At 41.6% G+C, this 144,179-nt stretch overlaps 2 long non-coding RNA genes across 2 annotated transcripts; both read right to left on the bottom strand.

Annotated features, from left to right (window-relative positions):
- Nucleotides 1-27,992: 27,992 nt before the first annotated feature.
- LOC144894901 (uncharacterized) lies at nt 27,993-121,702 on the bottom strand. Its single transcript, XR_013625440.1, has 3 exons — nt 121,425-121,702; nt 121,286-121,339; nt 27,993-28,377 (listed from the first exon to the last, which is right to left on the bottom strand). It is a non-coding gene; the product is annotated as an uncharacterized LOC144894901 (long non-coding RNA).
- Nucleotides 121,703-130,870: 9,168 nt separating this feature from the next.
- Nucleotides 130,871-132,710, bottom strand: LOC131111471 (uncharacterized). The gene is made up of 4 exons (XR_009121188.2): nt 132,549-132,710; nt 132,352-132,488; nt 132,065-132,267; nt 130,871-131,786 (listed from the first exon to the last, which is right to left on the bottom strand). It is a non-coding gene; the product is annotated as an uncharacterized LOC131111471 (long non-coding RNA).
- Between the last annotated feature and the right edge of the window lie 11,469 nt (nt 132,711-144,179).

Genomic DNA, 144,179 nt, shown 5'->3' with positions numbered 1-144,179 from the left:
AAAACACTTGCTTACATGAACAAATATAGGACGTTTACACTTGTGGGCTACCATCTCCAATTAACCAACATTCACTACCGCTCAAAAGTTTGGGATCACTAGCAAATTTCTTAGTTTTCCAAAAGAAAACAAATTTTCATGCATTTCACAAACAACTTTTTCATAGTAACTAAAACTAAAACTAAAATCTCTTACCATGCTGTTAACTACTCCCTTCAGAGAGCAGCACAAACTGGGTCTAACAAGGACAGAAAAACGCTGCACAACTGTGTAAGAAGACATATCTGAGAGTGTTTTCCAAAGAAAAACTAATTTTCATGCATTTTGCAAACACTTTTTTCCATTTCACAAACATTTTTATCCATTTCACAAACAATAAAAATTAATTAGATGATTTTCAAAAAAAGATCTACATTTTTGCATAGAGGCCTACTATCAACAACTGTCAGGCCTCTGCATCAATCTCCTGGTATGGCTGCTAATCCAAGTTCATCATTTTATAAGGCTATTAGATTATTAATAAACCCATTTAAAAATCTAAACTAAAACTTAACTACTCCCTTCAGAGAGCAGCATAAACTGGGTCTAACAAGGACACAAAAACGCTGCACAAATATCTGAGAGTGTGTAGTTTAAGACAAAGACGCATCACAGGTCGTCACCTGGCAGCTGCACTAAATAGTAGCCGTCAAATACCAGGATGCTGGACTTCATGGCAGGACTGCCAAGAAAAAGCCATATCTCGGACTGGACAAAAACATTCCCGAGTCATCCCAAATTTTTGATCGGTAGTGTATTTTTTGAATGGCGGTGGAATCCAGAGTAACCCAAGAATCGAAGCTTGGCTCTACGGTCATATGGAGAACAACCAGGTGAGGGTGCTAAGGACATCTAGTCCGGATAGATATTCCAGGGCATTCCCAGCCGGGAGGAAGACCCGAGGCAGACCTATGACACACTGGAAGGATTATCTCTCACAGCTGGTCTGGAAGCACCTAGATGCTGTTAGATACATCTAGATTCCTGGTGGAAGTGGAAAAAGGGGCCAAGCTGGATGGACATCAGTCATGTAAACCCTCTTTGATAGTTGTCGTCAAGTTAGATTTCTGTGCTTATCTTCCTCGACTTACATCATCGTCTTGTCTTACCTGGCCTCCTCCTCTTCTTCTTCTTCTTCTTCGAGTTCCCGACGAGCACGTAAAAAGAAAAACACACACACAAGGCAGCTCCTCTTTTTATCTCCTGACACTTGAAAGGGACTCCATGCAAAATTGAACAGGTCTGCTTCACTGGCAGCGGCAGCGGCAGCGATCCCTCCTCACTGGGGAGGGAATTGGGGGGGGGGGGGACGGGTTGGGGGTTGACAGGTAGATGTGTCCTTTTCTGCTGCAACACAGTCTGTGAGCAACTCACTTGGTCATTGTAAAAACTCCTCGGCGGAACTTTCCTTTAGTTGAGCCGCCAATAGATTAACCTTTGCATGATTAACTTTTAAAGGAGTTGCAAGGCATGATGGGAGGAAGGGGGGGGGGCGGTCTCTTTGACAAGCTGTGGAGGTTCAATGATGATGGCAAGTTTGGTCGTCATCATAATAGCAGGTTATTCGGTTATTTGAAGTGGAAGTCATTCCAGCTTGTGATTCCATCTCCATCTCCTGAACAATGGCGGCAAAAAGCTTTCATCAAATTAAAAACGTGACGCCATGATGTCTTCCTGTCCATCACTTAATGTGTACCGTGTCGGAAAATCATCCTGTCTTGTAGTTACTACCTATTAACCAAAAGATATATTGGCTAAATGAAGCATTTTCATGCATAAAAATAGCTAAATATGCAAATATACAAACATATAGTAATCTGAGACACATTCAATAAGCAGTAATCTACACAGGTCACTTGTTATCAGTGGGCGAAAATATACAAGCTCCAGATATGATCACCAGAAGATGCTTTTGTAATCCAGCTAAAACTCAACTCAGAACCCCTGACATCACTTCCTGTCTTCCGCACATCCAACTCAGCTTAACTATGGGAAATATGAGTGTAAGTAACAACTATAGGGGTGTTATTTCATGTATATGGGGCTCTAATAATGTTAAAATTAATATTTAGAAGGTGGTAAAACGTATCTATAAATAAAGAATCCTACTTTGCGGGAATTCATTTATCACGGTAAACAACGGATTACTTTCTATTTACCCGAAGAGACGCTAAACCTAAGAGATATGGGCAAAGATATAGAAGATTGTGATAGTACCAACTCTATGGATATAGTTGGTACTTTCTGTACTTACTACTATTACTACTACTACTACTAAATGTATGTACTGTGGTTTCAACAACAGCCCGTCAGGTTCAAACTCCTGTGACACTTAAAACACTTAAATACAGAAATACAGAAGAGACAAACAATATTCAAAGTTACTCGCAGCGACATGCCGCTCCACTCTGAGTATAGAGTTCACACTCTATACTCTATACTCTCGGGGGTCCCTACTACATGGTTGTGCAACTCTAAAGGGGGGAGGGCAGTTGTACGAGCTGTATTTGTGTGTGTGTATATGTGAGAGTAATTACTTTTATTGTTTTATGAGTTCTTATCTTGACACATTTTTGCAGGATTAACGTGAGCATCTGCAGGGTTGCTGTTGGCGCATCCAGGCACCTCCAGGACCTGGAGGGTCGCTGGGGGTCTGTGATCAGGGTCACGGGAACCTTCTTTCTTCAGCACATTCATACACTTTTTCTATTGTCTAAGCAAATGGATATAAGAGTGATAACTAACATTATATTACATTTTATTCTAACACAGCCCCCTGCAACATTCAAACTGGAACAGAAGTCAACCAAACTGCTATGGCGTTGGTGGAAATGGGATCCAAACCAACGTTCCACGTCTTCTGATGCTGGCGTTCACATGTGAGCAAAAGAAGCGCACCATTTCCCTACGTATAAAGCTGCACGTGAAGCCAACGTGCCATGTGTGAACACATCCTAACGGACATTTCCACTGGTGTGGGACATAATTGGGGGGATCTGTTCTCATTTAAATCACCTCAGGAAAAATTATCCACTCATCCAACTATCAGAATTCCAAACGGATAACAAAAGTCGGGATAAATCTGCGCTTCAGGGTGAGATCATTCAATAGAAATGTTTTTTGGTGCAGTCGGACGTCTGTTTACTCGCGTACCTTTTTTGGTAGTTTCTTGAAGAGCACTCGCAGCGACGGCTTGTCAATTATGCATATTGCATATTAATACTTCATTTTATTGGAGTTGCCTTCACAGTTAATCCAAGCACAAACAAGCCACGGAGCCACCGGAGCGGAAGAAGAGCTGCGCTTCCACCAAATAGGCCCAAAAGCGGTAAATGGCAGTAATTAACTTCTTCTTCACGCTTGGTAGAGAGGCTTTTTTTACTTTAATGATTTGATTCAGTGATCCTTTAAATTTGGCCCCCGCAGGAAGAGTCATCTTATTGTCTTTCTGCACGTCGAAAGCCTCAAAAGAGCCCAGAAGAACCTCCAGCAAGGTTCTGTCGTGTATGCTAGCACCGCAGAGACCGGCAAACTCAGGCGATTTCCTGTCATTTTGTCTTTAAATATTCAAAAAATACTTATAATAACAGATTAACTCCCAAAATGATATTATCACAATATTAAATTTACGGAATTGGCAGTATCCCGATGCATAAACTTTGTACCGGTCCTTTCCTCACCCTGTAGACCATGATCAGTACAGCCATATAATATATTGTATTGTACTGTATGTATAAAGTACAGTATGTATACTATAGTAGATACACAATAATAATACCATTCAGCCTTTCGATTGGTAATCTGAGCTTGATCAACTTCACTAAGGCCTTTGTTAATTCTTGGGGGGGCTTCTGGAACATCCTTGCCTGGGGACGACCGAGGCCATGCCCCCTCAGTACCTCCAACTAACAACGGTCCAACCTGTGGAGAGATTCTAAAATCTCTTACCATGCTGTTAACTACTCCCTTCAGAGAGCAGCACAAACTGGGTCTAACAAGGAAAGAAAAACGCTGCACAAATATCTGAGAGTGTGTTTTCCAAAGAAAAACTAATTTTTATGCATTTTGCGAACAATTTTTTCCATTTCACAAACATTTTTATCAATTTCCAAACAATGAAAATGAATGAGATGATTTTCAAAGAAGGATGTACATTTTTGCATAGAGGCCTACTATCAACAACTGTCAGTCCTCTGCATCAATCTCCTGGTATGGCTGCTAAACCAAGTTCATCATTTTATAAGGCTAATAGATTAACTAAAACTAAAATCTCTTACCATGCTGTTAACTACTCCCTTCAGAGAGCAGCACAAACTGGGTCTAACAAGGATAGAAAAACGCTGCACAAATATCTGAGAGTGTGTAGTTTAAGACAAAGACGCCTTACAGGTCGTCACCTGGCAGCTGCACTAAATAGTAGCCGTCAAACACCAGTGTCGGTATCAACAGTGAAGCAGCGACTTCAGGATGCTGGACTTGAATCCATATCTCAGACTGGACAAAAACATTCCCAAATGATCCCAAACTTTGCAGCGGTAGTGTATATTGAATATATGTATACAGTATATAGTATGTATATTGAACTAAAATCTCTTACCTTGCTGTTAACTACTCCCTTCAGAGAGCAGCACAAACTGAGTCTAACAAGGACAGAAAAACGCTGCACAAATATCTGAGAGTGTGTAGTTTAAGACATTGATTGGGTCTATTGTTGTCGTTTAATGCTTTTGTATTGTATGTATTATACATATTGTATTAATATTTGTCATTTTATATAATATTGTTCTTACATTATCCCGTAAAAGTGCTTTTGCTCTTTGTTATTCTCAAATTGCTTGCCTAGGTGAATAAAGGTATCATCATATACAAATAGGTAAAAAAGAGGCAGGTATTTAATGCACCTAATGGGACACACCTAAACTGCCTAGAAATACCGCGATTACTAAAACACCTCCAACAAAGTTTTAAGGTTGCTACTGCATACTGTGAGCAAGTATTTCACGATAGTGTTGAATTTCCACTCTCCCCCACCTGTGGAGACGACGCTTCTTACTCACCTCGCCTCCATTTTTAATCCGCTACACTTTCTCATCATTAATGCAGCACCTGTGCCTGCAAAAACGCATGCAGGGCACAGACACACAAGTGACACAAACACACAAAAACTCATGTACCGTTTTTTGTTGCATTGTGTTTAAGCGACACCTGAAGGTGCTTTGTATGCATAAATTACACATTAATACCGAGTCTCTGATGGAATACTTTTTAGATCGTGTACACAACTTTGTGAGTAGCTAAGGTACTCAGTAAAATGCAAGTACACTAATTATTAAAGTTCCTTAGCTTGAATTGAGCGCTCAGATTGTACGATAAACACATGAAATGCAGCACCTCCTATCGCCATCTGGTTCTTAAACATTTTATTTTGAAAGGCGGGGCTTTTATTGTTGCGCGGCTGCGGGGCGAGAGACGATGGGGGCCGTAGCCGACGCAGGCTGAGTGGTTTCAGAGCGCTAATCTGATTTGGAAGTCACGGCTGGTCCATACGCTGCCCACTAAATTTCCTGCTGTAAATGGGGGCTAATGGGGAGAAGGTCTGTGTAATTCTCTCTCCATTAGCCGCTCGGCCCAACCTAATTGGCCGGCCCAGCTTGAACAATTTGGTTAGGCGTTGCCGGGGCAATTATGGCGGCTTTGGCTAAAAATATCACTCAGCCGAAGCCTATAAGCCAAGTCTCCCTTTGCTTCTTTTTCGATATCTTTGGGGTCAAAAACAGCAAACAGCCATAATGTACAGTATTACTTCATATATCATACAGTATTACTACAGTACATCGTATCTATATGTTTAGACTAACAACAGACCACCAAAGTGCCGACATGTAATCATTCATTAATTTCTAAAAAACTATGATGTATCAAAATACATGCTGCACGGTGATCAAGTGGTTAGCGTGCAGACTTCACAGCTAGGAGACCAGGGTTCAATTTTCACACTCTGAGTGGAGTTTGCATGTTCTCCCCGTGCATGCGTGGGTTTTACCCAGATACTCCGGTTTCCTCCCACATTCCAAAAAAAAAAAACATGCTAGGTTAATTAGCGACTCCAAATTGTCCATAGGTATGAATGTGAGTGTGAATGGTTGTTTGTCTATATGTGCCCTGTGATTGGCTGAGCAGCACAAACTGGGTCTAACAAGGACAGAAAAACGCTGCATATCTGCATAGAGGCCTACTATCAACAACTGTTAGGCCTCTGCATCAATCTCCTGGTATGGCTGCTAATCCAAGTTCATTATTTTATAAGGCTAATAGATTATTAATAAACCCATTTAAAAATCAAAACTAAAATTAAAATCTCTTACCATGCTGTTAACTACTCCCTTCAGAGAGCAGCACAAACTGGGTCTAACAAGGACAGAAAAACGCTACACAACTGTGCAAGAAGGCAAATCTGAGTGTTTTCCAAAGAAAAACAAATTTTCATGCATTTCACAATTTTTTTTTCATTTCACAAACATTGTTATCCATTTCCCAAACAATGAAAATGAATGATATGATTTTCAAAGAAGGATGTACATTTTTGCATAGAGGCCTACTATCAACAACTGTCAGTCCTCTGCATCAATCTCCTGGTATGGCTGCTAATCCAAGTTCATCATTTTATAAGGCTAATAGATGAACTAAAACTAAAACTAAAATATCTTACCATGCTGTTAACTACTCCCTTCAGAGAGCGGCACAAACTGGGTCTAACAAGGACAGAAAAACGCTGCACAACTCTGCAAGAAGACAGTGTTTTCCAAAGAAACACAAATTTTCAGTTTTTGTCCATTTCCCAAACATATTTTTCCATTTCCCAAACAATGAAAATGAATGATTTGATTTTCAAATCTACTATCAACAACTGTCAGTCCTCTGCATCAATCTCCTGGTATGGCTGCTAATCCAAGTTCATCATTTTATAAGGCTAATAGATGATTAGAAAAGCCGTCTAAAAATCTAAACCAAAACTAAAATCTCTTACCATGCTGTTAACTACTCCCTTCAGAGAGCGGCGCAAACTGGGTCTAACAAGGACAGAAAAACGCTGCACAAATAACTGAGAGTGTGTAGTTTAAGACAGTGTCAGTATCAACAGTGAAGCGGCGACTTCAGGATGCTGGACTTCATGGCAGGACTGCCAAGAAAAAGCCATATCTGGGATCATAAGTCATCCCAAACTTTGGAGCGGTAGTATATATATATATATATTGACCCTTTCCTGAGGTGCCGGATGATGAAATGCTGAAGAAGGATGTCACAGTAAATAGCGGCCATGTTCCACTTCCTGTGTCGCGGTGATGGAGTGACTTCTGCGCTGACATTTTAAAGAAGAGGTAGAGTGTTTCTTTCAAATGAAGATTGTGTTTTGCATCCTCCATGGCTTCCCGGCAGCCCTTTTTTCTGCTAGCCTGGCACTTGTGTGTTTATGTAGAGCCGCAATTGGTGATTTATATTTTGACAGCAGGCATCTGCATATTCTGCTGATGTGTGATTTTTATTTGCTTAAGCGTGCATGTGTGTGTGTGTGTGTGTGTGTGTGTTAATAACAGCAGCTATTGACTCTTAGTCGAGCGCCGGTCCTTGAGAGTATTTATGAGGGCGGCCGGCAAGCTCGGTGGCATTTTCTTCCCGCTGAAGCGGAACAACTCAGGACTCCCTCGCCAACGCTGACAAGCTGCCGAGCAACGAGACATCTTTCCCAGAGAGTTCATCGCACAGCGCTTCCATATACCCGTCTTCTGCTATGTGGTGAAATCCATACGAAAAGCTTGTTGATGTCAAAAGTATCGAACCAGCACACCAAGACAAAGAAAGCGAATCGCCGCTGGGAGAGAAATCAACTCAGCGGGATTTTATTCCGAACAAACAGCAGCCCTAAAATCAATCCTTTGGAGCAAAAATATCTAAATAAAAGATGAAAACTATTCCGTTCGCAAAGAACAAAATTGTCCAATTCCACTCGGATCTTAACGGACTCTGCTTGAGTCGAAGTGGAATAGATGACGCTGTCGGTCCAGCACGTAAACATATGGTTGCCCTTAGCAACGCCAACATTGGGCTATGTTGTCTTTGTTCAAATGTACCACAAATGTACCACAAACTGACCTATCATGTGATCAAACCCGGCTACGTATTAGCTTTTTTTTTTTAATTGGTCTACAGCACATTTTTAAAGTATTTCACAAGAAAAATAAAAATAAAAAATAAATAAAAAAACACAAAAATGCAGCAAAAATTAAGAAAAATATGTCATTTTACAAGAATAAAATCTAAATAATAAGACATTTTAATAAAACATTTTCTACCGCTTATCCTCACGAGCTGTCTGGTACACCCACAGGGCACATATAGACAAACAACCATTCACACTCACATTCATACCTATGGACAATTTGGAGTTGCTAATTAGCCTAGCATGTTTTTTTTTTTTTTTTTTTGGAATGTGGGAGGAAACCGGAGTACCCGGAGAAAATGCACGGGGAGAACATGCAAACTCCACACAGAGATGGCCGAGGGTGGGATTCTCCTAGCTGTGAAGTCTGCGCGCTAACCACTCAACCGCCGTGCAACCTAGGTAATTTTTGATTATAATTCTATAAATTATGTATTATTAAATTATATACAATAAAATAAAAATTATTATATATAAAATATATATAATATGTATAAATTATATAATTATATAAAATTATAATTTTATAAAACTGACTAATAATAATAATAATAATAATAATAATAATAATAATAATAATAATAATAATAATAATAATAATAATAATAATAATAAAACTAATTGGAGGCGCAAATAATAATTCAGATATTAAATGAAAAAGTTGTAATATTATGAGGAAAGAAAAACAAAAAAACAAAAAAAAATTTTGGAAAAACAAGTTTAGGGTGAAAGTTTAAATATAAGAATAAAGTCAAAATATTACAAAGATTAAATAATAAGAAGAGCTGAAATATGTGGAAAAATAAATACTAATAATACGTTTAAATAAATAATAATGAACATCTGGATGAGATGCTGTCCTGAGATACTGTCATTTTTTTTCTTGAAAGATGTACAATTAAATTAAATTAAATTAAATTAAATTAAATTAAATTAAATTAAATTAAATTAAATTAAATTAAATTTTTAGCATATGTCCACGTGCTATTTTTACAAAATATCTTGGTATGGTTGCATCTTGTTTTTCCACTACATGGCCCTCGATGGAAAAAAAAAAAACCTTTGGACACCCTTGATGTCTTTTTGTGAAAACAGAACATGACCTGGTGATCAACAAGCGGCTCTGATGGCTCATACTGACAGGAACTGACTGCCTCAGACAGGAAGTCACGACGGGAGATCCCACTGACATAACAGTAAGTGAAGAACATCCAGTCAAGTAAAAAAAAAAAAAAATAACATCTCCTTTGTAGACACGCTGCTGTCGACAACAGATGTAACACATCAATGTCAAACTTGTTTGAGTCCCAACCCCCCCCACCCGTCCCCTTCCCACCGCCACAGGATGATGCTGCTGCTGTTGACGGTTCCAGACATGACCTGCAACAGATGCACAGTCTAATTCACCCTGCAGACCTCTAATGGAGACAAATGGATGAGCCGGCCTGCGACAGAAGGTGCCGCGCATCTATATTCATCTAAATTTAACCAAAAATGGGACTTTTTAGCGTGCTGGTGTGGATACGGTGACCGTGGGGAGTGGGGGCGCCCCACACCTGCCTGCGGATCTGCGTTGCATTCCTCGCAAAGTTGATGACTCCTGTCGTCAATTATTCATCCCGTCGTGATGATGGAAAAGTGCCAAAGTCGGCAAAAAACAAAGTCATGCAGGCAAGGACTAAAAACATAATTGCACATAATGAATGAAATTATAATAACGGAGGTCTGACCCCCGATGTTAGTTAGTTAGTTCGCCGCAACGGTGATGTCCGCAGGCTATTTGTACAACACTTTGGCGCTTTCGCATCGGACTGCTAATAGCCAACATGTGCACACAAACAATGAAAGATATTTAACGCTAATTGTTTGTCTGCGCTGGGAGCGCACCCTCGCCGCTAATTGAGCGCCGTTACGTCAAAGGCAGGATGGATGGCGAGGCCGTTCTGCACTCTGCAAAGCCACAGCAGGGTTTCAAACGTATGCACACACGTGTGCACGCTAGCGGAGAGGATGTTTTTTTTTTCTAGTCAATGCAGAAGCTGCACAAAAGAGTGAGTGAAGAGGATGTGGAATTAAAGTTGTGGGGGGGGGGGTTGTTTTTTTTTTTACAAAACAGGAAGGGGCTGCATTTATTTTTATTTTTCCACATATTTCAGTTTTTTTTTCAATTTAAGCTTTGTAATATTTTGACTTTATTTTTTCCCAAAAAAAATTTCTTTTAATATTTGTATATATTTAATATTTATAATATATATTATAATATATTTAATATTTAATTAATATGAGTGCTTTCCTCATAATATATTATATTATATGTTTTATTATATAATAATAATAATATTACGACTTTTTCATTTAATATCTGAATTATTTGCTCCTCCAATTAGTTATTTGTCAGTCTTTTTAAATTAAATTACCTGGGTTGCACGGCGGTCGAGTGGTTAGCGTGCAGACTTCATAGCTACTAGGAGACCCGAGTTCAATCCCAGTGTCCGTATCAGCCATGGCGTGTCCGTATCGGCCAAGGCGTGTCCGTATCGGCCAAGGCGTGTCCGTATCGGCCAAGGCGTGTCCGTATCGGCCAAGGCGTGTCCGTATCAGTCAGGGCGTGTCCGTATCAGTCAGGGCGTGTTCGTATCAGTCAGGGCGTGTCCGTATCAGTCAGGGCGTGTCCGTATAAGTCGTGGCGTGTCCGTATCGGCCATGGCATGTCTGTATCAGCCATGACGTTTCCATATCAGCCATGGCATTTCCTTATCGGCCATGGTGTGTACGTATCGGCCAAGGCGTGTTCGTATCGGCCATGGTGTGTCCGTATCAGCCATGGCCTGTCCGTATCAGTCAAGGCGTGTCCGTATCGGCCATGGCGTGTCCGTATAAGTCGTGGCGTGTCCTTATCAGCCATGGCATGTCCGTATTATCCATGCCGTGTCCGTATCAGCCAACTTTATGCTTCCCTACAACTTCCTTCTTGAATTCAATGCTGTTCTCACCGTCTTTGTCCAAGTGCTGACATCCCATCATTGTGCCTTATTTTGCAGTCATAATTTGAATTAAAAGTACACAGAATAATCAGAAAGTACGCAGTGTGCTCAGAGGAATGAAGAACGGAGACCAAACGGAGTCGTTCATTGTTCTTTGTGTGCTCTATGAACAAATAAAGCACTCGTATACACATTTAGAATAAAGATGATTCAAGGATTCCCTGGTCGGCATCTCCCTATAGTGTCCCAACTGAAAAAGAACTAATCCAGAGACATATTTTTGGAAATAACTTTCTTGGAAAAACCAAAAGTTACTGAAGTTGCACTGTATTTGGATGTTTATCTCGGAGACCCTCAGGCAGGAATGTCAGGTTCACAGGACTACTTCCATGTGATGTCTTCTAAGATGTATACTTCCTGTTTTATTCTTTGTGACTCTCCTCTTTCCTTCTGAAGAATTTCCATGTGCAGAGTCTCCACCATAGACGGATCACGGGTAACCGAACAAGAACCAGTCAGCTCCTGAGGACACGATACTTAAACCAAACTCGTTCGGACTCAGCCGGGAATCGTAAGCTCCCGGTGAATTATAGGAATGTCCTTTCTCGGGTTTTACTGCCTTCACGCTCCGTTGACGCTTCCCCACAGGAACGCTTTGCCAAAGTCAAAGTGCTGCTACTGCAAAGTCCGGGGAGGAGGACAGGCGACTTTACGGTGTTCCTCGGTTGGGATTCTTTGGTTCTTTGGTCACAGTTGGAAAATGTCAATTGTCATCGGATAGTAACGTCAAAAACATGTCCGTGTGTTAGAATGCTAATATCGGAATGGTACTATTGGTACAGCTATGAATATCATACTCGATTCTACTTCCTACATGCTGAAGGGAACTGATGCCTTAGTATCGAAGATTTAGGCTAATTAGACTTTTACGCACAAATAACACCCTCCCACGACACCTCCGGAATCAGATGATTAGAGGTTCCTAAGAGAGGATCAGCACATCTGAGGTTAACAAGCTCTTGTTATTGATCCGCTCTTCAATCGATCAAACTCAAATCAGAGCAGACGGGAGCTGATCAGGCTAATTATATCAGCATCATGCATCTATCAGTTGCATTATTGGTCCACTTCTGAGGGGTTTCGCTTGAAAGTACTGACTGTGATAAAGCTCTACAAGAACAAGAATAAACATATAGTAACAAAATACTTCCTAGAGTGTCAATCAAAATCAATCAGGAGTAAGATGACACACTGAACTTGTAAGACAAATGTCCAAAGTCCATGGCATGGTATGTACACATTTCCGACTACCTTATCTCACGTTTCTCACTGTGAAAATGGCAATTCCGATGCAAAGTCTTTGTATCCCAGATTTTTAATTACGACTTGGCAAAGCTGAGCAACACCACAAAGCTATACTTCCTATGAGAGCGCACAAACAGGGGCAAAAACAAAAGCTATGGTGGGTACATCCATGAATACAGAGAAGAAGGGCAGTACAACGCCTCTGCATCAATCTCCTGGTATGGCTGCTAATCCAAGTTCATCATTTTATAAGGCTAATAGATGATTAGAAAAGCCATCTAAAAATCTAAATTAAAACTAAAATCTCTTACCATGCTGTTAACTACTCCCTTCAGAGAGCAACACAAACTGGGTCTAACAAGGACACAAAAACGCTGCACAACTCTGCAAGAAGACATATCTGAGAGTGTTTTCTAAAGAAAAACACATTTTCATGCATTTAGCGAACATTTTTTTCCATTTCCCAAGCAATGAAAATGAATGATATGATTTTCAAAGAAGGATGTACATTTTTGCATAGAGGCCTACTATCAACAACTGTCAGTCCTCTGCATCAATCTCCTGGTATGGCTGCTAATCCAACTTCATCATTTTATAAGGCTAATAGATTCACTAAAACAAAAACTAAAATCTCTTACCATGCTGTTAACTACTCCCTTCAGAGAGCAGCACAAACTGGGTCTAACAAGGACACAAAAACGCTGCGCAAATATCTGAGAGTGTGTAGTTTAAGACAAAAATGCCTCACAGGTCGTCACCTGGCAACTAAATAGTAGCCGTCAAACACCAGTGTCAGTATCAACAGTGAAGCGGCCACTTCAGGATGCTGGACTTCCAAGAACTGGACTGCCAAGAAAAAGCCATATCTCAGACTGGACAAAAAAAAATTCCCAAGTCATTCCAAACTTTGGAGCGGTAGTGTATGTCACACCACCTGGGGACACACCCACCGACGACAAAGTGAATGATGACGCTGACTTAATTGGTCGGGGTCGGTTGCATTACTTCCAGTTTATGTAAACTGGCCGCCATGCATCAAAAAAAAACAAAAAAAAAACCAATTGCCTCAGCCAGGGAAACTTGATAGCAGCTGCTTTAAAAGTAGCTGAAGGGAACCTTTGAACTCCTGAATATAAACTAGCAACCTCATTACACGCGAGCTCTTCTTTCACGGAGGTTTAAAATATGATTCTCCCTTTCAGTCCTATCTTCATCACCATCACCATCGCCTGAGCATCACCTGAGGTTGAATTGAAATCTAAAATGTAAATTTGTTTCATTCGGAGCTTACTGTGCGCGCCGCCGCACGCCAAACACATCAGGAGGTGAATACGGGGCAACAACATCTCGCAGCCTGTGCAGAGAATCATTTCCTGATGCATTTACATGCAAATATGCCGCCACAATGGAGCTCGGCAAATCATTGTCTCATCACAGGGAGATGGATTTCATCCCCCGGCCACGCAGATACGAGGGGAGAGCCGAATTCATATGTGGAGCGCTGCGAGCCAGATTCCTCGTCCTCCATCATGGGAGGAAGGCAAACAGCTCGAGCCCTTTAGCATTTGCGCAAATGTCAGCGAAAAGGACAGATCTCAGGAATTAACAGCGGCAGAGGTTCAGGAAAACCAAAGTAAATCAGCGGTGCCAATCTTTAAATACGACTTCTTTCTCTTAATAAAGTAAAATCACGTATTTGTGCTCAGACTTTAAAAAGCCAAAGACAACCAGAAGAAAATATTTGCCATCTTTTGTTGCTTGGGATGACTTTTCCCTTTAAGTGCAGAGGCTGTGGAGGAAATAAATTCCCTGAATCTGCAGCCAGAAACTGTCCTCCTGCTGAGACTCCCCTTTAATATTCATCCACGATGTCCCGGTGGGCCCAGTAGATACCTTTGGGCCTTCAAACCAGACAGGAGACAAGAGACAGGGACGGTGGGAAGGCGGTGGAGGTGGGGGGGATGGCGAAGAAGAGCGGTGTGAAGGAACAAGACGCACCACAGACAAGATGCTGGGAGGTGTGAAGGGTTCAACTGGAGACTGGAGGAGCAAGGCGAGGAAGTGAGGACACTAGAAGGAAGAGCAGGGAGCACAGAGTGGATTTGGGGGGGGTCTAAAAGAACATAGGAAGAATCACTTGTTAGAATAAAATGTAGATAGAATAAATATAATGTTAGTTATCACTCTTATATCCATTTGCTTAGACAATAGAAAGTGTTTGAATGTGCTGAAGAAAGAAGGTTCCCGTGACCCTGATCAGAGACCCCCACTGACCCCCCAGGTCCTGGTGGTCACTAGCTTACCAAATCATACCTGTGACTCGGTGGTACGTAGGTGTTAGAATAAAATGTAGATAGAATGAATATAATGTTAGTTATCACTCTTATATCCATTTGCTTAGACAATAGAAAGTGTTTGAATGTGCTGAAGAAAGAAGGTACCCGTGACCCTGATCAGAGACCCCCAGGTCCTGGAGGTGCCTGAATGCGCCAACAGCAACCCTGCAGATGTTCATGTTAATCCTGCAAGAATGTGTCAAGATAAGAACTCATAAAACAATAAAAGTAATTACTCTCACATATACACACACACATAGACAAAAAAATACAGCTTGTGCAACTGCCCCCCCCCCTTAGAGTTGCACGACTATGTAGTAGGGACCCCCAAAAGAGTGTGAACTCCATACTCAGAGTGGAGCGGCGTGTCACTGGGTATGTGGTTTAACTCTCCTCGCTGTGAGTAACTTTGAATATTGTCTGTCTTTCTGTATTTTAAGTGTTTTTACAAGTGTCACAGGAGTTTGAACCTGACATCAACATTTCACCTTTCATGTTATGAATGCATTCATGAACGTGCCGTTGGCGACCAGGAAGAGGTGGAACGTGAGATGGAATATGAGCCGAGATTGCGAGATGGGATGTGGGACGCTCCGTCCACAAAGCAGAATCAGGAAAAGATAATCCAGTTTCAAGCGTAGCATCTGTAACTTAAACCGGATCTCTGGCAGCTGATATGACGTTCAATCAAATAACAACGGAGCTGGGAGGCATCAGGTCTGGGGTTTTTTAGCACCATCTTCAACATTCAGGCTCATAGTGGACTCGCAAGACCACGGATCGAATGTCGGTCAAACTGATATCGTTTCCTGTTATTCTTGCAGGGTCAAACCGAAGGAAGACAGGCAATCGGGTTGACTATCCTGGTAAAGAATACCCTTGCGTTTGATGCCACTAACTGTCAAGTATCTGTCGTACAATTGCACACGTCCAACGATAAATAACCGTATATCCGATTTCCAAGATATCCCAATTGTGACATTTCACTTTCATTGTGACGAGACCGATTCCAAGCAACATTAAATGAGTAAAAGATGTGTGAGACACGAGCCGACTGTACTTAATAACACCGCTCTATGCTCTTGAAGGCTTTATTGGGAGTTGCGTTGAGAAGGTCAGGGTTTGATGGGCGGCGGTGCGTTCGAGCCCCGTGTCAGTGTTTAATTACAGCGGAATTACACGCATCAAGTCCAGCAGCTCCAACAAGGACCCGTTCGGTGATAATCAATGATTCCCAACAGTTCCGCTCTCACTCTCTGCCGGCTTAGCTTTTTTTTTTGGGGGGGGGGGGGGGGGTCTGTTTATCTGTTTGGTAACAATTGGTTTCAATTGCTCTTAAAGTCTCCTTAGGCAGTGGGTTCAGTCATTTATTCATCCCCCTTCTGTCTTAGATCACTTTTGATGGTGATTTTATGCAGAAATGTGAGAAATTCCAAAAGCTTCTGATGCTTTTTCACACCACTGTATATAGACCTCATGATTTCCAGAATTCAGTCCTTATATGGTCATGCCCCGTGACTGGACCGGAAGTATTTTGGCAGAACATCTTGGACTCCAAACACATAACATTGGCCTCCTCAAGTCACATAGCCCTCTTAAGTTCAACTAGAGTTTACCAAAATGAAAAGAAAGAAAGAAAGTAGCCATTTTCTATTATATTCCCCCTTTTGGGGGTACCAAACCCCCAAAACAAAAAAAACTTAGTCTCCAGTCTTGGCCCCTCGGCACGTTACCATTTTCCGAAAAGAATTCACATATGACGTTCAAGGGGATCTCGCTGCCTACTTGTCCTGGAGCATGGGCGTGGGGAAGTGTTGGTAGAAGTTTTGCCAAAATACTTAGGTCCAGTCACAAGGCATGCCCAGATAAGGATTTTCCAAAGAGAATTCACATAAGACGTTCAAGGGGATCTCGCTGCCTACTTGTCCTGGAACATGGGCGTGGGGAAGGGGAAGTGTTGGTACAAGTTCTGCCAAAATACTTAGGTCCAGTCACAAGGCATGCCCAGATAAGGATTTTCCAAAGAGAATTCACATATGACGTTCAAGGGGATCTCGCTGCCTACTTGTCCTGGAGCATGGGCGTGGGGAAGGGGAAGTGTTGGTACAAGTTCTGCCAAAATACTTAGGTCCAGTCACAAGGCATGCCCAGATAAGGATTTTCCAAAGAGAATTCACATATGACGTTCAAGGGGATCTCGCTGCCTACTTGTCCTGGAACATGGGCGTGGGGAAGGGGAAGTGTTGGTACAAGTTCTGCCAAAATACTTAGGTCCAGTCACAAGGCATGCCCAGATAAGGACTGAATTCTGGAAATCCACGTCTATATAAGTGCTGTATTAAATAAAAACAAGGACTCTTTTCCTACAACTGTTGAGGTGGTTCATATTGCATTATTTGCCAACAGTAGGAGGGGCAAGGAAGCAGGAATCAAAAAACAAGAACAAGGTGGCATTTAAGAGGAAGCTAAAGATGACAGCGGGGATGTAGGGTAGAGTGGGGGCTTGGGAGAGAAAATCCTCTGGCATGTCCTTAAAACGTCTTAGGAGTGCCACAGATTTAGTAATTACCTGCATTTTCCATATTCAACGCCGCATTAATTCACCTTAATGCCAAAATATTACAGCCGTAATCTTGTGCAAATTCCTACCTGTCATGGCAGCTTGCATGCGATTAAGAGTGTGTGTGTGTGTGTGTGTGTGTGTGTGTGTGTGTTTGAGACCACAGCTGCCTTGTTGATTAAGAAAGTCAAGAGGAGGAAGAAGGCGATGCCCAATGCCAGTGTGAATCCAAGACGTTAGCGATCCATGCAAACAAACAGATAAACCGGAGAGTGGTTGCATTGTGTGACATATGTAAGGATAAATATGTTCTTCTGAGATGGTTGCTAAGTGAGGAACATCGTGTTCCTGTCACTCCATCGTTCATATTTCCGGAAAAACTGACAGACATTCGGAGAACCTTTCCAGGAACCTGAAGTACTTCTGACTTAACTGCGGAATAATTGTGTGTAATCAGAGAACCGATCGGAGTCTGTCGAGTGCCTGTCGGCGCTTCCTATCAACTGATTGATCGATCTGATTGACGAGGCGGGCCCATGCTTCTTACCGCTGTCTAATTCGTCGACCGGATGGAGGACGGCCAATCCCAGGGCTCTGCTCCAGCACCGGTTAAAGGCCTCTTATATGGATTTTCCCAAAGCGTCTTTACTCTTCAGTCACTGAGCTACTTCATCAAGAGGCATCAATCAGCAAAGAGCGGACGGTAATTACAGCCGCTGCTTCCAGACGCTGATTTCCCCTGGGGGCGCCGATGGCATCAGCGCTTCGGTGTCCAAACTTTTGCCTGCTGAGGGTTCAGTCCTCTCGGAGCTGGCATGATAAGAGCTACTTTTATTGACAGGTACGGGTCACCTACTTTGGTTCTTTATTTTCACCCTTTCTGGGTCAAAGCCTGGTTTTGATTTCAAATAACTGAAAAATTAATATAGTCCAAGGTAAGAACCACGCAGATCAAAGACAAGTCGATTACGGAACATTAAATTCATAATCCTTGTGGACTGGACTATAGGGCTATCTTTCATAGCTAGCTTCCCAGATTGTTCTGGAGCTTGTGTCACATGGTGATCATTCCTCCAATCAAGCACAGGATAGTAAATCCCCGTCCCTTGAACCGTGGGATCTCAGTTCTCCAAGTATTCCATCTGCTGATGGCAGCAGAGATGAACAAACAACTTGATTCGGATTCACAATTTCGATTTCAAATATCGGCACTGAAAAATTAATATAGAGTCCAAGGTAAGAACCACGCAGATCAAAGACAAGTCGATTACGGAACATTAAATTCATAATCCTTGTGGACTGGACTATAGGGCTATCTTTCATAGGTAGCTTCCCAGATTGTTCTGGAGCTTGTGTCACATCACATGGCGATCATTCCTCCAATCAAGCACCGGAAAATTAAATCCCCGTCCCTTGAAACGTGGGATCTCAGCTCTTCAAGTAAGATGAAGAAACAACTTGATTCGGTTTCACTTGCTCCCGGTCCAATCCCAAGACCGGCTGATAATTAAATGAACTGTACCCTCATTACCCAAAATGCCTCTCTGCCACACGGGACACTTTCTGTTCTCGGTCTTGGTCTTAGAATAATTGCCTCTCTGATGGCTGATGGGTTTTCATCTCTTTTCCAGTACCAAGCCAGACCAGGAAAAAGGTATGATTGGTTGGATGTTGGTGGAATAGGCTCCGCCTTCCCATGACTCGCTGAGTCAGCAGCACAAACACACACACGATTCCTCCAGAGACAGAACTGACCCCATTATATGAATACTATTCTCTATGCGTTCCAATTTAAAGAGGACATCTTGGTCAATTATTGATCCATAAGATCCTACAAGAAAGGAGAAATATGATCTCAGAAAAGAACTAAATTTGAAACATTTCTATGCTAGGACTACGTTATGCTAGCCATAGCATTTCAGTATGTGGAATCAAACTATGGAATGGATTGAGTAAGGAAATCAAACAATGCACAACGATGAGCCAATTCAAGAAACAATACAAGCAGTTGGTGTTGGCTAAATACAAGGATGAATTAAAATTAAAATTAAAATTAAAATTAAAATTAAAATTAAAATTAAAATTAAAATTAAAATTAAAATTAAAATTAAAATTAAAATTAAAATTAAAATTAAAATTAAAATTTTAAAATAAAAAACAAACAAATATATTAGGAAAGCAGGAAGTGAACAAATGTAACAGTTACTGATTGTAAAAGTTAAAATTAAAATAACAAAAAATTAAATATATTAGGAAAGTAGGAAGTGAACAAATGTAACAGTTACTGATTGTAAAAATAAAAATAAAAATAAAAATAAAAATAAAAATAAAAATAAAAATCCAAGCTTAATTATAAAATATTAGCCAGTTTGAACTTCATATTTTTCTGTTTAAATTTATCCCGGGTGCGTTCTTTCAGCGAATGCTGAAATATGACGTAACACGCAGGTCCAGACGTTCTTCGATTTAAAAAAAATGGAGGTGAGAAATCGGGCACTGGACTGCTGCGGAAAGTTTGTTTTTGATCCAAATTAAATTTCAAGACTGGACGAATGAAAAAAAAATGGCAAGTGGAAGAAAAACTCGAGGAAATCAGTATCACGTGATGTTGGTTTTTATGCTTTACTGGGCATGCCCTATTGACTATTCTGTTGGATTATAGCGGCGCATGTAGAGACAAGAGATTGGAATATTCCTTTCCATGTATACCCATTGCTTTCGGAAAGATTCCAATTCGGAAAGAGAAAAATTCCTCATGTAAACGTGGCTAGTAAGGAAGCTAACTCCTGCTACGTCGGAGTAATTATAATGAAGACGTTGCTAGTCAGTGATTGTGGTGTCGGGTGCCAGCACACAGCTGAGTGACTGCATTTTATTTTTCCCGGATGGGTGGGTTAGGGGAGAGGAGGAGGGGGGTGCCGTGCTGGCTTCAACCTGGGCTTCTTTCACACAGAGAGAGCAGGTGTCGGCAGAATTCATAAGAACTTCATTTTCCACGCCTTGGCACGAGACGCACGGCGGCCGTCAGAGCGAGTCGGCGACTGACAGTAATGAGGGCCTCGTCTCGGGCGAGGCTGCGCCACCGAAAAACACGCATCGGATTAGAGTCAGCCAACGGAGAGTCTCCTTCCGCTCGGAGCAGCCACTTACGAGTGTTTGGTAAGACGAGCGGCAAAGGATGACACTTCAGAGAAGCGCGGCCTCCTCCTCTGGCGTGCACAAAGAAATGAAGAGGAGGGGAGATCTTCTAACTTATTCTGATGGCGTATCTTCTCCCCATCAGTCACGCACGGCTGCTAATCCTCGCTATGCTTCGACAAGGAAAAAAAAAGAAAAGAAGCAGAGATGCTGGTGGAGGGGAGTTAAAAAGATGTGACAGTGTGTATTTGCATTCAGGGGGAAAACTTAAAGAGGACGAGGGATGAATCCTCAATGGGAGGAGCCATTATCCCCTGGCAGGGTGAGGAGGAGGAACAAAGAATGGAGGGAGAGGAAGCAGCTGCTCTCAGGCTGTGTTAAGCTCAAAAGGTGAACAGTCGTCTCGGCCTATTAGAGAAGCCTGGCAACACTTTTAACCTTCTTTTTCATTTTCTATCGCCGCTTCTGTCGGATCACAGCCTGTCAGAAGGTGGCCGATAAAAATATTTGAAAAAGTTTTTTTTGTTTTTTTTTCTTCCCAATACTATCTTCCCCAATGGCAGGATGGCGGCCACCTCCTGACAGGCTGTGATCCAACAGAAGCGGCGATAGAAAATGAAAAAGAAGGTTAAAAGTGTTGCCAGGCTGCTCTAATAGGCCAAGAAGACTGTTCACCTTTTGACAAAAAAAATAAAAAAAAATTTTGCCAAAAAAAAAACCAACTTATTTTTCATTTTCTATCGCCGCTTCTGTCGGATCACAGCCTGTCAGGAGGTGGCCGCTAAAAATATTTGAAAAAGTTCCCCCCCCCTCCCCCCCGTCATCCCCAATGGCCATTTTTTTTGTCAAAATTTTTGTCCAATCCAGCCATTGGGGAAGATAGTATTGGGGGGGAAAAAAAAAAAAATTCACATATTTTTAGCGATCCAACAGAAGCGGCGATAGAAAATGAAAAATAAGGTTAAAAGTGTTGCCAGGCTTCTCTAATAGGCCGAGACGACTGTTAACCTTTTGACAAAAAAAATACAAATTTTGTCCAAAAAATATTTGAAAAAGTTGTTTTTTTTTTACAACAAAAAAAAAAATCCTAAAAATATTTGAAAAAGTCCCCCCCCCCCCACCCCTCAATACTATCTTCCCCAATGGCTGGACAGGACAATTTTTTTTTTTTTGTCAAAAGGTGAACGTCTCGGCCTATATTTGAAAAAGTTGAAAAAGTTTTTTTTTTGCTCTTTTATTTATTTATTTTTTTGGTCAAAAAAAAAAATTTTTTTTGTCAAAAGGTGAACGTCTCGGCCTATATCTGAAAAAGTTGAAAAAGAAAAGGTTTTTTTTGCTCTTTTTTTTAGTTTTTATTGTCAAAAATTTATTTATTATTTTTTTTTTTTTGTCAAAAGGTAAACAGTCATCTCGGCCTATTAGAGAAGCCTGGCAACACTTTCATTTTCTATCGCCGCTTCTGTTGGATCACAGCCTGTCAGGAGATGGCCTCTAAAAATTAGTACATAATTAGTAGAATGGTAACGAGAGGTAGGATGTTAAGTAACACTTCCAAAAAGTACTAGAAGTTAGCATGTAGTTTCCAAACTGCATTGCCTGTTTACAACATAAAGTGTCATGATGGTAAAACAAAAACAAAAGGGTCGCACAGACGTGGATAACTATAGCTAGCTTTACTCTAAACTGAGTGGGGAAGAAGGACAGAGAAGCCAAAAACGTGCCCCTCTGCAACCATGGCTGACTGCATGCAGTGTTAAGGTAATGTAATAGTAATGTAATGTCTCATCAATGCAACATTACTGACGATATTTGACTAAATGGACTAATAATAGGCCATAGTCATTGAACATTTAATTAAGTGGTGACGGACGATCCATTGTATATGAAAACTGAGGCGTTTGAAAACCGAGGTTTGACGCCAAGTAATTGATTGGAATTTCTTGTCGGTGCATCACTGTGAAATTTCAACAATTGTTTCTGTTTCGGGTGGAACCACGCAGCATCTGTCGCCCGATAGAGCGCGGCCTGTGCACGGGAACATCATGACCGCCGCCAGTTTATCGGACAAATTGAGATAATAAAAGCACAGAGAAATCATCAACTTGTTTTCTTTGTTTTTCCACTGAAACCTTCTCACCTTATTCTAAGTAATGATTTTTTTATTTTTCGCCAATTAGGCGTCGCTTGGTCTGGGCTGTGGCAGCGAAACAAATGGATTTGGGTGCAGTTGGCGAAGCCACAGATGATGAAATTGCCAATAATTGCCGGCGAGCCCATGCTGGAATATTCCACTCCATCGTCATTTGAAGACAAAATGTTCCTCCACTCAAAAGAAAACCGCTGCAGATTGTTTCTTAACGAGGCCGAGCGAGCGCTCCGAGAGCGAGAGCGAGTCGTCTGATGTTCTACTCGGCACGTTGCCATGGTGACCGTGATGATCCCCACACTTCCTCTTGACCGCCGAGCCGCTCGGGAGAACCTCCATCATTACCCCCAAGGTGATTTTGCATGAAGAGGATGTCGCGGCGGAATGGTGACTGACTGCCTCTCCACTTGATGCCGAGTCCCAGCGAGCAGGGAGGACGAGCGTTGAGATCCGAATGTCAAATAGTCACTATGTCAGATTCCAAGTCTTTTACGGATGTTTACGAAAGCATCTGTACTGTACTTAATTATTTGGTTGGCATCAATTCGTATGAACTGTATCTGCTGGAATGATATTCACTCCTTGGAAGCTTGAAGAAGCTGAGGTCAAAGATCCCAATACTAGATCTGCCCTGTTTGACACTATCCACGTATACATGGTCCCAAATAATCCAATTGTATTCGGTTTATTTGCTGAAATTCTGAAATTCCCAAAGAAAAGTGCCAATCCGAATTAATATATACCGTATTTTCCGGACTATAAGTCACACTTTTTTTCATAGGTTGGCTGTTCCTGTGACTTATACTCCGGAGCGACTTATAGTCGAGAAAATACCGTGTTCCTGACATTAGCCACGTATACATGGACCCAAATAATCCAATTGCATTCAGTTTAGTTGCTGAAACGGAAAGAATATAACCTTTGTATACACCTCATTCCCAAAGAAAAGTGCCAATCCGAATGAATATATATCGTATTTTCCGGACTATAAGTCATACTTTTTTTCATAGGTTGGCCGTTCCTGCGACTTATACTCCGGAGCGACTTGTAGTCCAGAAAATACCGTGTTCCTGACATTACCCACGTATACATGGACCCAAATAATTATTCGCTGAAATGGAAAGAAAGTAACATTTGTTTTCACCTCATTCCCAAAAAAATGCCAATCCGAATGAATATATAATCGGATTCCCCGGGTTGGAATATTCCTTTCCCCAATCCGATTGAGGTATCTTGTACCCGCTCATAGGGAAAGTTGTCAGGGTGCGTTCTTCTTCATGGTGTTTTTCTTCTTCTGTTGGAATCTGATTATATATTCATTCGGATTGGCAGTTTTCTTTCGGAATTAGGTTACATTCTTTCCGTTTGAGCAAATAACCCGAATGGAATTGGAATATTTACGTCCATGTAAACGCGGCTATTGACTATTCTGTTGGATTAAAGCGGCGCATGTAGACAAGAGATTGGAATATTCCTTTCCATGTATACCGTTGTTTTCAGAGGGGTCATTCGGAAAGATTCCATTCCGGAAGAGAAAAACTCAAGTAAACGTGGCTAATTTTTGAACAATTGAAAAATCAAAATAGTTCAAGCTAACGACTGGTTAACGGCCGTACTGTACTTTTGACGACATATTCGGAAAACCCACTTCAGCGTCACGCGACACGAGTGACCTTGAGTCTCGGATTTCACTTTAGAACAAGACTCATTAAGAAGTTGCCAAACTTTCCGGTGGCACTTTAACTAGCAGACGCACGAGTCAAGATCAATAATTTATCCTTTCCTCCCACGTTCTCAGCACCTTTCATGAATATTTTACTGCCGTCACACAGACACACTCTAATATTTGTATTCATACCTTTTGTTATTCGCCGTGTGCTGGCTAATAAGCGCTCCTCCTCACTGCTGCTGTTAACAAACCTTCTCCCCCTGCGGGTTCAATAAAAACAAAACTGCCGCTTCCTCAGGTACACACACAACACTCTGGGGAGGGCCGGATGGAAGCCACAACAAAAACAAATCTTTAAGAAAATAAATAAAAATGCTGCCGATAATCACACAACACATATGATCTTCCGAGTTCAGGAAGATGATGCAAATGGGATGGTTAGGAGCAGGAAGTTGCTAAAGTTCTTTGTTCTTCGGAACTGAACGGATCATAGGTCATCTGTGACAATGTTCAATCATTCATTCATTCATTTTCTACTGCTTTTCCTCACAAGGGTCGCCAGCCAATCACAGGGCACATATAGACAAACAACCATTCACACTCACATTCATACCTATGGACAATTTGGAGTGGCTAATTAACCTAGCATGTTTTTGGAATGTGGGAGGAAACCGGAGTACCCGGAGAAAACCCACGCATGCACTGGGAGAACATGCAAACTCCACACAGAGATGGCCGAGGGTGGAATTGAACCCTGGTCTCCTAGCTGTGAGGTCGGTGTGCTAACCACTCGTCCACCGTGCAGCCTCTGTGACAATGTTGTACCTCATTAAAGAGTTTCTAACATGTCTGTGCAATGACACCAGAATCAGGATGCTAGCAGGACAAATTTCCGAAAACTAGTACGCCAACCTTGGGCGGGGTGGGCGGGGGGGGGGGGGGGGGGGGGTGCCATACGACTTCGGTGGTGCGATAGAAATAACAAAACAAAAAAAAATCAAATTCAAACCTGATAAACTTTTTCCAGCTAGGGTTGGATACATACAATACTACTGAGATGGTTGCCCCCAGAACCCGGATAACTCGGGAATGAGATGGATGCATGAAAAAACATGAAAAAACTAAACTAAACTAAAATTAAAATCTCTTACCATGCTGTTAACTACTCCCTTCAGAGAGCAGCACAAACTGGGTCTAACAAGGACACAAAAACGCTGCACAAATATCTGAGAGTGTGTAGTTTAAGACAAAGACGCCTCACAGGTAACTAAATAGTAGCCGTCAAACACCGGTGTCCGTGTCTAACAAGGACAGAAAAACGATGGCAGGACTTCCAAGAAAAAGCCATATCTCAGACTGGACAAAAACATTCTCAAGTCATCCCAAACTTTGGAACGTTTGTGACGTTTGTAATGAGGTCGGGTATTATGCCTTCCAGTTTATTTTGTTCACTTTTTAGAACAAAATGATGTCATCATATTTAGTTCATATTGTTTGACTTAGTAGTACTGCCTCAGGTGTGCAGGCCTCATTTAACACATCTACTCTAGGACCAAACAAGGTCCAATAAAGGGTGAAAGTGAAACTCAGACCAAACATCTGTTGCTCTGATACTGTAATTGGTCCACACACACACACACACACACACACACACACACACACACGACCCCGGGCGCCCTCTTGTTTCCTATTAGTTTTAATTGACTCTGTCTCCCTTTGTGCGTCGACCTCCCTTCGCCTTGGCTGACAGTCGCTGTCTGCACATCGCTATAGCGACATCCGCACTGGCAGGAAGTTATGTCGGGAGTTGGTGGTGGCAAGACGGAAGGTGACTCGTCGGGCCGACTGACTCGTCGTGTCTGGCGGCCGTCAGAACGTCTGACGCTGTCGTGACCCCGCTGTAACCCCTTTGCGCCGTCGAGGACGTGTGACGACGTCTCGCCTGTCTTGTGTGTCGCACGCCGTCATACAGGAAGTCATGTTTTCTGAGCTGGAGCGCTTGAAGTGTTATTTACCTTATGTTAATTTTACCTTGTCTCCAGTCTTTCTCTCCATCCTGCAACATGGAAGAAGTGCTGTCGTGGTACCCAAGTGCCACTTTACAGTAGGTTGTGCCGTCACGGTGTTCATCTTGAGACTGAAAAATGCATTTTCAACATTTTCTCTCATTTTTTTTTCTTCTCTTCTGTCTTCATTGTCGTTTTCTCTTCCATCTTCACGCTCTTCTTTGTGGGTGAATTACAGTAAGCAAGTTATAATTCATTCATTCATTCATGCGGGGGGTGCTGGAGCCTATCCCAGCTGTCTTCGGGCCAGAGGCGGGGTACACACTGGACTGGTGGACAGCCAGCCAATCACAGGGCACATATAGACAACAAACCATTCACACTCACATTCATACCTATGGACAATTTGGAGTCGCTAATTAACCTAGCATGTTTTTGGAATGTGGGAGGAAAACCGGAGTACCCGGAAAAAACCCACGCATGCACGGGGAGAACAATTAAAAAATAAAAATAAAAATAAAAATAAAAATAAAAATAAAAATAAAAATAAAAATAAAAATAAAAATAAAAATAAAACATTATATATAAAATATATATACAATTATTTAATAATTATATAAAATAATAATTTGTAAGACTGACAAGTAACTAATTGGAGGAGCAAATAATTCAGATACTAAATGAAGAAAAAAAATTGGGGTGAAAGTTCAAATATAGGAATAAAATATTACAAAGCTTAAATAAGAAGAAAAGCTGAAATATGTACTCGGAGAACTAGTACTCCACACAGAGATGGCTGAGTATGGGATTGAACTCGAGTCTCCTGGCTGTGAGGTCTGCGGGCTAACCACTCGGTCACCGTGCAGCTGAGTTAAAATTCTTAATAATAATAAATCCTCAAATATTTTTATATATCGAAGTACTTTAATAACTCAAGGAAAGGTTTGGACACCCCTGCTTTAAAGAGTAATATCCAAAATATGTAATAAAGACATATACATATTTCATAGGCTTTTAGCCAGCTTGTTTAAACCTGATCATGGTGTGATGTGTCAAACATCAAGAGGGAGATCTCCGTCAGCGTTATCAATCCCAACACATCAGCCAGTCTTTGAACACATCACGGTGAGACCCCACCGGGGGGAAAATGCTAATTCTGCTAATTACCAAACATAGATGTTATCCAGCGTGTGATGTGAACCGCAAATGGACACAGATGGAGATGACATTTTGCTACCGATAATTGTCTTTTACAGAGGGTGGGGGGGCGGCGGTAGCAGGGGGGGGGGCTTGCATTGTGGAGAACACTTTGAAGCTTCCAGCCTGTTGTGCGTCTCTTCCATAAAAATCCATTAGCTTCCCGCACCATTACAAAGCAGAGTGCCTGCTAAAAGAATCCGCCGCTGCGCCGCATTGACCCCGCACAACTCTGAGAGCGTGGAGGGTCTCGGCTGAGGGCCGTAATTACACCAGAAGCTTTAAATAACTGCTGCTTTTATATAGGTACCATTTGATAATGTGTCTGCACACAAAATACACCAAGATTACGCTCTTATATATGCTTTATTTTATTTGTATTTTTTTGCACAGACTTCTTAAACCTTTAATAAAAGTGAATCTTGTCATTCATAATTAATATCACCTCCATTGTTGTTTTGTACCTAGCATTCCATACCTTCTTCTGTGTCCTATATATTTTAATTAACATTCCTAGCAACAGGAAGGCAGCATAACAACTAAAGGCATCATTATTATAAATGACATTATTAAAACAATAGCATGTAAAGATAAAGAAATAGGTATGAAAGCAGAAACAGCACAATTAAATGTAAAACAAACAAACAGTACACAAAATAGGAAAACAGTTGATTGTACTCACTGAAGCCATCCTCCTTTTAAGTGTCTGGTGACTCTTTTTGAATGCGCAGTAACGCCGATTTGTTGTAATTCTGGTGACAACTTTGATGAGATTCCGCCTGTGAAGAAGATTATTATCATTATGAACATTTAAAGGCATTTTAGATCGTGCTGTTAGAGAAAAGTTAGCTCCTACAGAAGCGTCAGCCGGCGAAATTAGAGATGACGTCATCAAACTGCGTCTTTCCGGGTCTGAACGGGAAATCTGATTGGTTGCTGCGTCTGTCTGTCAAGTTTGTTGCGATCTGTTTGAAACTTCAACCGGACTTCAATGACACTTACCTGGCAACAAAGAGAGATGGTTTCTGATTGGATAGAAGCCCTCACGTGATTAAGTGAAACGAAGTAAACTGTACGCGTTAGTATTTGTGGAAAATTGTTTACTGGTAATCCCAAATGAATATATGTAATTTAGTGACTTTTATCGAGTTTATGCAACTTTATTATTATATTTTTATTGAATTGTAAAATAAAATACTCCCTTCAGCCGGACTTCAATGACGCTTACCTGGCAACAAAGAGAGCTGGATTCTGATTGGATAGAAGCCCTCACGTGATTATGTGAAAATACGGAAACTGCGTGCTTTAGTATTGTTTACTAACTGTTTACTGGTAATCCCTAATGAATATATGTAATTTGCAACTTGCAACTTTATTATTATATTTTTATTGAATTGTAAAATAAAATACTCCCTTCAAACAAGCAACAAGCAACCAGAGAATGACAAAGCATGAGTAACTGATAAAAACGTCAAACATTTTTGTAAAAATCACAATTAACTAACCGCTAGGTATGCTAAGTGAATATTTTTGTTTTGTACATCGCGTGTTTGTGTGAAGGTAAGTCGTCTGTAAAGTCGATAAAAAGGCGACACATCCAGAATGTTCCGTCAGGCTCCATGTAAACATCACATATGTCTTCTATATGATGGAGAGAGGACCCGCCCCTTCCTGTGTCATGGCTGCCGTGTCAAACAGAAGCCGTGACCCCAGCCTGAAGACACGGTGCGTCTCTCCAGGACGGAAGCTCTGTGATTGGTGGACGGCCAACGACAACACAGCGGCGGCGTCCTCGCGGCTGATCAATGCCGCCATTACACGGCGTGTGACCTCGATGGGGGGCATTGAGTTGACGCTTTATGCCACTGTCCATCAACGCTGAAAGCTGAAGGGTCCCTGTCTCTGGTTAAGTCTGCCCCCCACCCTCCACTTCCTGCCTACAAGGGCCCCTGAGCGCAAGGTCACCAGGCGGGTGCCATGCGGGCGGCGACCTTGGCGGGATGGGATATAATATGAATACAATCATGCTGAGTGGCGAAATAATGGCGCCGTAAATTCAATAAACAACCTGACGGACCTGACATCACCTTCCTTCCATGACACCCTTTTTTTTTTTTTGTCAGGACAAAGTAATGCCGCCCTCCCCAGAGAGGCCCTGAAAAGACTCCACTTCGCCCGACTAAATGTCAAGGCACCCAAGCGTGGAAAAATGAAAATGGAAGCGCGGCGAAGGCGCCACTTAGCCGGGGGGATGAGGACAGCACCACCTGCTACAGTGTGTAGCGTCCCGACCCGCACTCCTGTTGCCACGACGATGTTTTACAGACCACGAGGGACAACGCGGGGGGGGGGGGGGGGGTGGACAGTGTCCACACGGGGTGGGTCGAGAAAGCACCGCCAACTTCATGAAGTCCCAACCAACAGTGAAGCTGCTGACAAACCACCAGATGCCATGTTGGAGTTGGAATAGCTGCGTCCCATTACGTCTTGTTTTAGCTATTTTGATATCTTTAGAATGCACAGAATAGAGAAAGACATGTCTACGGGTCTCACATTAGGATTGTGGATGATGGACAAAATGCCCCCCAAAAGTGAAGTGCACCTTTCCTTAAAAGCAGGGGTGGGAAAACTTTTTGACTGGCAGGCCGCATTGATTTAACAAAATTGACGGGGGGGCGGGGGGGGCAGACGCCATATTTTACACATAACAGTCCAAATGGAATTATGGAATGTGTTATATAAGTGCGTTATAAATTTAGAATAATTATAGATATATTTTATTTTATATTATTATATTATTTTATTTTATTTTATATTATTATATTATTTTATTTTATATTATTATATTATTTTATTTTATATTAACATTATTTTTATATTATTGTTATTTATTTGTATTATTATTATTATTATTATTCATTCATTTTCTACTGCTTATCCTCAGGAGGGTTGCAGTGGGTGCTGGAGCCTATCCCAGCTGTCTTCAGGTGAGAGGCCGGTACACACTGGACTGGCCAATCACAGTATTATTATGATTATGATGATGATTATTATTATTATTCATTCATTTTCTACGGCTTATCCTCATGAGGGTCGCAGGGGGTGCTGGAGCCTATCCCAGCTGTCTTCGGGTAATAATGAAATTGCAGCTACTTAAACCATGAAAATGTTGGCTTAAGCCATGATGCCAAGTTGTATGTTGAATTTAAATGAAATACTTTGGAAAGAACAGGCGGGCCGTATTCAAACACCTAGCGTACCAGATGTGGCCCCCGGGCCGTAGTTTGCCCACCCCTGCTTTAAAGTCTTTAAAAAGCCAATCAGGGTCTTTCATACTCAAGTTTGATTCGCGTCCCGTTGTCTCGTCCTCTGGCAGATGAGGGGGCGGGGCGTTCTTCAGTGAGCCATAAACATCTCGCCAGTCGCTCTCCGAGCTATTGAGCTGTGATGGACGGCGTCCGGTATGAAGGTAAGGATGCTGCGGCGCCCTCAAAGGACACTTCTTGTGTGATTACATTTACATTTAAAAGGCTCAATTTGCACTTATCGTCTTGTGACCCCAACTGGACCTCCACCCACCCCCCAGCCCACGCCCCCACCCCATCTCCAGCACACATTATAGTGAATGCCACGTGGGCTTAGTGGGGGCTCATCACAGGTATGCAAACGCTATCAGCCTGTATCAGTTGTTACATGTTTCTGCTGTCAACTAGCCTTCAAAACGTGTTGCTCAAAGCAGAGGTAACATATTCCATTCCTAACATTTTTCATTTTTTTCCTACTCTGATGAAAGTTTGTGAAATCTAAATGCATTTCAACAGTGGTTGCGTGTCAACATACACTTGGCCACGCTTTTATGGCCTTGCCTTTTTCATTTTGAAAACTCTTATTTTGAAAGGAGTGTCATCAAAGTCTTTAGTGATATAAAAGAGGTTTTTTATTAAGTTATCCCGGTGACATTACAAAACTAACGGGTCCTTCTGATCCTGAGCAGATGAGTAAAATTATCCCAGGTCCTTTAGAAGTGCAAGAAGGATAAAAAAAAGGGGGGGGGGCACTTGAAAGTGTCTTTGTTTTCCAAAGAAAAACACATTTTCATGCATTTCACAAAAAATAAAAAAAACTAAAAATAATAAAAAACTATAAATAAATAAAATAAAAAAAATAAAAGTATATTAGGAAAGCAGGAAGTGAACAAATGTAACAGTTACTGATTGTAAAAGTACCAGATGGAGGGGTAGGATTTAATAAGCTTTGCTTCTTCCTACTCCTTTTGGACGTGTGGAACTGGGAACTGATTATGGGATGCACTCAATTGTAATCTGATGCATGTTCAAATAAAATAAAACCATTACCAATGAAAATGAATATATGAATTATGAAATATGAAAAATATGAAAATTAATTATAAGGCTAATAAATTATTAATAAACCCATTTATAAATCTAAACTAAAACTAAAATCTCTTACCATGCTGTTAACTACTCAAGCAGCACAAACCGGGTCTAACAAGGACACAAAAACGCTGCACAAATATCTGAGAGTGTGTAGTTTAAGACAAAGACGCCTCACAGGTCGTCAAATAGGCTGCGGGCTGCACTTTGGACACCCTAATGTCTTCGCTTTGACTGCTTCGTGTTTCTTTACAAGTCAGATAAAGACAGGAAGTAATAAAGCAACATCAAATCAACTGTGGAAGAGATGAAAAAACATCAACAACGTGTCCTTGTGATTGTGACGGCTTCCGCGTGTTGACGGCAGTCACAATGAAGCTAAATTCATTAAGGAATAAATTGAAACCACAAAAAAAAAAATATGTGATTATCTTTGACTTTGGAACGACCTTCATAAGAGCTGGCTCATCGTCAAAATATATCACTTTGAATCTTTGACGCAGTAAAAAGCAATAAATGTTTGTAGGATGGCGAGCTCAGCTGGCGTTCGTTTCAGCGTCGGTTTTGACATGAGGCACATATGTTAGTGTGTATCCGTGACCTGGGGGGGGGGGGGGGGGGTTATACTGCAATCATCCTCATGACTTCCCGTGTAGGCCCGCGGCCCACCACTAGATAATATACCCCCCCTCCACACCTCCACCCCCCCCCCTCTTGGTCCAGACTTGTCAGAGCAGATTCTCATCAAATTACCGCTGTCCTGCATGGGGGTAATTGCTTGCCAAAGCCATTCCACTGATGCAGATTTAAGGGCTCGCCTGTGATGGAGATGATGCCAAATTGACTTTGAGATTGTGAGATGTCCCATCATGGTGGACCTCGCCTCTTAAGAAGAAGAAATGAAATAAGCGTTTGTGCTCAGAATGCTGATTGGCCGCCGAGTTGGCCTCTCACCAAGGAGACAGTCGCTGATGTCACAAAGCCTCCTCGTCTTTACGTGCTTTAGTAGCCGTTTGTTGGGCGGGGCTAATGACCGTGCTCCGCCACGGCTCGCTCGTGATAATGAGCGGGAAACGTTGTCCTTCTCTAGCACAGACATCGCTGATGTTGATGTCACCTGACGGCTCTGAACAGTTGGTAAACATGCGAGACCTCAGCAGGCGGTGGTGCACGGTTAGGAATGGAATATTTTCCTTGTGCTTTCAACAAGACCTGTTGAAGGTTTGCTGATAGAAACGATGTATGGGATATTTTCCCTCTGCTTTGAACAAAGTTGATAGCAGAGGGAACATATTCCATGCCAAAAGTAATGTTGAATTACTATGCCTTTATGTCTAAATCAAACATTTGGATGTGGCCTCAGCTGCCATTGTTCACTACGGACACAACAAAGCATGTTGGATGCTGATAGCAGAGGGAACATATTCCATGCCAACAGTAATGTCGCATTACTATGCCCTTATGTCTATATCAACCACCTGGATGCGGCATTAGCTGCCATTGTTCACTACGGACACAACAAAGCATGTTGGATGTTGATAGCAGAGGGAACATATTCCATGCCAACAGTAATGTCACATCACTATGCCCTCATGTCTATATTGACCATCTGGATGCGGCCTTAGCTGCCATTGTTCACTACGAACACATATAAATAGCGAGTTGGATGTTGATAGCAGAGGGAACATATTCCATCCCAACAGTAATGTCACGTTACTATGCCCTCATGTCTATTTCGGCCATGTGGATGTGGCCTCAGAAAGAGTTGTGGTTGTGCACTCTGGGGACATGCGAGACCTCAGCAGGGGGTGCACGGTTAGGAATGGAATATTTTCCCTGTGCTTTGATCAAGACGTGTTGAAGGTTTGCTGATAGAAATGAAGTACAAGGGTATGGGATATTTTCCCTCTGTTTTGAAAAAAAAACATGTTGGATGTTGATAGCAGAGGGAACATATTCCATGCCAACAATAATGTCGTGTTATTATGCCCTCATGTCTAAACAACAATCTGGATGTGGCCTCAGCTGCCATTATTCACTACTGACACACAAATAGTGAGTCCAAAAGAGTTGTGGTTGTGCACTCTGGGGACATGCGAGACCTCAGCAGGGGGTGCACGGTTAGGAATGGAATATGTTCCCTGTGCTTTGAACAAGACGTGTCAAAGGCTTGCTGATAGAAATGAGGTATAAGGAATGGGATATTTTCCCTCTGTTTTGAAAAAAAAACATGTTGGATGTTGATAGCTGAGGGAACATATTCCATGCCAAAAGTAATGTCGCGTTACGATGCCCTCATGTCTATATCAACCATCTGGATGCAGCCTCAGCTGCCATTGTTCACTACGGACACACAAATAGTATGTATTATTTAGTATATTTAGTAATATTTAGTGGTATTTAGTATGTACTGACCTACATTCGAATGCTTCTAGCATCCTGAGTGTACAAAATGTATCAAAGTTAATTTTTATGTATGCAACACCCTATTGCAAAAAAGTTTTGGACAGCTCTGGAAAGAACTCTGAATAAAAGTCAAGAACCCCAGCGACATAAAGTACGAACATAAAAATAATTGAGTTAAACAACAAAAGACGGCAGCCAAACAAAGTCAGAAAATAGCAAAAAATAGATTCCGACAATAGATTGCCGACTGAAGAACATACTCGTGTTCCTGTTTCCTGGAAAAAAAAAAAAAAAAACCTCCAATATCAGAAGCGGATTCGTTGAAATGAAACCCATGTTTGCTCCGACAGAAAGGAGATGAGCTCGGTAACCTCGGTCAAACTTCCCACAAGGCTGCCGTGCCGACGTTTGAAAGGCTAATAAAATATTTTGTCCTCCCGCTGGCCCTGCCTTCCGTGCCTTTGTCACCTCACTTCCTGCTCCTTCACGGCAAACGCTCACCGAACGCCACGGTGGGACTTAACAAGCCCGCCAAATAATTAAAATTCAAGCAAATGATGAAAGACTTGCAGCAAAGTGTCCTTGAAGGGTCGACGGGGCTCGGGAAGAAGAGAAAAGGTTTTTTTTTTTCCTCATCACAGAGAATAATGTTAAGCCGCTGCTCCCGGCTTAAGGGCCTCTTAAATTGGAAAGGCACCGGCCTATAGAGACATGTACCTGTCAAACACGCCCCCCCCCCTGCTCCCGTCCCCGCCGCTCTCACGCACGCCGTTGTCATGTTCAACTCTCGGATGAAATTCCGCTCAGACGCCAGATGATGGTCGGGGTTTGCCTGCTGGCGGTGGCTTTTAGAGCTGCGAGGAACACCGGTCTCATCGCCTGCAGGAGGCGGAACCGGAGCCGGCAAGATGCCGGAGCCGCCAAGACGCCGGAGCCGCCAAGATGGAGGCAGATAGAGAATCGTTAAATCGTCATTCATTCATTCATTTTCTACCGCTTTTTCCTCACGAGGGTCGCGGGGGTGCCGGAGCCTATCCCAGCTGTCTTCGGGCGAGAGGCGGGGTACACCCTGGACTGGTGGCCAGCCAATCACAGGGCACATATAGACAAACAACCATTCACACTCACATTCATACCTATGGACAATTTGGAGTCACCAATTAACCTAGCATGTTTTTGGAATGTGGGAGGAAACCGGAGTACCCGGGAAAAACCCACGCGTGCACGGGGAGAACATGCAAACTCCACACAGAGATGCCCGAGGGTGGAATTGAACCCTGGTCTCCTAGCTGTGAGGTCTGCGCACTAACCACTAGACCGCCGTGCCGCCCATCGTTAAATCGAATCGTCAATTTTTTTTTTTTGTCTGGTTGTCTGGTTTTTGACTGGTTCTAGATTTAGGCTTACACAGTGGTGCGCACACACCGGTTTGAGAAGGTGCACTCTGGCGGCAAGCCTCTCGTGAGGATTACACAGTAAATGCATGACGAATTAAACAATTCATCGCTTCTTTTAATGTGTGTCGCACAGGAATTCGGAGCAGAGTTACGTTGCATACCAACAAAAATAAATGCGGCTTATTCCCGACCTTGGAAGACGTTTGCCCGGGATCTTGTTTAAACGTGTGATAAAGGAGAGCGATAAAAGCGTATTTGTGTAAAGTCGGGATAAGGACAAAAACAAAGGTTGAACTTTGGTGTCCAGTCAGGAAATCCCAGTGTTGACATAACGTCCAACCAGGAGCGTCCAGCTGTTTTTCCAGTAAAGGGAAAACAAGAGCACCTGAGCTTGTATTGCAGGTTTCCATGACAACGAGCTGTTGGTTATTTACCTTTTGTTGGCTTCCTCCTGCCTTTTGTTTTTAGCGACTTCCTGTTTTACCGTTCGTCAAGAACCTGCAGCAGGTGGAACGGCACCTTCAAATTCGGACGTTTGTTATCTTTGGAGCACAGAGGCTGACAAAAGCGCAGCAGGTCGGCCTCGGCTGTGTGTGTGTGAGGATGTGTGTGTGTGTGTGTGTGTGTGTGAGTCCTGCCTGCATGCTCACAAATGATAAGTCGGTGCCGGAGCAAAATAAAAACATCAAACGTGGAGTCAAAGCAGCCCAAAGGAGGATTGTTCTGGAAATAACCTCAAAGCGACTCCGGAGCGCTGCCGCACTGCCCCGCCCACCCTGACCGCCCACTCCAAGTGGGTCAGCGAGGTTGGCGCAAACTAATAGCACATCATTTTTAATTGCCCCTGCATGCAACTCCCTGACTGATGCCATCAGCGCTAATTAGTCAGCGACAGCATTATCAAGTTGCGGTCCTGTTGGCCGGCCGCTCCTTAACTCTGCTGCCAAATTGAACTTCTGTCAACTAACGAGCATGCGGAGGCGCCAATTAAAGAAGCCGGGGGTTTGCTCGTGCTACTTCAGCGAGGAACCATGTGAACGCTCGGCTCTGCTCTCCTCTCCTCCCACGTCCTCCTGGTGACATCTGGAAACTTCTTTGGACTCATTTTTTGGGAAATATCTCGTAAACAGGGTAGCACGTTCAGGAGAGTTTGCATGTTTTTCTTCAGGTACAAAAACTGGACTCTAAATTGTCCGTAGGTGTGAATATAAATCGGGACGGCCTTTATTCAGGGAGATCAAGGAGGTGGATGAAGAAAAAACTCCAAATGTGGCTTCTAAGCGGGAGTGCAGGAAGAAAACCTTGGCAACATAGCACAAATAAGCACACTTTCCAAAGTAAGAACTATAAGAGTACTTATGTTATTATATAAAAATGGATATCTTGTCAACAATATAGTGTGCACACTTCCAATTTGGAATCTCCATTGGAATTTTGGGCCTTTATTCGGGGAGAACAAGGAGGTGGATGAAGGAAAAACTCCAAATTGGGTTTCTAAGCGGGAGTGCAGGAAGAAAACCTTGGCAACATAGCACAAATAAGCATACTTTCCAAGGTAAGAACTATAAGAGTAATTATGTTATTATATAATGATGGATAAATTGTCAACATTATAATGTGCACACTTCTAGTCCGGAATCTCCATTGGAACATGTCTGCATGTGGTTCGGATCTTCTCAGACTAGGTCTGGATTTGAGTGAACGGTCTACGTAGCTGGGATACCCGTGACCCTGATTAAAGTGAGCACCATCGAAAATGGACGCAACCTCTTCTCCTCACTGACACCCAGGTAATTAATGAGATCACTTCCTGAAGCTCCACCCCTTTTCTTCTTCTGCGGTAGCTCCTTTCCTCACGGCGTTGCGTTATCATGACGGAGTGCACCACAGTGACCCAGCTACCGTGTTGGGGCTTTAAAAACTGCAGGAAAACACATGACTTCATCCATAAAATCATCCCCAGCTCGTCTCGGTCGCAGCCATTAGCTGTAATTCAGCTCTCAGCTTCCCATCACGCCACTCAGTAACTGCACTTCCTGCCTGGCGGCTCATGGCTAAAACAAACACTCCACGAAAAAATGTTCTGGAAGAGAGTGTGGCTGTCAGTGGGAAGCATAGTGCATGATGCATGTGGCTGGGAGGAGCGTGCACATAGCACACGGGGACTATAAATAATAAAGGGACAGCTTCAAATGTTGTCTTTTCCGCGGTAGTGCTTAATCAATGCTAACAGGAAGTGTCAAGGGACCACATCGCTCTGATGGAGAAGGATGAACATACAGCAACTAGCTTCAATCTTCTCTTTGGAGGCCACAACCACCCGTGGGAGAATAAGAAGATCTTACAACTTGTATTATTCACCTTTAAACTCATTTTTATTTGAGTTTTTATGATGGACACTAAAGCTCAAAAGTTTGGGATCACTTGCAAATTTCTTAGTTTTCCAAAGAAAAACACAATTTTCATGTATTTCACAAACAATATTTTCCAAAAATAAAAATCTAAACTAAAACTAAAATCTCTTACCATGCGGTTAACTATTCCCTTAAGAGAGCAGCACAAACTGGGTCTAACAAGGACACAAAAACGATGCACAACTGTGGAAGAAGACATATCTGAGAGTGTAGTTTTCTAAAGAAAAACAAATTTTCATGCATTTCACAAACAATTTTTTCGATTTCACAAACATTTTTATCCATTTCCCAACATTTTGTCAGTCCTGTCAGTCCTCTGCATCAATCTCCTGGTATGGCTGCTAATCCAAGTTCATCAATTTATAAGGGTAATAGATTATTAATAAACCCATTTAAAAATCTAAACTAAAATATTTTACCATGTTGTTAACTACTTCCTTCAGAGAGCAGCACAAACTGGGTCTAACAAGGACAAAAAAACGCCGCACAACTGTGTGAAAAACACATTTTCATGTATTTCACAAACAATTTTTTTCCATTTCCCAAACAATGGAAATGAATAAGATGATTTTCAAAGAAGGATGTACATTTTTGCATAGAGGCCTACTATCAACAACTGTCAGTCCTCTGCATCAATCTCCTGGTATGGCTGCTAATCCAACTTCATCATTTTATAAGGCTAATAGATTATTAATAAACCCATTTAAAAATATAAACTAAAACTTAACTACTCCCTTCAGAGAGCAGCACAAACTGGGTCTAACAAGGACAGAAAAACGCTGCACAAATATCTGAGAGTGTGTAGTTTAAGACAAAGATGCCTCACAGGTCGTCACCTGGCAGCTGCACTAAATAGTAGCCGTCAAACACCAGTGTCAGTATCAACAGTGAAGCGGCCACTTCAGGATGCTGGACTTCATGGCAGGAATTCCAAGAAAAAGCCATATCTCAGACTGCACAAAAAAATTCCCAAGTCATCCCAAACTTTGGAGCGGTAGTGTATGTATGCGTCAATACAAAGCCAATGCATGCATGAAGATCTTGCCTGCAAATGACCCGCCCTACTACCCACGTTTGAGACCTAAAAAAAGTTCTAACACCAAACGGGAATGTTAGGATTTGAACATTCGAGTTCGAGAACATTCAATAACAAGACCGCAAAGCTTTGGTCTGACTTGACATTCCATGTTGTGGTTACTGGGACAAGATTGTGCGTCTGTGATGTGCGCGCTCGTCGTCACGCCTTTCTGACTTTTAGTCATGTGATTCCTCCTGTGGCCTCTCTCCTCCTTCCCCCGCTCACTCGTTTGTTTGTTTATTTGTTTGCTAATTACAGACTTTCTTGACACCTGTGCCAACACCGCGGCGCGCACGTTCAACACACCGCTGCACACTGCCACATGCCCAACACACACACACATATACACACACATATACACACAGCCCCTTGTGTACAATTACTTCTTTACTATTTACCTCACACTCTCTGCTCACTGTTTCCAAAGGGTAACAGCTGAAAACAAACGTCAGATATACCTCCACTTTTTATGACTTTAGAGACTTTGAGGTGGACCCCATCGCCCCACCCCCTCGGGTGGCATGACCCTAACCTGCAGGTGTAGAGTCCGAACTTCAAAAGCTGTCAGAAAGTTGGCGATGGTGTCGCAATGAGGCGTTCCCGGAGGCGGCACCACCAGCAAGTTTGAAAACAGAAACCACTTAACCGCTCCTCTGATAGTGATTGGCGGCGATGGTGACTGTTGGAACCGCCCCATCGCCCCCCCCCCCCCAACGGGTCCTCCCACGGGTCCTCCCACGGGTCCTCCCACTTCTGAAGAACTCTCCTGGAACCGAGAGAGAGCGTTCCTTTGTTACTAAAGCGTCCAACGTCCTTCACCTGTGCGTTAGTTACGCTTTCTGCACAGCCATTAAAATACACAACACATTCCCTGAAGTGCGGACGCAATCCATCGGAACGCCGCACTCAAGGTTATGTGTGCAAATATTCGACATTCCGGCATCCATTTGTGAGATCATGTATTCTCTTCAGGGGTCACTGGGAGCTGGATTCCCACCCATCTGACAACATGGACTGGTCCCCAGACCAAAACCGAGCCTAGATAACTTTCATACCCATAGGTCCCATTCCATTTTTGGACTGGGGGGAGGATGTGGGAGGAAGTCCGAGTACCGGAAGAAAACCCAAGCACACATGGTCAGAACATACAAACTGATGAGATGTCCAACCGAGATTCGAACCCAGATCTTCCAGATCTCCTGACTGTATGTATAGTACGTCTATTCATTCGTTTTCTTTCACTTATCCGGGTCCGGGTAGCAGGGGCAGCAAGTCCAGACTTCCTGGTCTCGGTCCAGGCTTTCCCAGGCCAGCCAGAGATGGCCGAGGGTGGGATTGAACTCGGGTCTCCTAGCTGTGAGGTCTGTGCGCTAACCACTCGACCGCCATGCAGCCCCTCAATCCATCATTGTTATTATTATTATTAATTTTGTATATTAATATTAATAATATTATTAGTAATTAATATGTATTATTATTAATAATAAGTATAATAATTATAAAAATAATAATTATCATTATTATTATAATAATTATAAAAATAATAATTATAATAGCAATAGCAACTATTATTATTATTCAACCATTCTCAGAACATGCAAAAGCCACACAGAGATGGCCGAGGGTGGGATTGAACTCGGGTCTCCTAGCTGTGAGGTCTGTGCGCTAACCGTGCAGCCCCTCAATCCATCATTGTTATTATTATTATTAATTTGCATATTAATATTAATAATTTTAGTGATAATTAATATTTAGTAATAATAATAATAAGTATAATAATTATAAAAATAATAGATTTATTATTATTATAATAATTCTAAAAATACTAATATATTATAAATATTGTCAAAAATAATAATTATAATAGCAATAACAACTATCATTATTATTCAACCATTCCCAGAACATGCAAACTCCACACAGAGATGGCTGAGGTTGGTATTGAACTCAAGTCTCCTCGATGTGAGGTCTGTGCGCTAACCACTCAACCACCGTGCAGCCCGTCAATCCATCATTATTATTATTATTATTATGCCGTGCAGCCCCTCAATACATTATTATTTTTATTATTATTATTACGTCCACCCTTTCCTGAGTCTACCCTGAGTCTCCATCCCCAGTAAAGGCTGAAGGTGATGAGGACATCAGGATGACATCATCTTCTCCTCATGGTTAGGTACCAATTTCCTGCATGGTACACGTTAAAAGCGAGGGACAGGAAGTGTTTATGGCGTCCACTTGGCCAACTAATACAGTGCAGTCCAGTCGATGGCTAGTGATATCGTCGTGGGGGGTGGGGGGGCACAACAACCTGCATCATTAACATATAAAAAACAGGACCCCTGAGTCCCTTGTTAGGTACCTAAGCTCACCATGAAAACACCATTACAAGCACTACGTGGGTCTGCCAGGTCCACTTCCTGTCTCCTGTAAGTGTGCCAGGTCCACTTTAGGATGAGAGAAGGGTTGTTCACGCTTACAAGTATCGATCCAAGGTACGCGCACACACGGATACACACACAGGAAGTGTGTCTTTGGCTTATCCAGGATCTGGCGGCTGACAAAGGCGAGCTTGTTAAGGCGACGTACGGAAAGAAGCGGGCGTCACCGAGATGGAAGATGAACGTGAGACCGGATGACCTTCAGTGACAGTCGTAATTCTATCAGGAGTCAATCAGCTTCAGCAATTAGTCCTTCTTTGTGAGCGAGGGGGGGTCGGGGTGGGGGGGTGGGGGGCGGGGCAGGCGGCGTGGATCCTAAGCGGGGTCAATTAGAGAATATGGAGTCGCCGCTCCACTCTTGCGACTTTGTGCTGTCCATCACCAACGCCCCTCCCCCACCACCCCCCCCCACCCTCTTTAATCACATCATATAAATGTATCTCGCTCTCCATCCTTTCCTCTCTCATCCTCTTCCTCTCAGCCCCCAGCCCCCCCGGGCGATGTCGACCAGGTCACACAGACATTTGCTTTTAGTCGGGAAAAGCTTCCTGCGGTGGCCCCCGGGTTATCCAGTATGGAGTACTTCATTCGTCATACGCAACATAATTACTTAATTATTACTATTATTATTACTCTTATTATTAATGACTTAAGTTACGCTTAACACTTAAGTTATGGATCTCTTGTGTGCTCCTATGGATTACTACTGAGCAGGAACGTAACAGGACGTAACATCACGATTCAGTATGTGCAACCTTGGCGGGGGTGTCCAAAGTGCAGCCTGGGGGCCATTTGTGACAGAAACACAAAAATGAAAATTAGGCTGTTTTGTGCAACTATCATGGAAATAAAGTTGGAAAATTAAAAAAAAGGAAAAAAACTAAGAACGCTACATGGTTTACCCTCTGACCTGAGGTTATAATAATTTATAATAAATAATAATAATAACAATAACAATAATAATCATAATAATAATAATAGTTATTATTATTATTATTTTTCTTATTTCTTTGGTATTTTTTCCAACTTTATTTCCATGATAGTTGGTTATGGATACCTATTAAATAAGCATCGGTTATTATAATAACAACAACAACAACAATAATAATAATAGATATTATTATTATTTTTCTTATTTCTTTGGTATTTTTTCCAACTTTATTTCCATGATAGTTGGTTTTGGATACCTATTAAATAAGCATCGGTTATTATAATAACAACAACAACAACAATAATAATAATAATAATAGATATTATTATTATTTTTCTTATTTCTTTGGTATTTTTTTCCAACTTTATTTCCATGATAGTTGGTTATGGATACCTATTAAATAAGCATCGGTTATTATAATAACAACAACAACAACAACAACAACAATAATAATAGTTATTATTATTATTATTTTTCTTATTTCTTTTGTATTTTTTTCCAAATTCATTTCCATGATAGTTGGCTATGAATACCTATTAAATAAGCATCGGTTATAATAATAACATCAACAACAATAATAATAATAATAATAGTTATTATTATTATTATTATTTTTCAGATTTCTTTGGTATTTTTATCCAACTTTATTTCCATGATAGTTGGTTATGGATACCTATTAAATAAGCATCGGTTTGATCTTTGTAGACGGTTCCTGTGTTGGAAAAGCGGTGGTACAGTACAGTACAGTACAGTACATACTGGAGGTATACTACATACCTAATGAAGTGGTTTTGGCCTTGAGTACATTAGTGCCCCCAGTGGTCCATTAGAGCACCTGTGTGGCGTTCAAGAGCAGCAGGTGGGAGTTTTACATTTGCAGAAAGCCAATATGAGCGCTACATGATTTAACCTCTGACCCCTGCCGGACGCCTACGGCGTGTGAGCAGATTCCACGTGACGTTCCGAGGCCCGGAAAAAACCTCCACGCCACCCTCCAATTAATTTCCCGCAGAAAACGGGAGCGCTTGAAATATTTATTTTTCTCCGTTTGCCAAAAAGCTTTTTCTTCTGTATTTCTTTGTCGCTTCCTGTTTCCCGCCGGCGCTTAATTGCACGGAGCTCCTTTGTGATTTCCTCTACAAGGCCGCCGCCGCCGCCGCCGCGGACCCGCCCGCTGCCGCGCTTGTCCGTTAAATATTCCATGAGCACCAAGTAAGCATTGTTGTTCTTTTTCCCATCAAGTATTCATAGCGTCTAAGTGCGGGGCGCCGCGGGAAACGAGTGCGGGAGAAAGACCCAGCTTTCCGCGTTGTGGAGAGGAGGAAGTGGAAGCGAAGCGCGGCGGCGTTCAAGCTAACCACTTGATTGGCTCCTGGAAATGAGATTCCCCATCAAAGACGAAAAAGAGGAATCATCTTCACAAACTTTGCGGAATCTCACAAAACCTTCAAAGATTTATTTTTTTTTTCGTCTTTTCCAAGTTTTGAAAAACGAGAACACGCAAGCGAGACTTTTGGGGGGGATTGGTCGTAAATGATGCACGAGGCCATTAAGATATTTGCCGTTGCTGAAATAATGCGGCTTTTAAAACGCTCCACCAGAGCGAACACGGACAAATAAATAAATATAATAACGTCTCAGCGATGCCTTTCATTGCAAATTCATCAACACCAGACTTTTTTATGAAACGGCTCATATTTTTCTTCATCTGGGCTTTCAGCAGGATTTCAGCATCAGGGATTTTATAAGGATGTTTACATCTACCCGGAATTCCGTGTGACCCGCATTTTATACAGTCAAGTTAATAGCGATTCACTTCAAACATTTCCAAGCTTTTCCAGAATAAAACCACAATCCAGGGGAACAATATCTAGAACAGTGATTCCCGCCGTGTGGGTCGCCGTGGTATTTTTGCAAATATTATTTACAAAAAAAATTGTAAAATATTTATTGCACTATTAAAAAAATATTTATAGGCCTAAGTAATAACCTATTGAGTGTTATTGACCTGTCACAATATTTTAGGAACCTTATACAGTTTATGATTGGAACGTAGCTCTCTGGTCATAATAATAATAATAATAATAATAATAATAATAATAATAATAATAATAATAATAATAATAATAATAATAATTTCACTACTGTGTTTTTGTGCAATGACAATAAAGGGAGTCTAAGTCTAAGTTCTAAAAAAAAATAATAATACAATTATTAATATTGACTATTGTATTTTAATATTATTAATGTTATAATAATGATGATGATGATGATTGTGATGATAATAATGATTATTATTATTATTATCAGGTTGGAGAAAAAGACAATTTAAGAAGAAAGTTGAAATAAAAAAAAACAAAATAATGTAGTAATATGAGGAACATTTTTGGAAAAATCAGGTTATAGAAAAAAGATAATTTAAGAAGAAAGTTGACATTTTTTGAAAAAAAAAGAACATAATGATGTAGTAATATTATGAGGAATAATTTCTGGATAATCAGGTTGTAGAAAAAAGACAATTTAAAAAGAAAGTAAAAATATTTGAAAAACACATAGTAATATTATGAAGAATATTTTTTGGAAAATTAGATTCTAGAAAAAAGATAATTTAAGCAGAAAGTTGACATTTTTGGAAAAAAAAAATATATAATGATGTAGTAATATTATGAGGAATAATTTTTGAAAATCAGGTTGTAGAAAAAAGACAATTTAAGAAGAATGTTGAAATTTTTGAAAAAAAAATATAATGATGTAGTAATATGAGGAATATTTTTTGGGAAAATCAGGTTGTAGAAAAAACACAATTTAAGAAGAAAGTTGAAATTTTTGAAAAAAAATATATAATGATGTAGTAATATGAGGAATATTTTTTGGGAAAATCAGGTTGTAGAAAAAAGACAATTTAAGAAGAAAGTTGAAATTTTTGAAAAAAAATCTGAAAAAATAAAAAAAAGATCTGAGATAACTAAACATAAACAACATCTTAGCATATCAACAGTACGTGTTGCTTTACAAAAAGTTCATTCATTCTTCATTTTTCACTACTTGGCCTTCACTGGAGACACATTGGTACACCCCTTCCCTTGGAGCGAGTACTCATACTACATATATAAATATATATTTCCTTATTGGGCCAACAAGTAGTCCATCAAATATGGAACATGTTGGCCATGTTGCTGATGATATTTTTGTTTTAATAGAAGTGCAGAAACCGAAACCAATGCAACATTTCTCTGGCACTACGCACACACACACACACACACACACACACACACACACACACACACGGCTAATAAGTCAAAGTGGAGGCGAGCAGACGGTGCATGAATACCAAATGCGGCCTAATTGATGAGCTAATTTATGCAATAAGAAGTATTTTTTTAAACCGTGGTTATTTATTGGCCGCATGTTTTTACGGGACTGGGCTGATTCATGGCCGCGCCCGTCGGGTCAGATTCCGCTGGAGTGAAACGACGGCAGCGTTTTTGTGCGTATGTTTCCCTCAGAAGACGTGCTGATGCTCCGTCATTCCCGGGAGCGCCGACGGTCCTCTGTTTTATATTTGTTGTTTGGGTTCAGGTCATACAAACATGTTGCTGAGCAGCTTTTTAAAAAAAGTTATGAAAAAGTCTGCTAAGCTGCCATGTTGGGAGTCGCCTGCCAGCCGAGTCAAAACATTCCAGGAATTATGGATGAGAGAATTAACTGCAGCTGGGATGGAGACGAAAAACCGGGAAGGAATTTGTTTAACCTTCTTACAAGAGAACACGCAACTTGAAAAAAAATGATAGAAATCTTCTCCAACTCCGGAGCAAAGGCTGCTGGGTAAAAAAAAAAAAAAAAAAAAGAGCAAATGCATAAGTCTTGTAGGTGCATTAAAGATGCAGCGACACGAGCATGTGACGGCACGGCACCGCAGGATGCGGACACGGACCCGACACGGCAGACGTGGGATTCGTCCCGCCGGGACTCCGGCGTAAGCAGCAGAACCGCAACAATGACAAAGAAGCGTTGGTGTGCAGATCCTAGCAGATCCTGATCCTGGCTCGTGGACTATAGTAGATCCCCACCGACAGGCTAGTGGTCCAGATTGGGAAGATTGGGTGGAATTTGCAGGACAGAACCAAACATTGGGGGCATTGAAGGGTGGAAGAAAGTTTTATTCTGTCCTGATGGGAGCGTTGGGGGGGGGGGGGCGTGGTTACGTTCAATGATGATAATTTATTGTTTATTGTTTATTACAGATCCCCATTAGTCCTCACTGCAGTGAAGACTATTCTTGCTGGGGTCCACAAAATTACATTTCAAACTTCAAACATAATACGATAAAAACAGTCATTATAATTAAATAAAACTAAATCTAAACAAAAATAATCTGAGATGTAATGGAATATTATATACCATTACATCTCAGATTATTTTTAAAATTAAAACTTATTTTTAAATAATTAATAATAAAAATAATAATAATTATATATATATACACATCTCAGATTATTTTTGTTTAGATTTAGTTATATTTAATTGTAATTTTTTAAAAATAGAAAAAAGATAATTTCAGAAGAAAGTTGAAATTTTTCCCCAAAAAATATACAATGATGTAGTAATATTATGAGGAATAATTTTTTGAAAATTAGATTGTAGAAAAAAGATAATTAAAGAAGAAAGTTGAAATTTTTGTAAAAAATATCTAATGATGTAGTAATATTATGAGGAATAATTTGTGGAAAATTAGGTTGTAGAAAAAAGATAATTTAAGAAGAAAGTTGAAATTTTTGAAAAATAATATAATGATATAGTAATATGAGGAATAATTTTTGGAAAATCAGGTTGTAGAAAAAATACAATTTCAGAAGGAAGTTGAAATTTTTGAAAAAATATATAATGATGTAGTAATATGAGGAATATTTTTTGGAAAATTAGGTTGTCAAAAAAAGATAATTTAAGAAGAAAGTTGAAATTTTCAAAAAAAAAAAATACAATAATGTAGTAATATGAGGAATAATTTTTTGAAAATCAGGTTGTCCCGTGTCAACAAAACCATCATCCATCACTGACTTGTAGTGGCTGTCAATCAATCACGGACACGCCTATTTTTATTAATCGGCAATTAAACACGTCCCTCCCTGTAACTGTCAATCACACACAGGCAACGCCCCTTCTGTGGCTTTTCGAACAATCCATCAAGATGTCTGGGACGGTCAGTCAATCTAAGTTATAGCGGCTGTCAATCAAACGCGCACAGACAACTCATTGAAATGTCCACCAATGTCAATCAATCAGGGACACGCCCTTCATGTGCTGTCAATCAAAGAGCGACACCTCCTGATCACACGCGGTCCACGCCTCCTTGTGGTCGCCATCCGGTTTAACGAGAACCCGCTCACTCATTTGCTAATGGCCTCACTTCCTGTGGGCCATTAGACGGGCGTGACGAGCACGGCGCTAATGGCGTATGAAAAAGGAAGAGAGAGAGAGAGACGACGCTCGCACGAGACAAAAACATGGCGCCGTGTCACGCTTAACCTGAGCGGCGCAGCTGCCATTCGTTCAGCCGTGTCAGCCGAGATGACACCGGGTTTTGTGTCGGACACGCTCGGGCTTGTTTGTGCCGCTTTTCTGGATGAGGCCGACTCTAAATCACCGGAACAGCCAGATCTGTGCGGTATTGATTTAGCCGAGCGTTCCCGACGTCATCCCTGCAGCTCATCAGCAGTAAACAACACCACACACACACACACACACACACACACACACACACACACACACACACGGTCTTGCTGTTGGAAGCTTTTATTAAGAAAGACACAAGGGTTTTAAGAGGTTCCGTATCAGGGCAGAACGTCTTATAATTCATTATCGTCACTTGGCAGCTCATTAACGACACTTCAATTAGAAATAAACAAACAGTCCGCCGTCATAAATACTTCCTTCAAGTTCAAACCGACTGTCAAGCAAACACTTATTTGTTTTTCTATTTCTGTTTTCGACGAAAGAAAGATGATTAGAAAGACTAATGGAGATGGAGGACCAAACAAATATCGCGTCTGATTTAATGTCTTTGTGCTAGCTACTTTAGCTCAAAAGTTTGGGATCACTTGCAAATTTCTTCGTTTTCCAAAGAAAAATAAATTTTCATGCATTTCACAAACAATTTTTTCCATTTCACAAAATTTTTTACCCATTTCACAAACAATGATAATTAATTAGATGTACATTTTTTTGCATAGAGGCCTACTATCAACAACTGTCAGTCCTCTGCATCAATCTCCTGGTATGGCTGCTAATTCAAGTTCATCATTTTATAAGGCTAATAGATGATTAATAAACCCATTTAAAAATCTAAACTAAAACTAAAATCTCTTACCATGCTGTTAACTACAAATTGGGTCTAACAAGGACAGAAAAACGCTGCACAAATATCTGAGAGTGTGTAATTTAAGACAAAGACGCCTCACAGGTCAACAACTTTGTCTTAGCATTGAGATTTCACACTTTGTTCAGTGGCCCTTGAACGCACCACAGTTGTGAGCCGTGATTGGCCCCCCATTCCACGTATTCATGGATCATCTTCTGCTATCATTCATTAGTGGTGAGCTTCAAAACTCTTCCATCAATCTGCTGAAAGTCTCACCGAAAACTAAAACTAAAATCTCTTACCATGCTGTTAACTACTACCTTCAGAGAGCAGCACAAACTGGGTCTAACAAGGACACAAAAACGACGCACAACTGTGCAAGAAGACACATTTTCATGCATTTCACAAACAATTTTTTCGATTCCCCAAACATTTTTATCCATTTCCCAACCAATGAAAACGAATGATATGATTTTCAAAGAAGGATGTACAGTGAAGAAAATAAGTATTTGAACACCCTGCTATTTTGCTATTTCTCCCACTTAGAAATCATGGAGGGGTCTGAAATTTTCATCGTAGGTGCATGTCCACTGTGAGAGAGATAAACTAAAAAGAAAAATCCAGAAATCACAATGCATGATTTTTTAACAATTTATTTGTGTGATACAGCTGCAAATAAGTATTTGAACACCTGAGAAAATGAATGTTAATATTTGGTACAGTAGCCTTTGTTTGCTATTACAGAGGTCAAACGTTTCCTGTAGTTTTTCACCAGGTTTGCACACACTGCAGGAGGGATCTTGGCCCACTCAGATGACAGATCTTCTCTAGATCAGTCAGGTTTCTGGGCTGTCGCTGAGAAACACGGAGTTTGAGCTCCCTCCAAAGATTTTCGATTGGGTTCAGGTCTGGAGACTGGCTGGGCCATGCTAGAACCTTGATATGCTTCTTACGGAGCCACTCCTTGGTTTTCCTGGCTGTGTGCTTCGGGTCGTTGTCGTGTTGGAAGACCCAGCCACGACCCATCTTCAATGCTCTGACAGAGGGAAGGAGGTTGTTCCCCAAAATCTCACAATACACGGCCCCAGTCATCCTCTCTTTAATGCAGTGCACTCGTCCTGTCCCATGTGCAGAAAAACACCCCCAAAGCATGATGCTACCACCCCCATGCTTCACAGTAGGGATGGTGTTCTTCGGATTGTACTCTTCATTCTTCTTCCTCCAAACACGCTTATTGGAATTATGACCAAAAAGTTCTATTTTGGTCTCATCTGACCATAAAACTTTCTCCCATGACTCCTCTGTATCATCCAAATGGTCATATGCAAACTTAAGACGGGCCTTGACATGTGCTGGTTTAAGCAGGGGAACCTTTCGTGCCATGCATGATTTCACATCATGACGTCTTAGTGTATTACCTACAGTAACCTTGGAAACGGTGGTCCCAGCTCTTTTCAGGTCATTGACCAAGTCCTGTCGTGTAGTTCTGGGCTGATTCCTCACCTTTCTTAGAATCATTGAGACCCCACGAGGTGATATCTTGCATGGGGCTCCACTCCGATTGAGATTGACCGTCATGTTTAGCTTCTTCCATTTTCTAATGATAGCTCCAACAGTGGACCTTTTTTCACCAAGCTGCTTGGTAATTGCTCCGTAGCCCTTTCCAGCCTTGTGGAGGTGTACAATTTTGTCTCTGGTGTCTTTGGACAGCTCTTTGGTCTTCGCCATGTTACAAGTTAAAGTCTTACTGATTGTATGGGGTGGACAGGTGTCTTTATGCAGCTAACGACCTCAAACAGGTGCATCTGATTCAGGATGATACATGGAGTGCAGGTGGACTTCTAATGGGCAGACTAACAGGTCTTTCAGGGTCAGAATTCTAGATGATACACAGGTGTTCAAATACTTATTTGCAGCTGTATCACACAAATAAATTGTTAAAAAATCATGCATTGTGATTTCTGGATTTTTCTTTTTAGTTTATCTCTCTCACAGTGGACATGCACCTACGATGAAAATTTCAGACCCCTCCATGATTTCTAAGTGGGAGAAATAGCAAAATAGCAGGGTGTTCAAATACTTATTTTCTTCACTGTACATTTTAGCATAGAGGCCTACTATCAACAACTGTCAGTCCTCTGCATCAATCTCCTGGTATGGCTGCTAATCCAAGTTCATCATTTTATAAGGCTAATAGGTTAACTAAAACTAAAATCTCTTACCATGCTGTTAACTACTCCCTTCAGAGAGCAGCACAAACTGGGTCTAACAAGGACAGAAAAACGCCGCACAAATATCTGAGAGTGTGTAGTTTAAGACAAAGACGCCTCACAGGTCGTCAATAGTAGCCGTCAAACACCGGTGTCAGTATCAACAGTGAAGCGGCGACTTCAGGATGCTGGACTTCATGGCAGGACTGCCAAGAAAAAGCCATATCTCAGACTGGACAAAAACATTTCCCAAGTTATCCCAAACTTTGGAGCAGTAGTGTATACTCCAAAGTTCTGGAATGGTAGAACTGGTATTATGACAATCAGCTGGTAGAAACTGGGGCAAAGAGCGAACTCAAAGGTTTTGGGAACTCTGGGCTGCCCCCGGATAAGCGGAAGCAAGCCATCTCTCGCCAACTGTCACGGTCACTGTCATTGGACTTCCTGTTACCAGTGACCAGTTACTGCGACTGATAAACAGATTATCTTCTGTCATCAGTTGGCATGTGGTCCCACGACCCTTCAGGCCCCGATTCTAGAACGTTGTTGGCGTCATGTATCAGGGATTACGTTAGGTTGATTCCCATTTACATGAATCAGCATATTCCCAGCGCCTGAAGAAAAAGCGAAAGAGATCCAAAACCGCAAAGAAGGCCATCATCTTCGTCTCGAGTCTTGGTCAACGGGGAACAATCGGTCTTAAACTCATCCAGGAAACCAGGAACAACCAAACATCCCAATAACGGCAACATCACAGTTCTTCAAGGTCGCCCAGAGAACGAACGCTATCTTATTTGTGTTTTTTTTTTTTCCGGATTTCTGAACCGTCTCCTGCAAATTGTTGTTGAGTAGCTTTCCTGAAGGTCACATCCATCAGCAGATGAACGCTCGTCTGGAAACGTTCGCAGAAAGTCTTATTGGAGTAATTAGTCATACTTTGTCTGCAGCTTCCAGCCTCGCATTTGGTGGCTCTCGGGGGCCACATTAACCATCTTTGAGTGGCATCTGCTCGCTTGTTGATGTTTCCACTACAAAACTTCTCAACTTTGGTACTTCTCTGAAAGCGGATACAGGTTCTCTTCATCATGGCGTGTCATTTTAATCACAATCTTGTGAATGATAGTTCTGGAAAAGACACAACAAGAAGCGTTCAGCTGCGGAAAAAGTGGACTCTTCCTTCGGAAAGTCAGTATTTCATATCCTGTTGCTCCTTTTCCAGATATGAACAGTCCATCATTTTTACGGCAGGTTTGTTTTAACAGAGACAGGCTCGTTTTGATGATAAACTCCTATGTCGTTAACCTCTCTCGACAATAATGGCTGCTTAATTAGTCCCCCAATCCACAATGTGGAGTGAAGAACAGCGACGCTAATGTGGGTATAATTAGGCTTTTTGCAAGCACCGACGACGGGCTGAAAGTGGCGACGTGAAAGGCTGCGGGACGTTCTGATCACGCCGAGTAAACACCTTCTGTATTATGCTCTCCTGATCGGAATCTCAAAACCAGTTACAAATTGTAATAAATAATATTTTGTGGGGCTGCACGGTAGTTGAGTGGTTAAGCATGCAGACCTCACAGCAAGGAGACCTGGGTTCAATTCCAGTTGGTTTCAAGTTTGCATGTTCTCCGGGTACTCCGGTTTCCTCCCACATTCCAAAAAAACATGCTAGGTTAATTAGCGACTCCAAATTGTCCATAGGTATGAATGTGAGTGTGAATGGTTGTTTGTCTATATGTGCCCTGTGATTGGCTGGCCACCAGTCCAGTGTGTACCCCGCCTCTCGCCCGAAGACAGCTGGGATAGGCTCCAGCGTACCTCGTGACCCTCGGAGGATAAGCAGTAGAAAATGAATGAATGAATCAATGAAAAAATTGGTCTTATTCTGGGTTTAAATTGGGCATTTTCAAGCTAAGTCGGGTTTCAAACCAATTAGTCACCGCTTCACTGTTGATACTGAAACTGGTGTTTGACGGCTACTATTTAGTGCAGCTGCCAGGTGACGACCTGTGAGGTGTCTGTCTTAAACTACACACTCTCAGATATTTGTGCAGCGTTTTTGTGTCCTTGTTAGACCCAGTTTGTGCTGCTCTCTGAAGGGAGTAGTTAACAGCATGGTAAGAGATTTTAGTTTAGATTTTTAAATGGGTTTATTAATAATCTATTAGCCTTATAAAATGATGACCTTGGATTAGCAGCCATACCAGGAGATTGATGCAGAGGACTGACAGTTGTTGATAGTAGGCCTCTATGCAAAAATGTACATCCTTCTTTAAAAATCATCTGATTCATTTTCATTGTTTGTGAAATGGATAAAAAATTTTGGGAAATGGAAAAAATTGTTTGTAAAATGCATGAAATTTTTTTTTCTTTGGAAAACTAGGAAATTTGCAAGTGATCCCAAACTTTTGAGCGGTAGTGTACCTTCCGAGGGAGCCAGTCACGGTTGTTGAAAAGGTGGACCACAGGGCTATCAGCCAAGACCAGTGCTGTTCCCGACTGCCACGCAATGTTGAAGACACTCCCACAAATACCATCGGAATTTATCATTAATCAGCTTGCATATTAATTAATCAATTTTTCTATTGACTTATCTTTACTAGCAACTGTCTTTCCGTTTATCGCCCATTTATGACAAAAAATGTCTTATGCAAATGAGCAAATAAAACAAAAAAATGTGTGAATTTGCAAAGTCACACATTTTAGCCGTGGAATAAGCGAGGATCCGCCGCATAACAGAAGCTGAAACCTTTTTCGGATAAAAATACATCCATCATCATCACGTAGCAAACACTAACAAGCACGGCGGAGGCGCGCTCTTCGAGCTGGCATACGCTAACGACACCCTTGATTTGTCGCCGGGCCTTGCCAAGCTTGTAAGGTGACGTTGTGGCGGGGGGGGGGGCCCCATGTTGCGGGCGGCGGCGGCGGCGGCGGCGGCGGCGACGGCCGGATCGCTGGTGATAATTAGTCTCTGTAGCGACGTCGCTGTGACTGGGCGCACATGTTGCAGCTGTCACAGGTGCATTGTGGGAGATGCCACGTCCTGACAGCCATGACAGCGCCATCTGGACCTGTCCGTATCGCGGGAAACGGCGGCTTGGTGGTGACAGGCTGCGAGTGGCGCTCGGAGATGGCGAGATAAGCGCGCGTGTGCTTTTGCCTAGCTAGCGTGCGCGTGAATGTGTTTTGATGCTTCGTTTCGGCATTCGAACATGCTGGCGTGTTTGTTGCGTGTGCGTGTGGATAATTTCACGTATACGCCATCCATCCATCCATCCATCTTCTGGGATGGTAGGTACGCTGGAGCCTACCCATTGTGATGTTCACTGTGTGTTATTCTATATGTGGAGGCCAGCAGGGATTCAAACATGCAGTCATACGTGTGTGTTGGAGTGTTTACATGCGATGCGCCGCGCTGCTGCATCTAATAATACCCGCTAGCTGCTTGATTATTCATAAATACGTACAGGAACAGGAACAAAGGCATGAAGTTTTTTTGGACTTTCAGGTTAGCCACAAACTCCAATCCCGAGCTAACACAAATACACACACTTAGCAAAGCATGCTAATATGCTAAAACGAAAAAAAATAAAAGTTTAGTTCAGGGGTCGGCAACCTTTACGTGCTCACATTCAGAGCGAATTACCTGATGTGTGTCCCTTTCATGTCTACTATGTCCTGACGTATGGATGTCCCCTTCATGTCTACTATGTCCTGAAGTATGTCCCCTTCATGTCTACTGTGTCCTGACATATGTCCACTTCATGTCTACTATGCCCTGACGTATGGATGTCCCCTTCATGTCTACTATGTCCTGACGTATGGATGTCCCCTTCATGTCTACTATGTCCTGAAGTATGTCCCCTTCATGTCTACTGTGTCCTGACATATGTCCACTTCATGTCTACTATGTCCTGACGTATATGGATATCCCCTTCAAGTGTACTATGTCCTGACGTATATGTCCAGACGTATGTCCCCTCATGTCTACTATGTCCTGACGTATATGTCCCCTTCATGTCCATATATGTCAGGACATAATAGACATGAAGGGAACATCCATATATGTCAGGGCATAGTAGACATGAAGGGGACATACGTCAGGATATAGTAGACGTGAAGGGGACATAAGTCAGGACATAGTAGACATGAAGGGGACATACGTCAGGACATAGTAGACATGAAGGGGACATACGCCAGGATATAGTAGACATGAAGGGGACATACATACATCAGGACATAGTAGACATGAAGGGGACATACATACGTCAGGACATAGTAAACATGAAGGGGACATCCATATATGTCAGGACATAGTAGACATGAAGGGGACATCCATATATGTCAGGACATAGTAGACATGAAGGGGACATACGTCAGGACATAGTAGACATGAAGGGGACATACGCCAGGATATAGTAGACATGAAGGGGACATACATACATCAGGACATAGTAGACATGAAGGGGACATACATACGTCAGGACATAGTAAACATGAAGGGGACATCCATATATGTCAGGACATAGTAGACATGAAGGGGACATCCATATACGTCAGGACATAGTAGACATGAAGGGGACATACGTCAGGACATAGTAGACATGAAGGGGACATACGTCAGGACATAGTAGACATGAAGGGGACATACGTCAGGACATAGTAGACATGAAGGGGACATACGTCAGGACATAGTAGACATGAAGGGGACATACGTCAGGACATAGTAGACATGAAGGGGACATACGTCAGGACATATGTCCTGACACATGCATGCCCCCCTCATGTCTACTATGTCCTGACATATATGGATGTCCCCTTCATGTCTACTATGTCCTGATGTATGTATGTCCCCTTCATGTCTACTATGTCCTACGTCAAAATAGATTTTGATTGACTGTCGGATTTGGAGGGAATTTTGGGGTATCAAAGTAGTTCAGAGTTGATCAAGTAGTCTTAAAAAATACTTGAAGGGAGCCACAACCAAAAGGCTGAAGAGCCACGTGCGGCTCAGGAGCCGTGGGTTGCTGACCCTTTGGTTTAGTTCATTTAAAAAGACGTCTGTTTTATTTAACTGTCAATAATTGATCTTTTCCTAAAATATGCTAGAGGAGCATCACCAGGTCATATTCATACACGATTGATCAGACGTTCAAATATGATTTGTCTCCAAATGAGCTCGATTGATTAGGAATCTTTACACATGGCGGGGGTCACATGACCTAGCGTAGCTTTCGAGAGGCTCCAACAACGCGAGCGAGCGCCGAAGAGAAGCAGCCGACGTTGCAGCTGCAGGGCGTGGGGGAACATGATGGGCGTGGAGATGAAAGAATTCACGGCAGCGCACATGAAATAGCGTACGTGCACGTGGGTGCTTGTCGGGGGGGCGGGGGGGGGGTGGGTGATGATGGTGTGTGTGTGCTTGTGAGGGGAGGGGGGCGGATTAGGTGTTGCCCGTTATGCCGAGGCTCCCCCTGGGCTGGTACTTCTAGAAGCTCACTACACTCACATCAAACAGCGCATTGATCTCACACACACACACACACGCACACACACACACACTCACACACACACACACACACACACACGCGCCTCCACCATCACTGCAACGTGTCAGTCAGTATTCTTTTCTCTGATTGGTGCGCACGTTCCTACAGGCTTTGCTTTTCATTTCAAAGTGACATCTTTGTCCACTAGGGGCAGCGAGGGTTGCCATGGAGACAGATAGTTCAAATAGAAACTAGCGAGCCCCCCCCCGTACCTGTCAATCCCTCAAGTCCCCCCCCCCCCATTTGAGTAGAAACTCGTATCTTTCATGTATTTTCACTTTCATGGAATAAAATAAATAAATATAGCTCTACAGGCGCGACTCGGCTTACCGAAGTAGGCCTATCTGTCTAGCAGATATCTGCAACTGGGTGTCAGATGTACGGAAACCACGTTAAGTCCCCGATCTATGCTTTTTCTTTGCCCTTTTTCAGGAATTCTGCCCATCGTGCACAATCCTTATAAGGATTGGAACACACGTCCAATCGGAATACACATCATTTGGTTGTTGTTCATATAGTACACTACCGCTCCAAAGTTTGGGATCATTTGGGAATTTTTTTGTCCAGTCCTGCCATGAAGTCCAGCATCCTGAAGTGGCCGCTTCACTGTTGATACTGACACTGGTCTTTGTCTTAAACTACACACTCTCAGATATTTGTGCGGCGTTTTTCTGTCCTTGTTAGACCCAGTTTGTGCCGCTCTCTGAAGGGAGTAGTTAACAGCATGGTAAGAGATTTTAGTTTTAGTTTAGATTTTTAGATGGCCTTATAAAATGATGAAGTTGGATTAGCAGCCATACCAGGAGATTGATGCAGAGGACTGACAGATGTTGATAGTAGGCCTCTATGCTAAAATGTACATCCTTCTTTCAAAATCATCTCATTCATTTTCATTGTTTGGGAAATGGATAAAAATGTTTGTGAAATTGAAAAAAAATGTTTAGGAAATGCATGGAAATGTGTTTTTCTTTGAAAAACACTGTCTTCTTGCACAGTTGTGCAGCGTTTTTCTGTCCTTGTTAGACCCAGTTTGTGCTGCTCTCTGAGTGGGAAGGGATGGTAAAATATTTTAGTTTTAGTTTAGATTTTTAGATGGCTTTTCTAATCATCTATTAGCCTCATTTCGGAAATGGAGAAAAATGTTTGTGAAATGGATGAAAATTGTTTATGAAATTCATGAAATTTTTTCCCAAACTTTTGAGCCTGTTTCCCAGTTGGAGTCCTATCACATTGTTCCAGAGCGAACCCGTTACATGTCGGTAGTGACGCAACTCCTTATACTAGCTGCTCAGTCAAGGATTGTTTTTTTTTTGGAGAATTGTTCATATCGGTGCATTATTAGCTCCTACATGCTAGCTGTTTTTCTCTCTTTAGAACACAGAAAAGAGAAAGATTAATTGTTTTGTAAAAGGATTGTGGATGATGGGTGAAATTTACCCCGAAAAGTACACTTTTCCTTTCAAGCCATGCGTGTAGTCTTGTGTTGTCCACTTGGAAGTGTTTGAAGGGAAAGTGCAGGACCACGGACAGCGGTTATGAAGCTTGTGAGTCATGACTTTCATTATTTGTGAAATGGGTGAAATTTACCCCAAAAAGTACACTTTTCTCTTGTGTTCGTCCACCTGGAAGTGTTTGAAGGGAAAGTGCAGGACCACGGACAGCGGTTATGAAGCTTGTGAGTCATGACTTTCATTATTTGTGAAATGGGTGAAATTTACCCCAAAAAGTACACTTTTCTCTTGTGTTCGTCCACCTGGAAGTGTTTAAAGGGGAGGTGCAGGACCATGGACAGAGATTATACATGGATCCGCGGACATTTTTTACATTTTCAAGTGGGCCCCGAGTTGGTAAAGTTTGGGAACCCCCGTTATAGACGGTTCTTAACGCCTGATTCTCCTGTCCCGTCCTCCATTTTAGTCTCAAGTTTGCAGTCGAGGTTCTGCCCCAAGAAGGAACCATCAGTCTGGGACGGATAAATACCCCGCAGACGTGTAATTAAAACGGCGTCAATGTAGGTAAAGTGTGACTACAAGTGGTGCGTTTGCGGAGGAGTGTTGTGGGTGTCGGCGGGATCAGGAATGTTGTTGCACTCAGCGAGAGAGTGAATGAGGAATAATTGCGGTGATTGGCGCTGAGTGCCGCTCGCCGTTCAAGGGTCAGGACGTGCAACAAGGTCCAGTTAGCAGGATGCAATTAGCAACATTCGGACGCTGTGGGAATAAAAAGCTTTCACGGGTTCCCTCCGCCGGGTCAGGTGGATAATAGCTCAGGTGAAAACAACAAACGGGCGGTTGACGACCCCAGCGGCGTCCTCGCTTCATACGTGGACCCTGTATTTGACCTCCGACCTGCTAGCATTCAGACATGACACGTCGGTACTTCCTGCCTCGGTCGGGGGCGATGAAAGCGGTGGGCTTGGGGTCTGCGGTTGACTGCGCTCGGCCGTTTAGACGCTCGTGTGGACTCCCACACGGGCGCCCCCCGGCTCAACCCTGACCCAAGTTTTTATCAACCTGCTCTGACAAAGAGGAAGTCATGTCTGCACTTTTACGCTCCTTTGTGTCCAACTTCCTGTTTGGACTGCGTGGAAGGAAGACAACATCCTAACCTTTGGCATGGACCCACAATCAAAGAGTGTCCGATGTCCTGACGTATGTCCCCTTCATGTCTACTATGTCCTGACATATATATGGATGTCCCCTTCATGTCTACTATGTCCTGACATATATATGGATGTCCCCTTCATGTCTACTATGTCCTGACGTATGATGTCCCCTTCATGTCTACTATGTCCTGATGTATGTCCCCTTCATGTCTACTATGTCCTGACGTATGACCCCTTCATGTCTACTATGTCCTGACTTATGTCCCCTTCATGTCTACTATGTCCTGATGTATGTCCCCTTCATGTCTACTATGTCCTGACATATATATGGATGTCCCCTTCATGTCTACTATGTCCTGACGTATGTCCCCTTCATGTCTATTATGTCCTGACATATATATGGATGTCCCCTTCATGTCTACTATGTCCTGATGTATGTCCCCTTCATGTCTACTATGTCCTGACGTATGACCCCTTCATGTCTACTATGTCCTGACATATATATGGATGTCCCCTTCATGTCTACTATGTCCTGACGTATGTCCCCTTCATGTCTACTATGTCCTGATGTATGTCCCCTTCATGTCTTCTATGCCCTGACATATATATAGATGTCCCCTTCATGTCTACTATGTCCTGACGTATGACCCCTTCATGTCTACTATTTCCCTTTTGTATGTGGATGTCCCCTTCATGTCTACTATGTCCTGAAATAGCTGGATGTCCCCTTCATGTCTACTATATCCTGGCATAGATGGATGTCCCCTTCATGTTTACTATATCCTGACGTATATGGATGTCCCCTTCATGTCTACTATGTCCTGAAATAGCTGGATGTCCCCTTCATGTCTACTATATCCTGGCATAGATGGATGTCCCCTTCATGTTTACTATATCCTGACGTATATGGATGTCCCCTTCATGTCTACTATGTCCTGATGTATGGATGTCCCCTTCATGTCTACTATATCCTGATGTATATGGATGTCCCCTTCATGTCTACTATGTCCTGACATATATGTCCCCTTCATGTCTACTATGTCCTGGCATAGATGGATGTCCCCTTCATGTCTACTATGTCCTGATGTATGGATGTCCCCTTCATGTCTACTATGTCCTGACGTATATGGATGTCCCCTTCATGTCTACTATATCCTGACGTATATGGATGTCCCCTTCATGTCTACTATGTCCTGACGTATGGACGTCCCCTTCATGTCTACTATGTCCTGACGTATGGACGTCCCCTTCATGTCTATTATGTCCTGACGTATGGATGTCCCCTTCATGTCTACTATGTCCTGACGTATGGACGTCCCCTTCATGTCTACTATGTCCTGACGTATGGACGTCCCCTTCATGTCTACTATGTCCTGACGTATGGACGTCCCCTTCATGTCATGTCCAACAAAGAAATTTGCGAGTGATCCCAAACTTTTGAGCGGTAGTGTATATATATATTTTGCCTTTTAACATGATTTAAAAATACATCAAAATATCCCACCACAGCCTTCAATTTTCAGTATTTGCCCCCCGGTGGAAAATGTTTGGACCCCCCCATGAGGGTGGAGTGTAGTCAGCTATGTGACATATTATACAAACAATAAGGTAACCTTCTGAGAAAACGTCCCCATATGAAACATGTGATGGGCCGAACGCGGCAAACAGAAGAGGTGTTATCACCCCACCCCCTCCACCCCCCCACCCCCCCCCGTTATGACATTACCTTGCAGGCCCTCAGCGAGACGACGCTAACATCTTAACCGACAGGATGTTCTTTATATTCGACACGCCGAAGGAGCTGATGTCAGGATCTTTACTGCTAAATGTTCTCCATTTAAAGACGCGCTTCTCTTCAGCGGGTCAGCAGATATTGATAGCGGGTCAGTGGCGGCCATGAATATTCTTGAAGGAACGTCTCATCATGTACTGGAAGACGTACATCACTTCCACGTCTGCTGTCCACATTACAAATACAGTCACGGAAAAAATTATTATATCATCTATCCATGCATTTTCTATGCCGCTTATCCTCATTAGGGTCGCTGGAGGGTATGCTGGAGCCTATCCCAGCTGTCTTCAGGCAAGGGTGGGTACACCCTGGACACCCTTTTTTCATTCCAATGCCTGACACAATGTTTACTACTAAGATTACATTATTTTTCCTCATATGATTATTTTTTCTTTTTTCTAAAATTATTTTTTTTCCCTCTTGATATTTTGACATTATTCTCACAAAATTATACTTTTTTTTTCTGACTAAACTTAATTTTTTAATTATTTTTGTTGGTTTCTCATAATTATATTTGTCATTATTTATTTTGATTATTTTATTTTATTTTAATTACTTAAAAATTGCTTTATAAATTACTTTAAAATTACTTTATTAATTACTTTAAAATGCCCACAAAAAGCTTTTACTTTTTTTAATTTTTATTTTTACTTTTATTTTTTTTAGTTTTACTTTTTCTATTTTTTTATTTTTATTTCTTTATTTTTACCTTACATTTACCTTTATTTAAAAAACATAATTAAAAAAAGCCTTTACAATGATACGGCCATAAAAATTGCAATTTTTGATGAAAACAAATATAATATATAATATGTATAATATAATGCCTGACACAACTAAAGGTGCTTTGACGGCTGCACGGTGCAAAGTGGTTTGCGCGCAGGTCTCGCATTCAAAATTTTGTCATGGTTTCCTTAATTATTTACTTTATTTACTTAAAAATTGCTTTATAAATTACTTTAAAATTACTTTATTAATTACTTTTTTTATTTTTACTTTTTTATTTTTTTTATTTTTACTTTTTTATTTTTTTTATTTTTACTTTTTTATTTTTTTTATTTTTACCTTAAATTTACCTTTATAAAAAAAAAATAAAGCCTTTACTTTACAATGATGCCAAACATAATGATGACGGCTGCACAGTGCTCAAGTGGTTAGCACGCACGACTCACAGCTAGGAGACCCGTGTTCAATTCCACCCTCGGCTATCTCTGTGTGGAGTTTGCATGTTCTCCCCGTGCATGCGTGGGTTTTTTTTTTCCGCGGACTAGGATTTGTGCACATTATTGGGCGCCATCACTGGACCATGTGGTCTACCCGCTTGTCCAAAATCGTGGAAGCGCTCCAAACGTTTCGCACCATGCAGGGCGGCCGGCTGCCATTTTCTTTCCTGAACTGCAAATGTGAAGAATGTTATGGAAATAGTTTGATGTGGAATCTTTTTTTTTTTTTTTTTTTTTTTTTTTCCCGTCCATATCCCATCGGAGTGCATCCAGGTGAGACTATTTTGGAGTCACCTGTCACCTCGCCATCACGCCTCACGGAGAAAAAAAAAAAAAAATATGGAAATGTCCTCCGCTGCTCCGCTTTTTAATTATTCATACTCAAGTGAATAATCAGATTACAGCTGATGAGCATCCTGAATAATTCACCCGCCCGTGATTGGGCCCACGGAGGCAGCATGGGAAGAGGGATACCCGGATACCGGAAGACGCATCCCCGTGGCGCCAAGAACCTCCTTATTCGTCCGCCCCCCCCTCCTGTGGTGACCCCTTTTCTCACTCGCCCCCTTGTTGACATTTTCTGGTTGAGTGGCTGAGTTAATGACCATGGATATGGTGTTGGGGGGGCGGGTGGAGGGGGGGGGTGATGATGCACTCACGGCAGGGGAGGCGGGGCTTCATAATTAAATGGGAACACTGAATTGATCATGAAGCTTTGATTGACAAGAGGGAATTACTGTGTATGTGTGTACTACTCATGCATGGATGTGAATACTTGAGTATAAAGTGTGGAAAAGCCTATTATTCCCATTATTATTCCGATATTTCAACGTTCTTATCTCGTAATATTATGACTTTATTCTCATAGCATTTTAATATTTTTCTCATAATATTAAAACTTTTTTCAAAATTATTTGCAAATATACAGCTTTATAATTTAAAAAACAACATATTTATGATTTAATATTTCAACTCCATGCTACTAAGTTTTATTTTTCTCCATAACATTAGTTTAGAATTTATTCTTGTAATATTTTAACTTTAGAAATTTTAAAATTACCACATTTTTTTTTAACATGTGTAATATATTTTTTTAAATTTTCCAACTTTCTTCTTGCACATTTTATTCTCATAATTATGACTTTGGTCACATGATATTTTGACCTCATTCTTATAATATTGGAACTTTTTCCCCAACTTTATTGCTTATTTTTATATATTATTTGAATTTAGTTATTAATATTATTTTGTCATGGTTTCCCATCATATTAACAAAATATTTATACTTACTTCTACTTGATGAAAATGTATACTACTAAAATTTCTTTTTTTTTCATATTATATTTTTTCTTTCTTCAAATTATTATTTTTTTACTCTTGATATTTTTTACATTATTCTCACAAAATTACACTTTTTTCTGACTGAACTTAATTTCTTAATTATTTTTTGTTGATTTCTCATAACTATAATTTCCTTAAATTATTTTAATTTATTTATTTTATTTTAATTACTTAAAAATTACTTTATAAATTACTTAAAAATTACATTATTAATTAGTTTAAAATTACTTTAAAATTACTTTTTAAATTACTTTAAAATTACTTTTTCAATTACTTTAAAATTACTTCATTAATTATTTTAAAATGGCCACAAAAAGCCTTTACTTTACAATTACAGTAAATGATATGCCCATAAAAATTGCGATTTTTGATGAAAACAAATATAATATATAATATAATTTTGAAAAAAGTAGTTATATAAAAAAAAAAACCCATTAAGTTGGTTTGGCTGTTGGTCACGTAACGAGAACGCCATGTTTCCGAGGGGGAGGTGCCGTCATTATCTTTACGAGCGTCAATCAAACAACAGCCGTGGTCTCCACTGACGGCCCCGGCGAGGCTTTAAATTCACGCGGCAGTGAAGTTAATGAAAGTCGCCGCTCACTTCTTACGCCATCCATCATCTCAAATGTCACGGCGGAGGAATTCACGCAAGAGCGGCTGTCACTCAACCTGAGAAGGAGGAACCTGATAGAGGAGGGGGTGGGGGGGAGTTTTGCTCAAGTGTACAAGAAGTTTTTGGAAGTGTCGTTCATTGAGCGAGACAAGGTGCCGTGCTTCCACCATCTTGATATCGGAAAACCCGTTTTCGTAGCTGGGATAGGCTCCAGCACCAGCAGAATGAAGTCCAATCAAACATCATATGTCTTCTGTTGTTTGGGAGTTTTAGGAACCACAAGCAGAGTCCAGTTTGTTCAACAAAGTCTGGGACTGCGTGTCCTCTCATCCTGTTTACCCGGCCGTGTTTGCGTACTGAGCTAAGCTAGCCACACGCCGTGACATAAACACACACACACACACACACACACACACACACACACACAAACACACACATTACACATTAAACAACACAAGTCACTAAGACAAATATGAACGCTTTGTTATGATTGTTGGCGTCTTTGTTTGTCACAACAAAGCATTAGTGGAACATTTTCACTGCAGTGAGCATTTCAAGTGATGTTGACCTCATGGTAGGGATGATAAAATGCCCCCCCCCCAACCAACCCCCCCTCCCACACACACACACACACACTTTAATCCATCGTTTGTTTACAGCAGGTGTCAACAGCGATGGATTTAATCTCAGATTTAACAACACTGTCAGCGTTTCCAACTTACAAAGGTAAAACACAAAGCCACGCAACACACCAGTATGCTAGCATTAGCCCGTGATCGCACTCGCAACCTCACGGACACCATGGCAACCTATCGACACCAAATCATAAAAAAATAAAACACTAGCATAAGTCTTGAACCAATTGAGTGATTGGATTGTGAAACCGGGGGTTTTGTGCTTCCCAATGGTATACGTAGCATGATGCTAATCCAAGGGACTGGGTCACATGGTTAACAGGGTTGCAGAACTACCAGAACTACCAGAATTACCAGAACTACCAGAACTACCAGAACTACCAGAACTACCAGAACTACCGGGCATTTGCAAAACCAGCAAAAGTCTTGAACCATTTCATTTGCACAATAAAAATAATACAAATAAGTCAGAATTGGTATGCTTTCCAGGGATGTGCACTACCGCTTAAAAATTTGGGATCACTTGAAAAATTTTTTGTTTTCCAAAGAAAAACAAATTTTCATGCATTTTGCGAAAAAAAAAAAATTGAGGGTCGCAGGGTTTGCTGGAGCCTATCCCAGCTGTCTTCAGGCGAGAGGCGGGGTACACCCTGGACTGGTGGCCAGCCAGCCAATCACAGGGCACATATAGACAAACAACCATTCACACTCACATTCATACCTATGGACAATTTGGAGTCGCTAAAATTAACCTAGCATGAGGAAATCGGAGTACCCGGAAAAAAAAAAAAATGGGGAGAACATGCTAACTCCACACAGAGATGGCCGAGGGTGGAATTGAACCCTGGTCTCCTAGCTGTGAGGTCTGCACGCTAAGAATTTCACAAACATTTGTATCCATTTCACAAATAATGAAAGTCATGACTCACAAGCTTCATAACCGCTGTCCGTGGTCCTGAACCTCCTCTGAACGAACACAAGACCACACGCATGGCTTGAACGGAAAAGTGTACTTTTCAGGGCAAATTTCACCCATCATCCACAATCCTTTTACGAAACAACACGTCTTTATCTTTTCTGTGTTCTAAAGAGAGAAAAACAGCTAGCATGTAGAAGCTAATAATGCACAGAAGTTTACTTGACTGACTTCCTTTTTCCTTCTTTCTGCTCCCTTTCACAACACTCCATTTAACAAGCGTGCCTCTGAACGTCTTCTTTGCTATTTGGGCCCGAAGATCCTGAAGCAAGAACTGGTCCACGCTGCGGCTTCCTTCCAGTCACAGTACTATCCGTGTTTCAGTACTATCATTTTTAAAGTACCGTGTGTCATGTAATGTAAACACGGACACCATAAGTGTGAAGATGGAACACAACACGGCTACAGCTGAATCACAAGTTCACCACACACACACACACACACACACTTGAAGTGCATATTACTCAGATGCCCTCAGGGGGGTTGGTGGTGGTGGGGGGGGGGTACTTGACGTGTGTACAGGCAGAAGAGAAAAGGCAATTGTATCAGAGGCGCTCATGCACGTTACGTGCGTAAAGAGCATACGCACGCACGCACGCACGCACGCAGACGTTAGCTCGCAAGGACGCACGCGGTGAGAAGAACATCTGCCGTGGCGAGTCGCCCGAGCTCGCCTTCAGCGGCGGCGGTCTCGTGCTGGTGAGTGCCGACTGGTTTGCGGAGCAGCTTGGTGTTTTTGTAACCAGCCGTGTGGTAGGAGTCCAAATAATAAAAATAATAATAATAATAATAATAATAATAACCCTTGTGAGGAAAAGCAGTCGAAAATGAATAATAATAATAATAATAACCCTTGTGAGGAAAAGCGGTCAAAAATGAATAATAATAATAATAATAATCTTCATCATCATCATCATCATAACAACAACAATAATAACAATAATAATAATAATAAAATAACAACAACAATAATAATAATAATAGTAATAACTTTTCACATTTTTGCTGGGTTTTTTTATCCAAATATTTCAACTTTCTTCTTAAATAATCTGTGTCATTTTCCATTTTTTTAATCTTACAACTTGAAAAAAGTCTGTTCTACTAAAATGACAATGTTCTTTCTAAAAATAGAATCTCTTTATTCTCATATTTGTTTATGATCTTTCTTTGAATGTTCTCTTTGAATAATGATAATAATAAAAATATAATAAAATAAATAAATAAATAATAATGAAATAATAATAATTTAATAATAATAATAAATTTTCACATTTTTGCTGTTTTTGTTTTCCAAATATTTAAACTTTCTTTGAATAATAATAATAATAATAATAATAATAATAATAAAATTAATTAAAAAAATAAATAATAACAATTTAATAATAATAATAACTTTTTACATTTTTGCTTTTTTTCCAAATATTTCAACTTTCTTCTTAAATAATCCGTGTCAATTTGTGTTTCCTAATAGCATGAATTTATTGACATCATAATTTGTTTTTTGTTTGTTTTTCAGAATCTTACAACTCGAAAAACTCTATTCTACTAAAATGACATTGTTCTTTCTAAAAAAAAAAATTTTAATTTTACTCTTTGGAATTACAACTTTATTGTGTTGTTTTTTTTTTTTTACTTTATTCTTGTAACATCTTTAATATTTCAATGCTATGCTACTAAAATGAGGTTATTTTTTGGCATTATATTATGTTCAGAGTCGGAAAAATTTGGTGAATTAGAACTTTCGATATGCTAATTTGTTTCTGTTTTTTTTTATTATTATTGTTCCCGTTCCATTTTTAGACGGTATTGCAGGCCAATACAAATGGCCGCCTGGTCTCCAAAGCAAACATGTTTATTTGCGGCTATTGACCATTCACTGAAAGTAGAACCTTTCTTAGCGGAATCACGTCATTGTCAATCATGGAACCGTACGAGTTCTCGTTTGACTTTCAAAGGTGCAAACTCTGCGTTTTATGTTTGCTGTGTGTTTGTTGTGATTTCCAGAACGTGTCGGAAAACGGAGCCGCTTGGTGGTCGTTAAGAGTCACAGAGGCATGAAATATGGCTGCCGGCTTGCTGACACAAAGTGAAAGCTGAGCAAACATGATGTCCAGCTTGTTGTTGAGCTTGTTCGCTACAAAATAAACACCGGCAGGCTTTAAAAAAAATAATAAAAAAAATGCTTACATGCACAGAAAAACTTCACTGGATGTGAAAAACTACAAAAGCAATTGGCTGTACAGATTTATGGAAATTATTATTATTATTATTCAATTAATAAAACTACAAGTATTGGTGCAAACATGGCCGCCCTGATAAAAATCCATGATTGTTTGACTGAAATCGGATAAAAATGTTTTTTTTCCATCTTCGGGATTCCGAAGACCCCGCAGCCGCCGCCGAGGCCAAGCTTCTTCAGGCCAGAGGAGCGACCGTCTCGGCCCAAGTAGGTCAGCCGTCTAAATGGCCACAGGGAAGGCGTCCAACACGAATCATTGCTCGGCCAAGGGTGCGCTTCATTTGCACGCCTACGGGAGTCTGGAGGGGGGGGGGGGCTCCACTCGTAACAAAGGTTATTGTTCAAGCACAAAGCGCAACAATTCCATCCGAGCCCATGAAAAAATGCTAATTAACGGACTCTGTATTATTGACTCTATTTCAAGTATTTTATTTTTATTTTTTGATGAATAAATTATTATTTAGTGTTTCAATACGGCCCATTATGAGTCAAAAATTCAATATATTAATCATCTAAATGAGGCATTTTCTATGCAAATATAATTCATTTAAATATGTATTATTCTACACTGGCCACTAAATGTTAGTTATAATACATTTATTTTTTTTTTACTTCCTGTTCTGTAATACACTTCCTGTGGTGGCTATTATTACAATAATGGCTATTATTACAAAAGTATAAACTCTCCAATTGTAAGTGTATGAGCGTATATTATGTCTTATTTATGTCTATTATTTTGGGAAATACAAGTAATACAAGTAAATTGACTGTAGGGGTGCTATTTCATGCCGAGAGGACTCTAAGAATTTTGAAAATTTTATTTACAGGGTTGTAAACAGTTTTTTTTTTCAATTTTCTGTTATTATGATTGCCATATTGGGCAATATGAGTGCAAAGGTGACTGTAGGGGTGCTATTTCATGCCGAGAGGACTCTAATAATGTTGAAAATTGTATTTACAGGGTTGTAAACATTTTTTTTTCAATTTTCTGTTATTATAATTACCATATTGGGTAATAGGAGTGTAAAGGTAATTACTGTAGGGGTGTTATTTAATTTCAAGAGGGCTCTATTCATGTTAAAAACTGCAGAAAGTTGTAAGCGGGTTTTCTGTGTCATCTGTGTCTTACTTTTTCTTATTATGTCTACTTCTTTGAGTAGCAGGGGTGTAAAGGTAACTATAGGGGTGTTATTTCATTTCAAGAGGGCTCTAGTAATGTTACAAAATGAATTTACAAGATTGTAAACTACTTTTCGATGTCTTACTTTTTTATTATGTCGACTATATTGGGTAATAGTAGTGTAAAGGTGACTATAGGGGTGTTATTTCCTGTCCAGAGAGCTCTAATGATGTTACAAAATGAATTTACAAGTATGTAAACTACTTTTTGAGGTCTTACTTTTTATTATGTCGACTATATTGGGTAACATGAGTGTAGAGTTGACTATAGGGGTGTTATTTCCTGTCCAGAGGGCTCTAATGATGACACAAAATGAATTTACAAGATTATAAACTACTTTTCGATGTCTTACTTTTTTATTATGTCAACTATATTGGGTAGTAGGAGTGTAAAGGTGACTATAGGGGTGTTATTTCCTGTCCAGAGGGCTCTAATGATGTCAAAAACCATATTTACATGGTTGTAAATAGGTTTTCTAACTATGAAAATATTCAATTTCCAACATCCAAATGAAAAGCTCAGCTCCCCTCATCCGTCAGGTCTCATCGTCTCCAAGCGAGATGAGTTAGTCCATCGTCAGCGCCGTCAGCATTTATTGGCGTTGTGGTCAGGAGGCAGGCCTCCGGCTTGGCGGCCTCCAATTAGACTCAACGCCCCCTTCAGGCAGAATTAAGTCAAGACCTTTATTTTCTTCTCTGACTTTTCAGAGAAGTAGATCAGCCATCATTGGAAGCCCCCCAGGGAAGAAGTCATAATAATCAGATTATCATCTAAAGGAGTTCATCAGCATCCAACCCCCCCAGACACACACACACACACACATCTCTGAGAGAAATATGGTCTTTTTGTATAAGATTACATTAAGATAAGTTAGTCACATCATGTGATTTAGCCCCGCCCACTTTGAGGAGAACATAAATGGCCTCCTTTTCCATCCCAACGTTCCTCTCTTCATTCCTCCCTCAGCTACTTTCATTTTGTCCAGGATGACGTTGGTTCTTTTGCGTGAGCAATCACGCCATGTTGTTTTACGTTCTCAAATGACGAGGGACTTCCCATGATGCTCCTGTCTTTATTGTCCCGCTGGGAAATTTGCCACGGACACGAGAGTGTCCGCGGCGTATAATCACTGTCATAAACAACAACGACAAATCCATCCGTGCCTGCCGCCATCGCACAAAGCCACCAACAATAGAAAATTCAACATCCATCCATTATTTGTCAGGTTTTAATCTTAAAATCCTTAAAAGTCCTTAAAATTATATTCAAATGTGTAACGATGGATGGATTTTAAATGCCTTAACAATGTTCCAAAAACCCAACAGAGACACTACTAGAGTCATCTAGACATAAAGTAACACCCCTATAGTCACATTTACATCTTAATTACCCAATACTGTTGACATAATAAGATAAAATAAGATATATAAGACATAAAAAAGTACTCTTAACACTTTCTAAATATTTTTAGAGCTCTCTAGACATGAAATAGCAACCCTAAAGTCGCTTTATACTCCTATTATCCAACATGGTAGACATGAAAAGATACATACACTAGTGCTCCAAAGTCTGGGATGATTTTTTTTTTTTTGTCCAGTCTGAGATTTTTCTTGGTAGTCCAGTTCTTGGAAGTCCAGCATCCTGAAGTCACCGCTTCACGTTTGATAGTGACACTGGTGTTTGACGGCTACTATTTAGTGCAGCTGCCAGGTGACAACCTTTGAGGCGTCTTTGTCTTAAACTACACACTCTCAGATATTTTTGTGCAGCATTTTTGTGTCCTTGTTAGACCCGGTTTGTGCTGCTCTCTGAAGGGAGTACATAACAACTCCCACATTCCCACATTCCACATTTGATACATTAAAGATCCAATATACCAAGAATGGAATGTAAAAAAAATAATTGTTGGGAAAAGCTTGTCGACCTCTGACTGGGAAAACGGAAAAAACGGAAAAAAAAAATCAGTCTGAACCTGCGAGGAAGTTTATGGGGACTTCTCAGTTTTTGTTCTCCGACAGATGGCTGAGTCTGTTTGCATTTATTTTGAGTAAAGGTTAAACAGCTTCAACCAAAATAGACGCAACCATCTGCTCGCGTGCGGCGTTCCGGTAGCGGCGTCAGCAGCAGACGGCGCGTGCATTCACGTGCGCGTATCCACACACGCACCGAACCTGGGACCGCTGTGGCGACTCCGTAATCAGGAAAAAGCCCCCCCAAAAAAACAAACGACCCGAACTTGTTTGTTGTTTCTATTCAACTAAAAATACAAACCACCCCCACATCGGACTTTGGTCTTAAAGAGCTTCAGTCTGGTGCCCTCAATTCCTGCACTTCCATACTTAAACCTACCTAAGTACACACTTGCATACTTATACTTAGTACTTTCAATGTAGGAGTTCGGACTTCATTTGCAAAAAAGTCAGAATGACAGTTTAATTTGTTTTCCCTTTGGTACCTTAGTTCCTGTTTCTATGCTCTTATTTTGTTATCACTTCCTGTGTTGTTCGATTCCGTTTGTTCGATTTTATTATCACTGTTGATACTGACACTGGTGTTTGACGGCTACTATTTAGTACCTGTGAGGCGTCTTTGTCTTAAACTACACACTCTCAGATATTTGTGCGGCGTTTTTGCGTCCTTGTTAGACTCGGTTTGTGCTGCTCTCTGAAGGGAGTAGTTAACAGCATGGTAAGAGATTTTAGTTTTTGTTTAGATTTTTAAATGGGTTTATTAATAATCTATTAGCCTTATAAAATGATGAAGTTGGATTAGCAGCCATACCAGGAGATTGATGCAGAGGACTGACAGTTGTTGATAGTAGGCCTCTATGCTAAAATGTAGATGCTTCTTTAAAAATCATCTAATATTCATTGTTTGTGAAATGGATAAAAAATTTTGGGAAATCAAAAAAATTGCTTGTAAAATGCATGAAAATTTTTTTTCTTTGGAAAACTAAGAAATTTGCAAATGATCGGTAGTGTCCGTATATGGCATGCATTACGTTTTGTAGTTTTGTAGTTTTGGCCGACATTGAATTGTCATCACCTCGTCTTGTCATCCGGTTTTTGGCCTGTCTCCACATGTGGAACGTCCGTGTGTGTGTGTGTGTGTTTCCAGAGGACTACAGTGAGAATTAAATCCATTATGGAGTAAATAAGTTTGCCCCCCCCCCCCTCCCCAGCAAAAAAAAAAGCCATGTCTAAACCCGTTGCTGAGTCTAATCTCTTAATGAGCTTATAAAAGTGAGAGTGTGCTTGTACATGCACTCGCTGCACATCATTACATGACTCCTCACATGGAGGAGGCGCCCTGAAGACACGCCCCCCCACCCCCACCACCACCAACAGAAAAATAAAATAATAGCTTCTGTTTTTGCACAATTTGCGATGCTATCACGGTGACTGAAACCAAAAACGGCCACTGTGAGGCGCTACCGTGCGTTCCGATCGGGGTCGGTTTTGGACAGCGGTCGTTTTTCCGTTGTCGGGAGTCACTCATGAATGAAACATCAGGCGCCTCCCGTCGATATCGGCCTTGATGAAAATGGAAAAACAAACACGGCGACGTTTCTTTTTTTGTCCCCTGTGAAATTATCTTTAACGTGATGTTTGAGCAGCTTTTTTTTTTTTTTTTTTTTACCAAGCGTCCCCTCAGGACGACAACGCCGCGGCCCCCGGCCCCGCTGTTGATGGAAGCGCTGAATATTGATGGCGTCATTACTCAAGGACACGTGGACACGCAAGACTCCCTTTGTGAAATTGCTCTGCTATTTTGCCGACACCTGATAGACCGCCGAGGCGCCGTCGGAGATGCGATGACTTCACATGCGTACTGTAAACATGGAATACCGTATGGATACCGTATGGATTCATGGTGTACGACTAGCACGGCATTCCCTCTGTGAACCTCCGGCTGAACAATATATGGTAATGGTAATGGTTTAATTTCATTTGAACATGCATCAGATTACAATTGAATGCATCCCATAATAAGTTCCCAGTTCCACATGTCCGAAAGGAGTAGGAAGAAGCAAAGCTTATTAAATCCTACCCGTCCATCTGGTACTTTTACAATCAGTAACTGTTACATTTGTTCACTTCCTGCTTTCCTAATATAATTTAAGTTTTTTTTTATTCATTTTAATGTAATTTTTTACAATCAGTAACTGTTACATTTGTTCACTTCCTGCTTTCCTAATTTAAGTTTTTTTATTAATTTTAATGTTTACAATCAGTAACTGATAGATTTGTTCACTTCCTGCTTTCCTGATATAATTGAAGTTTTTTTAAATTCTTTTTTTCAATTTTATTTTTTACAATCAGTAACTGTTACATTTGTTCACTTCCTGCTTTCCTAATATAGTTTAATTATTATTATTTATCTGATTTTTTTTCATTCATTTTCTACCGCTTATCCTCACGAGGGTCGCGGGGGTGCTGGAGCTTATCCCAGCTGTCTTCGGGGTGAGAGGCGGGGTAACCCTAACCCTGGACTGGTGGCCAGCCAATCACAGGGCACATATAGACAAACAACCATTCACACTCACATTCATACCTATGGACAATTTGGAGTCGCTAATTAGCCTAGCATGTTTTTGGAATGTGGGAGGAATCCGCAGAAAAAAACATGCAAACTCTTATTAACACTATTTATTTTTATTTTTATTTTTATTTTTATTTTTATTTTTATTTTTATTTTTATTTTTATTTTTTGTCACATACCGAAGTACGAGCTGATATAAAATATTAAATATAAAATACATGTTTTTAAACCGACACCGACTTTCTGCTTCTCAGGACCATCTACCGGGAAGTCTGTATCACGTGATGTTCATGTTGATTATAGCGGCGCATGTAGACAAGAGATTGGAATATTCCTTTCCATATACACCATTGTTTTCGGAAAAGTCATTCGGAAAGATTCCATTCGGAAAGAGAAAAACTCCTCATGTAAACGTGGATATATAGTGTTATCACTTTCTTGGAAAACCAGGACATCTGGTCACCCACTGCAGTGTTTACTGACTAGTTAGCTTGATGTTAGCAGCATGTCAAGCTAACGTGCTAATGACGGAGGACCGCAACTTTCTTCCCGTACGCCTCCAAGTGTTTGATAATTGGCTGCGAATGAGAATCTCCATTCTAGGATTTTATTGCCTCCTGAGTTTCATTATTCACTCATCAGTCTTCTGGGGGAGGGGGTGGAGGATGCAATGGTGTGTGTGTGTGTATGTGTGGGGGGGGTTAATCATAAAGCATGTCAAGATAAATACGCCCGTGCATTCACTTTGCAAATGAAGCGTCTCCGTGGTGCGTGCTAATGTTTGCCGCGGCCGGGCTGATTGATGATACGGCGATCGGCGGTCCAATACGAGCGGCTTCACATTCTGACCACAGCAAACAAAGTAAATAAAGCGCATCCAAGCTGTCTCTTCTGCTGTGATAGCATCGTCCAATATGCCGGCTGGGGTGGGGTGGGAAGGTGGGGGGGTAGCTCCAGTGAAAAAAAAAAAAGCACAAACATGAACGCTCAGTAGGACGAAAGATGGAATGATTCTATTAGCGCCATGCTGCTAGTAGTGACTTCCACATTATTTTGCTGTGTTTAGGGCGACAAATGAACGCACCATGCTGCTTTTTTTTTTTTTTCTTCTTGTTATTATTACACAAACATCTTATTGCACACGCTTCCACCACAGCTCAGAGCGTGGCGGGACGCCCTCTGGTGGACGACTGCTTTGTGGGTCCTATTCCGCCTCTTTGGGGAGGGGGTACCTCATGGCTAAATACTGTGATATGTTTCAGTTAGATATTGCTTGACTGTTGCTGTGCCTCAGTTGCCGTACTTGTATTATGAAGGTTTAAGTGTATTACTATACACAATATATATACAGCATGTATTTGTTTTCTAACCAATGGTAATTTCCTGCTTATTATGCTATTATGCTGATTATGCGACATTCCAAAGGGAGTCCATCCATCCATCACCATGGATTTGACTGTCCATCCATCCATCCATCCATCCGTCCGTCCGTCCATCTGTCCATCCATCCGTCCATCCATCCATCCGTCCGTCCATCAATCCGTCCATCTGTCCATTCATCCATCCGTCCGTCCATCCATCACCATGGATTTGATTGTCCATCCATCTGTCCATCCATCCATCCATCCGTCCTTCCATCCATCTGTCCTTCTGTCCATCCATCCGTCCGTCCATCCATCACCATGGATTTGACTGTCCATCCATCTGTCCATCCATCCATCCTTCCATCCATCTGTCCTTCTGTCCATCTGTCCGTCCATCCATTACTATGGATTTGACTGTCCATCCATCTGTCTGTCCATCCATCTATCCATCTGTCCTTCCGGCCACCCATCCATCCGTCCGTCTGTCCGTCCATCTGTCCTTCCGTCCATCTGTCCATCCATTCGTCCATCCATCACCATGGATTTGACTGTTCATCCATCCGTCCATCCATCCGTCCATCCGTCCATCCATCCATCCGTCCATCCATCCATCCATCTATCCATCCGTCCTCCCGTCCATCCATCCATCCATCCATCACCATGGATTTGACTGTCCATCCATCCATTCATCCATCCATCTGTTTGTCCGCCCATCCATCCATCCGCCCTTCCATCCATCTGTCCATCTCTCCGTCCATCCGTCTGTCCGTCCATCCGTCCGTCCGTCCACCCATCCATCCATCCGTCGGTCTAACCATCCATCCTCATCGGTTCATCCAGGGTCGATTGTGGTGGCAGCAGCCTACCTAAGCAGAGAAGCCCAGACTTCCTTCTCCTCCCGGCGGATCCCGAGGCGCTCCCAAGCCAGTTAAGAAACAGTCTCTCCAACATGTGGGTATTCCCTGAGGCCTCCAACCGGATGTGCAGGGAACACCTCCCCGGGGAGGTTCCAGGAGTCATCCTGACCAGATGCCCGAGCCAGGAACACCGGGCAGATGCAGAGCAAGCTACAATAGCTGTGACGTCTTTTCTCTGCAAACTTTCATTCAAGATGGAGGCCAAAGGTGGAGCACGATAAAACTTCTGGTGGATTTAAAGGTGACAACGTGTCACTCTCGTGTCCCCATCCTGTTGGTGCCGCCCCCAAGAGGCTGCCGTGTGAACCCGCATGATGGACGGCCAGAAAAGTGGCAACAGACAAAACGCCAACCGTTGTTTGTTTTCCGGGACGCATTCAGTCCCACTTTGGTCGTTTCAGCCTCCCTGGGTGCGTCCGGCTTCAGGGGCGGGGAAGGGAGAGGCGGGGCCTCTTTTCCGTGGCGCCGTGAGCGTTATACGAGGTATGTTTAGGAAGCGTGAGATTTTTCAAACTTGTGTTTGTGTTTCACCTGCGGCCTGAACTGCGGCTCACAAATTATTCATGTGGTGTCAACGTCAAGAAGGTGCAGGAGCAACGTCTGCCTGGAGGGACAGCAACGCAACACAACTGTGTGTGTGTGTGTGTGTGTGTGTGTACGTGCACGCCAGTGTGTATTAAGCAAACAGCAGCTTTGTGTGCGACTGTGTGTGTTTTGCGAGCGTGTGTGTGTGTTGTTATTCCCTCTTCAAATCAAAGTCCCTGACAGCTGCCTTAATGCCGGTTGCCTCTCAGGTGATGAAGGGCCCGCTGCTCGTCGCCACGGATACCTCCATCACCCTACTAACACCGCCGCTACCCCCCCCCACCCATGCCCCCCTTCGTCCTGTTGATGCCGAATCAATCACTCCATCCGCTCTCTGCTCCGTATCCCTGACACCTGCATGTATAATTAAAGTTTATTCCCTCGGACCTCCCAGCTGAGATTGTTGGAAGAAGAAGATGAATATGAAATGGTCATCCATATTTCACAAAGGTGTTGGAACACTCCTCCCCAGTGGCTGGTCAGTGATGGGAGGGGGCCCCCCCTAGCATAAAAGAGCATGAGAAAGAGAGGGCGGGCCCCCCACCAAGACCTAACACCTGTACACTGAAGGTGGTATCAATAGATGGTCAACGTTCCTGTCCGAGCGCCAACATTTAGTTGGTTATTTTGTGATTTGATGTGGGTTTGGTACAAATAAAGTTATTTATGCTTCCTGGGTGCCTCGCATGTAGCGATACAGAAAGGAACACTACAAACGTGTTAGCTTCCGTTAGCTTCTGGTGGCGGTAGTCAATAGCTGGCTAACAGCAAGACTTGTGGTGTGGCTTGGTGTCAATGTGGCAGTAATATAGTTATTGGACAATTTTGGAGTCCGTCCGTCCATCCGTCCATCCATCCATCCATCAAAATGGATTAGACTGTCCATCCATCCGTCCATCCATCCGTCTGTCCATCCATCCATCCATCAATATGGATTTGACTGTCCATCCATCCATCCGTCCATCCGTCCGTCCATCCATTCGTCTGTCTATCCATCCATCCATTCATTCGTCCGTCTGTCCATCCATCTGTCCGTCCATTCATCTGTCTATCCATCCATCCGTCCGTCTATCCATCCATTTGTCCATCTGTCCATCCGTCCATCCATCTGTCCTTCCATCCATCCGTCCATCCATCAATATGGATTTGACTGTCCATCCATCCATCCGTCCTTCCACCTGTCCATCCATCCGTCCGTCCATTCGTCTGCCTATCCATCCATCCATTCGTCCATCCATCCATCCATCCATCCGTCTGTCCATTCATCTGTCTATCCATCTATCCATCCATCCGTCCGTCCATCCATCCGTCTGTCCGTCCATTCATCTGTCTATCCATCCATCCATCCGTCCGTCCGTCCATCCACCCGTCTATCCATCCATCTGTCCATCTGTCCTTCCATCTGTCCATCCGTCCATTTGTCCATCCATCCGTCTGTCTGTCCGTCAGTCTAACCATCCATCTGTCCTTCCATCCATCCATCCATCCTTCAATATGGGTTTGACTGTCCATCCATCCATCCATCCATCCATCCATCCTTCCATCCGTCTGTCCATTCGTCCATTCATCCATCCGTCCATCCATCCATCCATCTGTCCATCTGTCCATCTACCCATCAGCTCTGGCTAGCGCTCTCAACTCTAATTCTGCGAACCTTGGTTTGAAGCCATGTGTGAGTTACACGTGTTCAATCCTGGTGCCGAACATTGAAAGGTTCAAGAAACTTTAGGAAACAAATCATGAAGCAGGCTTAACAACACACTCTGCAATTGCGTCCCTTTTCCAAAATTTCGGAAAAGTTAGCTTGGAATGGATCATTATGGCTGTTCACTAATGTTGGACTCCGTCAAAGAGATGCCATAAAAATTGCCTTGACTAAAGACGATAATTACTTTGGATCGTTTATGTTGTAGTACCAGTGCTTGCCGATGTGGCCACGTTGTACGATATACGATTTAGGTAGCTGTTGCCATGGAAACAAGCTGTTCAACATGGTTTTAATGGCCGCAGTATTTGTATTTCTGTTTAACTTTACTTGATTGGATATTTTTATACTACAACTATTTGTTTATAGTGTTTCAAAGAAAGAAGAGTGTCACGCCTCGTGCATCGCAAGGTTAACGCATCACTCTTTGTAATGTTTGCCAGTGAGGTTGAGGCAGGTTAAACCCCTACTTTTGTTCACCGCCGCGACGGATGCCAAGATGACGGGTCGGCCGATAGCGCCAGGCGCGGAGGAGGCTTCAAAGGTCGGCGACTCGGACGTCTCGAAAACAAAAGGCGGTGCACAGAAGCGGCGAGAAATGGCGACACGGGGTGCTGATCTGCGGTGACCCACCGCAAAGCAAAGAATTTGTAGCAGCTGAAAGAAAGACCGGTTGTTTATTTACTTCAGGCACCACTAAAGGTAGGGAGTAAAAGAATAGGTGGGGGGTGGTGGGGATGGGGGCCGGGGGGGGTGACAGGTAATAATTGAGAACCACTGAATTTTCTCAATTGCGCCAAAAGCAGCTCAACTTCTCGGCGCCGTGCCTGCAGTAAACACAACCTGACATATTGGTGGTGCGGCTCAGTAGGTAGGTCAGCCATGTTTGACATCAGCAGGCGTGGGAAAGCGTGTCATGGCGATGTGTGACATTCAACTTCCTGTTTAAGTCAGAAGACAAATAGTGACTGATTCCTTCCTTCATTACATTCAGTGTTTTTCCATGTCACCGAGCTCCTGGAGGAAGCCCTAACTCTGCCTCATTGCTCACCGCCTGTCCATCAAGTGTGAGCACAACACACACACACACACACACACATAACACACATTCCCCATTGCGATTCTTGCAAATGAAGCCTGGCTGCAAATCACAGCGTCTGAGCCTGAATCAGCAGCTCTTTCACACATGCAGCGTGTCGCCAAAACTGCTCGAGTGGCGCTGGTTCAGTGATGGCAGCACTCAGGCTAAATAAAGTTCACATTTCAGGTGTGTGTGTATGTGTGTGTGTGTGTAGCTGTGATTAAACTCGATCCGAAGGCTCAAAGCTCTAACTACTTTACTTTGCAGTATTTTGGATCATAGGCGGGAAAGTCTTTATTAACCAGGCCTGAAATCACACATGAAGACGGCCATCTTGATTTGACATTTTGGGGACTTGCCCAAATGAGACCAACTCTGTGACGTTAACGACCTGTCATAAATTCCCCTAAGATCACATGTGAACAAACTGTACCAAATTCTCTGCACCGAGTTGGAAAAGAAAACCCAAAAAATAGAGCACACAAAAAAATCGTATTCAGTCACCTGAAGCGCCAGCGCCGCAGAGTTTGGAAAGTTTTGCCAGAGATCTCCGTGACATCACATGGTTGCTCGGAGCGTGTGTCCAAATACAGTTCACCTTTCTGGGCCACTCTATAATCCGGTTCTGTAGCGGCACACCACTCCTGCGAGCGTGTGCCCGAATACAGTGCACCATTCTGGGCCGCTGTAAGAGGCTAACTCCCCCCTATACTCTGGTTCCCCTGACCTCCGTAGCGGCACACCACTACTCGGAGCATGTACCCGAATACAGTGCACCTTTCTGGGCCTCGCCAGGTGGCTCCTCCCACTCTATACTCTGGTTCTCCTGACCTCCGTAGCGGCACATCACTGCTAGAAGCATGTGTCCGGATATAGTGCCCTTTCCTGGACCACAACAAGAGGCTCACTCCCCTTTATACTCCGGTTCTCCTGACTTCCGTAGCGGCACACCACTGCTGGTAGCATGTGTCCAAATACAGTGCACCTTTATGGGCCACGCCATGTGGCTCCTCCCACTCTATACTCTGGTTCTCCTGACCTCCGTAGCGGCACACCACTGCTGGTAGCATGTGTCCAAATACAGTGCACCTTTATGGGCCACGCCATGTGGCTCCTCCCACTCTATACTCTGGTTCTCCTGACCTCCGTAGCGGCACACCACTGCTGGGAGCATGTGCCCGAATACAGTGCACCTTTGCTGGGCCACAGCAAGAGGCTCACTCCCCTCTATACTCTGGTTCTCCTGACCTCCGTAGCAACACACCGGCTGCCAGGAGCATGTGTCCAGATATAGTGCCCTTTGCTGGGCCACAGCAAGAGGCTCCGTCCCCTCTATACTCTGGTTCTCCTGAGAGTAGTGATTTGGTTGTAGTAAAAATATATGACATTTGACAATCAACAGGTACAGTTGGTGAAATCCAAACGTGTGCCAGTAGTTCCATGTGTACCACCTACAGTAGTTGAGTTTACGTTTAAAAAAAGATTTGTAGATTGGTGAACAGTATCCGTCTAAGAAAAAAAGCATTGTATACATTTTTTTTTCCAGGAATTGTGGACTTTTAGTCAGCTCAGCTCAAATATGTTACATAAGGACCGTTGTTATGCAACACACGGGTCAAGGTAAGCTCCTCTCCCCTTTATCTGGAGTTCCCAATGGATTCATTCTACCATACGTTGGTCAGACTCGGATGGTATTTGGAATGTACGATGAAGGTGACTGAGATCCATACGTCACGAATCACAGTGTCACCCGGTGTCAACAGGAAGTGTCCGTACAATGCTCAAGCGGGCGCGCCCAACCCTCGGATGAACGTGGTCGTTTAATCCCTGATCTCCTTTGAAGTCTAGATCCTTGTCTGGAGTCCTGCGTCTCGTGTTCCCGTCGACTTGCTTGATCCCAGAGTTGCGTGGGCCCATTCAGCGCTGCTCGCAGCTTTAATTAAAGTTGTGATTAATTAATGTTTTCAATTAAACAACATATCTGCAAATTGTTCAGCATATGCCAAACTTAACTGGTATGATCTGATGTGTGTGTGTGTGTGTGTGTGTGTGTGTGTGTAAATGAGAGTGTAAATTGAATTTCCCCTCCAGGGACAATAAAGGATTCTACTTTCCACTTGTGAAGCGTTCTTATCACGTCCGCATCTCCAGCTTGACGATTGGCTGCCTCACCTCGTAGGCTGAAGGCTCTGCCGAGGCCTGAGAAGCCTCCCAGCTGAGGAGGAAGAGGAGGAAGAGGAGGAGGAGTCTCTTCGGGGAAGCTCTTGTCTGTTAATTAGCGGCGAGCAGATGGAAGAAAGTCCGCACGTCGCCGGGGATCAATTCCTCACAAGGAGCTACAGCCGCAAAACTGGCTTATTTATTTCTTAGCTGTGCCTGTGTCACGTCCCCAATGTGAAGCACCCCCCCACCCCCCCCAGGAGAGACGGGACACGAGGAGCGTCGACTTCTCCTCGGAGGATTTGAAAAGGAGCTTTGTTCAGCTGGTGGAGTCTGGAGTTCAGTTGCTTATGCCGACTTTGTTTACAAGCGTCTGTTTACAGCGTCTCTCTGCGCTCGTTCCTCAACAAGCCGTAACCCGGCGGCGGTGGCGGCGGCGTCTTTCCAGCGTGCCACATTCTCGCCGACAGCTGTGGCGTGCTGTGGAAGTTGCTGCAGCGGCTTCTGTAGAGGTATCTTCACCATCTTTGTCCCACCGAGACGCACGTAAACACGAAGCAGTAAGAAATGCGGAATCGCATCTGGACTGTTCAGGTCCGCTAGTCCCGATCAGGTTCACAAGACCTATCTCTCAGATTAGAGTCAAACATCTAGGGTAAGGTAGTAGAGTTAGCCAGAGGGTCTTCAGCTTAAAGGAAGTTGCTCCTGTTTTTGGGCAAGTAGTCACCAACAGGAAGTCAGTGTGAGCTACACCACCGCTGAAAAGTTTGGGATCACTTGGAAACTGGACTTCCAAGTCCAGCATCCTGAAGTGGCCGCTTCACTGTTGATACTGACACTGGTGTTTGACGGCTACTATTTAGTGCAGCTGCCAGGTGACTTAAACTCTTAAACTACACACTCTCAGATATTTGTGCAGCGTTTTTGTGTCCTTGTTAGACCCAGTTTATGCTGCTCTCTGAAGGGAGTAGTTCAGCATAGTAAGAGATTTTAGTTTTAGTTGTCGGCGAGACTTTCAGCAGATTGATGGAAGAGTTTTGAAGCTCACCACTACTGAATGATAGCAGAAGATGATCCGTGAATACGTGGAATGGGGGGTCAAGGTGCAGCCAACCACGGCTCACAACTGTGGTGCGTTCAAGGGCCACTGAATAAAGTGTGAAATCTCAATGCTAAGACAAAGTTGTTGACCTGTGAGGCGTCTTTGTCTTAAACTACACACTCGCAGAAATTTGTGCAGCGTTTTTCTGTCCTTGTTAGACCCAGTAGGCCTCTATGCAAAAATGTACATCCTTCTTTGAAAATCATCTCAACAGAAAACCGTCTTCCGCCAAGCGGTTCTCCAAGGTTGGAAGCAGACCACTTCCCGAATTGTCTTACTCAGACAGCGGAACCATGGAGGACTCCAGTCCAACCTCTGATTGATGAACCAGTTTGACAAAAAGAAGGCGTGTCCTAAGTAGAAAATCTTCATTTTTCGCAGACAAGTCTTAAAGAGCGTAATCGTTAAATGAATGGTGGACAACCAGAAACGTGACACAAGGAAGTAAGGAAGTATAAAAAAAAAAATGGAAAAGAAGGTGCAGTGAACGCTTTGAGGTGATTTAGGAGCTCAGGAGCGGCTGTTGACACATGGCCCCGCCCTCTTCAATTAGGAGCCAGTGGGCTGGAAAAAGAAGGAAGGAAGGAAGGACGGATAGGGATAAGGAGACAGGATTAGATCTCAGAGCTGGAAGGATGAGCAAACAGCAAATGTTTTTGGTGGCTTCAGCTGTGAAGCCTAAGCTTTGTTTTGCCTTCTGGGTAAAAATTATCCAATGAAATAAATAGATTATATTATATTATTATAAATTGTATAATATCGTATAACCCAACAAACATGATAATCATTGGCTGATTGGGTCAAGACTAAGACTTTGACCAAGCCCAAGTTCTACCGCCTGTTTAGCATGCTAATGTTAGCATGTGACCATTGCTAGCATGCTAATGTTAGCATGTGAACATTGCCAGCATGCTAATGTTAGCACGTGGACATTGCCAGCATGCTAATGTTAGCATGTGAACATTGCCAGCATGCTAATGTTAGCATGTGAACATTGCTAGCATGCTAATGTTAACATGTGAACATTGCCAGCATGTGGACATTGCCAGCATGCTAATGTTAGCATGTGGACATTGCCAGCATGCTAATGTTAGCATGTGGACATTGCCAGCATGCTAATGTTAGCATGTGAACATTGCCAGCATGCTAATGTTAGCATGTGAACATTGCTAGCATGCTAATGTTAACATGTGAACATTGCCAGCATGTGGACATTGCCAGCATGCTAATGTTAGCATGTGGACATTGCCAGCATGCTAATGTTAGCATGTGGACATTGCCAGCATGCTAATGTTAGCACGTGAACACTGCCAGCATGCTAATGTTAGCGTATGAACATTGCTAGCATGCTAATGTTAGCATGTGAACATTGCCAGCATGCTAATGTTAGCACGTGAACATTGCCAGCATGCTAATGTTAGCATGTGGACATTGCCAGCATGCTAATGTTAGCACGTGAACATTGCCAGCATGCTAATGTTAGCGTATGAACATTGCTAGCATGCTAATGTTAGCGTATGAACATTGCTAGCATGCTAATGTTAGCATGTGAACATTGCCAGCATGCTAATGTTAGCATGTGAACATGCCTAAGTTCTACCGCCTGTTTACCATCCATCATGTGCAGGAGCGATCGCATGACACCTCGGAGTTCATCTCTATCCGTATATCCACAAATATTCCAATCGGAATGACAAACTCCAAACTCAAACTGACCTTTGAACTCGGTGCGACTGATCCCAGATCAGCTTGCCTCTGTGTCAAACTGATTTCAAGCAATCAGATTAAAGGCTTTGTGGTGGAATTACGACCAAGTCAGTGAAGAGCAGAGGTTGAAGCACGTCAGCCCCTCAAAGATATTCAATTAAATGCAGAGACAATTTGGAATATTAATGGAGAATTTACATGTCGTTAGGACATGAAAGCGTTGAGTGGCAGACAATCGCTCCTGACTGAAAAAAAGATCCTATCCGGATCTGGAAAAAAACTTCCTCAGATGTTTTGTGACCACCAAAAAAAGAAGATAATAGGAGCGTAAAGTTGACTTAATTATTATTATTATTATTTAACGTCTTCAGGCGTTTAATAATAATCGCAGAATTGAATTTATCGCGGTTGGGTCTTGAACCAATTAACTGTGATAAACAAGGCTTTACGGCTGTGGACTGGAGATAGTATTCGATTCCCTACCATCCAGCCGGCATTGTGATCCCCCAGGGGTAGCCATGTGTCCATGAAACACACAAATAAGTCCTGTCCCTTTAAGAAAGTACTGCTAGTCTCAACTTGTTATGTGAATACAACATAGGCAAGACCAAAGAGCTGACCTCAAGAGTTTAGATCTAGACCGGAATAGACTAGATGAGAAACACTTCTAGTGGAGTCCTTGATCAACGGAAGACATCCAAGATAAGAGTCATACCGGTGGAGTCCTTGATCAACGGAAGACATCCAAGATAAGAGTCATACTGGTGGAGTCCTTGATCAATCGAAGAAATCCAAGATAAGAGTCATACTGGTGGAGTCCTTGATCAATCGAAGAAATCCAAGATAAGAGTCATACTGGTGGAGTCCTTGATCAATCGAAGAAATCCAAGATAAGAGTCATACCGGTGGAGTCCTTGATCAACGGAAGACATCCAAGATAAGAGTCATACCGGTGGAGTTCTTGATCAACAGAAGACATCCAAGATAAGAGTCATACTGGTAGAGTTCTTGATCAACGGAAGACATCCAAGATAAGAGTCATACTCGTGGAGTCCTTGATCAACGGAAGACATCCAAGATAAGAGTCATACCGGTGGAGTCCTTGATCAACGGAAGACATCCAAGATAAGAGTCATACCGGTGGAGTCCTTGATCAATCGAAGAAATCCAAGATAAGAGTCATACTGGTGGAGTCCTTGATCAATCGAAGAAATCCAAGATAAGAGTCATACCGGTGGAGTCCTTGATCAACGGAAGACATCCAAGATAAGAGTCATACCGGTGGAGTTCTTGATCAACGGAAGACATCCAAGATAAGAGTCAAACTGGTGGAGTTCTTGATCAACAGAAGACATCCAAGATAAGAGTCAAACTGGTGGAGTTCTTGATCAACAGAAGACATCCAAGATAAGAGTCATACTGGTGGAGTCCTTGATCAACGGAAGACATCCAAGATAAGAGTCATACTTGTGGAGTCCTTGATCAACGGAAGACATCCAAGATAAGAGTCATACCGGTGGAGTCCTTGATCAACGGAAGACATCCAAGATAAGAGTCAAACTGGTGGAGTTCATGATCAACAGAAGACATCCAAGATAAGAGTCATACTCGTGGAGTCCTTGATCAACGGAAGACATCCAAGATAAGAGTCATACCGGTGGAGTCCTTGATCAACGGAAGACATCCAAGATAAGAGTCATACCGGTGGAGTCCTTGATCAACGGAAGACATCCAAGATAAGAGTCATACCGGTGGAGTCCTTGATCAATGGAAGAAATCCAAGATAAGAGTGATACTGGTGGAGTCCTTGATCAATGGAAGACATCGAATATAAGAGTCATACTGGTGGAGTCCTTGATGTTTACCGTGATAAGTGAATTTCTATGCAAGCTACTAAGCCATCAAATACGTATTTACCTCCATTAAATACTAATCAATGCATAACCTTTATCGCATATTTTTTTCTCTACCATGGAACTTATGAACATACCATCCATACTTCAAATACTTCATACATTTCTTCCGGTCTAAGGCATGCATGACTTTGAGCAGCAAGGTTTTTTTATGATGCTATTCATTAAGCATTTCCACAAAAAGTTGCAATAAAGTCACTCTCCATGGAATATTCTTTCATTCTTCTCGCTTCTCTCCATCTTTATACATTACCTTCAGATTTTTTATACCGTAATCAGCCGCCTTTGATGATGCTGCGACATCTTCATCAATATTAACCGAGCTGAGACAGAACATTAAACAGTCAGCGTCCTTTAATAATGATTTTACCAAGGTGGAAAAGACTGCACAATAATAATGAAATAATAAAAGCAGCTGCCGAGCTAGCTGAAGATTTGCACCACGGCCACTACATCACATGTTCGACAAAGTCAAGTTCCACGCTGGTGAACTTCTCATTTTCTTATCATCGCTTTAGTTTTACGCCACTCTAAAGTTGCTCAGCGCTCACCTGTCACCCCTCGCCTTGGCATTCTCCCGCCATTTGATGCATGACATTAATGTTAGCGTGTGAACATTGCTAGCATGCTAATATTAGCATGTGAACATTGCTAGCATGCTAATTTTAGGATGTGAACATTGCCAGCATGCTAATGTTAGCATGTGAACATTGCCAGCATGCTAATGTTAGCATGTGAACATTGCCAGCATGCTAATGTTAGCATGTGAACATTGCCAGCATGCTAATGTTAGCATGTGAACATTGCCAGCATGGTAATGTTAGCATGTGAACATTGCCAGCATGCTAATGTTAGCATGTGAACATTGCTAGCATGCTAATGTTAGCATGTGAACATTGCCAGCATGCTAATATTAGCATGTTAACATTGCCAGCATGCTAATGTTAACATGTCAACATTGCCAGCATGATAATGTTAGCATGTGAACATTGCCAGCATGCTAATGTTAGCATGTGAACATTGCTAGCATGCTAATGTTAGCATGTGAACATTGCTAGCATGCTAATGTTAGCATGTGAACATTGCTAGCATGCTAATGTTAGCATGTGAACATTGCCAGCATGCTAATGTTAGCATGTGAACATTGCCAGCATGCTAATGTTAGCATGTGAACATTGCCAGCATGCTAATGTTAGCATAGTAGCATTTTTTGTTGTTTTCATGAGTAGACACTGATATGAACAATATCACAATAATCGAGACATTCATTCATTCATTCATTTTCTACCGCTTTTCCTCACGAGGGTTGCAGGGGGTGCTGGAGCCTATCCCAGCTGTCTTCGGTCGAGAGGAGGCGAGGTACACCCTGGACTGGTGGCCAGCCAATCACAGGGCACATATAGACAAACAACCATTCACACTCACATTCATACCTATGGACAAGTGTACAAAAACAGAAACTTTTACAATAATTTTCATTAAAAAACTAAATAATATGAAAAAGGGTTGTCCCAAAACCGAGATTCCACTGTTGGACTTAAGTGTGGGATCTAACAGAGCCTCGTACTGTTACATGTGCAGTAACTAGCAAACAAAATGTGTTTGTGTGTCTAAGTCTGGGATTCAGCACCACGGACAGCTCCAAAAAGCTGATGTGACCTCATAGCAAGACTTCATGTTATTTTATCCCTTCTTCACCCAAATTCCATTGGGGTGGGAATTTTCACCCGGGTAAATAAAGCCGAAGACGAAATGAATAATAAAATTGCTATTTTAACCATATTTTCATATTCAATATGACATTTCTCCATCACAATGAGAGTTTGATCCAAGATGTGCAGACATGTAGATGAGGATGACATGCACAGTGGAAAGTGTGTGTGTGTGTGAGGCCGTCATCCATCAGCTCGTATTCAAACAGGCAGCAGCTCCCCGACTGCTGGCTAAGCAGAAGAGCAAATTAACAAGATTCACTTACACACATACACACACACACACACAAATACACAAAGTGTCCTACACTAGCATAAAGCAGCATGTTTCTGCTAGCTGGTGGGCGATGCTTCCCAGGACAGCGGCAGTAGCTCTTGGCTGCAAGGGAATCGTCGCATCTGCCGGTGTGTGTGTGTGTGTGTGTGTGTGTGTGTGTGTGTGTGTGCTCTGCTGTTGCGTTGTTGCGATATCCACTGGCAATAATGTGCAAAAGCTGTCTGACCACACACACACACAAACACAAAACACACTACACACAACTACAGAATGAACACAACAACAAAAACAGCAACAGCATGGAGGAGTTAGCCGGTATGTCATCAAGGGGAATAAGACGTAAAGCAAACCAGGAAGTAAGAGTGGATGGTTGACCTTTCACCTGAACATCCTGCCATTCCGATTTTCATTTCCACGACAGCGTCGAGATTTTACTTACCACCTATTTGCTATGTATGCAAATATCATAACTGCTATGAATGCTATGAGGTACACATTATTTTTAGGAATGGAACATGTTTACCGACTTTATCGACTTATGCTTACTCTCTGACAGAATTCATAAAATAACACAATAACAAGGTTTCTCATCAGCTAATCAATTGGATTTGGCTAAACCTTCCTGGGCAGCGAATCACTCTCTCCAGTGCTGGCATTGCAATTGCTTGAATAAATAGTAATAAATAGTAAACTGTCCATGAGACTCCTAAACTCATTTCACGGCAGTTAAATTAAAGATAGAAAATTAAAGAAAATTCTTAAAGAAATATCTTTAATGAAAATTAAAGATACTTCAGTACGTGACATAAAAATAAAATAAATAACATAAAAATAAAATAAAAAATTAAATAAAAAAAAAAATTATAAAAACTAAATAAAATTAAAAAAATTAATATGAATTAAAAAAATTACAAAAAAACTTCAACTGTATATTAAGAAAGCAGGAAGTGAACAAATGTAACAATTACTGATTGTAAAAGTACCAGATGGAGGGGTAGGATTTAATAAGCTTTGCTTCTTCCTACTCCTTTTGGACATGTGGAACTGGGAACTGATTATGGGATGCATTCAATTGTAATCTGATGCATGTTCAAATGAAAGTAAACCATTACCATTACCAATTAACATAGCATGTTTTTGGTATGTGGGAGGAAACCGGAGTACAAATAAAAATAAAGAAAAATAGTAATAAAAACAATATTAAAAAATAAAACAAAATAAAACAAAAAACAACAAAAAAAAACTTCAACTATATTAGGAAAGCAGGAAGTGAACAAATGTAACAGTTACTGTGGACATGTGGAACTGTGAACTGATTATGGGATGCACTCAATTGTAATCTGATGCAGGTTCAAATGAAATAAAACCATTACCATATTCCTCATATTTTAATATCCTAAGTTTCCTTTCTTATGTATATACTTTCTTACTTATCTCAGTGACTCCATTGAAATCAACACCTTCTACTTCTCTCCTAAAGTCTCTCCCAGCAATTCTACTCCAGTCTATAATCCCCCATTGTTTCCATTCAAGGTTTACATGAAGGTTGCCGTGCCGATTCAATCCATCTGCACACCTTATCTCCTCCCTCAGAGATCACGCTCGGCACAACAATGCCAGCTTCCTTTACAAGACTAAACATACGCCGGCGAGCAGAAGAAGATTGGCTGCCAAACCTCGCAGCACATCGAGGCGAGCTTCCAAAAAAAAAAAAAAAATGGGAAGATGTCCTCAGAGAGAAAAGACAAAACGATCACGGCAGGTGCACTTAAGTGTTTTCCAGTTGGCAGCAGAAGACGAGGAGGAGGAGGAGGAGGAGGAGGAGGAGGAAATGTTCCGGGCTCAAATGAAACACTTCCTCCTCGCAAGCAAGACGACTAAACACACGTGTTAATGCTTCCACTCCTCAGGGAGGAGGAGGCGGAGTTGAAGATGAACTCCCTGCGGCAACACACAGCAGGTGGAGGAAATACACAAACACACACACACACACACACTCCTATCATGCTCTCCAAGTCTTTCCTTCATTGGAATTATTTGGGAAAGACCAAGCAGCTGTTTTGTCATTCCAAGCGACGCTGAAAGACACTTCAATCATCTTCAATCATCTTCAGATGTTGACTAAAGCACATTGTTACCATTTCACTGGTCCTCAATAAGCGGCCCGTGGCCTACGTAAGCTTTTCATGTGCGGAACGTCCCTCCTCGATGTCAGTTAAATGCTTCCAGACTCGACCGTGATAAGTGAATTATCCGCAAAGTAGGATTCACGATTAAAAAGCGGGACATTTTTGTAGTCAGACCAAACAAAACTGGTTTGTGACTTTCTAAATATGAGTTTTAACATTATTAGAGCCCTCGAGATATAAAATAACACCCCTATAGTCACTTTTACACTGCTGTTATCCTTTGTTTACATCACATTGTGGAGGCTATGGGATCATTATAATGTCACTATATTGAGAGTTACTATGGTACCCATTATGTCATTGGATGCTCATATCACCTCGTACTTCAGTACGTGACAAAAAATAAAAAATAAAAATAAAAATAAATAAATAAAATATTAATTTTTTTAAAAAATATTTAAAAAATTAAATTATATCAGGAAAGCAGGAAGTCGCAGGAACAGCCAACCTATGAAAAAATGTTCGACTTATAGCCCAAAAAATACGGTAAATAAACTTACATATAAGTCGCTCTGGAGTACAAGTCGCAGGAACAGCCAACCTATGAAAAAAAGTTTGACTTATAGTCCGGAAAATAAGCTATATAAATTTACATATAAGTCGCTCTGGAGTATAAGTCACAGGAACAGCCAACCTATGACAAAAAGTTCGACTTATAGTCTGGAAAATACTGTATATAAATTTACATATAAGTCGCTCTGGAGTATAAGTCGCCGGAAGAACCAACCTAGGAAAAAAAAGTGTGACTTATAGTCCGGAAAATACGGTAAATAAACTTACATATAAGTCGCTCTGGAGTATAAGTTGCAGGAACAGCCAACCTATGAAAAAAAGTTTGACTTATAGTCCGGAAAATAAGCTATATAAATTTACATATAAGTCGCTCTGGAGTATAAGTCGCAGGAACAGCCAACCTATGAAAAAATGTGCGACTTATAGTCCAGAAATTATGGTAAATAAACTTACATATAAGTCGCTCTGGAGTATAAGTTGCAGGAACAGCCAACCTATGAAAAAAAAAGTGACTTATAGTCTGAAAAATACGGTATATAAATAAGTCGCTCTGGAGTATAAGTTGCAGGAACAGCCAACCTATAAATTTTTTTTTCGAATTATAATCCGGAAAATACGGTACATAAATTTACATATAAATCGCTCTGGAGTATAAGTCGCAGGAACAGCCAACCTATGAAAAAAGTTTGACTTATAGTCCTGAAAATCCAGTACTTTGTTCCTCCATAAAAGTTTTCTGGTCAGGTATTATGTCCTGTATGCATTAACGCCATATAATCCTTGTTTATAGTTTTTTTTTTTTATCAAAAGAACCAAATGAGGAGTTTGTGAGTCTTGCTGTCAAACCGCTTGCTCTAATGAGTCGACACGTCCTTGCATTATTCCGCGCTTTCGACGTCGTGCGAGGCGCGAGCGGCGAAAGGAAGCCTTTGACTTGAACATCCTTGTTTTGTCCACTTTGTGCCAGGAGACAAATGGATCGCAACGCTAATGAGCGGGAAAGAGTGCAGCTCAGGCCGGCTTAAGGCGCCAGTCATCTTAAGAAGGTAGCACGAGGCGACCACCTGAGAAGAACGCTCATCCATTAATGTCGCAAGTCTCTCTGTGTGACAACACTTTCTTTATGTTTGCTGCCGTTGCACTCATCGCTTTTATTACCTCGGCCACAAATTGGATTTTTATTCCATGATTCCAGTATTTATTATTGTTATAGGCAGCAAAAACAAACTGTTATTCCAATCAGCTGACCAAAAGTTTAACAACATAAGCCCTTAAAATAGAACTCAAACGTTGAAAAAGTGACGGCACTATTCTGGTTAATCAGCTGAAAGGTTTCTAGGAGGCTACTGGGAATGTTGCTCCAAATCAGGGGTCAGCAACCCACGGCTCTTCAGCCTCTTTGTTGTGGCTCCCTTCAAAATGCTTAATATTTTTTTAAAATACGCATCTTTGTATTCAGTTTAGAAACAAATCTGACTTTCTGTGAGAACATACACTACCTCTCCAAATTTTGGGATGACTTGGGAATGTTTTTGTCCGGTCTGAAATATGGCTTTTTCTTGGCAGTCCGGCATCCTGAAGTGGCCCGCTTCACTGTTGATACTGACACTGGTGTTTGACGGCTACTATTTAGCGCAGCTGCCAGGTGACGACCTTAAACTACACACTCTCAGATATTTGCGCAGCGTTTTTGTGTCCTTGTTAGACCCAGTTTGTGCTGCTCTCTGAAGGGGGTAGTTAACAGCATGGTAAGAGGTTTTAGTTTTAGTTAATTTATTAGCCTTATAAAATGATTAGATTGGATTAGCAGCCATACCAGGAGATTGATGCAGAGGACTGACAGTTGTTGATAGTAGGCCTCTATGCAAAAATGTACATCTTTCTTTGAAAATCATCTTTCATTTTCATTGTTTGTGTTTTTCTTTAGAAAACAAAGAAATTTGCAAGTGATCCCAAACTTTTGAGCGGTAGTGTACATTTTTTTTTTTTTTTTTTAACACCTCATTCTGCTGATTCAAGCACCCGGCGCCTGTGTCATCACCAACAGGTGGAGCCGTGTTGCCAGCTGATGCGCTAAATCCTCCTCACTTTTGGCAAGGAGAGAGCAGCACCTCTAAACACACACATTAACTTTACTGCTGAAACGGTAGCATTAGCTCGATCCGTCATCACGTTTGTACCGGCGTCTGTTGGCGTTTTAAGAATCAACAGGCTCTCTTGTCTCCCATCTTGGACGACCGTTCAATCAGCAAACATCTCATCAGCCTTTCCACCTTCTCTCCGTCCTTGCAACTCCTGAATGTGTCTCTTCGGTCCGACTCTTCTCCTCATCATCCTCTTCAGCCTCGTCTTGCTTCTTCTGCGTTTCGTCCTGCCCTGGACCACTCCACCCAGATTGCTTTTTCCTTCAAAAATCGTCAATCATCTCCTCAACTGACCATTCGTCTCGTCGTAGCACGTGTACTTCCATCAGCGATGACTTTGCAGTAGCAATGTGACTTTGGTCGGCGACGTGTCAGAAAGAGACGACGTCCTTGGAGGGTTCTAACCTGCCGCTAGCGTAGCGCGTCTGTGTAAATTGTCAGGGAGGAAGCAGCTCCGCTCCGGCCATGCATGACGTTGGCGCCGCTCATTTCGGCGAGGGGAGCGTAATTGGACAAGGTGTTCATGTAAATGCCGGGTGGCCGCCGCCTGCAAGGTGGGATCTGTGCACCCAAGCAGGTGACAGCTTGAGCTCCTGCTTTCCTACCGACTCCCTCTGACTAATCTGAAGGCCAAAGTGGCCGGCAGTGCAGCAGGAGAAGCGGCACGGAATTTAAAGGGTTCGTGTTAGAGCACAATAAAACCAGAATGAGCTTGGCCTGCAGGAATTAGACTCATCCTGATGTTAGGAAGAATTATTAGTCTTCCTTTGGAGTATTTTTGGAATGCTGATAACGAGGAAGAGAGAGCAGCACAAACTGGGTCTAACAAGGACACAAAAACGATGCATATCTGAGAGTGTTTTCCAGAGAAAAACACATTTTCATGCAATTCAAGACCATTTTTTTCCATTTCACAAATATTTTTATCCATTTCTCAAACAATGAAAATTAATCTGATGGTTTTCAAAGAAGGATGTACATTTTAGCATAGAGGCCTACTATCAACAACTGTCAGTCCTCTGCATCAATCTCCTGGTATGGCTGCTAATCCAACTTCATCATTTTATAAGGCTAATAGATGATTAGAAAAGCCATCTAAAAATCTAAACTAAAACTAAAATCTCTTACCATGCTGTTAACTACTCCCTTCATAGAGCAGCACAAACTGGGTCTAACAAGGACAGAAAAACGCCGCACAAATATCTGAGAGTGTGTAGTTTACTGTACTGTACCTATTTTTCTCCTCAATAAAACAGTTTTAATCCAAATAGAAGGCATTTAAAATGTAGTATTCTACATTGGTCAGTAGATGTCAGTAATGTTACACTGATGAGACAATCACCACCACAGGCTGGAGGAGTGTAGCGTGCAGAAGGCTACACACACACACACACACACACACACACACACACACACACACACACACACACACACACACGTGTTGTTTATGTTTGTATATTTGTTTAGATATCTCAGCTGTTTGAAATCCAAATATATTTATTCTACTGCTGAGCATTAAAGAACTAAAAAAGAAAGACAAAAACCTTTTGTTCTGATGAAAAACTAAAGTCTAATCATTTTTTTTTGGTGTGTCTCATGTTTACATAGAACACAATACCCTTGAAAGTATGTGAATACTAAATAAAAAACACAGAAGGGGGTTAATTATTTCATTATTCATTTTTAGTTATTACTATTATTATTTTTTTTAATGTTGGACTCTTGTTGATTTCTTGTTGGAAATGTAACTGCGGAGGAGCAAGTGCAATGTTCACACACACGCCCCAATTTTACCCCCCCCCCACACACACACACAAAAAAGCCAGAACGCTATGATAAAGACTGAGAATTTCCAGTGTTTTTTAAAATCAAAAATATAAATTCTGTTTGAAAAGGCGGCTTTATTGTATCTCATTGATGCGCGTGTAATTAATTCATCGATATCAGTGAATACTTCATAGCCTCATTCGTATTAAAGGTTGAATAAAGTCTATCTACGCACAGGAAGTGGACACCGAGCGACTATATTACAGTATATAAATATTTATCTTAATAACAAGGGATTATAAATAACTATAAAACCAACAGACTTGATGGCAAACAAGTCAAATTGTGTGTGCGACTCGGGAAAATCATAAATCTAACGTGAAAAAAAAAAAAAAGGTTTATTACTACGTCTTTAATATTTACTCTGCAGGGCCATCTGCTAGCGGCCAAGCGCTAGCGGCCAACGTAAACACATCACTCACAATATGCACGCATTCTCACATCAACGCCGCGTATTCCGGGACATAAGACTGATTCACGGTCGCCGCGGTCAGCCGCGCGCTGACTCGTCTTCGCCGCGCCCGGCCTCGGACAGATGGATTCTTCTGGCCGGCCTCGGAGCAACGCAAACACCAGCAGGCGTCACCGACGTTATAGCGCCGTAGCGCCGACTTCCATTCAGCCTGGCAGAACCCGAGCATCCATCTCTCCGTTTATCTCTCTCTCGCTCTCTCTCTATCCTGGAGGACATTATTTTTTGTTATTACAATATGAGGGATTATAATTGTCCTCCCGCAATTAACTCCTGGCCCCGAGAGGCTTTGTCACAACGACTGATTGGCCCCCGACACGCCGCCAAATGCATTTAATCAGCCGCTGCAGGTTGCTCGCGTCCAACCATCACACTCGCAATTAAAAATGTATTAGCTTTCCGCCTGCCTGCCCCCCCCCCGCCTTCTTTCCACGGTGCCGGTCAGCTATTAGCATTAGCGCTCGCTGCCGGGTCAGGCTCTTGGGGGCTCGCTCAAGGGTCACTCATATGGAGCAAATAGCTGTGCATGTTCAAAAGGTATTCATAAATATATATATATATACGTATATATATAGATATGCGGCACAGTGGTCTAGTGGTTAGCGTGCAGACCTCACAGCTAGGAGACCAGGGTTCAATTCCACCCTCGGCCATCTCTGTGTGGAGTTTGCATGTTCTCCCCGTGCATGCGTGGGTTTTCTCCAGGTACTCCGGTTTCCTCCCACATTCCAAAAACATGCTAGGTTAATTAGCGACTCCAAATTGTATGAATGTGAGTGTGAATGGTTGTTTGTCTATATGTGCCCTGTGATTGGCTGGCCACCGGTCCAGGGTGTACCCCGCCTCACGCCCGAAGACAGCTGGGATGGGCTCCAGCACCCCCGCGACCCTCGTGAGGAAAAGCGGTAGAAAATGAATGAATGAATATATATATATATATATATATATATATATATATATATATATATTCCATAACCAAATTCCCAAAAGCATCCCATTCCGAGTCAGTACAGTCCATGAATTCCCTTCCTATGACGCAAATGTAAGTCAACTCATACCCACTGTAAACGTCAGCTCAATGAACATCGCACTGTACACTGTACATGCCATTCACCCCTGGAAGGGTTGTTGCAAAAGAGGGAGAGACAGGCTGACTTCAGTGATCCCGGTTCACGACATGGGAGCACATCCTGTCACGTGTCCGGAGATGCAACCGTTATTTTCCATGACGGTTGCATTAGTAGAGTCTAATTTAGGGGTGGCAAAACTACGGCCCGGGGGCCGAATGCGGCACGCCAATGGTTTGAATCCGGCCCACCAGTTGGCTTTTAAAAGTATTTCAACTTTTAACATGCAAACAACACACAACACAACAAAACTGTACTCCCTTCAGAGAGCAGCACAAACTGGGTCTAACAAGGACAGAAAAACGCTGCAGAAATATCTGAGAGTGTGTAGTTTAAGACAAAGCGGTAGTGTACTTCAGTGAAAAACTGTTGTTCTTCCCTTGTTAGACGTACTAGTAGTTCTCTTCCAGTGTTGTCAAGGATGTTATAAAATCGCACCGCGCTTTATGACGGCGAAGAGCATCTTTCCAAACACAAGGACGGTGACTAAGTCTTCATTTCAGTTGTTTTCTCCTTCATGTCCTGCTGACACTTTTCTTAAACGCTATTTATCTAGCTAGCGTCTCGGGCGCTAGCAGTCCACACACTTTCAAAGTAAGGAACTAACGTTTTAGCTTAACTTTGCTAGCTTAGCGACTGATGCGTCACATCAATCAAACGGTAACCTCTGGCTAAACTGTTGAAATATTAAAAATAAATGGAAAATAAAGCGCGTGGCGTGAATGCACATGTGGAGCTCATCTGAGCTCAGCGGGCCGCCGCGCGCTGACGACCACGACCCAATAGAATCCCAGCGGCGGGTCGCAGGTGTCACATTTCCAAAGCGGCAGAGCGTGATGGGGGAAGCGGTGGATTCAGCGGGGGGGGGGAGACGGCAGTCACGAAGCAAACAATAATTAGGTGGAGTGTTTCTTCACGGAGAGTAAATGATTTTAATTATGGAGACAGTGGAAATCAATATGTTGCTTGTACGGGCACGCGGCACCCAGCCAGATATGCAATTATGCTTATCTTATTGCCGTCATTAACTACGAGATGTTTGACCACACACACAAACGAGTCGGCCGTCCTCAGCATCGGCGAGGAAGAGCTTAATGAATTTAAGCCGCTGTTGTAAAGCTAACTTTGAAGCTATCATCGCTAATTGGCTGCTTTGTGCGTCCACGATGCCTTGGTTCTTTTTTTTTCCATTTTTATTTCAAATGTCTCAGCGTTTTTACCGTTTCTCAGTATCGGATTGTTTTTGAGGCGTTGGTTTCATATTCTAATCAAACTTAATTTGAGGAGTAGTGTGACAGAATCCTATTGATGTTTTGTCAAAGTTACTCAACATAGAATACAGATTGACAAGCCTATACATTTTTATAAATACCCACGACCGTTGTTAGCATTGTCAATTTATTCATTCATTGATTTTCTACTGCTTTTCCTCACGATGGGTGCTGGAGCCTATCCCAGCTGTCTGGTACACCCTGTCACAGGGCACATATAGACAAACAACCATTCACACTCACATTCATACCTATGGAGAATTTGGAGTCGCTAATTAACCTAGCATGTTTTTGGAATGTGGGAGGAAAGCGGAGTACCCGGAGAAAACCCACGCATGCACGGGGAGAACATGGAAACTCCACACAGAGATGGCTGAGAGTGGAATTGAACTCAGGTCTCTTAGCTGTGAGGCCTACATTTAGCCCTCTATTTAGTCATGATTGTCTATAAGGCAGGAAGACCATTGATCAAATGTACTTAAGATTTGTCAGATCAAAATACAAGACTTCTTTCTGAATCTGCACTCTCAGCATCATTCATTCATTCATTTTCTACCGCTTATCCTCACGAGGGTCACGTGGGGGGTGCTGGAGCCTATCCCAGCTGTCTTCAGGCGAGAGGCGGGGTACACCCTGGACTGGTTTCCAGTTACTCCGGTTTCCTTCCACATTCCAAAAAAACATGCTAGGTTAATTAGCGACTCCAAATCGTCCATAGGTATGAATGTGAGTGTGAATGGTTGTTTGTCTATATGTGCCCTGTGATTGGCTGGCTGGCCACCAGTCCAGGGTGTACCCCGCCTCTGGGATACCGACAGCGAGGAAGGCCGTTGTTGTTGCAGTTTGTTGGCGTTTTCTCTGCGTTTCTCGTCTCCACGAAGAGGAAGCGTAGCTAGCAGGCTGTCATGTCCTAATCAGCTGTGATGGCGATGTAATTAATGAGATTTGTTAATTGGGTCTTTTCTCTCCGAGGATGTTGGCTGTGAATATTCCCCCTCGCAGTCGTGTGAACCCGGGGGCCGGCGCCTTTTTGACGCCGTCGTCATCTCCGTATTTACTAGCATGCTACACGGCCGGATAACTCCACACAATGCTACTCACTTGTCAGATATATCCGGGGCACCGGGCACGCTCGTAATCACGTTGACGACGTCCTCGCAAGATTCCAATCAAGTTTGTTTCCTCGTCAAACACCAACCGACGCCCCCCCCCCCCCGTGGCGCCAACCCCCGCAAGCCTACCTCGCTGCTGTTGAGCTGACAAGCGAGGAAAACACTGCCTTCAAACACGGATGAACACCGTGTTTACAGAGGTGGCCGTGTCGGCGGCTGCAGGTGGAACCGCAGAGCAAAACGGCGCCGTGTCTTCAGAGACGCAAACACACAACTAATGAGGATGCACGTGCTTCCGTTGTCGTTAGCTTGCGGCTCGTTAGTCTCTGTGCTGTGACCGACCTGCTTCGAAGTGAGCGTACGGGTCAATTCCATACATTTGTCGATGCTTTCACATGTTATGCTTTTAATAACATTTAGCGCCGTGTCCTTGTATGTTTTCCTCGGCTTCGGGATCGAGTATGGGATGTTTAATGCAAAGCTGCATCTGGGCGCCGCTGACAAAGCTGACATGACAGTAAAACGAGCCTTGTCAGGACGGCAGAGATTTAAATAAAACAAAACGGCCGCCTCCAAACAAACAGGATAATTATGGCCCGGGGTGCCGAGCGCTGTCTGTCTTCCTGCTTCTTTTCATTGCTCAGACATTCCGGCTTGGAGGAGGCGCCCGGCGACGGGAATCAAGATTGTGACAGGCGAGAATACGTCGTTTCTCTCAGCCTTGGTGAGACGACGCAGGAGGAAGTCACCCGAGAGTTTTGTTTTCACTGCATGTGTGACGCAAACAATCCATAACGCATCAAAGATCGTCTTTCAGGTGATTATTTTGTCGGAGTGCGCGACAAATATCCGGCCGATAATTATCGGAATTATGTCATCATACCGATAACATCGCAAATAGCCCTTTATATTCCGGTTGTCCTTCCGTTCCTCACAAATACCAATGACGCTAACTAGTGGGGATTCGAACCTGGGGTGTTTGCTCTGAAGTCCAAAATGCTAACCACTAGAGCATTGCTCAGATAACTGATACTTCGCTCCAATGATTTGATTAGGACAAATCAACAACTACAGTTGGTCTAATTTTATTATTTTTCCAGTCCCTCTTACCTCCAGAAGTGTAAAAAAACTACAGTAAACTCTACATATGAAAAAAAAAAAAACACACTTTCCGAAAAAAAAATTGCCGGTGGTACCAAATGCTTCACGATGAGGACAAAAAAAAAAGTGCAAAAGTTTTGTCAGAGACCTCCATAGCATCACATCGGTTGCTTGGAGCTTGTGCCCGAATATAGTGCACCTTTCTGGGCCACAGCAGGTGGCTCTATATCCTGGTTGTCCTGATAGTCGTAATTCGGTAGTAGTAATGTCATGATATTTGATTAGGACAAATCATCAGCTAAAGTTGGTCTAATTCTATTATTTTTCCAGTCCTTCTTACCTCCAAAACTACAGTAAACTCTACATATAAATAAGTTATCGGTTTCAAGTCTATCTTAACACTTTTGGGCATGGAGAGTACTAGAACATCACAGGTACTAGAGTTGCAAGCTGTGGAGATCATGTCTATTCAAGCAGCGCCCCAGGAGCGATCCCCAAGATGCCCAGACTGTGGGTCATCCAAAGAAGCAAAAACCTGAGAAAAAAAAAACAAAAAACATTTCACGAGCCCTCAGAACATTTCTGCAAAACAGCACGGTGTGTAGCCTAGCAACAGTCAACCCACAATGCAACGCTTTGTTGTGAAGGTGAGTATTGCCATAGCCGTAGCAGCAGCCCCGTGAGATTAACTCAAAACCATTTCTTCCTCAACCCTGAAATGCAAAATAGATGATGAAAACCGTCGGTTGAATCCTGCATGGACTGACAAACATGTTTTTATTTTTACCGTGTGTGTTTAATTTGCATCCAGGCGTATTGCGATACTAAAAGACCACAATGTCCAGAGACATTTGAGAAACAGGAGACTTTGTGGGCAAATGTTTCCCAGGGGACCTCGAAAGAGGACAGGGAAAGTGCAGTATTTGATTGCATCTTCCAAGCGGAATCGTACTACGTTGGTGCGGACATGCAAAGGCAACTTCTGTTTGTGTTTCTTGTGAATTTTTTTTTCAAAGAAAGAAAAGCCCATCAGATCTGAAACCGTGAAAGAATGCATGCCGGATGCCATAGACGGTGATAAATGAGTGGAAATAATGGACTGCAAGGCGACCAATCACAGTCTTAGGTGGGACCCATGTTTCGTTTTACTGGTTTTAACTGGTTCAGTCTGTACAGTACCGACAAATAAATACATATTGTTAGTTTTTCTGTCCACCAGTGGGAGCATGGTTGAATGAAATTATGTTACAGCCACAAAAGATTGCGATACAGTACATGCTAAGGTCCATATGGCCCACCCTAATTGACGTGATGAGATTTCATGTAAAGAGTCATTAGGGAAACACAATCAACTGCTTCGTATAGCGTGTCACTTTCGCCGCTATTAACTACTGGGAATCAAGACGAATGGCAGGGGTCACCTGTGTACTGGAAACCTGGAAATAAGATGGTAAACAAGATGATTTGCGTTTAATCAAGCATATCCTGACCAGTGTCTCTACCAGGTTTACAGCTTCAGGTACAAGTAGGGGTGGGGGCGGTGCAGAGGATTGGGTTTGTAATCGGTAAGATTACGGTAAGATTTGTTAGCCCCTTGATGAGTCCCACAAAGGGAATTTTCAGGTTTACAGCAGCAAAAAGTACAAGAACACACAACCTCAACTCAAACCCCTAACCCAGCTGTGTTTGGGCACTGTACCTGTAACCTAACCCTATTCCCTAACCCATATCCCATAACCCATAACCAATAACCAATAACCAATAACCCATAACCCATAACCCAAACCCTAACCCCTAGCCTCTAACCTTAACCCTAAACCATAACCCCAAGCCCGTACCCAGCTGTGTTCGGCACGGTACCTGTACCATAACCCTATTCCCTAACCCAGAACCCAAAACCCAAAACCCAAAACCCAAAACCCATAATCCATAACCCATAACCCCTAGCCTCTAACCTCAACCCTAACCCATAACCCTAATCCTAACCCCTAGCCTCTAACCCAGCTGTGTTCGGCACCGTACCTGTACCCTAACCTTATTCTCTAACCCATAACCCAAAACCCATAACCCCTAGCCTTTAACCTTAACCCCCAAGTCCTAACCCAGCTGTGTTCGGCACCGTACCTGTACCCTAAACCATAACCCTAACCCCAAGCCCTAACCCAGCTGTGTTCGGCACTTGACCTGACCCTAACCCAGAACCCTAACCCCAACCCTCAACCCTAAACCCAAACCCCATTCCCTAACCCTAACCGTAAATTACATTTCCTGCATTGGCTGGGAATCGAACCCATCAGCTGTGTGAGCAGATACAGTGCCAAAACTGGGTAATAAAAATGAGCATCTATATGGACGACATACAGCTATATGCAGTATACAGCTTTACAGTATTTCACCGTTATTACACTTATTTATTGCATGGTTATTTGCACGGTTATTGTACCGGATGGACAGGATGGACGTAGCGGACAGTAGATCCATCGCTCCTCCACCGTAACATTTTACTAACTTTGAGTCAAATAATCCAATATAATAAAGAAATGATGATGTATTGTAAACATGATCATACAGAGACAGAAAGCCCCGAATTAAAGAGAAATGATTGTATCTTATTGTTGCTGATGCCAGAAAAATAGAAGTGTTCTTCTTTGCTTTGAGAAGAAATGTGGTCAGAAAGAGACGACACACTTTGGCAGCTCCGATAATTAAACTTCATACTCCAACGGCACTCTGCTGCATACGCACTTTCTTAGCATTTGTCTTCGTCTGCCTGGGTTTAGGGTTCTCAAGATGAATGCAAGGGTGTTTATATCCGCAAATCACACTTTATTAGCTGCATATTTTCTAATAAGGGCGGAATGCAGAAAAATGGAAGGACTCACTTGCCACTTTGATAATCACCTGTGCTTTATAAATCGCTAAAACCAAGCAAATATATGAAGAGTCTTGAAATTAAAATTAAAATTAAAAAATATTTTTTAAAAACTTAAATTATATTAGGAAAGCAGGAAGTGAACAAATGTAACAGTTACTGATTGTAAAAATTAAAATTAAAATATTTAAAAACAAAAATATTTAATTATATTAGGAAAGCAGGAAGTGATCAAATGTAACAGTTACTGATTGTAAAAATTAAAATTATAAAATTAAAAAAAGATGAAATAAAAAAATTGAAAAAAATTAATTTAAAAAATTACTTTATATTAAGAAAGCAGGAAGTGAACAAATCTAACAGTTACTGATTGTAAAAGTACCAGATGGAGGGGTAGGATTTAATAAGCTTTGCTTCTTCCTACTCCTTTTGGACATGTGGAACTGGGAACTGATTATGGGATGCACTCCATTAACTAAAACCATTACCATTACCATATATGTCACATTTAACTTAAATTGACTACTGTGCTTGTGCACACAATATATATAATTCTCAAATGAAAAAAAATACAAGTAATGAATAAATAATTATGAAATAATACACAGTGGAACCTCAATTAGTATTGAGTCAACACGCAAAGTACATAGAAAACCGGTTAAGGACTTTCTTTCGGCTTCTGGACCGAACCCAATGTTCCGTCCCCCCCCAAAAAAATGCTACCAATTATAGCGCTGAAGCTAACCTAACGTACAGTTGGGAGTTTTTGGACTGCAGGAGGAAGCTGGAGCTTTCAGCACTAAGTGCTACACTTTGTTAATTAGCGCCAATTTTAACCCCGACGTGTGACACGAGACCTGCTTTGTTGTTTTTCTGCGTGATGCTCGGAGTTGAGCGAGTGTTTAGTGGTTTGTACTGATTGGCAGCGCTAACGGATCACTACGCCTTAATGAGCTCCGCGTGAGGATCTTTCTATTGACGCCCGCACGCTTCTCTCAGCGGGCCGCCAGCAACATGCCTCACCATCACTTCCTGGAACAACTGTCAACTTTAAAGATTCACCCCTTCCCATTAAGGTCCCCGATGTCCGATGGCGAACTACGTGCCTGCCAGGAATGGTGGAGGGTGGTGGGGGCGGGGGAGGGGGGGGGGGGCGGCGGCCATGCTGATGATGCAGCTCATCCATAACACTAATTGGACAGAGCGGCAGCCGAGGGCCTCCGAGTGATCAAAGCGTCAAAGCCGTGAGCTCAGGCAGCTCCATTTTGTTTTCTTTCTTGCTGTACACACGTCTTGTATTTTATCTCATTAGATGGTGTTCCTAATTTTGTAACCAGAGAGGACGTTGACTCGACAGTGAGACCCTCAAACGATGCACAACGATGAGCCAATTCAAGAAACAATACAAGCAGTTGATGTTTGCTAAATACAAGGATGAAGAGAATTTAAATTTAAAAACTAAAAAAAATTAATTATATTAGGAAAGCAGGAAGTGAACAAATGTAACAGTTACTGATTGTTAAAATTAAAATTAAATGTTGATGGTGTTAAATTTAAATTTAAAAACTAAAAAAAACTTAAATTATATCAGGAAAGCAGGAAGTGAACAAATGTAACAGTTACTGATTGTTAAAATTAAAATTATAAAATTAAAAAAAGATGAAATAAAAAAATTTAAAATTAAAATTAAAATTAAAATTAAAATTAAAATTAAAATTAAAATTAAAATTAAAATTAAAATTAAAATTAAAATTAAAATTAAAATTAAAATTTTGATGGTTGATTAAATTTAAATTTAAAAACTAAAACAAAAATTAAATTATATTAGGAAAGCAGGAAGTGAACAAATATAACAGTTACTGATTGTAAAAATGAAACTTAAAATTAAACTTAACCAGTCATGATGTGCTATATATATCACTATATTGACACTTACTATGGTACCCATTATGTCATTGGATGCTTATATCACCTCCTACTTTGGTACGGGGCAAAAAATTTTTAAAATTTAACAATTCAAAGAAAAAAAAAACCTTATACTATATTAAGAAAGCAGGAAGTGAACAAATGTAACAGTTACTGATTGTAAAAGTACCAGATGGAGGGGTAGGTTTTAATAAGCTTTGCTTTTTCCTACTCCTTTTGGACATGTGGAATTGGGAACTGATTATGGGATGCATTCAATTGTAATCTGATGCATGTTCAAATTAAATAAAACCATTACCATTACAGTGAAATGTAAACAAAACAAAATAAGGTTATTGTGGTAGAGGATGTTTCTTCTAGTCTTCTGGTCTTCTAGTCTTAGGTTCACATGACACATTGACTCACCCCGTGTGGGACGCACAGAGGCGGTCCAGTCAGGTTCCTTGACGATCCATCTATCTTTACTCTGACTCACTCGGCAACGACCACGCTCAAACACAACCCCTCGGTGTGTGTGCGTCTGTTGCTAGTTAGCTCTTAGCAGCTGCAGGCTGTCCGTGGCCCTGCTTAGCACCAACTTGTAAACACATAGAAATCCAATACATGAAGAGCCGACGCGCACTCCTACTTCCCGCCTCCCCTCCTACCACCGTCAGATTACCTCGCCGAGGTATTGATCTCCGGACCGGCTTGTAGCGGCGCAGCTTTAATTAGCATTGTAAAATCCGAGATGAATAGATACATGGGCAGACATGTGCTTCTTTCCCAGGTGGTTGGCGCTGCTGCCTCACAGTCAAAAGGTTGGGAGGTTTAATGCTTTAAAAATGTTTTCCTTGATCTTGTGAGGACTCTTTCTGGGTAGTTCAGACCCCTTCCCATGGTCCTAAAGGTCTAAGTTGTCGGTTGTTGGATTGATGAGTACCACAACTCTTGTCCCAAGTCAGTCGGGACAGGATACGTCTCGGAAAGGATCGCTTGTAAGTCTCCAGCCAACCAGGTGTTGAGACCACAAAGGTCACCAAGCATCTCCAGTCTTGGCAACAAGCAGGAGCTTCCTCCGGGGCCAGGTCAACCTGCCGGAGATCTTAGTTTGATGTCGGATCAGTGGGTCCACGGTCGGCAAAACAAAGTCCATGGTGAATGTGGCTGGTTCTTTGGTGTAGCTCCACGCCGGGGACAACCTCAATGGTTCCGAAGATGTGGACCGGGGAAGCCATAGTCCGGCAGAGTGGCCGGGTCAGTGTTGTAGACCTGGACCCTGGTGCGGCATGATGTAGTGGTGTTTCTAAAGTGGTCTCTAGGGACCGCATCACCTCGGTTGGTGACCTCCAACCCAGGTAAGCAAACCGGACGCCAGACAAAACAGGGATTGGATTAGGAGTTTGGTTTTGGACTCCATAGAAGCGTCATTGGATCAACAAACCCTCAGAGGTTTTGATGTGGATGAATTAATATAATATTCCCAAAAACTGGTCTTATCGCCAAACAATCGCCGTTATGCATGACGAGGGTCTGTGTGCAGTCAAACTCCAGCTGGACCACATCCCTCCTCGTGGTGAAGACAGACCCTGGATGGCCTCAATGTTTGGCAGCACGGAACGTCTGGCTTCCGCCCAGTTAAATCTCTTCCACTTCCCACTCTCCTCCACGGACACGTCGCCAACAGCATCATGGTTGCCGCCGGCTACGCCTCGCAAGCAACTGGGGCTTGTGGAAAAGCTGGCCGGTATCGCCGCCAAGTGCCAGTTTGGCAGCTTTGAACCTGCACTCGTCTCATGTCACGTATGTGGAGGCTACAAACTTTTATATTTTTCCGAAGCCTCATCAGCGTGTGAATGCTCCTCCAGGCCAGATTTGATGTAAAAGTGCAAGCTGTCACCTCAACCTCACATTCCGAGATTTGCAGCACATGTAGAACTAGCTGCTGGAAATATTGATAAACAGTATATTCATCTTGGTCCTAAGAGGCGCCTGCTAAGTCCATCTTTAATAGTCAATGTTGAGACGAAAGTGTCTTTATGTCATTTCCAGGGCCAAATCCGCTCTTAACTTCAGTTCTCAACCACAGGAGTTGCGTCTTCAAGTTTGCTTGGAGGGAATCGATGCACGTTTTGTGTTTTGTGGTTTTTGGCTGCGATTTTTGACTGACAGCGGCGGCATGCGGGCGTGGCGTGAAGGGCCCCTTGGCCTCATCAGATTTGAAGAGTAATGAGCTTGTTTAATTACCAGGAGGAAAATCCTTCATCATCCCTGCAGCCTTATCTATCCTTTCCTGTCACAAGTAACATGGATTTAAAATAAAAAAAAATTAAAAAAAAGTGCCGCCACAAAAGGCCTCAACGCCGGCCTCCATAAGCTGGGAGGAAAGCGGCGCTCACTCCTGTTTATCTGTTGGAGCCATTAAAGTCACACAGACGTGGAATGACTCTGAAGCGTAAAATTACATACTGTACAAGTTTATGGATTAATGTCTGAGGCGGACGTGAGAACCTCTCCGGGTAAAAGAAGTGAATTAAATAATAAATGTCAGGCGGGAGGCGGCTAAACGCTGCTTTTACCGCACGCCATCCTCGGACGGATTTCCATAAAACCTCAGACGTGAAGACGCAAAGACTCCTTCAGCGTTTACAACTTTGGAATAAAACCTCTCGGAAAATAAATGTCAGGTGGATGTACATTAAAGCACGGCTGCAGATCAAATTTCAATGGAATGTATTTAGACCTGCGTGATGGCTGGAAGATATCATACACACAACACACACACAACACACACAAACCCCGCCCTATATAACACACACACACACACACATACGGGGCATTGATTCCAATTTGCAACCACATGTGTCTTATTTGCAACAAAGTTAAGACTGGACTGCATCCATCAAATCGTCAAACCATCAAACCTAGGACACTAGGACACCAGGACACCAGGAAACCAGGACACTAGGACACTAGGACACTAGGACAAGACTGGACTGCATCCATCCAACCCCCCTCAAACCATAAAACCTAGGACACCAGGACACCAGGACACTAGGACAAGACTGGACTGCATCCATCCAACCCCCTTCAAACCATAAAACCGAAGACACTAGGACACCAGGACAAGACTGGAGTGCATCCATCCAACACCCTCAATCAATCAAACCTAGGACAGCAGGACATGAGGACACACCAGGACACTAAGACACCAGGATAAGACTGGACTGCATCTATCCAACCCCCTCAAACCATCAAACCTAGGACACAAGGACACAAGGACATGAGGACAAGACTGGACTGCATCTATCCAACCCCCTTAAACCATCAAACCTAGGACACCAGGACACATCAGAACACCGGGACAAGACTGGACTGCATCTATCCAATCCCCTCAAACCATCAAACCTCGGACACTAGGACACGAGGACACCAGGATAAGACTAGACTGCATCCATCCAACCACCCTCAAACCATAAAACCTAGGACACCAGGACACTAAGACACCAGGACAAAACTGGACTGTATCCATCCAACCCCCTCAAACCATAAAACCTAGGACACCAGGACACCAGGACACACCAGGACACTAGGACACCAGGATAAGACTGGACTGCATCCATCCAACCCCCTCAAACCATCAAACCGAGGACACCAGGACAAGACTGGACTGCATTTATCCAACCCCATCAAACCTAGGACACTGGACACTAGGACACTAGGACACCGGGACAAGACTGGACTGCATCTATCCAACCCCATCAAACCTAGGACACTAGGACACCGGGACAAGACTGGACTGCATCTATCCAACCCCATCAAACCTAGGACACAAGGACACCGGGACAAGACTGGACTGCATCCATCCAACCCCCTCAAACCATCAAACCTAGGACTCTAGGACACCAGGGCACCAGGTCAAGACTGGACTACATCCATCCAACCCCCTCAAACCATCAAACCTAGGACTCTAGGACACCAGGGCACCAGGTCAAGACTGGAGTACATCCATCCAACCCCCTCAAACCATCAAACCTAGGACACCAGGACACTAGGACATTCGGACACCAGGACACTCGGACACTAGGAGTATTGGGTTGGTATCATCGGTTTGGACCCAGTATCGGTTAGAAGCGTAAAAAAAAGGGCGGCAGAGATAAAAGCACATACAATAAAACGCGGTTGTGTTACTGTAGTATAAAAGTGTTGCGTTTATTTAACGGTTAAAGCGTTGGTGCACGGCGACGTGAACGTCTACTCAGCGGTTCCCGCCGACTTGAAAAGCACCTCGGCGGGGGATGACACCTGCAAGCAGCGAGACGTCGGTACGCAATCACAATGTAAACTTTTGTTTGCGCGGGTTTTCGTCTCCGTCTCTCCGTCTCTCCGGGTGTTGCTGCTTGACAAGCTCAAATCCGGAATTGTCACTCCGGCAGACAAGTAAGACAAACCTGCCATCAACTTCGGAAAGGTAGGATGCTTTGCTCCAAAATGCACAAATGCGGCATTTCACACTTGCCCGGGGAAAAAAAAGCGCCTGTTTCCCGGCCGGCCTCCATCAAAGTCGCTGAGCCGTTCAACAATTCAACTGCTGACATGTTTTCTTCCTTGGCTTTTTTTTTTTTTTGTGCGCCGTCACAACTTATTTGATACGTTTACAAGGCGTATAAACGCCAGCTGAAACCTGCCGCCTTGACGCCACTTCAGGACGGAACGCTGACAAGAAAAAATAAAATAAAATAAAAAATAAAGGCTCAATGTGACTTTTGGAGAATTGTTCTGTCGTCCCCTCGGGGCGCTCGCTGGAGCAGAGAGCATGCTGGGAGACGGCGGCTCTTCCTCGGCGCGCGTTACGAGCTCCAGATTGTTAAGTGTCAGCTTCTCGCTGCGTCGAGCGCAGAGGCGACAACAAAAAGACATCTGTGGCGACGCCGCGAGACACCGCGGCGCGGGAAGCTGGCCGTTAGCATGTTAGCATGTTAGCATGCGTGCTAGCAAGAAGGTATCATATTTTCCTGACCTTCAGGTGAGGAGGTTAGCATGTTTTGATCAACTTATAGGGGAGTTATGTTGCTGTTTCAACTTCCAGCATTCGGTGCCAGCGCAATTGACTTGCGCATGGCAAGTTTTGCAGTCGCCTGCGACGTCAACCCTTAGTTGATGGTGGATATTCGTGGATATTTTTAAAAAAAAAACGTTCCCTGCTGTCAATTAAAAATCTCCATTCCCACAGTGCCGTTGTAAAACGATTTCTTCCTCCCACGCCGATACGCGTGCATGGACTGTTTTGCACATGCCAAAATAAAAGTGGCGCTGCAGCCATGGACTGTTAAGCCAATGAGAATTTCAATAAGCGGCACCATAAGAAACATAAGACACATTCGGAGTTATGTTGCTGTTTCAACTTCCACCATTCGGCGCCTGCGCGAGAGACTTTTGAGTGGCGAGTTTTACACTCGCCTGCGACGTCGACCCCTAGCTGTTGCTCACTTCGTGGATATTTTTTAAAACCGTTCCCTGCTGTCAATTAAAAATCTCCATTCCCACAGTGACGTTTTAAAACGATTTCTTCCTCCCACGCCGATACGCGTGCATGGACTGTTTTGCACATGCCAAAATAAAAGTGGCGCTGCAGCCATGGACTGTTAAGCCAATGAGAATTTCAATAAGCGGCACCATAAGAAACATAAGACACATTCGGAGTTATGTTGCTGTTTCAACTTCCACCATTCGGCGCCTGCGCGAGAGACTTTTGAGTGGCGAGTTTTACACTCGCCTGCGACATCGACCCCTAGTTGTTGCTCACTTCGTGGATATTTTTAAAAACCGTTCCCTGCTGTCAATTAAAAAATCTCCATTCCCACAGTGACGTTTTAAAACGATTTCTTCCTCCCACGCCGATACGCGTGCATGGACTGTTTTGCGCATGCCAAAATAAAAGTGGCGCTGCAGCCATGGACTGTTAAACCAATGAGAATTTCAATAAGCGGCACCATAAGAAACATAAGACACATTCGGAGTTATGTTGCTGTTTCAACTTCCACCATTCGGCGCCTGCGCGAGAGACTTGTGCGTGGCGAGTTTTACACTCGCCTGCGACGTCGACCCCTAGTTGTTGCTCACTTTGTGGATATTTTAAAAAACCGTTCCCTGCTGTCAATTAAAAAAATCTCCATTCCCACAGTGCCGTTTTAAAACGATTTCTTCCTCCCACGCCGATACGCGTGCATGGACTGTTTTGCGCATGCCAAAATAAAAGTGGCGCTGCAGCCATGGACTGTTAAACCAATGAGAATTTCAATAAGCGGCACCATAAGAAACATAAGACACATTCAGAGTTATGTTGCTGTTTCAACTTCCACCATTCGGCGCCTGCGCGAGAGACTTGTGCGTGGCAAGTTTTACACTCGCCTGCGATGTTGACCACTGGTTGTTGCTCACCTTGGCGGCGTCTGCATGACAGCTGTTCCCTGCTGTGAATGAAAAATCTCTATTCCTACAGTGCCGTTTTAAAACGATTTCTTCCTTCTACGCCGATACACGTGCATGGGCTGTTTTGCGCATGCCAAAAAACTGCTAAGGCAATCAGAATTTCAGGCACCATAATAAACATTCGGAGTGCCAGCAAAGTAGCGTTACTTTCATTGGTTTATTTGTTAGCAACATGCACGTGGCGCTCTTATTTTGAAGGCTGGAAGTGGCTCATGCGTTAACAATGCTGTCTGTCGCCGATGGCGTCGGCGTCAACATGTCCGACTGCGTGACAAACAGCTGATAGATATTAGCCGATTCTCATGTTCAACGCTATGCTAACAGCTGCCTGTGATAAACACACCGGGCGGTCGGGTGGGCAGATAAGGCGGAGGATGGATTTAAGTGATGCCGCTGTAGCGGGCAGGCGAGCGAATCAAACGCACCTAGCGTGAGGCGAAGAAGGGGGGGGGGGCAATGCCTTGGCTTTGATGCCAGATCCACTTTAGATCCTTCACATGGGAACGCTGGGAGCACGGCGGCCGGGCAAGTCCACGCCGTTAAAGCCTCTCTGCCCGCGCAGCGGTGGTCTTTTTATCGCTCCACGTTGGGCCGGCCGTTAATGGCCGCCGGCTCTAATTCCACCTATAAACTATTTTTTACAGCTGAGCTTCTGCTCACGCTCGGACCCAAACGAAACGCTGGCGCACGGCGGCGTTAATTCCCTCCATAAACTGTTGATGGAGTTGTACATCAGTTCTATGTACACTTGTGCACGTCGTCCTGCGGGCCTTTGTGGGGCCGCAAAGGTTGACTTTTACTTCCTGCTACAAAATCATCTCCCAATGCTGCGCTTCATGAAGACAGAGATGATCTCCCCCTTCAAAATAAGAGCTCAAAGCGACTGAAGTATAAACAACAAACAACGGCAGTCGAGGAGTGTTCGACACAGTCGATGTTATCGTCTTACTTTCTCTTGTTGGGTATTAGGAGCCTAAATGTGACTATAGGGTTGTTATACCATGCCCAGTGTGCTCTAATAATATTAATAAACTGTATTTAGAAGGTCCTAAACAGGTTTTTTATGCTCTAACTCCCGAAAAGATTCCACATCCAATCGTTTACCACAGAGATTTCCCCTACTTATTATAAATAAAAATGCATTTCTGTGTGTGATTAAATGTGATTAATTCTGAGTTAATTATGGACAAAATGTGATATTATTATATATATTTATTAATAATCATTCTTCATTATTAATAATTATAGATAAAATGCATTTCTGTGTGTGATTGAATGTGATTAATTCTGAGTTAACTATGGACAAAATGTGATATTATTATATATAATTATTAATAATCATTCTTCATTATTAATAATTATAGATAAAATGCATTTCTGTGTGTGATTAAATGTGATTAATTCTGAGTTAACTATGGACAAAATGTGATATTATTATATATAATTATTAATAAATACCAATAATTATTAATAATATTAATAATTCTTATTAACTAGTATTAATTATTATTATTTATATTATTATAAACTATTATTAATAATTATTTATTATTATTATGAATAATTATAGATAAAATGCATTTCTCTGTGTGATTAAATATGATTAATTCTGAGTTAACTATGGACAAAACGATATTATATAAAATTATTATTAATTATTATTACTTTTTTATTACTTTTTATTAATATTTATTATTATATATTATTAGTTATTGGTATTAATTATTTAGTAGTAGTAGTATTTATTGTTATTTATTATTAATTATTATTATTTATTATTTATTATTATTATTAGATATTATTAAATATTTAATTGGATTGTCAGCCCTAGCTGTTACCTCGGTGAGACATTCGGGTGTACTTGGATGTTTGTGTACTTGCAGCCCTTTGCTGCTGTTTCATTTTAGTAAACACCTGCTGATCGCCCCCCCCCCCCTCCCCGAAACGTTATTTTTGTTTGAAATTTCTTACCATGTGATTTTATTTTAATTTCACCCGCAAAGCGCAGCATGAGGCGTCACGCGCCTCCAGCGGAGCCTGTTATTTGGCCGTGTGGAGCCGCGTGGCGGACACCTGCCTGCCAGATTAATTACACCCCCGACAACGCGGCAATGCTGCTAAATCACAACTCACCAGAGCAGGTGCGTCCTGGTAATGCCGCTCCTTTTTTTTTAAAGATTAAAAATCAGCTACGCTATAAGGACACAAGTATTGGGACAGCGACAAACGGCGACAGGAAGTGAAATGTGGAGAAAATGTGGTAAATGTTTTTTTTTTTTTTTACAGATTGTATGGCTTCTACTTCATATTTTGGAGGTCAGAGGTCATTAGTTCCGCCGCAGCAGAGTCCTCCAAGAATGGCTATTGGCTACTTCCACAAGAAGGTACAACACCCTGGACTGGTGGCCAGCCAATCACAGGGCACATATAGACAAACAACCATTCACACTCACATTCATACCTATGGACAATTTGGAGTCGCTAATTAACCTAGCATGTTTTTTTTTTTTTCGGAATGTGGGAGGAAACCGGAGTACCCGGAAAAAACCTACGCATGCACGGGGAGAACATGCAAACTCCACACAGAGATGGCCGATGGTGGAATTGAACTCGGGTCTCCTAGCTGTGAGGCCTACATTTAGCCCTCAATTTAGTCATGTTTGTCTATAAGGCAGGAAGACCATTGATCAAATTTACTTAAGATTTGTCAGATCAAAATACAAGACTTCTTCCTGAATCTGCACTCTCAGCATCATTCATACATTCATTCATTCATTTTCTACCGCTTATCCTCAACGAGGGTGGAATTGAACTCGGGTCTCCTAGCTGTGAGGTCTGCGCGCTAACCACTCGTCCACCGTGCAGCCCAAGAATTGTGGATGATGGGCAAAATTCCACAAAAAGGTACAACACCCTGGACTGGTGGCCAGCCAATCCCAGGGCACATATAGACAAACAACCATTCACACTCACATTCATACCTATGGACAATTTGGAGTCGCTAATTAACCTAGCATGTTTTTGGAATGTGGGAAGAAACCGGAGTACCCAGAGAAAACCCACGCATGCACGGGGAGAACATGCAAACTCCACACAGAGATGGCTGAGAGTGGAATTGAACTCGGGTTTCCTAGCTGTGAGGCCTGCACGCTAACCACTCGACCACCGTGCAGCCCAAGAATTGCGGATGATGGGCAAAATTCCACAATTAACCTGCAAAAACATGCTAATTAACCTAGCATGTTGTTTTTTTTTTGGAATGTGGGAGGAAACCGGAGTACCCGGAAAAAACCTACGCATGCACAAGGAGAACATGCAAACTCCACACAGAGATGGCAGAGAGTGGAATTGAACTCGGGTCTTCTATCTGTGAGGTCTGAGCGCTAACCACTCGACCACCGTGCAGCCCGATAGTTGAGTTAGTATGTCTTTTTCTTTTCGTGATACGATGCCTGGAACTTTTTTCCCCAAGCCAAGCCCGGCACGGAATGGCACGGCACGGCACGGATCACCAACATGACTTGTGTTGTTGGAATCCTGTTTTAGATTTATTATCCGACTTCTACAAAGTGTTTACCTGGAAAAAAAAAAAAAAGATAGATTTTGCATTCTCCAAAGCAAATGAGAATAGCATTTTGTACATTTTAGACGGAAAATGGAAAACTAGTTTTTTTTCCCTGTCTCTTTCCTGTTGTTTTCCGCTCAAAACAATCAACAGCAAACAGCTTTGGACAGATGCAAATCACCTCATTAACTCCGCAACCTAAATCCATTCGGCAGCGAGTGAGGAGAACGAGCGCAAGGAGAGGAAACGGGAATAGACAGGAAGGCTGGAAAAGAGTTAAAAAAAAAAAAAAAATCCTGATAAAACATCTGCTGGATTGGCCCATCTGTGCCAAGCGGAGCGAACAAGCGAGGGAGGGAGACGGTGGTGGGCGAGCGGGAAGAAGAGGAGAAAGGAGGTGGAGATGGAGGCATTGTGCCCACGTCAACAAGTGCCAGAAATTGTTTTGAGGGGGGGGAAAAAAAGGCGCCATAATGAAGGCGGGGGCAGTGCGAAAATCCCCCAGCTAGCGCTAAATCCCCAAGGAAACAATTAAAATGCCATTGTTTCTCACGGCTAGCTAGCTCGAATTGACGACTCCCTCTCTGCTTTGCACCTTTTCAGATAGTAGCCGTTCTTCTCCCCACTCCCACCGCCACCGCCGCCGCCGCCGCCGACGACGACTCACAGCAAACGTGCTGTTTTCCTCATTTCTGACTCCATTTCAAGGGGATTTAGCGATTGATACGCCTGCGGCCTTGCTGATCGCCTGCCACTGGAAGAGCTCAAGTGGAGCAGAGGGAGGCTCGCAGGTCAGCAGAGGACAAGATGTCTGCTCGATTATAGTCGCAATGGGAGGGATTATCCTCCTGCTAAAAAAAAAAAAAAAAAAAAAAAAGATTATCGCATTCTGCCGGCATGCTGCATCATGGGCTCACAAGCGGCTGAAGAGCGGCGTTGAAACACAGCCACAAACGCACAAAGACGCGCCCCCGTGTGAGACGGCAACATGGCCGACGAGACACCAACCCCCGTAAAATAGCTTCAGACTAATCCAGTCCGAGTAAAAACGAGCACAGTACAGGAGGTCCTCGGTTTTTTACCGATGAGTACCGTGGAGATTTAGCGTCACGGGTCACGCTTGAGTAGCGGTCTCAACAAAACCGCCAGGGTGAAGGTGGGTCCAGCATCCTGAAGTCGTCGCTTCACTGTTGATACTGACACTGGTGTTTTTGACGGGTACTATTTAGCGCAGGTGACGACCTGTGAGGCGTCTTTGTCTTAAACTACACACTCTCAGATATTTGTGCGGCGTTTTTCTGTCCTTGTTAGACCCAGTTTGTGCTGAGTAGTTAACGGTCCTGATCTCATTTATTTTCATTGTTTGTGAAATGCATGAAAATGCATTCACTCTCAGATATGTCTTCTTGCACAGTTCTGCATCGTTTTTGTGTCCTTGTTAGACCCAGTTTGTGCTGCTCTCTGAAGGGAGTAGTTAACAGCATGGTAAGAGATTTTAGTTTTAGTTTTAGCTAATCTATTAGCCTTATAAAATGATGAACTTGGATTAGCAGCCATACCAGGAGATTGATGCAGAGGACTGACAGTTGTTGATAGTAGGCCTCTATGCAAAAATGTACATCCTTCTTTGAAAATCATATCATTCATTTTCATTGTTTGGGAAATGGATAAAAATGTTTGTGAAATGGAAAAAAATTGTTCACAAAATGCATGAAAATTAGTTTTTCTTTGGAAAACAAAGACATTTGCCCTAAACTACACAGTCAAATATGCAGCGTTTTTCTGTCCTTGTTAGACCCAGTTTGTGCTGCTCTCTGACGGGAGTAGTTAACAGCATGGTAAGAGATTTTAGTTTTACTTTGGATTTTTAGATGGCTTTTCTAATCATCTATTAGCCTTATAAATTGGAGAAATGAAAAATGGAAAAAAAAACATTTGTGAAATGCAAGATTTTTTGTCTTTGAAAAACAAAGAAATTTACAAGTGATCCCAAAATTTTGAGCGGTAGTGTATGTCTTTATTAGATAATATTTTACACTTAATTCTTATCACATGATAATTTTTCCACTACCTCGTTTTACTAAAATTACAACTTCATTCATTGTTTGGTTTGTTTGTTATACTTTATATTATGCAAAAATGTACATCCTTCTTTGAAAATTATCTGATTCGTTTTCATTGTTTGTGAAATAGAAAAAATTGTTTGCAAAATGCATGAAAATTTGTTTTTCTTTGAAAAACAAAGACATTTGTCTTACACTACAACCTCAAATATGCAGCGTTTTTCTGTCATTGTTGGACCCAGTTTGTGCTGCTCTCTGAAGGGAGTAGTTAACAGCATGGTAGGAGATTTTAGTTTTAGTTAAGATATTAATTTTCGTTGTTTGTGAAATGGATAAAAATGTTTGTGAAATGGAAATTTTTTATTTTTTTGAAAAGCAAATTTTTTTTTTTGGAAAACAAAAATTTGCAAGATGATCCCAAACTTTTGAGCGATAGTGTAGTTTCTAGATACGCCACTTTTATGACCTCTGTCTCATTTTGGACAGCCTTTCACTTCAATGATGATTGATGGCTTTCCTTTTCTTTGGCGCACCGAATGTGCAAAAGGTAAGCAAACTGTTGTCAGGTGAGTCTACGGACCAACACTGTTATTTAAACATTTGAAACTCATGCACTAAGTGCACTAAGTGCACTAAGTACACAAGTGTGTTAATTAATGCATGCCCTGAAGTCCTACACAACGCTATTTTCCTCCAGCAAAGCTAATATTTCCTCTCATCTACGGCGCCTGTGAAGAGAAAAAAAAAACAAAGACTAAGTAACATCTCCCGAGTAAAAGACATTTACTGATGACACAAATTATTCCGGGAAAGTCAAACAGTTTGCCGTGTTGTGTCGTGCAAACTAAAAAGGAAATTAGCGAGTTTATTGTGAATGCCGGCTTTGATTAGCGTGTTTGCTTTTATAGTAGGTCAGAGACATTTTGCAAATGTTACACAAACACACACACACACATATATTCACAGTCAATTGGTTGGATTCCGAGTGCCCCCCCCCATCCCTAATAATTGGAGCAAGACAAGGTGATAAATGGCGGTCTGGAAGCTGAGTCGTTTGAGCGTGCGGAGGAAAAAAAAAGAAGCCGGCATTAAGCCGCCATCAATCCAGCGCACCAAATCAACTTATCCTCTTCCCGCGTTTGATAAATCCACTTCCCGTGCATTAACCTCGCATGCTGAAACATCCCAGGTGGAAAAATGGCCGCCTGATCTTTGGCACTTCACCGGAAGCGCACCTTTTAGCCAATATTGAGTTTTCTGTATCCAATCACGGCATGGAAAAAACCCTCACATCAAATACAACCATTACCATCAGGAATAATAATAATAATAATATAAAAATAAAAATAAATAATAATAAATAAATAATGAAATAAAAAATAAAATAAAATAAAAAATATAAAATAAAAAAATAAATAAAATAATAAATAAAAATAAAATAAAAAATAATATAAAATAAAAATAATAATAATAATTACCAGCAGGGTACCAACATGTCATCGATCACAACAGAACGCCATGCTGCCACAACTTTTTGTAAATCCCACATCATAAAAAAAGCCCTTTCTACATGTCACATGACATCAGTCAGCTGACATGAATCCCCCTCGCGATTCACAGAGAAAATGCCTTTATGTAATCGTTGATGGAACGTAGAATGTACATGAAGTGTATACACTGCATAATTAATGCTACGTAGCTAGTAGTTATGTACACCAAGGGGTGCCCAACCGCCGGGCCGGGGACAGGTACCGGTTCCGTGGCGCATTTGCTACCGGGCCGCGCGGAAATAATAAATCAATTATTAACGACTCGCTGTCTCCCATCACACCTTGATGGGACCGTCTCGTCACTCAGGCCACTCCCACTGATAAATATTATTTATTTATTTATATATATATATAAATAATTAATAATAATAATAAAATTTATATATATATAATGTATTATTATTTATTTATTTTTGTATTATTGTATTTATTGTTATATATATATATAATATTTATTTATTTATTGTTTCATATAGTATATATATTATTTATATTTATTTATTTATTCATTTATTTTGCCGGTCCGTGGGAAAAAAAGACCCAAATCCCACCGGTCGGTGGTGCAAAAAAAAAAAAAAAAAAAAAAATTTGGGGAACCCCTGATATGTACACAAGTACAGTACATTGCCACAGATTGAAACCCCCGATGAACATTTTGCAGTGATGGATTTTAAGGAGCTTCTACGAAAAAAAAAAAAAAAACTTTTTTTTTTATATACCTGACTGCTGCACCCCGTCCGGTTTTTAGCCTGGTTTTAGCTCGGAATAAATGTTTGGATATTGTTTTATTTTATTATTTAATTTTTTATTTAATTTTTGTTGTGTGTTGTGTGTTGAATGTTTGGATATTGTATTTTTTGTATTTATTTTATTTTATTTATTATTATTATTATTATTATTATTATTATTATTATTATTATTATTATTATTATTATTATTATTATTATTATTATTATTATTATTATTATTATTATTATTACAGTAAGCAGAGCTTCAAAATACAAAAAGAATAAACGGGAGTGATACAAAAAAACTGAGCGAACAAGCATTAAAGTGACATCGGTTGTTAGCGAGCTCATCAAAACTTTGAGACCGCAGCTCGAAAAAAACAAGCAGCGCACGCCCACGTCGTAAAAAGCCGATAATGACCAGGCGCCTTCATTTCACAGGAAGCAATCGATCGACAAGAAAACTGGGGGAAAACATGAGCGCCCTCCGGTGGCATCCATTGGTCAATGACCTGCCGAGTCGACTCAGTCTTGTATTTTCTATCAAACGCCAGCAATCCGCAGGCAAGCGGCAAAATAATAATTGATGACCTTGATTTACAGGACAGGTGGAATTGATTGAAATGAATTTGTCGGGATGCGAGGACACGTTTATTGCGCCGACACAAAGATTTATGTCACAAATTGAAGTGGCGGTACTCCTTTTTTTTTTGCCAAGTATATAATCTATCACCTCTTTAAAATGCAATTATGTATTATCAGACTAATGGCGGAACACAATCTGGAGCAGGGGCGAGACGGCGGGGGGGGGGGGGGGCGTAACGGGGGGGGGGTAGGCTAATCAGTGCGAGAGTGCAAATCAAATGTGGAGTAGAGTTTAAAAGCACTCAGCAAAAGTTTCCACACGCGTGTAATTATATGTGAGCGCATGTTTGATGCCAGGCGGATAAATAAAAGGGTGGCAAACGCAAACGCAGCAGAGGTGTGTTTGTCTTCTCATTACCTTGAAATGTCTTCTACTCTGACTTGACTGCCTTACGTAACGACACACGCGGTGTCAGATGTGCCGCCGCCATCGCCGTCGCCGTCGCCGCAAAAATAACAACCTCGACATCAGTGCACTTTTACTTTGCCTCCACTCTACTTTGCTACTTTAGAAAAGACTTTCCCCGACCTTTGACCCACGCAAATGCTGACAGCATGAAAAAATAAAAAAAATTGAGACCAAATTGTTTGTGTACTTACCGGGACGAGAACCAAGAGTTGAGCATCGGACATTTCACATGAATGGAGTCCAGTGATGATTTACTTCATGTATATTTCTGACTGGCAATGCCATATTTTCTATACTACTTAAATATCTGCGTTGTAATGTTACATTTTTTTATGTTATTATAATTTTATTATTCTCCGGAATCTTCTTTTTTTATATAAAATATAAAAAAATAAAATAAAATGACAAAAAAATTTAAAAAAATTACATAAATAATAATTACTATTATAATTAATAATAAAGTATTATTATTAATATTAATAATTATTAATACTTTAATTTAATAAACAAATAATAAACATTAAAAATAAATATTAAAAATTATAAAATAAAGTTAAAACAAATAATAATAACTTCAATGATATTAGGAAAGCAGGAAGTGAACAAATGTAACAGTTACTGATTGTAAAAGTACCAGATGGAGGTGTAGGATTTAATAAGCTTTGTTTCTTCCTACTCCTTTTGGACATGTGGAACTGGGAACTGATTATGGGATGCATTCAATTGTAATCTGATGCATGTTCAAATGAAATTAAACCATTATCATATATATATATATTTTTGCATCCTCACTAATCCGATGCATCTGATTGGATGCATGCAGTAAACATTCAGGAAGTGCATTCCTACCTTTCGTCTCGGCCGGTCCGCTGAGCTGAGAAATGTCGGAGTAAAGCAGGAAGTCTGAAGAGGATGAAAAAAAAAAATGTAGTGACAGGCGTTAAAAAGCCGAGGACACCGATGGCGAGGTTTAAAAATGATATTTTACCCTTAAACTGTTTGGAGAGCCTCTCGGCAGGCGGGGTCATGAATCAGCCTGTCCGGCGGTCCTTCAGGCGTTTCCGCGGGACAGCGGTGCGGGTCGGCGGCGGCGGCGAAGGAGGCCGTGACAGGTGAGTCGTCCCCGCCTCTTCATCATTTAAGGTTTAATCGAAGCTGCCACCTGTTACGACCTCTGCCGCCGCCGCTTCCCCGACCCCCCCCCCTTTCATCCATCTCCGGACTCGGAAGAGAAGCGCAGCGGGGACCGAGCTCGGCGGTGATCACATCAGGACCAGAAGTGGACCACCTGTCGGAACAAATACTGGGGAGTAAATAATGGATCGGGGACACATCGTCCTGGTAAAACGATGATTCCTAACCACTGTGGGGAGCGATCATCCGGTGATCCGGATATGATTCCGGTGGGAAATAATCCAAATAATGCATCTATTTATGCTAGCAAACTATCGGTTGAGTGGGAGGAGACCAGGGTTTGATTCCACCCTCGGCCATCTCTGTGTGGAGTTTGCATGTTCTCCCTGTGCATGCGTGGGTTTTCTCCGAGTACTCCGGTTTCCTCCCACATTCCAAAAAAAAAAACATGCTAGGTTAATTAGCGACTCCAAATTGTCCATAGGTATGAATGTGAGTGTGAATGGTTGTTTGTCTATATGTGCCCTGTGATTGGCTGGACGCCAGTCCAGGGTGTTGTACCTTCTTGTGGAATTTTGCCTATCATCCGCAATTCTTGGGCTGCACGGTGGACAAGTGGTTAGCGCAGACCTCACAACGAGGAGACCCGAGTTCAATTCCATAATCGGATATCTCCATGTGGAGTTTGCATGTTCTCCCCGTGCATGCGTGGGTTTTCTCCGGGTACTCCGGTTTCCTCCCACATTCCAAAAAAAACATGCTAGGTTAATTAGCGACTCCAAATTGTCCATAGGTATGAATGTGAGTGTGAATGGTTGTTTGTCTATATGTGCCCTGTGATTGGCTGGCCAACAGTCCAGGGTGTACTCCACCTTTCGCCTGAAGACAACTGGGATAGGCTCCAGCAGCACAAACTGGGTCTAACAAGGACAGAAAAACGCTGCACAACTGTGCAAGAAGACATATCTGAGAGTGTTTTCCAAAGAAAAACACATTTTCATGCTAGCACATTTAATGCTAGCGGCATGTCCCATGATTGACGGATTCGAGGCACTTTTGGCATCGTAGTATTCAGGTTGGACATGTTCTTGTTTTTGCAACTTCTTCTATTTGTTATTGTGGAAAATACAAACTGCAGAGCACATGTTTTTTTTTTCGTTCCGTAGCGCCAGCCTCTCCATCTTGCTAGTCCCACCGTGACCTTTGCAGACAGATAAACAGGAAACGTCCGTTATGGATTTCAATCGCGGGTGTTGCACTCGGGGGCAGCGCGATCGATACATCATCCTAAAAGTAAAATCTGCGTTTGCCAATTATTGTGTGTCATGTAGGCCCGCGCGGGTGAGTAATCGGCCAATTTACGGCGCGCCGGGCCGAGCTAAGTGCGACTGGCGGTAAGTCGTCATAAATCGTGCGCCGTCTTCGTCGCAACCCGACATGTAATTAAGTTTCCAAAACGCACATGTTAATCTGGGCTACGTGCGGGCGTTCAAACGGCGTCCGCATGGTAAGAGATTTTAGTTTTAGTTTAGATTTTTAGATGGCTTTTCTAATCATCTATTAGCCTTATAAAATGATGAACTTGTTGATAGTAGGCCTCTATGCAAAAATGTACATTTTCTTTGAAAATCAACTGATTCATTTTCATTGTTTGGGAAATGGATAAAAATGTTTGGGAAATGCATGAAAATGTGTTTTTTTCTTTGGAAAACACTGTCTTCTTGCACAGTTGTGCAGCGTTTTTGTGTCCTTGTTAGACCCAGTTTGCGCTGCTCTCTGAAGGCAGTAGTTAACAGCATGGTAAGAGATTTTTGTTTAGATTTTTAAATGGGTTTATTAATCATCTATTAGCCTTATAAAATGATGAACTTGGATTAGCAGCCATACCAGGAGATTGATGCAGAGGACTGACAGTTGTTGATAGTAGGCCTCTATGCTAAAATGTACATCCTTCTTTGAAAATCATCTCATTCATTTTCATTGTTTGTGAAATGGATAAAAATGTTTGGGAAATGCATGAACATGTGTTTTTCTTTGGAAAACACTGTCTTCTTGCACAGTTGTGCAGCGTTTTTCTGTCCTTGTTAGACCCAGTTTGCGCTGCTCTCTGAAGGCAGTAGTTAACAGCATGGTAAGAGATTTTAGTTTTAGTTTAGATTTTTAAATGGGTTTATTAATAATCTATTAGCCTTATAAATTGATGAACTTGGATTAGCAGCCATACCAGGAGATTGATGCAGAGGACTGACAGTTGTTGATAGTAGGCCTCTATGCAAAAATGTACATCCTTCTTTCAAAATCATCTCATTCATTTTCATTGTTTGGGAAGTGGATAAAAATGTTTGGGAAATGCATGAAAATGCGTTTTTCTTTGGAAAACACTGTCCTCTTGCACAGTTGTGTAGCTTTTTTGCGTCCTTGTTAGACTAAGTTTGCGCTGCTCTCTGAAGGGAGTAGTTAACAGCATGAAAATTTGTTTTTCTTCATAAAACTAAGAAATTTGCAAGTGATCCCAAACTTTTGAGCGGTAGTGTACTATAGCGGTTTTTCCGAGCAGGCGAGCCCATCTTTCCACCTTGCTAACACACTAAACTCGCTTTGCAGTATAACCACGTAGTGTATTTTTTTTTTTTATGTCTGAGTTAGGAGTGTATGGTTGTTGTAGGGAGGAGGTGTGATGAATATTCACATCACACCGCAGCTGTAAACAAACCACGGTGGACATCAACCATCCTGTAAAATAAATCCGCCTGCGGGTGTTCTGCTCGCCTTTTTTTTTTCGTTTTTTTGTTTTCTCGTAAAAAAATAAAATAAAAAAAAAAAAAACGACAACTGTTTTGACCTCCAGCGACACGTCAACATGACGCTTTATGGATGGATGTGCGCTGCCGCAGCCGGGCTCGTCCCCTCAGGTCCGCTTCCCTGACACCATCTTGAAACCTTGTTCACAAGCACCCCGAGGCTCCGTACACACACACACACACACACACACACACACACACAAGCACACACTGTGGATATGCTGCATGGAATATGGAACCACGGATAGTTGGCCTGCAGGTAATCTGCTCCATAAAAGGTTCTGTCACAGTTGCGGCCCCGCCTCCTTCTGGTGGTTCCAAAGCCAGCTGACCCGTTTCCACAGGGCGAGACGAAGTAAAGAAATGTCAGGGTGGGGGGGTCGGGGTGGGACTGATGTCACAACCTAACATGAGTGGCACACAAAGAAGCATCAGGGAGGCTGTTGGGGCTGATAAGACCAGCAAAGCTCCCATGAGCTCCCATTACTCCCAGTCCGGTCCAGTAATGGGTTTCACTGGGATGTGTATATTCTACGATATACTTCTACTATATACTATATTTAACTTCTGGTGACAATTCAAGTGCAGCGAATTAACTTCGTGTTAGGTGACCGGTGTCCAAAGTGCGGCCCAGGGGCCATTTGCGGACAAAAGCTGTTTTTTTATTGGACTGGGGCACATTTTAAAAATGTAAAAAATACAAAAAAAAATACAAAAAAAAAGTAGCACAAATGGGAAAAAAAAATGTAATTTTACAAAAGCATTCAACAAAATGAAGACTTTTCTAACGTGAAAAAAGTCAAAATTTTATGAAAATAAACTTCATTCAATATCCATGTCATTTTACTAGCATAGAGTTGAAATCTAAAAGAAAAAAAAAATTTTTTCAAGTCAATATTATGACAGACAAAAAAATATTGGAATGGAATTTAATAGCATAGAGTTGAAATTGTCCAAATTTTATAGCAATAATAGTATAAAAAAAAAGGAAAATATTTTTTATTATTATTATTATTATTTATTTTAAATAAACAGTAAATAAAACAGTAATTTGGGAACAAAATTTAGTTTGAACTTATATTTTGGGGAATGTCAAAATATTACAAAAATTTACAAAGCAATTGCGGATGAAGGCTGTTTTTTTTATTGGCCTGGTGCACATTCTAAAAATGTAAAAAAAAATAAAATAAAATAAATAAAAAAAAAATGAAAAAGTAGCACAAATGGAAAAAAAAGAACTGTAATTTTACGAAAACATTCAACAAAATGAACACTTTTCTAATGTGAAAAAGTCACAATTTTATGAAAATAAACTTTTCATTTTACTAGCATAGAGTTGGAATCTAAAAGAAAAAAACATTATTTTTTTCAAGTCAATATTATGACATATAAAAAAAATATTGAAATGGAATTTAGTGGCATAGAGTAGAAATATTCCAGATTTTATAGCAATAATAGTATAAAAAAAAGAAGCAAAATAATATATATTTTTTATTTATTTATTTTAAATATCTCTGTTCGAGCCCTAACCAATTAGTCGATGAATAAAAAACAAGCTTCAGATTAATCGACTAAGGAAAATAATAATAATCATTATTATTTCCTTATTTTGTTGCTGTAGCATGATTGTAGCTACTTCGGATGTTGTACTCGTTATACGATATCGCCCGTTTCCGTGTACGTCCTCACTCCGCCGTCATGTTTCCCCCCCCCCTTCCTATATCATTGTGTGGGTGTAAAAAGTGATAACCCTTAATCACAGCCGGGTAATTATCACAGTGAGAGCTTCTGGCGTTTCCTTGACGAGTAAATTTGAGCATTACGTAAAAGTACTCTTTACTAAAATATACACATTCACATTTGTTCATGTAGTTTTATCGATGTAATGTCCTAGTTTTTTTATTACAAACTTTTACGGAGTGTCCAAGAGGACAAAAACCAGCATGTTTACGTCTTCGCCACAGCTGCCCGTCTTTACACGTGACGACCACCTGTGGACGAGGGGGGCGGGCCCTGCCCCCGGAGCCACCGCATCATCCATCTTTATCTCCATTCTAATGGGGCTTGCAGCTGGCCACCTCCGGTAGGAACGCAAAACATCTGCAGAACCCCGTTTGAATCCACGTGTCAGGAATATTAATATTAAAATCAAATATAACTACAATACGAATGTGTGGAAATAACTTCCGTAGGTCTTGTCGATCATTTGTGGAACAGTACCTCTCCGCTAGTAGGGGGGGCGCCGTTACAGCTCATCTGAGCATGAGAGATTTACACTAATGAACCCACCAGGGATGAAGAAGCAAACAGAAGAACAAGGATCCGGGAAGAGGAGAAATAGGATCGGGACAGCGGGATGAGGACTACCAAGGATGGAGAAACCCAGGTTGGATGGGTACAGCGGGAATGGGGAGAATAATGAACAGCACGGAGGGAAAAACCTCGACGGGACATCCAGGATGGACATTACCAGGGTGGGAGAGTAAAAGATGTGGAGAAAAAAAATGGCCGATATACTTCTACTATATACTATATTTAACTTCTGGTGACAATTCAAGTGCAGCGAATTAACTTCGTGTTAGGTGACCGGTGTCCAAAGTCAGCCCAGGGGCCATTTGCGGACAAAAGCTGTTTTTTTATTGGACTGGGGCACATTTTAAAAATGTAAAAAATACAACAACAAAAAAACTAAAAAAAAGTAGCACAAATGGAAAAAAGAACTGTAATTTTATGAAAGCATTCAACAAAATGAAGACTTTTCTAACATGAAAAAATGAAAATAAACTTCATTCAATATCTATGTCATTTTACTAGCATAGAGTTGAAATCTAAAAGAAAAAAAAAATTTTTTTTCAAGTCAATATTATGACAGACAAAAAAATATTGGAATGGAATTTAATAGCATAGAGTTGAAATTGTCCAAATTTTATAGCAATAATAGTATAAAAAAAGAAGGAAATTTATTATTATTATTATTTATTTTAAATAAACAGTAAATAAAACATTTGGGAACAAAATTTAAGTTGAACTTATATTTTGGGGAATGTCAAAATATTACGAAAATTTTATTTTCAAAGATGAAGAAGAAATTCTGAGAATAATTTAACATAAATCCAATTAAGCCGCGTTCCCGACACCCAAAACAATATATTTTGCAAAAAACTATTATACTTTTATGTGGAGAAAACAACCGAAAATAATTATAAATGAGGATGGTTGATGGGTCAGTAACAAGTAGGCTGGCTTTGATTGGACACTTCATTCCGTAGTACTCAAATAAAACTCGTTTTTGTGATGTGCAATATTGTACAATAACCAGGCAGTGTACAAATTTTTTTTTTAACAATGAATGAATCATACAAAAACTGAGGCATATGAAAAAAAACGAGGTTTGATTAATGTTGCAGCGTAATTTAAGATTAATATTCAACATACACTACCGCTCAAAAGTTTGGGATCATTTGCAAATTTCTTTGTTTTCCAAAAAAAAATAAATTTTCATACATTTCACAATTTTTTTTTTCATTTCACAAAAATTTTTTAGCCATTTCCCAAACAATAAAAATTAATTAGATGATTTTCAAAGAAGGATGTACATTTTTGCATAGAGGCCTACTATCAACAACTGTCAGTCCTCTGCATCAATCTCCTGGTATGGCTGCTAATCCAAGTTCATCATTTTATAAGGCTAATAGATTAGCTAAAACGAAAACTAAAATCTCTTACCATGCTGTTAACTACTCCCTACAGAGAGCAGCACAAACTGGGTCTAACAAGGACAGAAAAACGCTGCGCAAATATCTGAGACTGTGTAGTTTAAGACAAAGACGGTAGGATATCCCGGATGAGGACCACAGAGACTTCAATTTCAACTAACAGTTAATCCAATCACTGTCGTGGTCAAGAGAGACCTGAACCAGAAGTTAAAGCTCTCAATTTACCCGTTGATGAGTATATTACCACATTCGCCTACGGTCATGACCTTTGAGTCGCCACCGAAAAGAACGAAATCACGGATACAAGAGACTGAAATCAGTTTCCTCCATAGGGTGTCTGGACTAAGGTGAGGGAGATTGATCATCTAGGAGGAGCTGACGGTAGAGTCATCTGAAGATCCCGGACCAAGACCAAGGACATGCTGAAGGGATTGTCTCACAGCTGGCCTGGGAACGCCTTGGTGTTTTCCCAGTGGAACTAGAAGAGTTGAGGTCTGGACTTCACGACCGATGACCCCCGTGACCCGAACCCTGATAAGCTCAAGAAAGGGACTGAGGTCAATGGATGGACGGATGGGATATCCCGGATGAGGATCGTCGAGACTTCAGGTCAGTAGAATAGAGTCCAGTACAGTACGGTTCTGGACAGTTAACCCAGTCAACTTCCCAAATTCCGAGTGAATGTTTCTTCTTTCCGGCATGGAACTCCATGGAACTTACCAAAACAAAGTCCAGCATTATGGCGGGACTTTCGTCCTCCAAGAGTTTTGACGTTCTGCTGGCAGAGTTTAGCCCTCAAACTGACTTGTGCACTCAGAGGGATTAAAACCATTAAGACAATTAATATCAAGCATGCGGCATGAGGTCAGTCATGACTGCATTTAATGCCCCCCCCCACCCCCCATCCCTGCACCCACAGCTAATCTAATTGAGGCCGCCAGCGGCAGATCGTTACGGCTTGGATGCTTGAGAACGCACCGAAATCAAAGCTTCATTAGAATAAGATGGACTGACAGTCAAGAGGAAAGAAATAAATGAAAAGAATTAAGCAAAGCGGAAAAAGGGGAACGGGGGGACTGGGATATGGGGGCGGAGGGTGGCGATAGCGGAACAAATCAACCTTGATTGGTTGGAAGGTCGCTGACCTGTTGGAGAGCCGGGCGTCCTCGGTGGCGTGGCGGTTATGACGGTGTTTATGTGTGCGCACGTCAAAAACGAATAGCACATCTCATTAAAATAAATACGCTCATTAAAGCTAATTGGCAATTTAAGGACAGATCAGGAGCATTTATGGCGGGGGTTCGGTGCTCCCGCTCGTCATGGCGACGCTCTTCACTCAACGGCAGCCAGGTGAAAGGGAGACTCTTATTTTGGAGGAGGTTAAAAAAAAACAAAAAAAACACCTTTTGTCAAAACAACGTTGGAGGAGAAATGGGCTTACGTGTTGCTATGGCAACAGTCGACCTGCGTTGTCAAGTAGCGACTCCATTAAACTGCAGTAAAAAAAAAAATACTAATAATAAAATAAAAAATAAATCACACTTGAAAAGAGAAAAAAGCCAGCAAGAAAATCTCTGTGGATTGCTGTGAAAATAGATAGTTACCAGACGCTTGACCCTCGCAGCTTCTGGTCAAGATCAATAGGGTTCTTGTGCTTACACAGTGAGAAAGAATCATTGTTTCCGAGTGAATAAGGTCCTTGCTGGAAGGAAATAGAAACCCGTTATTGGTCTGACTTGTGGTGCGTGATGAAGAATGGAGTTGAGTATAAGCCACATTTAGCGGTATTTATGATGGCGCTATCGATACGGCATTTTCTTTGCTGTGTCACAACTTAAATTCAAAAGAGAATACTATCTTTTGTTTATCCTATGATAAAATGCACTTTGGACATGTATTTATGTGTATTAATGTTTCAAAATATGACCCGGGCAATTTAAAACAAATAAATCATACATTTGATTGGTATTAATAAATTATAATTATATTTTTAAAAGTAGTTAAAACAACAAATACAGGATAAAAAATAAATAAGTGACTAAATGAAAAGTGGAAAATAAGGAAAACAAAGACATTTGTGTTAAACTACACACTCTCAGATATTTATTGCAGCGTTTTTCTGTCCTTGTTAGACCCAGTTTGTGCTGCTCTCTGAAGGGAGTAGTTAACAGCATGGTAAGAGATTTTAGTTTTAGTTTAGATTTTTAGATGGCTTTTCTAATCATCTATTAGCCTTATAAAATGATGAACTTGGATTAGCAGCCATACCAGGAGATTGATGCAGAGGACTGACAGTTGTTGATAGTAGGCCTCTATGCTAAAATGTAGATGCTTCTTTGAAAATCATCTCATTCATTTTTATTGTTTAGGAAATGGAAAAAATAGTTTGGGAAATGCATGAAAATGTGTTTTTCTTTGAAAAACACTGTCTTCTTGCACAGTTCTGCATCGTTTTTCTGTCCTTGTTAGACCCAGTTTGTGCTGCTCTCTGAAGGGAGTAGTTAACAGCATGGTAGGAGATTTTAGTTTTATTTTAGATGGCTTTTCTAATCATCTATTAGCCTTATGAAATGAAAATTGAAATTTTGAAAATTTGTTTTTCTTTAGAAAACAAAGAAATTTGCAAGTGATCCCAAACTTTTGAGTGGTAGTGTATATTGCACTGCAAAAAGCCAACTTGTATCTTTTGGTTTTGGTTGAGCAAAACAAAGCGAGCCAGGTTTTTGCTCCACAATAATTTGCTAATACTTAGCATATCTTTAAGTCGTGCAGTCGTTCAAACTCTTAATTTTTTGTTGTGACAGGCGGGAAAGCCAACTTTACGAGTTGGCACTCTTGAAGTCTCACTCAACAATCTATTAAAAACCAATAGTTAACATTCCTCGACATACAGCAAACATTCTGTGATAGTTTGTAGAAGATGACATGTGAGGTGCTTAGTCCAATTCCATCCTGGAGCGGGACATGTTTTTCCTCCAATCACGCGTGGGCGTAGTGACGACCGAGAGCTGTCAATCATCTCAAGTCCATCCAAAGTTTCCATGAGCTTTTTGGGGAGGCAGAACGCGTTGTCCCAGCAAGACGCATATTTAGTGCGGCGTTGCATATTGTAACATATCCCTGACATTTCCTCCCAATTATACACTAATCCCGCATCCACGGCACAATGTCGCTGCATTTATCAGTGGAAATTGATGCAATTTATATTCATTTTGCACACTGACACAATAGCACTGTACGGGAATGGATTCCCTTCTTCAATGAGCGCGTGTGGAAATGGCGAGATAAGACGTTTACGCTGAGCGGCAGCTCAAGCAGAAAGATGAAGAGTTAAGGATAAATCCGCTGTGGATTTTTTTTTTTTTAAGCTCCATTTTGTGAATGTTTATTTTTTTGTTATTTTTTTTTTCCTTTTCTACCTGCGTGAAGGAATTTTAAAATGGGAAGACTATCTCCGCCAGTCTGGTGTACTTACTGGTATATTCATCGTCATCGTTAATCACAAGTCAGACATCTCAACAATATACATATTCTTCTTATATTATTCTTTTTTATTACTTTTTTATTATCCAACACAGTTGCCCTCCGCACTTGCCCTCACGTGTCGTTCCATTTCCCTCAAAAAGCTGGAGTAAACTTGGTGAAATCTACCTTTGGAGGGCTGAGCGAGCGAGTCACTTGAGAGATACCCAGAATGCACTGCAATTTTGTAAGAAAAATACATCCATGGGGTGGCAGTAATGACAGTAATTTGTTTGAAAGATGTATGACATGAGGAAGGTAAATATTCTATTTGATGATACAGCACAAAATTGAAACAGCTAAAAAAAAGGTACTTAAATAAAAAAATTAAGTAATAATTTTATTATTTTAATGTAATAATTAAATAATAAAATAAAATACCACAATAATAATAAAAATAATAATAGACAGTCATTTCTCATTATTTGTAAGGAGCAATACAGTGATACACCTACCTGCTTAGGTGCGTTCCATTTATCATTTCCATTCCTCTCACATCCACATCCAATGACGTCATAACAAGTGGCTCGGGGAAGGAGGGCGAGTCAAACTCTTATTGGAATCCAGCCCTTACAGTGTACAGTGTTGTCAGCACTCGTGACTCTTCCTTTTGACATTTTGAAGACTGTCCATCACTCAAACGACCACCATGTGGCATCTGAAGCACAGTCATAAAATATTTTCATTCATAAAGTAAAAAAAGTAAAGTATTCACACTGCAATATTTAGTATCCATACTCACTCAGACTCCATGTCATGCTCCATGTCTGTCACGTTAGCAGCATGCTAACTAGCTAACAGAGGCTTGAACAGATGAACAGATACCTGCCAGGTGTCCGTGTCAAATCACATACAATAAACGTGTACTTCCGACATCCCCTGCGTAACACATAATATTAATAAAGTCATATAAAACTGATAAATACTCTTAATAAGTACCTCGTCAGGATTTAGCGGCTCACAGCTGGAAGTGCTTTTCAAACTTCCGTGTTTTCGCTAAGCCCCGCCCCCCAGCGCATCTAATTGGCTGATAACCTCCATTGGGCGATTCGAGTCAAATATCGATACCAGTGGTGATATCAGTTTCACTCGATATTTGTTTTAACAAATACTTGTTTGTATATTTGTGTGTTTGATATTATTATATTGTCGATATTATTATATTTATATATTGTTCAGAATCAGAATCTGGTATAGTTCACGCAATATGAGGAATTTGTTCTGGTTGGGTTGATACAAAAATTAAAAAATAAAAATTAAATAAAAATTAAAAAAAAGAAAAAAGTATAAAATACCAATAAATACATATAAATTCATGTTATATATTGTACATTTTATTTATTTTACACTATTTACGTTGCATATACAAATGTATGCAATAAAGGGGAATTATTGTATAATTTTGTTATTATTGTTACATTGTCTTTTAATGCTGATATATATATATAATAAAAATTATATATTTTTTATTGTTTTATTGTATATATATATACAATAAAACAATCAATTAAAAAAATATATATATATATAATAAAAAATACATATATATTTTATTGTTCACAAATAAGTTGAAAATATAAACTTTCCTTTACTGTTTAGTGTGATTAAATTATGATCTACAAATTAATTTCAAATAACAAAATCATTCAATGACCTTATAAGTGTAAAGTTTTCAAGGCCAACAAAAATTCCACTAGAACATGCTTCTCTATAATACTTCAAATTAATAAGCAAGTTATTGTTTGGAAGAATACTACTTTAGCAAAACTCTATTGTGTTGGGATTCCACCAGAACCAGAACCAGAACCAGAACCAGAACCAGGAGGTGTTTAACTCCACGCTGCTGCTCTGATGAGGAAGCAGATGAGTATTCCATCACACACGACCCATGATGTCCCCGAGACAGCATCATCCCCGCGGCCGGGTCGCCCTGTCAGCTGCTGTCGGTCCCGCAGGCTGACGGGGTGTGTGTGTGTGTTGTGGGGGGGGGGGTTGTCTCCTTCGGGAGATAATCACTAGCGGGAAGCTCACAATCTGCCGGGTCGCGGGTCAAAGATTCCTTAAACTGTCAGAGGAGCACCGGAGGAACCCGTCGTTTTTCCTGCCCGCTGAACTCAGCAGGCGAAAGGTCGCCCGTTACAAGATCTCCTCACGCTTTTCACCGGGAGCAAATCTTCGTCTGTCACGAAGCCTGAAGAGCAAGAAGACCTTATCAACCTTCAGGATGAAGGCATCCAAATAATACACATGCTCTCTCTGCCCCTTGACAGAACAGTGTCAACACTAGGGGGCGCTCATCTGGAGAACCCACGGAACTTTCAAGCAGTAACTTTGTTGACAAAGTGAAAACTTTGTTGATTATCAGGATAAACCGACGCAATGCATTTGACTTGGCTTTCTAATGACCTCAGTCGGCATGAGTGGGCATGCTGGGTAATTTTCTGTTGGGGGGAGTGTGCGTGCGGGCTTCCCAGCATGCCTTGCGGGTTATGGTAATGGTTTAATTTCATTTGAACATGCATCAGATTACAATTGAACGCATCCCATAATCAGTTCCCAGTTCCACATGTCCAAAAGGAGTAGGAAGAAGCAAAGCTTATTAAATCCTACCCCTCCATCTGGTACTTTTACAATCAGTAACTGTTACATTTGTTCACTTCCTGCTTTCCTAATATAGTTGGTTTTTTTGTTTTTTTTTTTTGTTTTTATTATTTTTGTTTTTTTTGGTTTTATTTTTAAAATTAAAAAAATAATAATTTAATTTTTTTTTTAAATTTTAATTTTATTTTTACTAATATTTTTATTTTTATTTATTTTTATTTGTAGCAAAGCAAAGCTTATTAAATCCTACCCCTCCATCTGGTACTTTTACAATCAGTAACTGTTACATTTGTTCACTTCCTGCTTTCCTAATATAATGTAAGGTTTTTTTTAATACATTTTTTTTCAATTTTTTTCTTTAAATTTTTTAAAATTTCATTCATTCATTTTCTACCGCTTTTTCCTCACGAGGGTCGTGGGGGTGCTGGAGCCTATCCCAGCTGCCTTAGGGCGAGAGGCGGGGTACACCTGTCCGCCGTGCAGCCCACTATGAGCATTTCATGGTTAAAAAAAAATAATAATAATAATAACAAACTTTGTGTAAGCCATATCCTGGGATGGTCACATGACTGTCACAAAAGATGTATTTTAACACGTTTCAAGTGTTTTTAGCATAAAAATGCTAACATAATCGTGGTAATTAGGGAATAAAAACACAGATAAAGAGAGAAGGAGTAGAGGGGGCGGGGGGGCGACGACATAGGTTGACGTGAAACCAAAAAGCCAACAAAAAGCGGCGGCGTGACATTGCGACCGTTTTCATTTTTCGCCCTGCATGTTGCGTCAACGCCAGTGGAGTCAAACCGCATCTGTTGCATCACCACAAAAGCATCCATGGCGCTAATTACGCGGCGCCGGAGGACACGAAAAAGCGCGTGCACACAACAACAGCATGATCAAAGCCTCTGTTTACGGCGGTCAGCCATACTCGCCGGTCTGCCTCGAGGTGAGAAGATCGTGGAGCCAAGTGGAGGGGGGGGGGGGTGTTCATATCCTTACCATTCTCCATGCTGTGCCCCCGCCGCCCGTCCCCAAGCCTCGTTAATGCGCTTCTGAAGGTGTCCTAATTGGTGCTTAATTACTACGCTGGGCCCTCACCAGTCAGAATGGAACAAAGTGGAGGAATGAATTAGCGTATTTTGTCATCGTGAGAGAAAAAAGCGGAGGCGCGGCGCACCGAACGGGAAGACGTGAAATTCGGAGTTTCTCCTTTCCCGCGTACATAAAACGTTAAACGGACAGATGGTATAATAAAAGCAGCACATGGCAAACAGGCGGGGGGAGCCCCCTTCACAGACCCCCGGGGGGGCGGTGCCTGTTGTTCACAAAAAGAGCGAGCGCACCATGCCGCGCCTCCTGTGTTTTTTTTTTTTTGTTTTTTTGAAATTCTCTGTCATTACTGCAGTGGGGGATATTTGACAATGCGGGAAGAGTTTATTTGTAGCGTCTTTATCGACAAGTGTTTTGATTCCCAAAAAATAATAAAAGTAATTACTCTCACAAATACACACACTCATAGAAAAACAAATCCAGCTCGTGCAACTGACCCCCCCCCTTCTTAGAGTTGCACGACCATGTAGTAAGGACCCCCAAAATAATTTAATATTTTAATATCAATTTTACTTATTTATTTCTTATCTTTTAGTTTTGGATTAAATTAAATTTGTACCTTTATTTATTGTATAAATTATTATTATTTATAATTATTATATGTATTTATTTATTTATATTATATTTATAATTATTACAATTATTATTATATTATTATTATGTATATTATTATATATTTCTATATATATTTATATTATTATTATGATGATCATTTTTTTTATTTTACTAGTCTGTGCAGCACTTTGGAAACAATTGGTGTTATTTTTTATACTTTTATTGCTTTGCTTTTAATATTTTAATATCTATTTTACTATTTTATTTCTCATTCATCATTTTAGTTTTGGATTAAATTCAATTTGTACCTTTATTTATTGTATAAATTATTATTATTGATAATTATTGATTAATTATTTATAATTATTATATTTATTCATTTATATGATGTTTATATTTGTAATTATAATTAATATTAATTAATTATAAATTATATAATAATAATAATAGTAATAATAATAATAATAATAATAATAATAATAATAATAATAATAATAATAATAATAATAATAATAATAATAATAAATACTTATTAATAATAATGAATAATTATTGTTATTATTATTAATAATTATTATTATGATAATAATAATTGTTGTTGTTATTGTTATTATTATTATTATATTAATAATAATTATTATCATTATATTATTTTTTTTACTTTTTATTTTACTAGTCTGTGCAGCACTTTGGAAACTGTTTATAAAATGTGCTTTATAAATAAAGTGGATTGGATTGAAAAAAAAAAGGCTTTGAGTCGCATGAAACAGGAAGCTGCGCTACACTGGAGCGCTAATACGTATGTTCCAAGCGCGGGCCTAATTGCAGCCAACGCTCAGACGGCTCTCGCAGGGCCCGGGCGAGGAGGCGAGGGGTCACGCGGCATTTCACCGCGTTATTACAAGAGCAGAGGACACGCGGCTGCCTCGCCTGTAATGAGAAATCCATTTGTGCACAAGGCAACAACAAATCCCTCCAAAGCAGCGGCATCTCCATCAGCACTCCCTCACCTCATATAAACTCCGCCATATTATTTTTGACAAGGCTTTGTTTGAATCGCATTAAAGGCTTCCCAGATTATTATTACAAATGTAAAATTGCATCAGCTCGTCCCCTGGCTGCCGGCGCTCTGATGTGCGCTCTCAAGAGCATCTTGGCTCGGATTAGAGGTGCCACTGTTCATAAACTCATCAAAGCGCACCGAGCGCCGAGTCTCTCAAAGATAATGAAAATGTGCCGACAATAACACAGAGGATTAGACGGTACTGGGGGGTGGGGGGGGTTGCACAGAGAAAGATAATAATGGCAAACGCCTGCAGCAATTAGATACTGTACCATGTGGCAGATTCCTCTCAAGTTAATGTGGTGCAATGGAGGGCTGGCGCCTCGCAGGATGCCTGATGATGTAAGGTGGCGTTGCCAGGTTGAAAATGCCGACGCCAACCTGCTTGGTCCAAAACGACAACAACCGTATTAATAACCGCAAGAGTCAAACTGGAAGCATGACCAACACAGAGAGAAGGAAAATAATCATCATTCATCATCAACCTGCTTCTTCTCGTAACACCACAAAATGTTTCTTATATACAAAAGTTTGGGATTACCTGCAAATGTCAAAGAAAAATAAATTCATGCATTTCACAAACAATGAAAATGAATGAGAATTAAAAATCTAAACTAAAACTAAAATCTCTTACCATGCTGTTAACTACTCCCTTCAGAGAGCAGCACAAACTGGGTCTAACAAGGACAGAAAAATGCTGCACAACTCTGCAAGAAGACATATCTGAGAATGTTTTCCAAATAAAAACACATTTTTATGCATTTCACGAACAATTTTTTCCATTTCCCAAACAATGAAAATGAATGAGATGATTTTGAAAGAAGGATGTACATTTTTGCATAGAGGCCTACTATCAACAACTGTCAGTCCTCTGCATCAATCTCCTGGTATGGCTGCTAATCCAAGTTCATCATTTTATAAGGCTAATAGATGATTAGAAAAGCCATCTAAAAATCTAAACTAAAACTAAAATCTCTTATCATGCTGTTAACTACTCCCTTCAGAGAGCAGCACAAACTGGGTCTAACAAGGACAGAAAAACGCTGCACAAATATCTGAGAGTGTGTAGTTTAAGACAAATATCTTTGTCTAAATAAAAACAAATTTTCATGCATTTTGTGAATATTTTTTTCCATTTCACAAACATTTTTATACATTTCAACCTTTAACAAGGACAGAAAAACGCCGCAAAAATATCTGACAGTGTAGTTTAAGACAAAGACGCCTCACAGGTCGTCACCTGGCAGCTGCACTAAATAGTAGCCGTCAAACACCAGTGTCAGTATCAACAGTGAAGCGGCCACTTCAGGATGCTGGACTCCATGAAAAATCGGTATCTCAGACCGATCCCAAACTTTGGAGCGGTAGTGTAAAGTCTATTGAATAAAATAAAGTACATTTTCTTCAAAGATCCCTCGTGAGAGAGAGCGTCTCACTCCACCTGACTGTACCTTCAATCAGTGACCTGTAATTGCCGGTGAAGATGAGATAAATATTCGAAAAAGTGGACTACATTTGGCCTCTCTGCTGCGGCTTAGTCCTCCAGTGACTCTTCTCATTTATTCCTTCTCTGCCTCTCCGTCTTTTCTTTTTCTTTCAACTTTACCAGCCGAGCCAGGCTGCCACTTTTCATCGTCTTTCATTACTCCCTCCCATTATTCTCTAATTTCCTTCCCCTCGCTCTTCAGGCACCTTTTGCACAAAGCAATCAGCTTGCAGTTAATGGCCGAGCGGCCGGGACGATCGCTCTCCCGCTGTTTTTGCTCTTTTTCCCAGGAAATGAGGGGAGACAAAAGCAGAAGCCGCTCTCGCCACCTTGGCCTCCGTCCTCGCCGCCGTGACGGCTCAGAAATGAGTCTGTCAAGCCGAGCTCCCTGTCGTCAGACTTCTTTCACCGAGCGTCTTTTCCTCTCTTCCGTGTCCTTTGATTGGCGAGCGGCTCGTCGGCGACGTACCACAAAGAAAAATCACACTTCAACTTCATGAAAATCAATCGGAACTTCCGAGGGTTGTTTTTTTTTTGTTGTTTTATTTTTTTCGCTGTTGACTGTCTCGGTTGGATGTGATTTAGATTTTTTTTTTTTGTATTGTTCTGCAAATATTGAGAAGATAATTCCAGCAAAAAAGTACTGCCTGAGGCTGAGTGACTCACGCCATCCATGTCGATATCAGACACAAGAACCTCGCCGTTCATCAAAGCACCGCCACTGATGTTTCGGTTGTGACACCTGCGGTTGAAAAGGTGAGCAAGACCAGTAGGAGTCATGATCATCAAAATGTCTATTCTAATCCATACAAAGCCTGGAGATAACATTTTGAATCATATTGGACCCCGACGGGACTCTATAGTATGTTTCTTTTCATAAAATACTCAAATGTTTGGTGGGCCGAATGTGGCCCCCGGGCCGTAGTTTACCCACCCCTGCTTTAGTCCTATTATTCTTGTATTATTATAACTCATTGTATGTTTTTATAATATTATGACATTTAAAACCATACTTATTTAATATTTTAATTTTATGCTGCTAAATTGACATTATTTTTCGTCATTAATGTCACAATTTTATTCTTGTAAAATTATGACTTTTTCTTGTTATATTACATTATTTTTTTTGTTAATATTTGGGCTTTATTCTTGTAAAATTACTGCAGTTTTTAAATTTTTGTTGTTGTTTTTTGGAAGAAAAAAGTCCAAAAAATTCTGACTTGAATAAACAATTGCTGTAAAAATTACCTTATTTTTGTCATAAATGTCACAATTTTAGCCTCATAAAATTACAACTTTTTCTCGTTATATTACACGTTTTTTTGTTAATATTTTGACTTTATTCTTGTAAAATTACTGCAGTTTTAACATTTTTGCTGTTGTTTTTTTGGAAGACAAAAACTCCAAAAAACTCTGACTTGAATAAACAATTGCTGTAAAAATTACATTATTTTTGTCATAAATGTCACAATTTTAGTCTCGTAAAATTACAACTTTTTCTTGTTATATTACACGTTTTTTTGTTAATATTTGGACTTTATTCTTGTAAAATTACTGCAGTTTTTCCATTTTTGCTGTTGTTTTTTGGGAGACGAAAACTCCAAAAAACTCTGACTTGAATAAACAATTGCTGTAAAAATGAAAGAATACGGTGCCATAATAATGTGACGGTATTATAGAATCAATAGATTATTTCGGATGTTTCGGTACGTGCCTTACGTCTGCAGGCCTGGACAGTAAGTGTTTGCGTGCTATTTGTCTGCGCCCCCCCTCCAACGTTGAACACAATGAGGCGCTCAGCTGCGCGCCGCTAACAAGCAGTTGAGGGAACTCTGGGCAAGGAGGAGGAAAAATCAACAGTTTGATTTGCAAAACGCCGCTCTCGGACAAGAAGAAGCCATTACGCCGCCTACTGACGGCGTGGCGCGCCGGGGAGGAGGGCGGTAGGGGTTACGGTCGAAGCAGGAAGACTGTCGATATCACAGCGCCAATTACGCCTTTATAAATGGGCCCCATGTCGCCGGCAATGAGCAGCTCCATCAATCTGTCCTGACAGCACACTCCTTAGCCCGTCACTCTCGCTTCTGCCTGCAATCTGTAGATTTCAACTTAGCCCCAGAAATTGATAATCCGATTGTGCCGTAACCTGGTTAGCTGCTGAATGCGCCGGAGGCGGGGAGAAATGGGGGCTATCGGAGGTGGGGTGCGGTAGCTCCGGCACACAGTCAACAACGTTCAACGGTGCTTTCCAGGAAATGTCCTTAACCCGACATCAAGGTGTTGGGAATGACATATTTTCCCACAGTGTTATGGATATTCACAATGGCACCATGTTCCTCATGGGGGCTGACCATGGTCTCCAGCGCCGGCATTGCAATTGCTTGAATCTGGGCTGATCCAAACAGAGGAACCTAGCAACCAAGACCGCTTTGACTTTGCCAAACCTTGGTTGGTGGGCTGACCGTTCTCTCCGGCACTGGCATTGCAATTGTTTATATCCGGACTGGTCCAAACAGAGGAAATTGGGAGTGTCGAAATGTTTGAACCATTGGTTGGGGGGGACTGACCATGGTCTCCAGCGCCGGCATTGCAACTGCTTGAATCTGGGCTGATCCAAACAGAGGAACCTAACAACCAAACCGCTTTGACTTTGCCAAACCTTGGTTGGTGGGCTGACCATTCTCTCCGGCACTGGCATTGCAATTGTTTGTATCCGGACTGGTCCAAAAAGAGGAAATCAGGAGTGTCCAAATGTTTGAAGGTTTGAATCATTGGTTGGGGGGGCTCACCATGATCTCCAGCGCCCATATTGCAATTGCTTGAATCTGGACTGATCCAAACGGAGGAACCTAGGAACCAAGTACTTTGGGAGGGGACAAATTCTTCAAATTAGAGACCGCTTTGACTTTGCCAAACCTGGGTTGGTGGGCTGACCGTTCTCTTTAGCACTGGCATTGCAATTGTTTATATCCGGACCGGTCCAAACAGAGGAAATCGGGAGTGTCCAAATGTTTGAATGTTTGAATTTAATATTTTTTCCAGTTCTAGAAAGTATGAAATAGTGAATCTAAATTGTCTCCCTAAATGGTCCAACCCAACGGTATACTGTAAGTACCGAAGTACAGCATAAACATGATAAATATACCAAAATCATAAATCCCGATTTGCTGCAAGAAAATTACCAGCTTCCGTACTCACGTTCCTCAGGTTTGATGCCAATGGCCTTTAATGTAGTTTTGCAAGCCGATAGCACCGCGTATGCTTTTTTTCCTCACAACATGAAGATGTTGTTCCACTTGACTTGAGGAGCACATCTGGCGACCAAGCACCCTCCTGATGCTTCCCTGCGAGAAACAAACATGAATTATGTTCCATTCACCTAAACGCAACGCCGGTAAACACTTAGAAGAAGATGATTTGCATTCTTTTCAGACACGATTCATAGTTGAATGTTTCTAATAGAAAGATTTAGACTCAAATGGATCAAAACCCAAATCAACCACGGTGATATTTTGTTATTCTGCTTTGACTCTGTGACCGTTTTTTTTTTAAGTTCTGCAGGTAGTTGGACCTCACTGAGATGATTTGGGTCTCCACCAGACGATCGTTGACGCTACCCGGTTAGGCTCGATGGAGACGAGCGATCCCGGCCAGTTGAGTATTGATCCCGAGCCCTCTCAAGCCTGAACCAGATGAATGGAGCTCTGGGCATGTGCGGTCAAAAAGGCCGGCCGGGTAATTGAGTCTTTAAAAAACACACGTGAAGACGGCAGAGGTGAAATGGCTTTCAGATTGTCAATCTGCTCCTCGATTACTTCGCTTCAATGTGCATGTTTGCGATGAAGCCGATGCATTTAAATGTGTTTGTACTCGGAGACGATGGAACAAGACTTCAATTGTGGCGGCGTCCTTTCCTTCCTTTCTTTTTGGTCTCCGACAAACTACTTTAGCCGAACCTCCATCTGACTTTAAATGAGCATCAGGTCGGGATTTTAACCACAGTCAAACCTCGGTTTTGTTTGTATGATTCTCTTTTTTCAATTAAAGTTTTTGCTAAAATTCTTATAGAATATTACTCGTAAAAAACTGTTGTACATTAGCCTGCAGTATGTTGAATCTTATAAGTATAATAATGTTCAAATTGTGAATGTTCAAGGATCTTAGGTGTTACCATGCTAACTGTTAGCATTTTATCGGTCATCCTCATAATATACATTACATGAGTTTACATTGTATGGGGTATAGAACTGCCCAAGCACTTTTGGTACTTTTGCTATCTTGCTGGATTTTAGCATAATAACTGTTAGCATGCTAGCATTTAAGCCATCATTGTCCTCTTACGTTACGTCACATGGGTTTACACGGGATGGGATCACTATAAAACAATTTGAGCACATACTTAGTACTATACTTAGTACTATCTTGTTGCATTTAGCATGTAAACTGTTAGCATGTTAGCATTTAAGCCATCAGTGTCCTCTTATACATTACGTTACATGGGTTTACACGACATGGGATCGCAATAAAACAATTTGATCACATACTTAGTACTATTGTTTTGCATTTAGCATGATAACTGTTAGCATGCTAGCATTTAAGCCATCATTGTCCTCTTACATTACATTAGATTACATGAGTTTACACGGCATGGGATCACTATAAAACAATTTGAGCACATACTTAGTACTATCTTGCTGCATTTAGCATGTAAACTGTTAGCATGTTAGCATTTAAGCCATCATTTTCCTCTTAAGTTACATCACATGGGTTTACCCAGCATGGGATCACTATAAAACAGTTTGAGCACTTACTGAGTACTATCTTGCTGCATTTAGCATGATAACTGTTAGCATGTTAGCATTTAAGCCATCATTGGTATGGTGTAAAACTAATATAGAACTGCCTAAGCACTTTTGGTACTTTTGGCACTTTTGCTATCTTGCTGGATTTTAGCCAGATAACTGTTAGCATGTTAGCATCTAAGCCATCATTGGTATGGTGTAAAACCAATATAGAACTGCCTAAGCACTTTTGGTACTTTTGGCACTTTTGCTATCTTGCTGGATTTTAGCCTAATAACTGTTAGCATGTTAGCATTTAAGCTATCATTGTCCTCTTACATTACATTACATGGGTTTACACGACATGGGATCACAATAAAACAAATTGAACACTTACATAGTACTATCTTGCTGCATTTAGCATGTAAACTGTTAGCATGTTAGCATTTATAATAACAAATTTGGGAAACCCAAGTGAGAGTGTTACAAAAACTAATCGGTTTGCCCGAATATTGATCACAAAGTACAAGGTGTTACAATAGCGACTTAGCTGAAGTGGTTCAGCAAAGTGGTAGAGTGGTTGTCCACCGGCCTGAAGGGTACAAGTTCGATTCTCAAGTCTTCTGTAACCATATCCGCAACCGCAGTTGCTGTTGATGTTGCGTACCATAAAGATAGATAAGTCCTTGGATCTTTATATTTATACTGAATTCTGGTAACCGACTCGTCTCTCCTCACTGAGTCTTTAATAAAAATAAAACAGTTCAATCATAAATGCCCATTCACCCATTTTATATGCCTTTTCAAATGTGTTCTGCATGTAAAACTATACATTAATTGTTTCCATTTTTGTCCGATTTGGACCGACCCATTGATAGGAATGATGAAGGCAACTTGGAGCTACCAAGAAGAAAGCGAGAGCTACGTAAAGTAAAATATGTTCCACACACCGACTGCTTCAAATGAGCCGAATG

The sequence above is a fragment of the Doryrhamphus excisus genome, linkage group LG23 (assembly GCF_037039965.1).
Source record: "Doryrhamphus excisus strain RoL-2023G ecotype Guam linkage group LG23, RoL_Dexc_Guam_v1.1, whole genome shotgun sequence".
Lineage (NCBI taxonomy): Eukaryota > Metazoa > Chordata > Actinopteri > Syngnathiformes > Syngnathidae > Doryrhamphus > Doryrhamphus excisus.
This window is presented reverse-complemented; position numbering and strand designations above follow the sequence as displayed.